The 144179-nt window shown below is 37.6% G+C and overlaps 4 protein-coding genes across 17 annotated transcripts in view; 3 read left to right on the plus strand and 1 right to left on the minus strand.

The window, feature by feature from the left end:
* Positions 1-648: 648 nt before the first annotated feature.
* Positions 649-14133, minus strand: TSTD3 (thiosulfate sulfurtransferase like domain containing 3). The gene is made up of 4 exons (XM_044236318.1): positions 14005-14133; positions 1564-1737; positions 1305-1464; positions 649-819 (listed from the first exon to the last, which is right to left on the minus strand). The coding sequence occupies exons 1-4, from the start codon at positions 14075-14077 to the stop codon at positions 747-749; spliced, it is 480 nt and encodes a 159-aa protein (XP_044092253.1). The 5' UTR covers positions 14078-14133; the 3' UTR covers positions 649-746.
* Positions 14134-18755: 4622 nt separating this feature from the next.
* Positions 18756-94401, plus strand: USP45 (ubiquitin specific peptidase 45). Of its 9 annotated transcripts, none has more exons than XM_044245070.1 (18): positions 18756-18789; positions 23805-23923; positions 27886-28058; positions 29792-29895; positions 35798-35898; positions 50451-50593; positions 50988-51083; positions 54480-54610; positions 59651-59738; positions 75988-76069; positions 78056-78147; positions 79334-79390; positions 79724-79867; positions 81559-82228; positions 83942-84039; positions 86271-86357; positions 89661-89814; positions 90650-94401. In XM_044245070.1, the coding sequence occupies exons 2-18, from the start codon at positions 23824-23826 to the stop codon at positions 90778-90780; spliced, it is 2451 nt and encodes an 816-aa protein (XP_044101005.1). In that variant the 5' UTR covers positions 18756-18789; positions 23805-23823; the 3' UTR covers positions 90781-94401. The 9 variants fall into 9 exon arrangements, with proteins under 9 accessions (XP_044101005.1, XP_044100998.1, XP_044101032.1 ...); XM_044245063.1 differs by lacking the exon at positions 18756-18789 and adding an exon at positions 19027-19448; XM_044245097.1 differs by lacking the exon at positions 18756-18789 and adding an exon at positions 19027-19448 and having other exon boundaries at positions 27889-28058.
* Positions 94402-98278: 3877 nt separating this feature from the next.
* PNISR (PNN interacting serine and arginine rich protein) lies at positions 98279-122420 on the plus strand. 4 transcript variants are annotated; one of them, XM_044245166.1, is made up of 13 exons: positions 98279-98366; positions 107343-107422; positions 109263-109381; positions 110818-111006; positions 112362-112585; positions 114066-114237; positions 115323-115513; positions 117015-117152; positions 117582-117681; positions 118408-118461; positions 119529-119699; positions 120749-121835; positions 122079-122420. In XM_044245166.1, exons 3-13 carry the CDS (start codon positions 109294-109296, stop codon positions 122107-122109), a joined length of 2445 nt encoding a protein of 814 aa, XP_044101101.1. In that variant the 5' UTR covers positions 98279-98366; positions 107343-107422; positions 109263-109293; the 3' UTR covers positions 122110-122420. The 4 variants fall into 4 exon arrangements, with proteins under 4 accessions (XP_044101101.1, XP_044101119.1, XP_044101109.1 ...); XM_044245174.1 differs by having other exon boundaries at positions 98284-98370; XM_044245155.1 differs by lacking the exon at positions 98279-98366 and adding an exon at positions 98402-98524.
* Positions 122421-126493: 4073 nt separating this feature from the next.
* COQ3 (coenzyme Q3, methyltransferase) overlaps positions 126494-144179 on the plus strand; it is a 22896-nt gene continuing 5210 nt past the window's right edge. Inside the window, exons 1-6 of one of the 3 annotated variants that reach the window (XM_044245206.1) lie at positions 126494-126529; positions 126986-127106; positions 130912-131029; positions 133491-133643; positions 135278-135377; positions 136224-136466. In XM_044245206.1, the coding sequence (XP_044101141.1) occupies positions 130968-131029; positions 133491-133643; positions 135278-135377; positions 136224-136466 (558 nt within the window). In that variant the 5' untranslated portion in view covers positions 126494-126529; positions 126986-127106; positions 130912-130967. The other 2 variants (XM_044245197.1, XM_044245216.1) reach the window with 2 other exon arrangements.

Raw genomic sequence — 144179 nt, forward strand, 5'->3', positions numbered from 1 at the left:
ATGATTACTAGCTGTTTTTATTTTATATAATACATTATGGGTGAAAGATATATCCATCAGAAATATCTGTACTATATATCATTATAAGAAAATAATTTTTTTAAATTTTCTAAAATGGGAAAATTTACAAATATATTCTTATTATTAAAAAATAACTTGTTTAGTTCATAGCCTCTTTATTGAACAGAAGCTATGCTAACACAAATGGCCATACATTATGATTAGGTACTGTAAGTAACCTGGGCATGGGAATACTATTGTACTATACTAGACTATTTTAAAAATTCATTTCTAGAATCCTAACCCTTAATACTCCCATGGCAAGTCACATACATTATTTCAATCCTCAATAGCCTTTGAAAATAGGCAAGGGCAAGTAGTATTCTCAACTTAAACAGTTAAGGAAAAGATACAACAAATAACTGAGTTACACAAAACCCTTTCCAGTGATGCCAGGGCTAGACTGTTATATTTTTGTACATTTCAATATCATAAGCTGCATATACAGAAGGAAAGAGCCAACTTGGTTTTTTTTTGTTTGTTTTTAAGAATTTATTTATTTATTTGACAGGGAGAGATCACAAGTAGGCAGACAGGCAGGCAGAGAGAGAGAGAGGTGAAAGCAGGCTCCCTGCTGAGTAGAGAGCCCGATGTGGGACCCTGAGATCATGACCGGAGCCGAAGGCAAAGGCTTAACCCATTGAGCCACCCAGGTGCCCAAAAAGTGCCAACTTGTATTCCAAAAATCAATTTCCGTGTTTCTTCTCTGAAAATTCATAGGTTGCCCATTCCTTCCATCCTCCAGCATAGTGTTGAACACTGAAAACATATAGCAAGGTTAGTGCTGTAAAAATTCCCTTCTGCTTTATAACACAAAGTTGATAGGAACTTTAGAGATGTAGAGACGCCATGACTACTCTAGCCTTTAAACCTACGTGAAATACTGTTACTTTTTTTTTTTTTAAGATTTTTATTTATTTATTTGAGAGAGAGAGAGAGCATGACAGGGGAGAAGGTCAGAGGGAGAAGCAGACTCCCCGCAGAGCCGGGAGCCCGATGCGGGACTCGATCCCAGAACTCCAGGATCATGACCTGAGCCGAAGGCAGTCGCTTAACCAACTGAGCCACCCAGGTGCCCAAGACTGTTACTTTTGAGTAGGATGAAAATATAGAGGCTTAGTCTCTATCCTATTACTAACACAGTATTAGAAGACATTTTTCAGTCGACCAGTAAAAATATAATACATATGAAACATTGCTATTATACACACTCTTGAATACAATTTTATACTTCATTTATGCACCTGTTAAAGCCCAGAGATACTGCCGTGTCCAAAGCCTTCTTGCTTCTCACTCCGGCTAAACAGGAAAACACCAGACTGTCTGATTTGGATGGTTTTACTTCGTTGTACTTCTCTTTGAAGTCTTTTGGGTTCATCTGTAGAGCTTTACCTACCTCACCCACTGAAAGAAAATGTTAAGAATTTCAATTAAATCTTAGGTACAGTAAATTACTGAATATATACTTTTGTGAGGAATTAATTCAAGTCACACATCACTTACGTGGAATGTTGACGGACCCGGGAATTTTCCCATACTCGACAATTTCCCATGGCTCTCTAACATCAATTAACATAATTTTTTTGGAATTCAAGAGGTTTTTAAGTTCCTTATAAGTGACATCTTTAAAAATAGCTGTACAAAAGTTATAGCAGCTTCCCTTTATTGACTTCAGACCTGGAAAGAATAAAATAATTTTGGTACCTTCAAAGTAACATTGCTATTAATATCTGGAAGGCAGGTCAAAGGAATTTCCCCCCTGATTCCAGTCAGTTCTTTTGACTTCACTGACCTGTATATGTATTTTGTACACAGCCTGACAGAGCCACAGGAAGTCTACCCTCTTGCCCTCCATGCTGAATGGCTGGCCTTGTGCCAGCTCCATATTCTACTCTCTCCAAGCCCTTAATTAGGTGGAACTTGTAAATACACATTCAGCATTTGGTAACTGAATCCTGCAAATAACTTGTGAATTTAATCATAATCCAAACTACAATGTTAAGAAAATTTCAATTTCCCCTTGCAAGTGAAGATGTGGGAACCTTACATTTGAAACTACACTTGTAGGGGCGCCTGGGTGGCTCAGTGGGTTAAGCCGCTGCCTTCGGCTCAGGTCATGATCCCAGGGTCCTGGGATCGAGCCCCGCATCGGGCTCTCTGCTCAGCCGGGAGCCTGCTTCCTTCTCTCTCTCTCTCTGCCTGCTTGTGATCTCTCTCTATCAAATAAATAAAAGATCTAAAAAAAAAAAAAATTTTGAAACTACACTTGTAAGTACTTAAAGGTTGTTTCTATCTGTTAAATAATTGGTGGGACACCTTGGCTGGCTCTGTCAGAAGAGCCTGTGACTCTTGATCTCGGGGTTGTGAGTTCAAGCCCTATGCTGGGTGTAGGGATTACTTAAATAAAAACTTAAATAACTGGTAACATAATATGGTACTGGGTAATAACCTATAAAATAAATCCATGGGTCCACACTGATATAAGGATATCATTGAATAAATGGGGAGAAGGGATTATTTCAATTGATAAATGTAGAATGAATGATGAAAAGAGAAAATCACCATTAGGTTAACATCCAAGTAATAATTATTTCAGCGAGAGCCATGACAGAAGCTAGAGTTAGTAGGTGAAATTTTGATTAGAAATAGGATAGTATCTCCCCCAGGAAATACTTACTAATAACAAAAGGAAACACGTGAAAGATACTACTTTAACCAATTATTCAAAGATCACTTCACTAGAAATGAGAAATGTCAACATCTATACTTTGATAGGATGCTCAAAGAAGAGCACATCACTTCCTTAGTATTTTTGCCAAAATACATACCCTGAGTCAAGTCAGAAGAAAATCTCAAACTCAACCTACAAAATAACCAATACTCTTTAAAAAGTGTCAAAGTTATGGGGGGCGCCTGGGTGGCTCAGTGGGTTAAGCCTCTGCCTTCGGCTCAGGTCATGATCTCAGGGTCCTGGGATCGAGCCCCGCATCAGGCTCTCTGCTCAGCAGGGAGCCTGCTTCCCCCTTTCTCTCTGCCTGCATCTCTGCCTACTTGCGATCTCTGTCTGTAAAATAAATAAAATCTTTAAAAAAAAAAAGTGTCAAAGTTATGAAAGACAAAAGCTGTGGAACTGTCACAGATTGAAGCAGACTAAGGAGCCATGACGACGTAATAACATAGAATCCTGGATTGGATCTGGGACTATAAAAGACCTCAGTGGGAAAACTGGTGAAATTCAAATAAGGCCTATGGGTTAGTTAACAATATTATGTTAGTATTACTTTCCTGATTTCAGTAACTGTACCATCTTAGATGCTTATGTTAAGGGAAATTGGGTAAGAATAAAGGGAACTCCATTTTATTTTTCCAACTTTTCTATAGGTCCAAATTGATTTTTTAAGCATGAAAGAAAACCCCGAAGATTTTTAAAATAAAATAAAAATTTTAAAAATTTAATAATCATATTTCACAACAAAATGACTACTATAAAGTAAATAATAATGCTCAAAGGTTGTTTAAAATATGAAGTATCTGGGGCGCCTGGGTGGCTCAGTGGGTTAAAGGCTCTGCCTTCGGCTCAGGTCATGATCCCAGGGTCCTGGGATAGAGCCCCAAGTCAGGCTCTCTGCTCAGCGGGAAGCCTGCTTCCCCCTCTCTCTCTGCCTGCCTCTGCCTACTTGTGATCTCTGTCTATCAAATAAATAAATAATAAAAAATCTTTTTAAAAAATTAAGTGTCTTATAAAGTGAAATTGGTATAAACAGTATAAGCTGGCATAGAAAGAGGTTTAAAGATCTAAGTTGAGAAGCAGACACACAACATACCGTAATCTATGAGAATTCAGTATTTGGTAACAATTATATTTCAAAATAATGGGGATATTTTGTTCAACAAATATGCAGGGCAACTAGCCAGCCAATAGGAAGAAAGTATAAGCAGGCTATTGCCTCATTCCTTACATGTAAATAAATATAAATTTCAATCTAAAAACTAGTATCTTAGAAGTACCAATAGAAAACATGAGCAGATAATTTAAACCTTGGGATAAGAAGACCATTCTAAACATGGCAAAATCAGAAGCCATAAAGATTTGACTTCATAAATATGCTAAATTTATATATGGGAAAAGAACAATGAATAACTAGAAGACATGTGGCAGGCAGGAACAAAATATTCATAACACAAAAAAGACAAAACATTAGTATTAATAGAGCTTATACAAATAGGAAAAGGACAAAATTCCCAATAGAAAAATGGCCAAAACAGGAACAGGGAATTGGCCTGAATAATACCAATGATCAATAAAATGTAAAAAGATGCCTTATCTCACTACTTATTAAGGAAATGCCAGATACAAACAAAATTTTTCAAAATTTTCCAGATTTGTAAAAATTAAAGGGGGTTGATAACATCAAATATTGGTAAAGGTATGAAGAAATGGGTACTCTTTTACAATGTTGGGAGTGTGTAATGTCAAAACCTTTTGAAAGGAAAATTTAGCAGGAATAACACTTTATGTGTATATTTTTTACTTCACAGTTTTACTTTTAGGAATCTATCTTCCTACAGGAGTATTAACATGAATGCATACAAATGTATATTTGTATAAATATATTCACGGGCAGCATTCTTTGTAGTACTGAAAAATGGTAAGAAGCTGGAAGTCTATCCATAAGGAAATAGTTATAAGTAGTGCATTTATACAATGGCATATTATTTAATGTAAGTTATCCAAAATATAGTATTAAATTTATAAAACTAGTTAGAGAGCACTAGGTATAAACCAGGGGTTCCCAGACTTTCTTGGTTCATCCTTTAATGTCTTAGTAAATTTTCTGCAGTGTGCATATGCCAAAACAAAACAAAACAAAACAAAACCACACTTCATGGTTCTATTTATTAAATAGTTAAGAAAATCCAAAAGTGAGTTGTGAAAAACCGCATTTCCTTATTAAACCAAACACTGCTCTATTTTCATTTGTCTTTCTCACTGACAGCAAAAGATGGAAAAATGGACAAATATAGTAGTTAAAAAATTCAGGTTTCCTAGCAATTCCACTCCAAGGTATGTACCCAAAAGATTTGAAAACAGGGACTCAAACTCAGACACCAATGTTCATAGCAGCATTATTCACAATTATTCGCAATAGCTAAAAGATGGAAGCAGCTCAAGTGTTCATTCAACAGATGAATGGATTAACAAAATGTGGCTTATACATACAATGAAATATTATTCCATCATAAAAAGGAATGAAGCTCTAACACATACTGCAGCTTGAAACTAAGACACGGAGAACACGCTAAGTGAAGTAATCCAGACACAAAATGACAAATATTTAATGATTCCACTCATGAAATATCTAGAACAGGTAAATTCATAGAAAGTAGGTTAGAGATTACTAGAAGTTGGAGGGAGGGGTGTTATTGCTCAATGGGTTTGAGTTTCTGTTGGGGGTGATGAAAATTTTTGGAAATACAGTGGTAATGATCCCCACAATGTTGTGAATATAATTAATGCCACTGAATTGTACACTCAAAAATGGCTAACAGACACATGAAAAAATGTTCATCATCATTAGTCATCAGAGAGATTCAAATCAAAACCACATAGAGATACCACCTCACACAGTTAGAATGGCCAAATTTAACAAGACACTAAACAACATGTGTCGGAGAGGATGTGGAGAAAGGGGACCCTCTTACACTGTTGGTGGGAAGCAAGTTGGTGCAGCCACTTTGGAAAACAGTGTGGCGATTCCTTAAGAAATTAAAAATAGAGAGGTGCCTGGATGACTCAGCTGTTAAGCGTCTGCCTTTGGCTAGGGTCATGATCCCAGTCCTGGGTACGAGCCCTGCATCAGGCTCTCTGCTTGGCCGGAGGCCTGCTTCTCCCTCTTCCAATCCCCCTGCTTGTCTTCCCTCTCTCGCTGTCTCTCTCTCTCTCTGCAATAAATAAATAAAAAGTCTTAAAAAAAAATTAAAAATAGAACTACCCAATGACCCTGCAATTACACTACTGGGTATTTATCCCAAAGATACAGATGCAGTGAAAAGAAGGGCCATCTATGCCCCAATGTTCATAGGAGCAATGGCCACAGTTGCCAAACTGTGGAAAGAGCCAAGATGCCCTTCAACAGACGAATAGATAAAGAAGATACGGTCCATATATACAGTGGAATATTATGCCTCCATCAGAAACGATGAATACCTAACTTTTGTATCAACATGGATGGGACTGGAAGAAATTATGCTGAATGAAATAAGTCAAGCAGAGAGAGTCAAGTATCATGGTTTCACTTACTTGTGGAGCATAAGGAATAACATAGAGGACACTGGGAGAAGGAGAGAAGTGAGTTGAGGGAAATCGGAGGGGGAGATGAACCATGAGAGACTGTGGACTCTGAGAAACAAACAGGGTTTTGGAGGGGAGGAGGAGTGGGAGGAGAGGTGAGTCTGGTGGTGGGTATTAAGGAGGGCACGTATTGCATGGAGCACTGGGTGTGGTGCATAAACAATCTTGGATCAATGAAAAAAATAAAATTAAATTTAAAAATTTATAAAAAATGGCTAAAATGGCAAACTTTATTTAATATTTAATATTTAATATAAATATATATTTAAAATATATTTATATATATTTTATCAAAGCAAATACAGTAAAAAAAAGAAAAATACAGATTTCCCCATCCTCTTCAGATTTTGAATAGTTGGCTCATGTAATCTATAAGATTCTATCTTAAAATGCCTGGGATAAAACTATTTCTCACTCAACTTTTTTGTGAATTCCCAGAATGCAACAAGTCAGCCAGCTGACTTGGTATAGTTCCTCATTGTTAAAAATTGGAAAACTACGGTAATTTAAAAAATGGTTAAACTCAAGACTGTGGTACTTCACCAAAGGGAAACAATATCATCTCGGCATGTAACTTGTGTAACTGAATCAAAGATAGTTATGTTTTTCTTATATATTAGAGCCAAACTGACATTCAGTTTTCTCTATGCTCCTCTTGGGGTGTGTGTGTATGTAGGGGGGCAATGGAGAGCACATGTACAATCAATGAGGACTAGATTTCCTAGCTTTCTAAGGCACAAATATTCTCTTAACGAGTCTCTGCTCCCCCAAGCCTCTCATGGTGTGAGCCTCAAGTCCATACTAACTCTTGAGTTAAAGCTATAGTGTATTTTGGGGGCACCTGGGTGGCTCAGTAGGTTAAGCCTCTGCCTTTGGCTCAGGTCATGATCTCAGGGTCCTGGGATCCAGCCCCACGCCGGGCCCTCTGTCTGTCAAAAAAATTAAAAATTAAAAAAAAAAAAGCTATAGTGTATTTTTTTGTACAAGGCCTCTACTTGTAAATCAACCACTTCATCTATTGCGTGATCAAAGAAACAGCAATCAGTTCCTACGCTGTTTGGGATTTATTGCGATGATGTGTGATTCTCTTGAGGGATTCTCAAGAGTAACACAGGCTATATGTGATTTTCACATTTTTGAGGCTCGTTTTTGAATAAACCCCAGTTTGGCTTTTCCACACGGATAAATCTAGCCTTGCCTGGATGTTCCCTACAGTCTACGTTATAAGACACAGTCTGAACTCCTTAGCATGTTCTTTCATGTCCTTCAATCTGCTTTACCAGCATAATTTACCAGACCTTCTCCTCCTCCCCATTCCTCCTCTGCATCAAGAACCCTACCCTCCAGCTACATCAAAAGTAGACATGTGCCCCAACTACCTTTTTATAACGGAAAGAGCAGGGATTTTAGAGTCTGATAAACCAGGTTCAAATCCTCCCTTGTCCACTTAGCTCTGTAGTCCTGGGAAGATTACTTAAATTCTCCAGGACTTTGTTTCTTATTTTTAAAACAGTAATAATATTACTTAACCTTTCTGAGTTGCTGTGAGGTTTAAGCAATCTCTATGGTGCAATCTTTAAATACATGTTTTTACCTTCCTTCATGACATATGCACATGGTTCTTTCTGAAGGGTTCTTTTCTTCCTTCCTCATCTCTACCTGGCACACTCTTACTCTCCTTGAAGACTCTGTTGAATACCACTTGTCACCAACCCAACAGTTCCACTTCTAAGTATCTATTCTAGTAAGTTACTTGTAGAGATACACAAAGAGCTGTGTACAGTAACTATTGAAGTTTTCAGAACGGCAAAAAAATGGAAACCAAAATGTCCATCAAGAGGGGACTGGTTAAATAAACTGTGGTAATCCATACTATGGACTATGCAGTAGTTAAAAGAGTTATATGTACTGCCATGGAAAGTTTCTGAATACCTAAGTGAGAAAAGAATTCAGAAAAGTATGCACGATAGATCACATTGTATGACAAGAAGTAACTAGTGTCAATTAGAATGTGGAGAAAAGCGAACCCTCATGCACTACTGGGAATGTGAATTGGTGCAGCCACTGTGGAAAACAATATGGAAGTTCCTCAAAAAATTAAGAATAGAACTACCATATGATCCAGCAATTCCATTCCTGGTATTTATCTGAGCAAAATGAAGATGCTACCTTGGAAAGATGTATGCACCACTGTGTTTCCTGCAGCATTATGTGTAACAGCCAAGATATAGAAACAGCCTAAGTGTCCATTGATGGATAAATGGATAAAGAAATTGTGGTACACGGAGTGCCTGGGTGGCTCAGTGGGTTAAAGCCTCTGCTTTCGGCTCAGGACATGATCCTGGGGTCCTGGGATCGAGCCCCACATCGGGCTCTCTGCTCGGCAGGGAGCCTAATTCCTCCTCTCTCTCTGCCTGCCTCTCTGCCTACATGTGATCTCTATCTGTCAAATAAATAAATAAAATATTAAAAAAAATAAAGAAATTGTGGTACGTACACACACACACACACACAAATATTCAGCCATAAAAAAGAATGAACTCTTGGCATTTGAGACATGGACCTTGAGGGCATTACCCTAAGTCAGATCAAGAAAGATAAATACCGTGTGATCTCATATGTGGAACCAAAAGCAAACAAGCAAAAAAATAAACAAACCCTCAAAATCCAAGTTCACAGATACAGAGAACAGACTGGTGGTTGCCAGAGGCAGGGAGGGGTGGGGCAGGAGAAATGGGTGAAAGTAAAAAAGATAAAAAATTTAAAATATGTACTTTTTTAAATTAAAAAAATAAGAATTCTCATCTTCATAGGGAGACAGAATGTAGGCCTCTTGGGGGAGAGTAAATGATTTTTAGGAAAGATGAATGGGCTCTTAGAAGAATAAATGGGAGGTATGCCAGTTTGTGACAAAGATTGGGTGTGGTGTTGAGTTCTAGTCTCCTTTCCTGTGATGAGTCAATCATCCTTGGTTGGTGAAACTCTTGGGGAGGGGATTTATGAAATTGAGTTCCTTTTGGAGGACTGTCTTAAGGCAGGTAAGAGGAGTTCAGAGAAATCTTCTCTCCATATTTGCTGTTTTTCAAATGCCTATAGCTTAAAAAAAAAAAACCTACCAACCCAAATTTCAGTGTGAGATAAAATGATGACCTAAATTTATTTATTTATTTATTTATTTATTTGACAGAGATCACAAGTAAGCAGAGAGGCAGGCAGAGAGAGAGAGAGGGGAAAGCAGGCTCCCTGCTGAGCAGAGAGCCCGATGCAGGGCTCCATCCCAGGACCCTGAGATCATGACCTGAGCCGAAGGCAGAGGCTTAACCCACTGAGCCACTCAGGTGCCCCGGACCTAAAAATATTTAAAATCACATCAAATTAGACTATGCAAATTGAAGATCCAGTATAATTCAGAATGGTCTGATACATACTGTATATACATGTTTAGAAGCTTGCTTTTCTACAATTGTCAGGTCTGTTTAGTAAGAAGAAACCTGTAGGAAGAAGCATTTTTTTTTTTCAAACAGAAAACTTAAGGAATTTTGGATTACTTCTAGGGGTGCCTGGGTCATTCAGTCATTAAGCATCTGCCTTCAGCTCAGGTCATGATCCCAGAGTCCTGGCACGGAACTGCTCATGGAGACCCTCATGGAGTCCCCCGCTCTGCGGGAAGCCTTGTTCTCCTTCTCCCACTCCCCCTGCTTGTATTCCCTCTCTCTCTGTCTGTCTCTGTCAAATAAATAAAATCTTTTTAAAAAAAATAAATTTAGCATTACTACTATATATCTCTAAGTTCTAGATTCAATTATTCTTTGAAAAATTTTTTTAAAAGTTTATTGATGTAATATCTACACCCAGTGTGGGGCTTGAACCCATGGCCCCAAGATAAGAAGTTGCATGCAAGTTCTTCCAAGTGAGCCAGCTGGCACCCCTATTTTTTGAATTATTTAATTTCAATTAGCCTAATGCAATTTAATTATTATATGTTTAAAGAAACTATATATAGAAGTCATACACATGATTTGGATTCTGAATTTATTTTTTCATAAATTCAGCTTCTTTTCTATATTATAATATAGCATAGTTTTGTATTATATGTTCTGCTTTATTATTTTTTATTTTTTTTAAAAAGATTTTATTTATTTATTTGTCAGAGAGAGAGGGAGAGAGAGAGCACAGGCAGACAGAGAGGCAGGCAGAGGCAGAGGGAGAAGCAGGCTCCCTGCCGAGCAAGGAGCCCGATGTGGGACTCGATCCCAGGACGCTGAGATCATGACCTGAGCCGAAGGCAGCTGCTTAACCAACTGAGCCACCCAGGCGTCCCTTATATGTTCTGCTTTAAAATACTGAGCTAAATTTCACTTAGAGGGGCGCCTTGGTGGCTCAGTCAGTTAAGCATCTACCTTCAGCTCAAGTCATGATACTAGGGTCCTGAGATCGAGCCCCGCACTGGGCTCCTTGCTCAGTGGGGAGCCTGCTTCTCCCTCTCCCTCTGTCCTACTCCCTGTTTGTGTGCTTGCTCTCTCTCTCAAATAAATACAAATCTTTAAAAAAATTTTTCCACTTACAAATAGCATACCATCACTTCCTACCAATTCAGTTTGGTATTCTTTTTATAATTTCAAACAAAATTTTGATGGGAAAAATGTAACCATTTGAAACATAAAAGTTTTTGCTTAATGATAACAACCATAATAATGGCAACTCACTCTTGCCACAACTATAAAATAAATTCTCTGGTTCATCTGTAATCCTCTTTTGGATGTTGACACCTTAGAAATCGCACATTAGAATCTGTTGAATACCGAAAATTATTTCTAGGGATGCCTGGGTGGCTCAGTCGGTTAAGCTGCTGCCTTCCGCCCAGGTCATGGTCTCAGGATCCTGGGATCAAGCCCTGCATCATGCTCCTTGCTCAGCGGGGAGCCTGCTTTACCCTATTCTCCCCACTTGTGCTCTTTCTCACAAATAAATAAATAAAATCTTAAAAAAAAAAAAGAAAATTATTTCTAGAGACCATGTAACAGTGAATATAAACAACCCACAACCAAGAAAGAATACATTAGAAATAATGATTGTTACTCCAGAGAGAAAATATTAGGAAGAACATTTCGTGTGCTTCCTTATCGAACATGTATTTGGGTTTGGTGTGAACATTTTATGACTTCTAATGTAATCACTTCAATAAATATTTTGACTTTTTGAGAACCACTTGCAGCAAAATTTGAAAAGCAAGTGAACAACCATCCTATGGGATAAAAAGATTATTTTAGGGAATCTAGGGAGTAAAAGATTAAAGGGAATCTAAAGATTCTAGGGAATAAAAGATTAAAAATGGAAATTTTAGATACGGCAATGCATTTATCAGATGAAGTGGTGAATTTAATATGAAAGGGGAATCCCTATACTATCGTTGAGCTTCTCAAAGTTACTTGTCTTCTCAACCTCCATTACTACTCACTCACAGTATTTTCCCTTAAATTGCCGCTCGAGTCGCCACGTCCTCTGACTGTCACCTTCCCCAACCTCCCTCCTTTTTTAAAGCATCTTCTACTGCTGCCAACTGATTCATATTGACAAAGCACTTCCGTGTTTTCTGTTGTTCTTTGTAGGACTAGGATTAAGTAAAGGCCTTTACACAACCTGGCTATTACCAAAAAATCTACTTAGAACCTTAGAGAGGTCAGAACTCAGGGGAGAGACAGGACAGGATGTGGTAGATGAAAGTTCACTCACTTCAGGTCACCACAAAGGTGTGTGAGTACAGCTCAGTGTACATGACTTAGTAGGCCAGGTTTGGGATCCTGCTTCAGCCCTGCATTAAGTCTAAACAGAAGCAAAGAGGAAGATGAGAATAAAACTAGTAGAATAAAACCTGAGGGGATACTTTCAGAGAATAAAGGTAGACGGCAAGTTTTTGTCCTTGTGGAAATGTAGGAGACAAAGGACATTTTCAGTGTTATGGGGAGGGGCCACTGTTTCAGTAACAAGCACTCATGTTAGCAGCCTCAAGTCATTAAGAAGACAAGACTTGACAGTATTCTCTTTGGAAAGTCTAGGCTGAAAGATTAGAAACCCACCCTGGCGATTGGAAGCAATGTAAATATTCATACAGGGAATAGTTAAATTAATTATGAAGCATAGCATGCAGCATTTACAAGCATTTACCTACATTTATTGACTTGGAGAGATGTCCATATTGCTAAATGAAAAAGCTCTCCCTTTAAGATCGATACACACATAAGATACAATACTTATGTTTTATAAATGTCCAGAAGAACACCTGGAAGTAAACAGGAAACTATTTCTGGGGAGTGGGATTGCAGGGACAGGAATTCTGGGGCATAAATTAAAAAACACCAACACCTACATATTATATATGTAGTATTTTTAAGTGTACATTTATCTAGACTCATAGAAAAGTGTTCAGAAGGATGTATACCCAACCACATTTGGAGAGGAGGGTGGAATATGGGAGCGTGTATAGAGGGAAATGTCAGCTGTTCTTTATTGTCTGTTGGAATATAATGGGAATATAATAATGTATCACTAGCAGAATTTTTTCTTTAAAGATTTTAAGTAATCTCTACGCCCCACCTGGGGCTCCAGAATAACAGCTCTGAGATCAAGGGTTGCATGCTCCACCAATGAGCCAGCCAGGCACCCCACTAGTAAAATTTTTTTTAATGAAAAGTCACCTTTTCTCTAACACTTTCTCCAACTCGGATAGAATACTTGCTTTTTCCATTGCAGTCTCCCGGGGCTCTGTGTGTGGTCATTGTTTACCTGTGTCTGTCTCTCCCTAAAATGGTGACGTGAACTGCAGAGGCTGTATCCCCAGCAGGAGGTCTGCATTTCTAGGTGCTCAGTAAACAACACATTTGCATCGAAAAAGCACATTTTAAACTACAGAGGATGCACCAAGAGTGCAAGTGGAGTAAGTGGTTGGGAGAGTTGGGGACACAGCGTCATGCCACGGTCTCTGCAGCTGCATCCACAAATAAAAATTGTGATAACGGAGAGACATCACGTAAAGCAGAAAGAAGGGACTGGAAGCATGCTCTGAGTCATGCACGCAACGCCTCCACGAACAACCTTCGTTTCTCTGGCCGGTTTTGCCGTCCGTAAAATTAGCAGTGGTACTTTAATAGCTCTAAGTGTTACAATTCTAGGTGACTTGCCACGGAGCTCTGAGCGCGGCTCCCCAGTGGGTCACAGGTGTAACTCGCAAAGCTGGGCTCATCCTCAGTCTCCGGCAGAAACTGGCCGTGTTGCTCGCTCGTCTGAGTCGCCAACTGACCTTCACTGCCCAGTCCGGCACCAGTATCTTCCTTTTTAAAAGCCTCCCCCACGCAAGCTCCCTGGAGCAACGCTGACCTCTCTCCCCTGCGTCCCCCGAGCACCCCCAGACCCAAGTAGCCCGGAATCGGAAAGAACGAGAACGGAATGTAGGTGCTATATCTTCCCAGGAGCCAAGAGTAATGGGACTGATTTTTAACTGGAAGCCGCAAGCAGCGAGCACCCCCACCAATGCCATTCCTTCCCCGAGCCCGAGGTTAGACGCTCTCTCTTTACCCAGGGACCACCGAGCTCACCCCAGAGGGCAGCCTCCGCGGACGCCAGGATCGCCCGGCTTGTGCTCCGGAACAGCGGCAGCGGCAGCACCATTGCCGGCTTGCGCCCACCGGGCCCCAGACTTCCTCCTCTGGCTCCTCCTTCTTCTTCTTCTCGGCGGCACCGCCCTCCCCCCGCCCCCGCCCCCCGCCCCGCGCCCCGCGCCCCGCGCCGAGCTCTTGAGCGCCCCCCGGCCGAGTGCTGGCCGAAGCGGGGAGTGCTACAAGGAGTTATCGCCGAGGGAACCGTACCCTACTCTGGAACTTTAAATTGGAAAGTAACTCGAGAGTTGGGGCGCGCCTGGGTGGCTCAGTCGGTTTGGTGTCTGCTTTTGGCTCTGGTCATGGTCATGATCCCAGCGTCCTGGGATGGAGCCCTCACTGGGGCTCCGGGCTCCGCAGCGAGCCTACTTCTGCCTCTCTGCTTGTGAACCCTCCCCCTGTCAAGGAAATAAATAAAATCTTTAAAAAAGAAGCAGAGTTTAAAAAAAAAAAAAAGAAGAAGAAGCAGAGTTGAGCTTGCTTTTTTGTTTTGGATTATTATTTTTTAAGGAGAGACGAAGCTTAAAAGTGGGAAGTAGAAAATATACCAAAGATGAAATTACAAGATTTTTTAAAAAGGATGTTATTTATTTATTTTTGAGAGAGAGAAAATGAGCCGGGGGGGTGGGCAGGCTAGGGGCAAAGGGAGAATCGTGCTCCCCATGGAGCTGAGAGCCCCTAGCCCTGCTCATTCCGAGACCCTGAGGGGAAGGCAGATGCTTAACCGACTGAGTCATCCAGGCGTCAAAATTTAAATATTTAAAGTAAACAAAATTTTCCAACTTACTTTATAATGGGATCTTATAGATTAATTTAAAGGAACTACATGGACGCATTTCTAAGAACTGCTCTTCACTCCAATAGCTGGTTCAACTAATGTCAGTATTAAGATAATCTCATGCGATCATCTTTCCCCCACAACTCTGATATTTGACTACAACTGACCACAGCTTGCCGGAGTTAGGTCCAACTATTTTATAAAATGCGTTAGTTTGCAATTGCTACTGTAACAAATTACCACAGATTTACTGGCTTCAAACAATATAAATGTATTATGTACAGTTCTGTAGGTGTCAACAAGCCTGTGTTCCTTCTGAAGGCTCTAGGCAGAATGTCTTTTCTTGCCTTTTTCATCTACTAGAGGCTGCTGGCATCCTTGGCCAGTGGTCCCCTTCCCCATTTTCAAAGCCAGCAACTAGCATCTTCAAATCTCGAACTCTGACCTCTGCTTCTGTTGTTGCATCCCTTACTCTTCGTCTGACCCTCATGCCTCCCTTTTATAAAGACCTTTGTGATAACTTGGGCTACTTGGGTGATCCAGGATAATTTTCCTATCTCAAGATCCTTAATTTAATCATATCTGCAATGTCCTTTTGCCATGTAATGTAACATGATGACACGTTCCAGGAATTAGAACACCTTGGCGGTGGGGAGTGTTGTTCAGCTTACCACATAAAGTTTATTGGGACGCCAGGGTGGCTCAGTGGATTGAGGCTCTGCCTTCGGCTCTGGTGGTGGTCTCAGGGTGTCCTGGGATCCAGCCCAGCATCACATCGGGATCTCTGCTCGATGGGGAGCCTGCTTCCGCCTCTCTCTCTCTGCCTGCCTCTCTGCCTACTTGTGATCTCTGTCTGTCAAATGAGTAAAAATCTTTTTAAAAAACGTTTATTTTTACTGTGGTTCACTTCCTTATTTTAAATTTATCCTCAATTTGGTCCCCCAATATAATGAAAGCTGTATTTAACTGCAAATTAATTTACAATGGAAATTTTTAAAAATTAACTTCTAAATGAAATTATTAAAGTATGTGTCCAAGGAATAATTTCATTAAGCAGTCTAAAATTATTCTGTTTTCAATAATTAAATAATTAATAGCACCACTTCAGATTTCTATGCCAGTGCCATCACTTACCATTATGTTTCTCCAAATTATTTGGAGTTTTGCTATAGTTTCTATATGATCTATGTTGTGGATTAACTTTGAATTAAAATGTCATTATATGGGCACCTGGGTGGCTCAGTGGGTTAAGCCGCTGCCTTCGGCTCAGGTTGTGGTCTCGGGGTCCTAGGATCGAGTCCCGCATCGGGCGGGCTCTCTGCTCAGCGGGGAGCCTGCTTCCTCCTCTCTCTCTGCCTGCCTCTCTTCCTGCTTGTGATCTCTCTCTGTCAAATGAATAAATAAAATCTTTAAACAAAAATAAAAAAAATTTTTAAAAATGTCATTATATGTTGCAAATTCATGTACTTCCCAATGGCATCCCAAAGCTGTCTTGAATACATCAAAACCACAGGTAGTCTGAACACAGATCTGGAAACAATGAAACAAAGTGCTTGACCTCAATAACTCACATTCAATTTGATTTATACTTTTGCAACAGCACGTATCATCAAACAATTTTTTTCCCAATGTTCATGACTAAGTATTTGAGATATATTTTTCTGCAGGACTTTTTCTCTCAAAAGGTGAGTAGCTCCTCCCTTACCTAGCAGAGTGCCAGACTTGGTTTATTTAAGAGTTCTCATAGCAAACATTCTTGTCAAGAGAGAGCCTTGATTATTGTTCCTTGGACAAGCGTCCAAGTTCTTCTTTCAGAGAAGAGTCAGGAAGGCCTAAAGTGAGATGAAAGGGAGAAAAATAGTTTAACTTTTCTGGGAAGGGTCTACCAGTGCTGAGTTAATATGCACCATTAATTCTCCAACAACTCCTTTTATTTCTTGGCATAATGCAAGTGAAAGGCAACTTGAAAGGAGAAGATTTTCCCCATTTCTTTCTAAGTCACATCAAGCCTCCAGATATTTGACAAATCAAATGAAGGTTAGGGAATATTTTTCCTGCAACTTTTTTTTTTAAAAGTGTTTCTATCAAAACTTAAAATACCTATCTGTTGACTCAGCATTTCCATTGCTGTCTACTAATGATTATTTATTTGCACAAGTAGGCAAAGATAAAGATAAAGGTACATCAACAGAAAACTGATTGGGAAAAAAATGATACATCCATTTTAAGTTTAAGCAACTAGACAAAAGAATGAGGATAATATAGGTTTATGTCCAACATACACTGTCAAGTGAAAAAAATCAAGTTGTAAAATAGAATGCAGACAGCTAGAAATCAAGATAGCTTTGGAATTTTATCATTTCCAAGAAAAATCGTATGGTGTTTGCATAATTGCTGTTTCTTTCCCCCGTTTTAAAAAAAAGATTTTATTTATTTATTTGACCGAGAGAGAGATCACAAGTAGGCAGAGAGGCAGGCAGAGAGAGGAGGAAGCAGGCTCACCGCTGAGCAGAGAGCCCGATGCCCGGCTCAATCCCAGGACCCTGAGATAATGAACTGGATCCAGAGATCATGAACTGAGCCAAAGACAGAGGCTCAACCCACTGAGCCACCCAGGTGCACCATCTTTCCTTTTGAGAGAGAGTGAGCACTTACAGGAGAGGGTGAAAGGGAGAGGGGCAGACAGAGACGGAGAAGCAGACTCCCCACTGAGCTGGGAGCCTGAGCCACCAGGCACCCCTAATTCTTAAATTTCTTTGTTCTAATTCAGTCCCCCTTTTTAAAACTGTAAATTGGAAGTCCAGTATATAATACATTTTTAAAAACCCCATTTACACCAATGCAGTTTAGTATGGAAATTTAGATTTATGCAGGTTTGCATATCTTCTTTTACTCCATGTTCTGTTTCAAATCTGATGTTAAAATAAATAAAAACTTTGATTTGTGATGTAGACAGTTTTGACTTAACAATTACACCACAGTAAAACCTGTTCTTATTTGGGGAATTTTTTTTTTTCCTCTAAAGAAAAAAATTCCCCTACTGCAAAACATGGGTAGTGATCCCTACACCCAGCACCTTAACAGACAAATTTGTACTTAGTTACATTTGTCAAATGGGTGGTTTCCATAAATACAATGTAAACACGTAGTGACCTCCTTTGCCAAGTTCTGTACATAGAAGTAATGCTAACTATTTCGTAAGAAATTAGAGATTTTACAGGGAAAACCAGAGTTTTTTTAATTTAACCTTTGGTATCTTGGACTCTTAACCCAAGGTTCTATCATTAGGCCACCTGTCTCCTGGTTGAAGAGTTGTGAAGGATTACAAAGCAATTAGGACTCACGCATAACTAGAGTGGATGTTTGCAAACATCATTAAAATATTTTCAAAACGATTGTTTTTACTAAACAAATGCAGTGTGCAGACCACTTTAACGGATAATCGAGCTTTGAAGAGCTATAGGTGAAGGTCAAGAAATTTCCTGTCTCGGTAAGTAAGCGAGGACAGGTAAGCCGATAATAGTAATAATAAAAAAAAAAAGCGAGACAACATATGACAAATGTCAGATGTGATTTTATTGCAGTGTGACAGAGAGAAGTCGGAAGCTGTCCCTTCAGGCCCTCAGCAACAAGTGGGACTTAAGCCCGACTCCGGGAAGCCCTTGAACTGCTCACACCCGAACACCATCCAGACGCAGCCGGGAGTTCCTCGCGGTTATCCTCAGATTAGCCGGCCTACGGGACTCTGCAGATCCACAGAACGCAGGCGCGGCGCCACCGGCCCCGCGGGGTCCACGCCCCACTCCGGGGCGCCGCGGCGAGGGACCGCGTCAAACCCCGCCCCGGCGGCGGGGCTGACACACGAGGCCCCGCCCCTGCCGACCGGGAGGTCAGCCGCGCATGCGCAGTCTCTTCTGGTTATAGACCCGGCGGCTCGGGCCGGCGTGGTGAGTCCGGGCTGAGGGGCTGGGGTCGCCGTAGTGTCTCGGTCATCGCTTCCTTTACCCCAGCCCCTTGTGGCAGGACAGGCCTGGGAGAGAGGCCTCCTACGCGCCCCCGTGTTGCCGATCCCGGGGGTTCCCGGCGGTCACCGAGGGCCGCGTGAGTGCGGCCCGGCTGGGCGCCGGCGGCGGCGCCGGGTGGTTTGGGCGGGAGGGGTTCGCAGGGAGGGCCCGAGTCTCCGCTGTATCTGGAAGCAGGCGCTCCCCGACGCCCTTCCCGCCTTCCTCCCGCGCGCTCTGCTCACTACCCATTTGCTCTGGAGAAACTTGGGGTGCTGTTGTTAGTGACGGGAGGGTAGTGTTAGGAGCCCCGGAGAAGGGCTGCTGGGGTCCAGATCTCCATCCACCTCTTACTGGCTCCGGGACCTCTGAAATCACTTAACCTCTGCGGCTCTCAGGTTCAAATGGGAACTGGGGGCAGTCATAGGAGCCTGTCTCGTAAGGTGGTTGTAGGACTACGTGAGGAAGTATCCTGGAGTGCTGAGAGCCGAGCGTGATGCACGGCCAACGTGTGCAAGAGCTGTTCATCTTTTTGAGCCTGGTACTAAACCGAGAGTGTGTCCTCCTCCTCCCCACGGCGAAAATAATGGCCCAAGAGTTCAAGGGTAGGGAAAATAGATTTTTTTTTTCTTGAGACTATGGGCTTTTGTTTGTATAGGATGTTAAAAAAAAAAAAAATCAAACATATCTAAACAACTTAGTTGCGCATCCTACAGCAGAGAAAAGACAGATGTTAGAGTAGTACTGAAATTGAAAACTGAGCAGTTTTGTTTGGGAAACCGCGTGAAAAAAAAGGGCCAGAACTTACTTGTCCTGAAAAGAGTTAACATATCAGGCCTGAGACTGCTCTCCTTAGAAAGGCCTGCTTGCTTGTTTGGCGTCTGGAAACAAAATAGTTCATGCAGTACCCTTTGGTTTATGCCGAAGTTACCAGCCTCCAGGAAAACCCCAGTCCTGTGAGTCTGTGATGGGCTTCCCTGGGCAGAAACATTGCACAGACGTTGCTGGACTTTCCTTATTGGGAGGAAGAGTGTGCTCTGTTTGACCCTTTCTGGGAGGAAGAGAACACAAGGAAGCCTGCACATAGATTCCTGCAAACTTCATTTGTGTCTTTCCCTTATGCTCAGGTTGTATGTCCATACTCCATTGCCCTAATAAAAGTTAGCCTTGACTACAACTACGTGCTGAGTCCTGTAAGTCCTTCCAGTAAATCTCCAAATATGACGGTGGTCTTGAAACTCCCCACACACAATATTGGTGATAGAAAGTACTTGAAGCTTGAGTAATTAGATTTTAATTTTGTCTCTTTTTGCCTAAAAAAGGAAAGAAAAAGCTATACAGATAAGTGATTGCTAAATAGTGGGTTACTATCCAAAATTATTTCTCTGTTTAGACACATTGCAGGTCTTAGAAAAATCACTGGAAATTGACTACGCTGGCAAGTGAAGTTTGAGTCACTGTCTTTTACAGACCTTTCATAGATTGTGGTCAAATACCTTTTCTTTTTGTTATTCTGCAAGCAGTATCTATGGGTTGATGTCTGTCTTTATCAAGATAAAGATGTCTGGGAAGCTGGGGAAAGGTATGGCTGGTTTCTCATGGCCCGTTTTTCCTGGATTTTTTTTTTTTTTAAAGTTATGCCTGCATTTTCAGGACATCAAGTTGAAATAGTTGGAGGTAAGTCTGTAAATTTGGGGTTGGAAAGAGCAAATTGCCTTCTGATTATATCTTTTTTCCCTCGATAAAGTAGAAGATTAGATACTATTTTGAAAAAGAAGGGAGATGGAGGAGTTAGACGTTTAGAAGAGTGAGGAAGGTTTCAAATGGCTGTGTGAGGAATAGGTAAATAGGTTTTCCAGAAAGTGTAGTAGATAATGTCATGTCTTGATCCATTTGAGATTGAGATTTTGATTATGAATTTAGTGGACCCAGTCACCTTTCTTTTCTTTCTTTTTTTTTTTAAAGATTTTATTTATTTATTTGACACACAGAGAGAAATTACAAGTAGGCAGAGAGAAAGGGGGAAGCGGGCTCTCCACTGAGCAGAGAGCCCGATGCGGGACTCGATCCCAGGACCCCGAGATCATGACCTGAGCTGAAGGCAGAGGCTTAACCCACTGAGCCACCCAGGCGCCCCCCAGTCACCTTTCTTACAAAATTTTCTCCAGCTTGTTTGGATGCAGACGTAGAGAAAGTGGTTAATTGGATTCATTTAGGTTTGGGGTTCTGTTAGGGGGGTTTTGTGGTAGTCCTTAAGGCTGGGCACACATATTTTGTTCTTTCTGTATACATGGTAAGGTTACAGTCTTTGTACACACCCCACATCCCACTCCCTTACCCACATGTCTACTCGAAGCTGAATGTGTCGAATGAGTTGCTTGGGCTGGTAAAATACAAGCAGACGTGACCTACATCATTTCCAAGTGAAGCTTTAAGCACCAGCACTCCATTTGCTACTTCCCCATCTCTGCCTTGCTATAGTGATCCTCTCACTTGGTGAGATGCAGCCTCTCGCCAGCCTGGGCACTAAAGGTGAATAGGAGCGGCTGAAGAGGCAAAGCTGGAAGAACTTGAATGTGTGATTAGAACTTGAATTAATGATTTTACAAGGTAGAGCTAATAATATACTATATTATTAGCTATAAACCCCATATATATATATATGTACATATATATAGTTATATAGGGGAAGTTCTAGTGGAATATAGTGGAAGTTTGGAGGGAGAAGGCAATCAGAAATGAAGTGCTCGAGGAACTCCGAGCCCTCGTGCGTCTCTCACCCTGAAGGCCATAATTTGTTGCAGTTCCGTTCAAGAGTGATGACTTCTGGAGTTAAAGAAATGGCTCTTAATATGGTAAACTAAAAAGCTCCCTTATGCGGAATATGGTATAACTGAATCAAGACTCAGAGTTTATTTTTTTGTTCATTTTTGAAGATTTATTTATTTTAGAGAATGTGTGTGCGCATGAGCACAGGGAGGGGCTGAGAAAGAGGGAGAAAACCTCAGACTTTCCACTGATTGAGGAGCCCAGCAGGGGGCTCCATCCCTTGACCCTGAGATCGTGACCTCGGCCAAAATCAAGAATTGGCCGCTTAACCAAGTGAGCCACCCAGGCACCCCAAGATTCAGAATTTATTATTGAGTTGAAAGATTCTTCCACCTTGATCAGTAAGAGCAAATAAATAAATAGCCACGAAAATTACAATGTAGCTTAACAGTAGAACAGATGATATTAGGTAGGATTTAGGCTGAGCTTTAACAGACACACCAAATACAGTGATTTTTTTTTTTTTAAGATTTTATTTATTTATTTGACAGAGAGAGATCACAAACAGGCAGAGAGGCAGGCAGAGAGAGAGGAGGAAGCAGGCTCCCTGCTGAGCAGAGAGCCCGATGCGGGACTCGATCCCAGGACCCTGAGATCATGACCTGAGCCGAAGGCAGCGGCTTAACCCACTGAGCCACCCAGGCGACAAATACAGTGATTTTTAAAAAATGCTTAATTTTTTATCTAAAATCTTAACAATTAACTTCGGATTTTTAAAAAATATAAAGAACAGAGGTAAGTAACACCTTGAAAAGACAAGTGTGGGACATTATACAATGTTGCTATTGAAAGTGTGGTCTGTGAAAAAAAAGAAGGTGTGGTCTGTGGGGGCACCTGAGTGGCTCAGTTGGTTGAGCGTCTGACTCTTGGTTTCAGCTTGGGTCATACTCTCAGGATCCTGAGATCAAACCCCCTGTTGGGTTCCTCACTCTGTGGGGATTTTGCTTGAGATTCTTTCCCTCTCCCTCTCCCTCTGCTCCTCCCAATGGTCGTGTGCATGCTCTCTCTCTAAAATAAGTCTTAAGAAAACAAAACAAAATAAACACACCTGGTCTTTGGACCCACAGCAATGGCTTACCATTGGGAGCTTGTTAGACAGGCAGAGCCTCAGGGCCTGTGCAAGACTTGTTGAATCAAAATCCACATTTTAACAAGATCTTTAAGGCGACTCATATACGCTGGCCTGATTCTTAAAAAAGCCAGTGTCTTAGGAAAGTGTAAGATGGGAAGAATAGTTGTGGATTAAAAGATGCGAACAGTTAGCATGACATAACCAACACAAAGTGCACACCTTGACTGAATCTTGATTTTTAGAAAACAAGTATGGAAGATAATTGAGTCAGCTGAAGAGGTTAGAATATGATGGAACCTCAGAATGGGGAATTACTGTTAATTTTCTTAGATGTAATAATGATGTGGCTATATATAGGAAAATGCTGTTATTCTTAAAAAACTTTGAAATAGTTCAGCAGAAACAAATATACTCACATGTGTGTATCTCTCTCTCTGTACACACTGATACTACTGATAGGTAAAACAAATGGGGCAGATGTTCTAGATGTAGAATGTAGGTAGTAAGTATATGGGTGTTTATTATATTGGTCTTTTACCTTTTCTGGAAGTTTAAATTTTTTCATAATAAAAATGTGGGGGAAAACCCCACAAAAAATGCAGTATAGCTTAAAACAATTTCTGTCAGTCATTGCTAGGTCATATGGTGCAGGTAGAAGGGCTCTGTTGTGTTGGGCACATGGCTTCCGTCCCTGGTCCATTATGGCTTTTCCAACTTCTGTTTCCTAACTAGTGGAACAGGAGAAGAGGCAAGGGGACCACATGACCGAGAAGGAGCACTTATTCCCTTGATCAAACCTTTTGTTTTTTGGGTTTTTTTTTTTTTTTCATCCACCTGGACATCATGTATCTGGGGAGTAATTGGTTAAAAGTCAAATGTAATGTGCATGTGTATATTGGTTTATAAAGCTGTCTTTGGTTTCACCTGATGTTCTCGTCTTCTTTTGATGTACTAGGGCCCAACTAAAACTGAAGTCATTTCTATTTTAATATACATTAAGTAATATACCTAAAATTTTAATTTTGAGGATTAAAGTGTATTCATTTCCCCCTACCCCCAGCCTTTTCAGTAAGTAACAGATGCGGGTGAAAGAGCCTTCCAGAGCTTTGCCTGAGAAAGCCAAAAGAAGTAAAAGGCCTGCTCTACCTCATGATGAAGACTCTTCAGACGACATTGCTGGTAAATTGTGACCTCTGGCATCCTGAATGGTGTTGTGGAAAATAACCATATGTTTTTAATCAATAAGTCTTTTGCTCTTTATTTCCACTATTTTCTGCATGAACTGTAAAATCAACTTGTCTAGTTACAAAACATCTGGGTGATGTTTTTATTGAGATTTCATTTAGTTTATAAGTAACTTAGAATTGGCATCTTTTTGTTGTTTTCTGTTTCTCATGACCTGTTAAAGCCAGGCCTTCAAGCCTGGCAGGGTAACTGGGGAGTTGCTGGCCTCAGGCTCGCTTTTCTTTTGAGCTTCATGCCTCTGTTTCAGCTTTTCTGAGAATTTTCCCTACTTTCTCATAGCTCTCCATTTAAAAAGACGTTTTTAATTTTTATTTCCACTTTTAAGTATTTTTAACTTGGATAATGTTTCAGGATAGATTGTTGTATTGAGGGAAGTCTGAATTCTATCTTTAAGCATTTGTTTCGTTCTGTGAATATGATTTTTTTCTCAGGGATTCTGATGATTCTTATGTTAGTTCTTCCCTGCCTGTCTTCTAGTTATTTTTTCTCAAATCCTCTGAAACTCCTATTTCCTTTTCATTTTGCTTGTTCTTTTCCTTTTTATCTTTTATAGTGTTTTCTGCAGTGCATCCTTTTTAGTTTTATCATCCTTTTTGTGGTTTTATTTATTTGTTCTTCCATTTCTATCCTGAGCTCTGCCCGTCACTTCCTACTGTTTTGCCACCTCATGCGGGAACATTTGCTTCTTCTGTTTTGTATTTTTGTTTCATGGTGGTGATTTCTGTGCCATTTGTTTTTCCTTTTTTTTTTTTTTTTATTTTGGATAGAAATTGTGGCTTTAATTTTTCCTTGATTTCTCATTCTTTGATGTAGGGTTGCCTTTCTTGGACCAGGTAGTTTTAGAATATTTGTGTAAGGAGGAGGGCCATAGCACTGTCGAGACCAACTGGAGTTTTGAGTGTGAGCTCCGTTAGCCTGTATTTCTTTCCACACAACAGGGTGATGCAGCCCTGAGGTTTTTTCCAGAATCTGAAGATCTCTTCTCCCCTCCTGTCATAGAGACAAGACTGTTTCTGGCAAATTTGGCTTCTTTGTTTCTCACTTAGTGAATTAGAAATTGCCTTCTTTTGCTTCTTAAAACAAAACTGGCTCTAGGGGCTCTGCTGCCAGGGTTGTTGCAGCCCGGAGATTTAGGTTTCGTTCTGCATCTGCGAAGCATGCGGGGTTCTCTGTGAGACCTACCGCGGCAGTGTGCTCTCCGCTTCCTTCTGTATGCACTCCTGTTTGAGCTCTGCTGTGTTGTGCAGGGAGGGCCCTGCCACTGGATTTATGACCTGGGGCTTCAGACAATGAACTGGGCGTTTTTGTTTTCTACTCTTGTTGACCTTGGACAATTTCTGGGAGGAAAATGGGGAAGTGTTGATTTTATTTTTTATTTTATTTAATTTAAAGATTTTACTTACTTATTTGAGAGAGAATGAGAGAGAGCAAGCACGAGAAGACGAGGGTCAGAGGGAGAAGCAGACTCCCTGCTGAGCAGAGATCCTGATCTGGGGCTCAATCCTAGGACTCCAGGATCATGACCTGAGCCAAAGGTGGTCGCTTAACCAACTGAGCCACCCAGCTGTTGACTTTAGACTATCATTTGTAAACTAGAGGACTTTCCTGTAAAGTGAAAAACATGGATTTTAATTTGTTGTTTTTTATTTGTTTATGTGAAACAACTCTAGACTTTAATATATTTAGTATTTTATTCAGGAATCTCAAGACTTATTTGGCATATGAAATTTACACAGTTGTATGATTAAAGAAATTACAGAAGACTGAGGAAATTTTATTAGCATAGAAATTTTTTTTACATCCCCCCCCAAAAGATTGTGAATATTATTTAAACACTGGTTAACTCTTGTAAGAAAACATAAAATTTTGAAATTTACTTATAAAAAGTATGTATGGTTGAGACATTTAAAAGCTCATAGAGTTAATTTGGACTCCTAGAACCTTTTTTATCATGAATTCACTTGTCTCTGGATTCATTAACTATTTCAGTTTTGTAAGTCTGAATTGTAGACTCAGAGAATAGTTAAGTTGTGTCCTGGCCAGATACCACCCCAGAGATGATATAGAAAGTGTATGGAATGATTTTTAGCCTTAGAAATTTAAAATATAAAAAACTCAAAGCATTGATATCTAGTAACCCACTTCTAGGTCCTGTATTTGTGTGGTCATCTATCAGTCTTCCTCAGAACACCCCTTTCTTTAATGGCATGTCCTTGCTTTTCAAATATAGGACTCTGGAATTCCTCCTTTTGTGTCTATTCTTATATCTTGCTTTTGGTGTAAACTTAGAAGTCCAATCTTTCACCAGATTTACACATTATTTTTGTTGAAATTATATTTTATAATAAGTCACTTGTAAGGATTCACATACTTAGGCTTCAGGATGAAGAGAACTAATGCTTCATCTCTCACTAGTTAACTAATAGGTGAAAAGGAATGCTGTGCACTTGGGAAGGAAAGTGGAAAAAGTTGAAACGTACATTCTCTTCAAGTTACTCAGCCTTTCCTTTGTTGTTTACTTTTGGTGGATAGTTGTAGTTCTGGTGTTTGAAATAGTTGAGGTGGAAAAATAGAAGTGTTCAGGTATTTGGGAGAAGTGGAAATGTCATTGTGTCCTTGGGAGAAGAACACGATTATCTGAAGAAATAAAAACATATTAGTTGATTTAGTTCAGTTGTCTCCACACAGTGCACCTGATGAGATTCTGTTATAAAGGATAATTAAGGACCATGCAGAGTCACTTGTTATTTGGAAATATTCATTAAGGAGAATTCTTGTTTCTGTAAATTATGCCATTGTTTGTTCCTCTTTCTCCTTTCTCTCAATAGTGATGAAAATAGCATCTGAGCAGAGGTAGGCTCTGTGAAAAGATTTTGTGTGATTTATTTATTTATTCAAAGATTTTATTTGACAGAGAGAGAGATCACAAGTAGGCAGAGAGGCAGGCAGAGAGAGAGGGAGAAGCAGGGTCCCTGCCGAGCAGAGAGCCCGATGTGGGACTTAGTCCCAGGACCCTGAGATCATGACCTGAGCTGAAGGCAGAGGCTAAACCCACTGAGCCACTCAGGTGCCCCTTTGTGTGTATATTTTAATGAGAAGGAAAATATTCAAAATGCTTGACCTGCTCACTAATAATCTATCTATTTATTTATTTATTAAACTCTCTATTTTTAAACTAATTTTTGAATTAATAGGAAGGTTCAAAGAGATATACAAGGGGGTCCCATTCACCCTACACCCAGACCCAACATCTGGTTAGGTGATTAACATCTGATTTAACATCTGGTATTTCTTTTCTTTTCTTTTTTTTTTTCCTTAAGATTTTATTTATTTATTTGACAGACAGAGGCTTTAACCCACTGAGCCACCCAGGCGCCCCAATATCTGGTATTTCTATAGTACAATGTTAACACCAGGAAAATGGCATCCGTACAATCCTTGGAACTTATTCTGATTTCACCAAGATGTGCAAGACCTCGTGTGTGTGTGTGTGTGTGTGTGTGTGTGTGCGCGCGCGCACGTGTGTGTATCTGTGTCTATGTGAGTGGGTATAACTCTGCACACTTTTATTACATGTGTAGTTTTGTATAACTGACACAATTGAGAGACTCGACTGCCCCATCGCCACCCCAAAGTTTACCTGTTTATAGCCACACTCCCTGTTCTCCATCCATGGTCCCTGGCAGCCACAAATCTGTTCTCCAAATCACCAATCATGTTATTTCACAGATGCTTTATAAATGGAACAATACAGTATGTATCCTTTGGAGTTATTTTGTTTTTTGGATCTCTTTTCTTTTTAGTTACAGCATTTTAATGCTACTGACTTTTGCTTACTGATGCTAGCTCTTTGGTTTAGCAAAGAGAATGTTCCCATTTCGTTTTGTCTCATTCAGCAGGTTTCACTTGCCAGCATGTAAGTCATGCTATCAGTGTGAATCATGTGAAGAAAGCAATAGCTGAGAATGTGTTGTCAGTTTGCTCAGAATGTTTAAAAGAAAGAAGATGCTGTGAGGGGCGGCCAGTACTTCCCTCTGACATTTGGTTGTGCCTCAAGTGTGGTTTTCAGGTGCGAAAATTGATTTTTATCTGTGAGTTTGTCTTAAATATTTTTCTTAAATGCTTATTGTAAGTTGGACTATTGGTAATGTTTAGAACTTAAAATAAATTTATTCATGTTCAGATAGACTTCTCCAAGGTTGAACTAAGAAACATTTGTTAGGTAAAATAAAAGGTATGTTATCTTCAGAAAGCAATCACGTGTGGTTTAGAAATACTTTGAAAGGGAATCCAACCTACTTGCAGTAGTTCTCATCTCTGGACCTGCCTTTACCTATTTGTATTTACTTAAGAAATAGATACAAGATTTTTTTTACATCTTACTAGATTAATTTTTTTTCTCTCTACAAAAGGATTCTTTTAAAAAAAAAACAATTTTGGGGGCGCCTGGGTGGCTCAGTGGTTTAAGCCTCTGCCTTCAGCTCAGGTCATGATCTCAGGGTCCTGGGATCAAGCCCCGTGTCGGGCTCTCTGCTCAGCAGGGAGCCTGCTTCCCCCTTCTCTCTCTCTGCCTGCCTCTCTGCCTACTTGTGATCTCTCTCTATCAAATAAATAAATAAATAATCATTTAAAAAAAAACAATTTTTTAACATCTTAGAAGCTATTAATATCTAATATTTTTTGAGTAACATTTAAGATGTCTATAATTTTTCTAAAATGAGAGGAATGCTTATTACCTTACATAGTTCATAAGTAAGAACCCTTCAGGATTAGTTAATTCAATGAAAAGAGCACTGAAAACTGATATTTCTTCCATTTTTCTTTTGTCCACCCTCAATTTCATAGCTTTTTATGGCCAAATATGGTTCATGCATTATATGTCATACAGCAAACTTCAAAGGCCAGAAAGAGGGCAAAAAGGACATCCCTTTTCTGTTTTTTGTTTTTTAATTATTTTTGTTAACATATAATGTATTATTTGCCCCAGCGGTACAGGTGTGTGACTCATCAGGCTTACGCATCTCACAGCACTCACCATAACCCATACCCACCACAATGTCCATAACCCCACCACCCTATCCCTATGCCCCCACCCCCCAGCAGCCCTCTGTTTTGTGAGATTAAAAAACTTTTCCCAGAAACATCTAGCAGGCTGCCCCTCATGTCGCATTGACCAGAACTGGATCTCATTTCTTTACTTAGCTGGTGAGGGAAATTACTGTGATTGGTCTGAGTCTCATTAGTTGCCAGTGGGTTTGGGTGGAGGTGTGGACAGTATTAGAAAATGTGTTTATGGGCAGAGGGTGATCTGCAAGGATGCTTGGTGCCCCACAGTATGTAAGGCAGAGAGTATGTTCATTTTTTTTATAAGATTTTATTTATTTATTTGAAAGACAGAGATCACAAGTAGGCAGAGGGGCAGACAGAGAGAGAGGGGGAAGCAGGCTTCCCGCTGAGCGAGAGCCTGACTTGGGGCTCTATCCCAGGACCCTGGGATCATGACCTGAGCCGAAGGCAGAGGCTTAACCCACTGAGCCACCCAGGCGCCCCAGTTCATTTTTTAAATAATAGGGAAATGAACTTGGCTCATGATTGTTTTAGGCAAATACTATATTACAAAAAGCAAGTTAGCCTCTTTGCAAGAAATTAAACTTAATGAGAATATATTATTTTCTGAAACTTTTCTCTCCTGCTTGAAATTAAAAACCAAAACTTTTCTAATCATGAGTATGATTTAAGTTTTGATTAATTTGAAACAAACCAATATGTAAATGGTACAAATAGCATTCTGTTCATCTTTAGGGATGTGGTAGAAACTCAGAAGGCCATCATTCACTGAAGCACTACAAGAGTTGGAGAACAGAATCTCATTGTATTACAGTTAGTCTGAGCACATGGATTATATGGTAAGTTGGATTTTCTTACCGCTTGTGTCCACTACAAAAAAATATCATTTTCTTTGAGCTTTACAAGGTAAACTATTTAAAGATATTATACCCTCTTATGCTTTTTATCCTGAACACAACCTGTGGAATACTTTAAGAAAATTCACATTACCTGTGAATATAAAATTTAAATAAGGAATAATTTAGACATCCCTCTACTTTTTTTTTTTTTAAACATTTTCTTCATAGGATAAAGAAACGTTCTTCCTAGTTGATTTCTCATAATCAACTTGCTAAGACAGGAATTCCAGAGTACTAGGAAAGGAAAGTGCTTCAAAAGCAGTCAGGTGGTTTGGTGATTCCCTGGAGGGGAAAGAATAAGCCGGGTGATTCTACTGCTTACTCCTGGCTGGGAACAAAGTTCAGTTCCCTCCTTTTACATATAAGGACACTGAGTATCATTTACTTTTTTATAGTTACAAAGTAAACGTCCAGGCACTAAAACAAGACTTTGATTCCCTAGTTTCTTACTAGCATGTCATACTAGCTTCAGTGGCATAAATGGATACTGTATCAAAAAGTTTCCTAGATGTTTTAACACAAAAATTTTCTTTTTTAAATGTATATATGCATCTTTTTCAACAGAAATTTTCTAAAATTTTCAAAAGCTTTCAAGTTTTCCTTGAATGAATTTTCAGAGGTTTTCACAGAAATGCTTTAACTTTGTGTTTTCACTTCTCAGATCTAAAATTAATGTAGCAATATTTTGGCTTATAGAAGAAATCATCATCTTATAATATAGATTCATGACATGGGTCAGGTGTTGCTGCAGTTGTGTTTTTGTTGTTTCCAAGTAATAATATTGGGGGGAATGAGGAAAGCATAGGGACAGATTACTATGTAAATGATACATTGGAGTAGGGGAGAGGAGGATGATGATGCCTGGTGTGGCAGCTGAAGAAATACTTCTCTGCAGCCTGAGTGGAGCAGCGGTCTCCAACAATGGGGCCCAACACAGTCTCCAGGAAGTCTTGTTAAAATAGACTGCTGGGCCTTGGACTAGAGATTCTGATTTAGTAGTTCTTGGGTGGGACCTAAGAATTGCATTCTAACAAGTTCCTAGGATTGCTGATGCTGCTGGCCTGGGGACCACAGTTTGAGGACTACAGAAATAGAGGAAGGTGGAGGGAGAGTTGAGTGGCACCTGGTACAATAGGCTTATTTCAAGTGAGTCTATGTCAGAACTTCTGTTGTAGCTCTGAGGACCATAATTATGGTGTGAATCATGATGTAATTTCAGAAAAAAAAACCTTCAAAAAACCAAAAAAACAAAGCACACAAAAACCAAAACAAGTTACATAGCATAATAGTGTTGTTAGATTTAACTTTATTGATTTTGTAATTTTATTTTTATGCTTAATTATTTAATTTTTCTTTCATAGATAAATAGACCTATAAGGACAATCAATTATTGATCATTTTGTGAGTAGACTGTTAGATATGTATTATAATGAAAATAATTTAAGTCATATTTGAGGAAAAAATTTTAAAGGAAGAAATTCAAGCTGGTCATATGCATTTACAGAAACTTAGAGGTTGGGACTATTTTCTTTTTCCCATCTAATTCTTTTTTTTTTAAGATTTTTTTGTTTTTTATTTGACAGACAGAGATCACAAATAGGCAGAGAGGCAGGCAGAGAGAGATGGGGGAAGCAGGCTCCCTGCGACTCTGGGCTCTATCCCAGGACCCTGGGATCATGACCTGAGCGGTAGGCAGAGGCTTTAACCCTCTGAGCCACCCAGGTGCACCCCCCCTGCATCTAATTCTTTTTTTTTTTTTTCCCCAATTTATTTATTTTCAGAAAAACAGTATTCATTATTTTTTCACCACACCCAGTGCTCCATGCAAGCTGTGCCCTCTATAATACCCACCACCTGGTACCCCAACCTCCCACCCCCCTGCCACTTCAAACCCCTCAGACTGTTTTTCAGAGTCCATAGTCTCTCATGGTTCACCTCCCCTTCCAATTTAAACCTTAAAAAGTTTAACAATTTTTGAGGTGCCTGCGTGGCTCAGTCACTTAAACGTCTGCCCTCGGCTCAGATCATGATCTCAGGGTCCTGGGTCCTGGGTCCTGGGATCAAGCCCCACGTTAGGCTCCCTGCTCCTCAAGGAGTCTGCTTCTCCTTCTGTCCCTTCCCCCTTCTCACGTGTGTGCTCATATTCTCTCTCTCAAATAAATAAATAAAATCTTAAAAAAAAAAGTTTAACAATTTCAGTAGAAAACTTTACTAATTTCGATTAAAGGCCAACTTGAACTAGAAAAAACAAACTTGGAAACCCTAAAAAAGAAAGGAATGTGGTAGATTTGATTTAATTATGGCTAATAAAGTATTGCTCAGTAGTGGATTTAATGCTGCTTTAACAGGTAGTAATTATTAGCGCAGTCGCTTCTTACCTCTGACTTTCTTCAGAATCACAGAGGTGGAATGAAAAATCCATTGGTACTATTCATTGGTCCTCTGTTAAATCAGGGCTTTTATATTGTTAAATTCCATACATGATTCTTACGCCTGACCAGTGTTAAAAGGCACTGGTTTAGCACTTAAAGTTAACATAGAAGATGAGTGCTTTTATTTATCTTTTTACTTCTTCAGGTGAGTGCTTTTATTAAAGTACTTAAATCTTGGTTGAAAGGTATAGCATTTCCCCTATACTTTTATTACCTTGCTGATTTGTGATCCCTCCTGTGTCCTAGTTTCTCATCTGTAAAAAGGAAGTATTATACTTCTGGAGAGCTAATTATTTTAAAAATGATAATACTGTTTTGGCTGTTGTGAGGAATTAAACCAGAAAATGCATGTAAAGCATTTACAGTAGTGCCTGACACAAGTAGAAGCTCAATTAAAATTTTTTTGGGTTCTTTCTACTGGGAACAGGTAGAATTAATTCATGTTGAGCTGTCCTCTTTTCTCCAAATCCACTGCCATTGTGTAGTTTTTATTTACATTTTCTTTTTGTACTCTTTATATATATAAATATATATATATATATATTTTAAAGATTTTATTTATTTATTTGACAGAGAGAGATCACAAGCAGACGGAGAGGCAGGCAGAGAGGGAGATAGAGGGAAGCAGGCTCCCTGCTTAGCAGAGAGCCTGATGCGGGACTCGATCCCAGGACCCCGAGATCATGACCCGAGCCGAAGGCAGCGGCTTAACCCACTGAGCCACCCAGGCGCCCATTCTTTTTGTACTCTTAAAGTGACAATATATTTTATAGCAAGTAAAAATTAAATTATAGCATCAGTAAAAATTTCTTGACATTTCAATATTTTGCAAATGAGCAATTTTTATTATTTTTGGCAATAGTTACATCAGTAAATTTTGAGGGTTTATAATAGTGTGAATCTGGTAACAACATTGTTTGAATTCCATCATGGTCTATTAGAAAAGATGTTCTGGGAATGTTTTCTGTGGTTTGTTTCCTTCACAGGTTTATCTATGTACCTGTGTATTTCCTTTTTTCTTTTCTTTTCTTTTTTTTTCTAAGATTTCATTTATTTATTTGACAGAGAGATAGCGCAAGTAAACAGAGCGGCAGGCAGAGTGAGAGAGAGAAGCAGGCTCTCTGCTGAGCAGGGACCCCGACTGGGGGCTTGATCCCAGGACCCTGGAATCATGACATGAGCTGAAGGCAGCCACTTAACCAACTGAGCCACCCAGCCGCCCCATACATGTGTATTTCTGTATGCAAGCAATAAAGTAATATTTGTATTTTGTGTATGAGTAAATAATTTGACTGAATTTTGAGTGCTGTTTAGAATAGGAACCCAGACCTAGTTTGTAGCCATTAATCTCAGGACCACTAGTAATTACAAGAAGATTGTGAATATGTAGTGTGTTGACATAACACTTAATATTTAGGGGTGCCTGGGTGGCTCAGTGGGTTAAAGCCTTTGCCTTCAGCTCAGGTCACGATCTCAGGGTCCTGGGATCGAGCCCCGCATCAGGTTCCCTGCTCAGGGAGCCTGCTTCCCCCTCTCTCTCTGCCTGCCTCTTTGCCTACTTGTGATCTCTCTCTGTCAAATAAATAAAATCTTAAAAAAAAAAAACCATTTAATATTTATAAAACACTGTCAATATATATGTTCTTATTTAACCAAATATATGTTCTTATTTAACTTTTGGATCTTATGAAGATATGTAAGATATTATGAAGCAAGTAATGATAATACATAGAAAAAATTTTTATTAATACTATATGCACTAATGAGTAAACTTAGTAGAGGGCAGCTTTCTAGAAAGAAATGTGCTTTTGAAAATCTTTGGGAACTCTCTTCCCAACTAAGCCCCAAATAAAATAAAACAGTCTTCCCCTCTCTATAAGTGACATCTTCATCACTTAAGTATTCAGGTCAGAGGCCTAGCACTTACTTTCTTTCCCTTTCTATTTTTAAATCCTTTAACATAAGTAGACAAAATGGTATGATGATATCCTCCATACCTGTCATCCAACTTTAAACATTCCCAACTCTCAGCAGGTCTTTCCTCTAGACCAGAATTTCTGGATCTCAGGTCTGTCGTCATTTGAGCTGACAGTTCTTTGCTGTGAGAGGACTGCCCTGTATGTCACTGGAGGTCTAGCTGTCTACCCAGTGGGTGCTGGTAGCAGCTTCCCCAGTTGTGACAATGAGACGTGTCTCAAAACATTACCAAATGTCCCCTGAGGGGCAAAATTGCTCCTCTTTGAGATTCTCCAACTTACCCTCATCCACTTCCCCCTTTCCATGGCAGTTATTATTATTTTTTTAAAAGATTTTATTTATTTATTTGACAGAGAGACACAGTGAGAAAGGGAACACAGGAGTGGGAGAGGGAGAAGCAGGCCTCCCGCCAAGCAGGGAGCCTGATGTGGGGCTCCATCCCAGGACCCTGAGATGACATGAGCCAAAAGCAGGCATTTAACGACTGAGCCACCCAGGAGCCCTGGCATGGCAGTTATTTTTATACTTCTCTGTTTCTACCTGTAATTTCCGTAAAATAAATTTGTTCATTTCTGTCTTGCTTCTACCCTGACCTTCTATTCCTGATTTTCTCCATCTGACATTTGCCAGAGTGATGTTTTTTGTTGTTGTTGTTGTTTGTTTGTTTTTTAATTTATTTGATAGAGAGAGCCACCCAAGTGCCCCTCCAATCTGTATTTTAAAAATACCACTCTTGGGCATCTGGGTGGCTTAGTAGGTTAAGTTTCTGCCTTTGGCTCAGGTCATGATCTCAGGGTCCTGGGATTGAGCCCCATATCGGGTTCTCTGCTCGCCAGGGAGCCTGCTTCCCTCTTTCTCTCTCTGTCTGCCTCTCTGCCTACTTGTGATCTCTGTCTTTCAGATAAATGGATGAAATCTTTTAAAAAAAATACAGATTGGATCACATCACTTCCCTGCTTAAAAAACTCCTCATGGCTTTCCCTTACACTTAGGATAAAGTACCAGAACTTTAATTTGAATAAGGCTCTGTATGAACTCTCTCCTGCTCATTTCTCTAGACTTACCTAATGCCCCACGTATATTACCCCCCGTTTTATTTATTTACTTATTTTTAAAAAAATTTATTTATTTATTGGACAGGTAGAGATCACAAGTAGGCGGAGAGGCAGGCAGAGAGAGAGAGAGAGAGAGATGAGGAAGCAGGTTCCCCGCTGAGCAGAGAGCCCGATGTGGGGCTCGATCCCAGGACCCTGGGATCATGACCTGAGCTAAAGGCAGAGGCTTTAACCCACTGAGCCACCCAGGCATCCCTACCCCCCCCCCTCATTTTAAAGACAAGACTGGGTAAATATCAACTTTACTACTTTATTACCTGGTGTGCAAAATTATTGAAGATGATTTCATATTTACTTACATATTTATATTTTTTTCAGGTGTTATGAATGTGATGAAAAATTATCAACACAGTGTAATAAGAAGGTTTTGGCTCAAACAGTTGATTTTCTCCAGAAGCATGTTTCTAAAACACAAACAGGTAACTTAAGCAGTTGCTAAAGAAATTTGTATTAATGTATAATAGTTTATATTTAATGCAGAGAGTTTATAAGTTCATAAGTAGTACCTTAGATTTTACTGAGAGCTCTCCACACAAGTGCCATGCATCCTTAGGTAGTAATCTTGTGATGTTATGTTGTGTTGTATTTACGTAACTAATATGAGAAGCTAGACAGGGTAGTGACTGGATCATGGGCTTCTGAGTCAGACCAGTGCTGAGTTTGAATTCAGGCTCCACTTAAATTTCTTACTATCTGTGTGTCCTTTACTTCTTAGTTTGCTTACTTTAAAAATTAGGATGATAATTCTAATGTGTGTGGTTACTGTGAGCCTTAGAAATAATGTTTTCTGAAAATTTAGAAATGGTGAATGTAAAAATGCTTGCATGGTGCCCAACACCTGTTTATGGAGTGATATCTGCTCTTCGTTATGTAATCATAGTGTGGTTCTGACACTAACCACCAGGAGTTAGGCTACCCTTGCAGGTTAAGGGCTTGCTTAGTCCGACTCAAAATTAAACTCACTTTGGACACCATCCTCAAGCTCCCGTGCTTTCAGGCTGTCCACATTTCTGACAAACTGGCTATAAATTTAGGGGTTCCCACTCTCCTTCTTAGATTGAATAATTTGCTAGAATGACTCAGAGAACTCAGGAAAGTCCTATAGTTAAAATTATAGTTTTATTATAACAGGAAAAAGATACAAATTAGAACCAGCTAAAAGAATAGACACATAGGGCAAAAACGAGAAAAGTCCCAAGCATGAATCTCCTGTATCTTCTTGTGGAGTCAGGACACTTTATCCTCCTGGCACACTGATGTTTATCAGACACACAAAGTATTGTTAACCAGGAAAGATATCTAGAGCTGTTGTGTCCAGAGTTTTTAGTTGGTATTTCATTGGATAGGTACCTCTGCTGGAATCATTGGCCACATAGTTGAACTCAGTCTCTGGTACCTCAGCCCTCTAATCACACGTTGGTCTTTCTGGCATGGCTAGCTGCCATCCTCAGTAATCTTATCAGCATAAATTGTCTAGGGGCCCACCAAGAATAAGAAAGACACTCCTGTCCCTCTGGAAATCCCAGGATATAGGGGTTAATTCTCAGGAACCTGGTTACTGAGAGGCCAAATCCTTTCTCATTCAATAGGTAATGTATTATATATTATAAACTTCGTTAGTTATGTACGTTGTTGTCTAATATATCAACTATGTATAACACATGTTAATCTAAATGAAGAGTATGTAGGGAAGCAGTTTCTTCATTCAGAAATATTAAGTGCCTACCACATACTGGGTTTTATACTTTATTCAATATTAGTGATAAAACAAAAAACAGTTTTATATTGCCCTTTTGGAGTGTATAGTATAGTGGGAGAGACAGACCAAAAATATATGTATGTATTTCTGATGAGTGCAGAGGAAAGAAGAGATTGCAGGGATAGGTAATAATCTAGTGGTCACAGTGATCAAAAAAGGCCAGTATAGCTGGAGTGTGGTTTGCTGGGAGAGAGTAGAACGAAATGAAGAAGTGAGTGGCGAAAGAAAATAAGTGTGAGTTCGTGAAGGATACTGTAAGGAATTCCGTGGTAAAGAATTTTTATTTCATTGGAAGTGTAATGGAAGCTCTTAAAGTGTTTCGAGCGGGGGAGTAATGTCATTTCATCTTTTTAAAATAACATTACTCCGATTTCTGTATGGACTGTTGGAGTTGAGAGCGAAGGTAAGGAGATCATTGAGAAGGTCAGAGGAGGTTGTTGTGGTAGGGCAAATGAGAAACCAGGAGGGGCACTGGTGGAAAGTGGGTGGAGTAGATGTAGAGAGTGAAGGAGAGTGGGGAGAATCCAAACTCACCTCAGGGTTTTGGTACTAGGTGAATGGGTGAATGGACATGATCATTTTGAAATACCTTTGGTACAGAATTGAACTGCTTAGTAGGTGGCATTCAGAAACTGAAAAATAAAACCAAAATATACAGTCGTTAGCTATATTTTCTATAGCCCAACATACAAGCATTTTTGTTAGCTATTGCTCAAGACAAATTGGCAAAGGAACTGGAGGAGATAAACATGGGTTCCGGACAGCAGTAGAAATGATTAACTTTTTTTCACTCATTTATTTATTCAGCAAACATGTATTGAAACATTACTCTGTCCCAGGCATACTAGTCATAGCTCCAATTCTGCTCAAAAAAAGAACCAGGAAAATATGATGATGCTAGACATTTAACACTTAAGGAATGGCTTAGGGTCTTAATGCTGCCTCCTGAAGACTGAACATTTAATGTGCTTTTTTGGCCACGAGAAGGTATGTGGGGCTATCTGGGGGTGGCAAAAGTACAATTACAGAAAATATTTTATCTGGATTTTTTTTCCATCTTAGAGGTTCTTTGAGATTAAAAATAAAGCCAGTCTGATTTCATTCCATTTCTATTGGAATGGAATGAATAGAAATCTATTCCATTTCTATTTCTTGAGTATTTATTGTCATAAAGGATATAAGGTACGGAGCATGGAATGATATGGTCAGTAGAAAGAACATGGGCTTTGTCGGGGTGTGGGTTCTGGCATTCAAATTTGACTCTTTCAGTCACTGGCTCTTTGACCTGGGGCGGGTTACAGTTCATCTGAGCCTCATTTTCCTCAGCAGTTCCTCCCTCTTTTCCGTGGTGTTTTAGGCAACAGAGATTGATGAGTTCTTACCCTCAAGAATAATAATAAGCAAAATAGAGTTGTATTTTGAGTGATGTTCAAACAGAGTCCTTCAGAAATTCAAAAAGGGTTGAAATGTTCAATCGCAAAGAACAGAGAAAGAATTGCGAGTGAGTTGGCTTTCAAGCTGATCCTTAAAGGAAGAATTTTGAGTAGGCAGAGACGAGAAAAGCAATCATTTCAGGTAGTGGGAAGCACCGGTGTAACCCTTAATTGTGTTTGTGGAAACATGGGTAGCACGTGGGACAATGGGCACAGGTTCTTGAGGGAGTTAGAGAGTGTGTCAAGCCTTCAAAGTTAGGGAAAGACATAGTTCTGAATTCAAGGTTTCCTGAGGTTCCAGGTCAAAATGTCATTATCTTTCTGTTCCAAGCTACGATATCTCTCAGGCAAGTTTGCTTTAAAATAAGATGCATTGACATTCTAGAAATAAGTTTTTTGGGATAGTAATCTGCAATATTCTTTCTTGTGTGAGGCTTTATTTTTATAAAATACATTAAAAATCAGATCTGAAAGTTCTGTTGAGGTTTGTAGGAATGCCGATTATGATTATGCAACTATTTTAAATAGTAATTGTGAAGAGTGTAGAAATATAAAAATGTATATGGTAATTTAACAAGAATATGAAACTAAATTGCATTTTAGGAGGGAAGATAAGAATGTTTTTAAAGGATTCTGTTTATATTTTGCTCTAAGAAAAATAACTGCTGAGTAAAGCCTGTACCTGTACTTTACGCAGGTTTTTAAGTTATGCAAAGTCTGAACAGTTTCGTTTCTAATACTTCTGCTTCGCTCTCTGACCTTCTCCTCGCTCATGCTCTCTCTCACTGTCTCTCTCTCTCAAATAAATAAAATAAAAAATAATACATCTAATTTAGCTACTCTGCACAGAGAATCTCAGCCAGTGCCCCAACCATTTGTAAATACCACCAGCTCAGTGAATCTCAGCTTTTGGTCTCAGTAGCCCTTTAGATTCTGAAAAAATTAGTGAGGACTTAAAGAGTTTTGCTTGGGTAGGTTATAGCTATCAATATTTATCACATTAGAAATTAAAGTAAAAAATTACAGTATTTATTAAATCACTGAAAAATAGCAATAATTTCCATGACATGTTAACACAAATAATGTTTTAAGGAAGATAACTTTTTTTGTAAAGCAACACAAACTTAATAAAAGGCACTGTTTGACATTTTTGTAAAGCTCCTTAGTGTCTAGCTTAATAAAAATAGTTGCATTCTCCTAACTACTTCTGTATTCAGTCAATGATACCATGGTGTCTACTCTCTAGAAAACTGCATTATATAACTGAGAATGAATGGAAGGGAAAAAAAAACCCCAAATAATGTCCTAGACTTATTATGAAAATACTTTTGACCTTATGGACCAGGGAAAGGAAGAGGGTGTCTTCAGATCCACTTTTAGAACTGCTGAACTAGCATATTTCTGTCTGCATTTTCTCTCTTTTTTTTTTTTTTAAGATTTTTATTTATTTATTTGACAGAGAGAGATCCCAAGTAGGCAGAGAGGCAGGCAGAGAGAGAGAGAGAGGAGGAAGCAGGCTCCCTGCTGAGCAGAGAGCCCAATGCGGGACTCGATCTCAGGACCCTGAGATCATGACCTGAGCCGAAGGCAGCGGCTTAACCCACTGAGCCACCCAGGCGCCCTCTGTCTGCATTTTCTGTCTTCAACCTTATTTGCCCTGAGTTTTCAGCTCACACCCTACTTCAAGGACACTGTTCCAGTCTTTTACCTTATCTTTTCTACTTCTGTGCAGCATACTTCAGAATCTAATAACACAAAGTTTTGTGGTGTTTAGTTTTCCTGTATATGTGTCTTTTTAAAAAATTTTTTTTTTAAATTTAAATTCAGTTAATTAACATGTAATATTGGTTTCAGAGGTAGAGTTCAGTGATTCCTCAGTCTTATTTAATACCCTCTGCTCCTTACATCACGTGCTCTCCTTAATGTTCATCACCCACTTTATGTGTCTTTCTATGAAACTGCACGTTCCTTGAGGATTGTACCCTGGCTTATATTCTCTTTGATTCTCAGTGTGGCTAGGCAGTAAATACTTGCTGAATTGAACTGAGCTAGCATGTGATGAGTTTTTACTGAAGAAGTAGGAAAAGCTTTGCATTTTCACCAAAAAAGCCCTATTAATCTCAAAATTATCTTATTTATTCATTCAGCTTTTATTATACTTGAGCTTCTACCTTGTGCCAGATGCTGTGCTAGATATCGAAGATACAATAGTGAATGAAACAGATCTATTTCTGTTTCTGCTATTATCGATCTTCTGGTCAAGTGAGGGATATTGCCAAATCACACTTAATTGGTTAATGATTGCTTACGTACTGCTGTGATGGTGCAAGTGCAGGGGACTATGAGGATAATTCTGAGTAGTAGTGAATGTAGGCTGGCTATTTTATTTCGAGCCAGAGTTTGTTTTGTTTTTTAAGTTTTATTTATTGCAAGAGAGGAGTGGGTGCATGAGCAGGGTTGGGGGTTGGGGAGAAAGAGAGGGAGAAGCAAACTACCCACTGAGTGAGGGCTCAGGATCCTGAAATCATGACCTGAGCCAAAGTCAGATGCTTAACTGGCTGAGCCACCCAGGTGCCTCTAGAGCAAGAGCCATCAGGGCCAGGAGCTGAAGGATATGTAGAAATTAGGTAGACAAAGAGGAAAGGGGTGTGTGTTCAGGTGGAGGAAATAGATCATTGATGAGGGAGCTTGATTTGTTCAGGGAATTCTGTAGAGCTGTAGGTTGAGTATTTTGATGCCTGGGGGGGGTGGTGAGGGGGTTAGACTAGATGTAGGTAGAAACCGATATTGAAGGGCCTTGTAAGTTTAGAGTATATCCTGTAGGCAGTTAGGAACCACTAGTGGATTTTAAGTGGAGAATTGAATAATTAGTTTTGTATTTTAGAAAAATCACTAACAGTAACATGGAGATAGACAGAAATGCCTTTATATATATATATAAATGCCTACTCAGTTATGTGGCAGTATCAATTTATTATATGACTGAAGATTTTCTGAGGCTAATGGTTCACTAAGAGTTAGTGCAATTTTGAAAATAGACAGGTGAAGTAATTATTATTTGCTTCCAAGGTACAGGAGTAGCAGGGCAGACAAGTTTTTTCTTTTTACTCTTCAAAGATTGAACTTTTCAGCTGTAGAAATGGGCAAATTACATTAATACTACATGACTGGTTTAGGTAATTGCATTAGGCAGTTGAGGAACCCCCAGTGCAGGTTCCCAGAAGAATGCTTACAGCTGTGTAGATTTCACATCTGATGCTAGGATTTGCTTAAAAAAAAAAAAAATTCTGTCTACATCTCCCCCTCAAACACATACCAGAAAATTGAAAACAAGTAAAATCCCCATATAATAAGGTCACATATAAGATTTTTTAAAAAGCAAGAAAACTTTACTGTGAAAATCAAGAAATATGTATTATTAAAAAGTGGGTCACTGTTCTCTTAAGGCTCATGAGATATGTCACTTTGATAGTCTTATAAATATTCTACAAATACTTAATGAATATAGGTATTCCTGAAGAACTAATAGCATTGAATATTGATTTGCTTTTTATGAACTAGATGGATGATTGACAATCCCATATTGTTTTCTGAGTAATTTTGGCCCATAATTTTTAATACTGAGGAGATGCCACTTTCAAAGAGCTTAAAGAGGGCCTGAAATATATTCTGTTAAATACATTAAGCTTATGCTTTTGGTATAAAAAGATACAAGTTATGTTGGTTCTTTCAGTTTTATTAGGAATAAGTTTGCTGTATCTTTTTTTTTTTTTGGCATGTTTGAGATCTGAAATAATGTGTCTGAGGATAAATAATATTGTGCCCTTTTATAGTAACAATTTGAATATAGTGTGGTACTTTATAACTTTTTGTAAAAAAGGAATACATTTTGTTTTGCTATAAAGTGACCATCAAACATCTCATAAATTTATTTGAATTTTCAAAAATAAGTACTAAAAATAGTTAACTTTCCTGTGTAAAAGGGGTTAGGGACAAAAAGATGTTGGGCATTTAAAAATAACTTATTGTTACCCGTAGGGATAAAAATCCACAGCTCTCCATCCAAACTATAGAAAACGAAATTATCTGAGTGACTATTTTCTCAGTTCTCTCAAAGACAGCACTAACTAGTTCCTTTGTGAATACACTGAGAGAAGTTAATTGTATACAGTGAGTGCCTAGGGCATTAGGGCTTAATTCTTTTTAGGAACCCTTTGAGAAGGGCTGCTATAAACTTTAATAAAGGTATAAATTCACACCAAAGACATCTGGCAATTGATTACATCCAGCCTTTGCTAAAGAGTAGTGGCCTTTTCTTTCGTATCACCACTAGCATTTCATAAGTGTCTTAAGTTATCAACTTATTAACCTTATAAACCATTGTTACCCAGACAGATAGTAGATCATAGTGGTTAAATTTGTGGATTCTGAAGCCACACTGCCTGGGTTTGAATCTCCTGTCACTAAAAACTGTGTGCCTTAATTTCATCATCATCTCTACAGTGGGGGCAATTATCAGATATAATAATGCTCTCAAACTCTTTCTTTAAAGAAGCAAATTACAAAATAAGTTTACTTTCTTTGTGCTCGTGGGAAACTCAGGAATCACCAGTGTTCCCTTTTTGGTTTAACCAAAGTAATTTACAAATCATCAAGGTAATTTAAAAATATTTATAACTTTAAGAAAAGGTAGATATTTAATATTGTTTGGCAACAGTTTGCAACGATGTGGTTGGAACTAGGGGGTATTATGCTAAGTGAAATAGTCAGAGAAAGACGGTTATTGTATGATCTCACTGATATGAGGAATTTGAGAAACAAGACAGAGGATCATAGGGGAAGGGAGGGAAAAATGAAACAAGATGAAACCAGAGAGGGAGACAAACCATAAGAGACTCTTAATCTCAGGAAACTGAGGTTTGCTGGAGTAGAGGGGAGTAGGAGGGATGGCGTGGCTGGTGATGGACATTGGGGAGGGGATGTGCTTTGGTGAGTGCTGTGCATTGTGTAAGACTGTTGATTCACAGACCTGTACTCCTGAGGCAAATAATACATTATATTTTCAAATTCCATTTGAATTAAATACCAGGGAAATGTGTTAAATTATAATAAAATGGTAATAACAGAAAAAAAATATTGCTTGGCAACAAATTTGCTAGTCACTGTTTTCATTTTTCTCCCATGAAAGCTGCATCTCTTTGTACTTGCTCTTTATTTCTGTAGGTAGTTTTTTTTTTGGAATTTTGGACAGTTGAGAAACACACCTTAAATTTTGATGACTGTTGTAATGCTGCCTTCCAGAAAGATTATACAGAGGGTATAGTTGACAAGAATCCCTATTTTCCTGTAATTAGCTTTGTTTACAGTTTTTAAGGGTTTTATTCTTTGGCAATAATGAAGTTTGAAGTTTTAAATGTCATCATTACCAGATCCATCAATCTTTCCTGTAAAGATTTTTTAGTCTTTTGGGCCATGCTTTGAAAGGCTTTTGTACTCTTCGATTATAAAGATAGTCACCTACAATTTCTTGCACATTACATTTTAATATATGTCCGATTTAATATTTTTAAATTTGATTTTTTAAAAATCATAGGAACTTTGTGTTGGGGTCATATTTGTGATAGGAAAATTTGAGCTACATAAGATTACTTTTTAGATAGTCTTAGCCAAGTCGTTGAAGAAAAAAAAAATTTTTTCTTTTCTGGTTCTGTGATCACCCAGTTTTCTATCTTGTAAGACCTGAGGTATCTATAGAACCTATTAGGTCTATTCAGTTAACCAGAAACTCTTTGAGTACTCAGATTCTAGGCTTAAAGGGAAACGACAGAGATCTAAAAGAGCTTTAATAATTTTATCAGGAATGCCTGAAGCTTTCTCTTGATGTTCTCTGTCTTCTGGGTCTATGTTGATCTTATTACGAAAGTACAATATCTGATGACAGTGTTGTAATATAAAAAGATAAGGAGGGTAAGCTAGAGTAAATCCCTTTTGATGTAATTACCTTGTAACCCTGAAAATCTTTGATGAATCTTTCTAATTATGGGCATTTCATGGGTTCAGGTAAAAGTTGAGAACAAAATAAATCATTGGTAATCAAATTTTGTATAGTTTGTCTTTTTTGTTATTGCTGTAACAGCCTAGTCCTTTTTTTTTTTTTTTTAAGGATTTTATTTATTTATTTGGCAGAGATCACAAGTAGGCAGAGAGGCAGGCAGAGAGAGGGGGTGGGGGAAACAGGCTCCCTGCTGAGCAGAGATTCCCAGGACCCTGAGACCATGACCTGAGCTGAAAGCAGAGGCTTTAACCCACTGAGCCACCTAGGCACCCCCAGCCTTATCCTTTTAATTATACTGTACTTCAGAACACCTTGAAATTCAGTCCTTAGTGCATTTAGTTCTGCGTTTATAAAGGAAGAGTTCATAAAGTGAGAATGACCTGAAATCCCTGCCAGACTGAGAAAGCATTGTTGTCTCTATAAACAAAATGATCAGTAATCATTCCTCATTAATAATGCATTACTTTTTATTAAAACACACACACATGTCAGTATGTCAAATTATTGCGAGACTGATTCAGATGCCCTTGTTTTGTTTAAGATTTATTTGAGGGGTCAGGGGCAGAGTCAGATGCTTAATGACAGAGCCATCCAGGCGGGTCAGATACTCTTGTTTTAAACTAGAATCTTAAATTCTCAGCTGATACTTTCTTAGTGAGCAAATGTACATATATACTTAACTGCTAAAAGTTTTGCTAAGATGTTATGAATCTGAGGTTCAGTATCTCTATGTTGGCTGTATATCAGTCTTTACACTCATCAGTTATAAGCAATCAAATATAAACACTTACACATAGTGGCTCATATAGTGCCTGAGACAACAGAAATTTAATAAATCAGTTGTATTTGAATTGTTACATTTTATAAATGTGCTGTAGAGTAAAACAAAAAACTTGCACTTTAAAACACAATTTAGGGGTGCCTGGGTGGCTCAGTCATTTAAGTGTCTGACTCTTGATTTCAGCTCAGGTCATCATCTCAGGGTCCTGGGATGGAGCCCCAAGCCCCGTGTCATGCTGTGCTCTCAGCAGGGAATCTGATTGAGATTCTCTTCCTCTCTCTCTCTACACCCGCCCCCCTCAGCACTCACACACACTCTCTTTCTCTCAAATAAATAAATCTTAAAAAAAAATTAAGCCCATTTAAATAGTTCTTAGAAAATGTCCTTTTATTTTCTAGTTAACTTACCTGATCTATGTAATATTTAAGTCTAACAGCATAATTGTGAATATGTTCTCACAGACTTACATGTAGAAGTCACTAAACAGACCCTTGCCACTTGTGTGAAGTGGCTATTTAACCATGAAATAAACTATTTTTATTGCGATTGCCCCGTGGCTATGTTCTTTCTGGCAGCGCTGTCCATATTTGGTGGCTCTGCATGGAGAGCCAGGTGGTGCTGAAAAGCATCGCACAGTGAAGCGTGGATAGATCTAGGTTCGACATTTGTCATCCCTTACTGCTGAAGGGAAGGGTAAAATCTGTTTTTCCATATGTTTATGCTTTTTTTTTTGCCCGCAGTTTTGTCCAGATGGTCTTATGAACATTGTTTACTTTAGGATGCTATCCCAGATGTTTTGAAAACTGATGGGTAATGTGGTACACAGATACATAATCATTTGCGTGTTACAGTTTTTAAAAATGCTATTTGTTCTTGTAAGAATAAAGTATAATTTATTTCTGGAAGTATTTTTCAAGTGAATGATTAATGTATTAAAATACAAAAATATGAAAAATATTACATCTATATGATTAGCATATATAGTATACATATGATACATATATAGACATATATACTACATATATACATTAGTATCATCTGCAGTTTATTTTCCCCAACATTTTTTTAATTTTTTTCATTTAATAAGCAAAAACAAAAAAAATTCTGGCAGCGTTAACTGAAGGAAGTGCTTTTGAGGAGTGTTTTGTTCAGGGTTGTATATACCTTGGTATGTAAGACGCTTGCCTTCCTATCTTTTATAATTCTCATTGTACATAAATCAGGAGAAGAAATTACGTGGTAAAATGGCAATAGAGTTATAATAGAAAGATTGTCATATGACTTTGGGCAAATCAGTTAACCTGTTGGAGACTGTGTTTTTTAAATGAAAATCAGAGTAACAACCTTGCCTAAAAAGATTTAATTACTCTAGCATCTGAAATCTCTTCAAAGTCACTATGAAGCCATCTAGTGGCAGCAGCAAGAAGGAGATCTGAGACCAGCTGATTCTAGGCTCTACTTGGAATCTCAGAAGTAATGAAGAGGTGGACGGCTCCCATGTGCACAGCCAGCCAGGGGCCATATGGGGCCTCCTCTTGTTTGTGCAGTGCTTCTTAACCACTGACTGGCTTTTTTCATTTTTCATTTTACATCCAGTTGCAGACTTGAATACTGTCTTGCTTTTTCCTGCTTTTCCTTCTCTATGTGCCAGGTTTCTGCCCTTAAGTAACCTTTCTATTGATTTTACCAGCCTTTGCCCCCCAAGTTCTAGTATGGGGTTTAATTATTACTTGTTTTAATATATGAAAGACAGGAGAAGAGATCTATCTTGCTAGTTCTTTTCTGTGTTAATTCAGAACTTCAGGGTTCAGAGTCAAAAACAACTCTTCAGTATCTGGACAGCAGACATCCTGTAACCACCAGTCATGTTTAAAGAATACGCCAACAGGAGAACTTGTGTGGCTCAGTCAGTTAAGCAGTCTGACTCTTGATTTCAGCTTAGGTCATGATCTCAGGGTCTTGGGATCGAGCCCCATGTAGGCTCTGTGCTCAGCAGGGAGTTTGCTTAAGATTCTCTCTTTATCTGCCCCTATTGCCTGCTTGTGTGTGTGCTCACTCTCTCAAATCTTAAAAAAAGAAAAAAAGAATAAGCCAACAGGTACAAAGGGAAAAAATGGGTAATAGGGTTTATGGGAAAATATTACATCATGGATAAAAGTTGCTAAGACATGAAAGAAAAATATTTTCCGGGGTTCCTGGATGGCTCAGGGGGTTAAAGCCTCTGCCTTCGGCTCAGGTCATGATCCCAGGCTCCTGGGATCGAGCCCCACCTCCGGCTCTCTGCTCAGCAGGAAGCTTCCTTCCTCCTCTCTCTCTTTTCCTACTTGTCATCTCTATCTGTCAAATAAATAAATAAAATCTTTAAAAAAAGAAAAAAGAAAAATCTTTTCCATGCAGTAGGTTTACTTAATGAAAAAAACCCTTAGAAACCACCGTTCATTTTTCTCAATGAGGTATGAAAACCACACAGTCAATATAAAAAGCAAAACTCATATTAGCAATTCGGAAAATCGATTAGAAAATCGATTAGAAATAAAAGCTAAACTTGAGGACAAAAACCCAGGAAGTTACAGGAAATGATTAAAGAGAAGAAAAAACTGAGGGCAGATAAACAATGGACGTGAAGGATCGCTTATGAAGGCATGGGTTTTGGCACAAGTAACAATTTTGGGTAGACTCTCTAGGCTGTTTTCACCTACTTACATAGTGCTTACCTTGCCAGGTGCTTTGCAGATAGTCGTTCTGCATTTAATCCTTATGAAAAGCTTATTAGAAAGTTTATTAACCCCCCCTTAATTCATGCCTTTTCTTTGGCAAAAGTCACAAGTGCTGAGTCAAGCTTTATTTGAACCAACAGGATGCGTATGACATCAGTCTGTCCTACCTTAGATTACTTTCTTTTTATGGTGTTTGCTTTCTGCTTCTGTCCCTGAAAAGAGGGCGACTTCCAGACCCATTCCTCTCCCTTAATGCTATTGTGTAGAAGGGCAGGATGGGAGGGGTGTCTTAACTTATTTACTCTTCAGAACACATCAGAAACACGGAGGGCTGAGGTGCTACTGAACCTGTTTAATATGGTATGTTTTCATTTATATTGAATTTTTCTTATATATGATCTCCCCAACATTACACCCCTATGGCAGAAAGAGCAGTAGTGAGACATTTTCTGATCTTCCTCAGTCTGATTGGGGAGACAGTCAAATATTTAAAAATTAATTAGCAGTGCAAGGCAGTATGTCACATTAGATGAATAAAACACATAGTTGCAAAGAACTACAAAATCTGAAGGATGAAAGGAATTTAAAAATGATATTTCGGTTAGGGGCCCCTCAGTTGTCAGTTGGTTAAGCGTCTGCCTTTGGCTCAGGTCTTGATCCCAGGGTCCTGGGAGCCTGCTTCTCTCTCTCTCTCTGCCCGCCCCTCTGCCTACTTGTGATTTCTCTCTCTCTCTCTCTAATAAATCTTTTAAAAAAAGAAAAAGAATACTTAGGTTAAAACCAAAAAATTTGAGAACTTGGAAATTTCCTGTCAAACTCCAAATTATATATATATATATATATATATATATAATAGATTTAATAGATTTTATTTGAGAGGGAGAAAACAGAAGTGGGGGGAGGGGCAGAGGGAGAGGCAGAGAATCTCCAGCAGACTCACGCTGAGCATGGACCCCATCATGGGCCTCCATCTTATGATCCTGAGATCAAGACCTGCGCTGAAATCAGGAGTTGGCTGCTTAACTGACCTGAGCCACCCAGGTGCCCCTCAAATTATATTTTGATTCAGCGCCTGGGTGGCTCAGTGGATTAAGCCGCTGCCTTCGGCTCAGGTCGTGATCTCAGGGTCCTGGGATCGAGTCCCGCATCGGGCTCTCTGCTCGGCAGGGAGCCTGCTTCCTCCTCTCTCTCTCTCTCTGCCTGCCTCTCTGCCTGCTTGTGCTCTCTCTGTCAAATAAATAAATAAAATCTTTAAAAAAAAAAAAAAAAAAGAAAGTAATTTGCTGTTCAATAGATGTGATCATGTCAGTTTGTAAAAGTTAGAAATTGTTCTTTTTTGGATTGTTTTGAAACATGATGAATTGATATAATTTTCATATCTTCATTAACTATATAAACCAGTGAACCCCAAACATGTAGTTATATACCATACATATAGGCATTTTACTTTTTATATTATAATATAGTTCTAATTTGTTAAGCTTTTTATTTTGTTGTTTCAAACTTATAGAAAAGTTGCAAGAACAATACAAAAAATTGCTATTATATGGCGATTTTACAATTCCAGTATTTCTTCTGTGTATTAGTTGGCATTTTCTTGTATGGAAGAGTTTTTCCCTTTTCCTCCAATTTAAAAACCTGTTATTGATTCTGAGCCATTCTCACTATGTTCAGTGAATAGTAAACTACTACAACCCTTCTTTATTTTAAAATTCAGGTTGTCCCAGAGTGGACCAGTGGAAATGTGTTCAGAATGGTGCATGTGTATTTTTGACCTACTCATCACTTTTTTTGAGCACTTCCTTATTTTCTGGCACAATAAAAATGTTATAGGCTTAACTTTGTTTCTTTGCTGTCCTAGGTGTAGAATCAGCCTTTTCTCAAGGAGTCTTCATTTCTTTTAGTGAGGAATGGTATTTAGGAACAGAAATCTGGATGTTTTCTTCTTGTTTTTTTTACTTTATTCTTTTATACCTAACTATGTAATTCATCTGGAATATATCCCTCAATGTTGTATGGAGTATAAATATATAGCAGTAAGACACAAACTGGAGATATTTATTTGTGTTTGTATTCTTGCCCTTCAGGGACACCAGTTCAGGGGAAAATCTTAATTAATGTATTCAAATTATTTCAAATTATGTATATTATATATTATTACATATAATATTATTATGTATATATTTGATTTTATGTCTTATGTCAGTTATGTTTTCTCTAACCTAGGTGCATTTTCTAGAATCCTAAAACTTTGTGAGGAAAAATGTGAAACAGGTGAAAAAAAGAGGGGAAGAAAAGGCAGCAATGTACCGTCTGTGAAAGGAATTTCAAATTTAGGAAATACTTGCTTTTTTAATGCAGTCATGCAGGTAAGAGCCATCAGGAATCTTTGTAAAATGTAAAAGATAACTTTAATTAATTTATATTTACCGACACACCTGTAAACTAGCAATTGACTGCTGAAGGTTCGCCTAGAAATTTCCGTTTTCTTTTTGTTTTAGGCTGTCTGTAGCCATTGCTGCTTACATATATATGCCTCATTTTTGCACAGTGCTTCTGGAAGTCCTTCTCTGTTTTACTGTGGTTCTGTCCATAATACGGACATCTATTAAATGTGAAATGTGCCCAGTCAGGTTTTTTAAAACTTAAAATTATTTTTTGCTCTGCTAGATGACATTGAGAGTTGAAGAGACCATTTATTCCGTAGAATCAGAGGCATATGACAGCCGAATCAGAAGACTTTTGACTTTTGCTTTCTTTTAGAACTTGGCACAATCTTACATTCTTATGGAACTGATGAATGAGAACAAAGAAAATGGGACAAAACTCAAGATTTTTCCTTCTCCAGACTCTCAGCTGGTAAGAAGAATGACTACTGGGATAATTGCTCTTTTTAGATGAGCCACTGATGGTGCCAAAATTGATCTTTTGTATTTCTCAGCACTGTTAACTGAGATAGTGCTTTGAAAAAGTATTTTGAAAAAAATAATTCAAAAGCATTTTGTGAAAATAATCTGATTTTTAAATTCTAAAGTAAGACCTCCAAACATATGTGGTTCAAACATATGTTGTTCAAACATATCATGGGCCAAACGATTCAAAAATATTACGGCAACTTTCAAACAAAAGGGGTTTGGACTTTATTGAGCAAAATGTCTAGGACTCCTATTTTGGAGCATTTGCTTAAATATGACATTTTAGTTCTTTAAAACTAGATTTTATTTTAATAGTGAGCAACTAAAGGTTTTTTGGAGCCTAGTTTGAAAATAGGTTTTTAAGCTAATGAGAAAAGGAAAAAAAAAAAAGAAAGAAAAAAAAGCAGCCCTTAATATTCAGAAGCTGGCTTGGCACCACAATTAGGCCATATTTTTCAATCTCACAAAATACCAACCTCAGGCCAGGTTACTCAGAGACTGATAAAATAAGACAAAGTAAAGCCACTTGATAATTTTTTCTAAACTCCGACAAAAGCAAGGTTAGTCTACCGCTTAGAAAAATCCCAAGCACCCTCTCTTGACCAAAGTGAGAGACTGTGACTTCTTTGCTAATTACAGATTTAGCCTCATTCTTGTCTCCCAAAGAGACTAGAATTTTGGTTACCCTAACTCAAAAGATAAGATATATTGAGATACCCAGTCTAAGAATTGTCTCCACTTTCTGACAGTGGTCCATTGAGAGCAAACTTTTGTTTCCTTAGACTCACCCCCGGATTATTCAACCAAAGACCATATCCTGTATCAGTTCTTTCCAACACCGTCTTTTTAAGACACCGTGTGGTTTCCCATGGTGTGTGTTCTTCCTAAATGCAACAAGTAATAAACCCCTCTTGTTCAATTACTAGTGTGTTCCTGGTAGTCTTTGCCTAGAGGACCCTGAGACCAGTAATAACTTTTTTTTTAGTTAGAAATTGGTGTGTGTTTGTGTGTGTGTGTGTGTGTGTTTTGGAGGAAGAGAAAGTATGTATAGCTCATGCCTTTTGAAAACACTTCAGAAAGGGGATTTCTAAAAATTCTTAGCCCAATGTAGTAATCTTAGATATTTCTTCCAAGGAGGCAGTTTTGAAAGACAGTATTGTTGAATTTCTTTGTTGAAAAGGCAGCCTGTAAACTTACTGCCTGTTCAGCCCCTTAAAATTTTCATGGCAGATCCCAGTGCCCTCTGCTAAAATGTAGTGAGGTAGTGAAAACTACTCACTGGGAGTTAGTGCTTCGTCATTTGAAAAGATTTCCTATTAAATGTGATTAAATGTTAGGTACTTTACATGTGGAACTGTGTCTTGAGATGACTGTGGCAATTAGATATTATAGCTGATCGCTTTCGATTGTGTTTGTCTAAGAGGAGAGTTTCAAGCTTAGGTCTTCGGTCTTTGGGACATAGAGTTGACCTGAGCTGGAGAACTATCAGTGTAGATCACTGCTCTTTGAATCACCAGTTTTACTTTGTCCTTGGCAATCTATATGCCTTTTGTTTGTTTTCCTTACCTTATTGTATTGGCTCTAACCTCTAGTAACATATTGAATAGAAATGATGAGAGCAGACATTCTTGCCTCAAATCCCCAGAGTAGGGCAAAAATATCCAGTCCCTTTCATTAGTATCAGGAATGAAGTTAATTGTAGGATTTTCATAGGGTTTTTTTTTTCTTTCCTTTCATTTTCATTTCATTTACCCATTTACCCATCCCCTATTCTCTATGAGCTGGTTTTTGGGGGTTTTGTTTTGTTTTAAATTCCATGTGTGAAATCATGTGGTATTTGTCTTTCTCTGTCTGATTTATTTCCCTAATAATAATACCCACAGGGTCCATCCGTGTTATTGCAAATGGTGAGATTTCGTTCTTTTTTATGGCAGAATAATATTCCATTATATGTGTATACCACCATATCTTCTTTATCTGTTCATCAACTGATGGGCCCTTGGGCTGATTCTGTAATTTGGCTATTGTAAATAATGCGGCACTAAACATAGGGGTGCATGTATCCCTTTGAAATAGTGTTTTTGTATTCTTTAGGTAAATGCCCAGTAGAGTGATTACTGGATCATATTGTAGTTCTATTTTTAATTTTTTGAACCTCAATACTGTCTTCCACAATGGCTGCACCAGTTTGCATTTCCACTAACAGTGCACAAGGTTTCCTTTTATTCCACATCCTCACCAACACTTGTTGTTTCTTATGTTTTTGATTTTAGCTATTCTGACAGACATGAAGTAATATCTCATTGTAGTTTTCATTTGCATTTCCCTGATAATGAGTGATGTTGAGCATCTTTTCATGTGTCTGTTGGCCATCCGGATGTCTTCTTTGGAGAAATGTCTGTTCATGTCTTCAACATGGCAGAGAGCACTTTTGATATTCAGAAGCTATGAAGAATTATAGCCTGTCCTTTCTGTGGTTTTAGTCAGATGATAGATTTTTAAGGATAGTGGGTATGAAATATATATATGTATGAATGTAATATATATGTATATATGAAAATATACATGTATTTCATGAATACATGAATGAGATAACGTATTTGATATTGTCTTAAAAGATAATGTTCTGTAATGTCCTAAGATTATACTTGGGATCTGTTTTTTATTATAAGGAAAGGGGGTTACTAAAATTCTAGAATAAAGTGGGTTTCTTCTTCACACAATTCTAGCTGCTTTGTTAAGCTTTATGACTCTCCCTGTAAAGAGGGAGAGTGGTGTACCAATTTTGTGACATAATTTCCCATTCCTTATTTTATTAGTAAACTATTTGGGTCAAAGAAGGGTATGGAGTTTTGCTAACAAATGTAATTTGTGATCATATGTAAAGTACACGTATCAAGTAGATCAGTAATTTTGCTTTTCGGAGAACACTTTTTTTTAAGACTTTATTTTTTTAAGTAATCTCTACACCCAATGTGGGCTTCAAACTCACAACCCTGAGATGGAATTGCGTGCTCTCCTGACTGAGCCAACCAGGCGCGTCTAGCAGAGAGCACATTAAGGGACAGTAATGAGCAACTAAAGATTGGTGATTTTACTTTTAAGCTAATAGTTTTATTAAATAAGGGGCAGAGGATATGAGAATACCTGTGTTTTTGAAGGTAAGGCTTTTAATTCCAATTTCCATTTTTAATATTCATTTTATATATGTAAGAATGAAGTTTCTTGATACACTTAAGGCAACTTAGTTCATTTAAGCAAAATGTAACTCCTAGATTTTTAATAATATTTAATTTTAAAATTGCATATTTCTGACATAGAGTTGATCATGTTTTTAAAGGACCCATTAATAGTGGAACTTTCAAGCCCTGGACCATTGACCTCAGCCTTGTTGGCGTTTCTTCACAGCATGAAGGAGACTGAAAAAGGACCACTTTCTCCTAAAGTTCTTTTTAATCAGCTTTGTCAGAAGTGGGTGCATCTAAGTTCTTGATATAAATAATAATGAGTTGTAAAATTCTAACGTATCAGTGCTTGTGAAATTCTAATATCACTTAGTATGAGTAGTTTTCACTCTTACTCTAACATCACTATTATTGTCTAGATTCTCAAGAGAAAGGACTAATATTTATTTACTTGCAGCTCTGTGCTTTATGTAAATTATATCTCATAGCACTCTGAATAAGTGCTTGTTTATCCCCGTTTTATAAATAAAGAAACTTAGACTCACAGAAGTTGAGCAGCTTACCTAGTTTTTTTTTTTTTAAGATTTTATTTATTTATTTGACAGACAGAGATCACAAGTAGTCAGAGAGGCAGGCAGAGAGAGAGAGGAGGAAGCAGGCTCCCTGCTGAGCAGAGAGCCCGATGCAGGGCTCAGTCCCAGGACCCTGAGATCATGACCTTAGCCGAAGGCAGAGGCTTTAACCCACTGAGCCACCCAGGCGCCCCAGCTTACCTAGTTTTACAGTGGCAAAGCCACGATTCAAATAGATGTCTGTCCTGATTCAGAAGCCCATGATGTAATAACAAAAAATAAGAAAATTACAGAATTATAAAACCTGAAAGGTGCTCTAATAGGACATCTCAATCTAGTTTTCTTATATTTACTTTTATTTTATTATTATTTTTTTACGTACACTGTACCCCCTGATGTGGGGCTCAAACTCATGACCCCAGGATCAAGAGTCATATGCTCTGCCAACTTAGCCAGCCAGGTGCCTTCTTTATTTTTATTTATTTATTTTTTAAAATATTTTATTTATTTATTTGACAGAGATCACAAGTAGGCAGAGAGAGAGAGAAGAGAGAGAGAGGAGGAAGCAGGCTCCCTGTGAGAAAAGAGCCCGATGCGGGACTCGATCCCAGGACTCTGGGATCAAGACCCAAGCCGAAGGCAGAGGTTTAACCCACTGAGCCACCCAGGCACCCCCTTCTTTAGTTTTATAGACAAGCTTTGAGGTAAATAGAATTTAAGTGAATTTCTCAAGCTAGCACTGTATGTTGAAAACCAAAATCCTTGTGTGCCAGAAATAAATACATACCATAAAGGACCTGACTTAACTTTTGTTCTTTCATATATTCTTTCATCTAAAGAATTTGAGAGCTTATTTGTGTCAGGTGTCTACTAGAATCTAAGGGTACAATGTGTAATATATTAAAAATAGATACTGTCATGGAGCTCATGAGCTAGTCTTATCTCCAGGCTTTACAATTGCATTTTAATTTAAGCTAGTTATTTGTGCATAGTATTATATTTTATTTCATCTCCTAGAACTGTACCACTGTTAATTCGTTTTAAAAAATTCTAATTGTGGAAAGGACACTTAGCATGAGCTCTGCCTTCTTAAAAATGTTTAAGTGTACATTGTTGATATAGGTACAATGCTAAACAGCAGATCTTTAGAGCTTGTCGGTCTTGCCTGAGTGAAACTTTATGTCCGTTGATTATGTCTATATATTCATTTCCTCTTCACTCCAGCCCCTGGTGGACACCATTGCCCTCTCTTTGATTCAATGACCTTGCCTATTTTAGATTGCTTATATAAATGGAATCACGCTATTTGTCTTTCTGTGACTGGCTTATTTCACGTAGCAAAATGTGCCATGGTATTTTGAATATAGTACAAAATATAGAGGGTTTATTATGTGTTTCATTTGGTTGGCAAATGCTGTTTTTTTCAGAGCCCAAAGAACAACAACAAAAATATCCTGGAAAAGTCTCAGAGATGTTGGTGCCTCACAGAGTTAAAAAGTTTTTAGGATTCTTTGTGTTTTCAAAATTTGTTTTTGGCTCTGCCAAAAATAACTGTTTTATATCTTTTTGTTGTTGTTTTTGTTAAGATTTAATTTATTTATTTGGCAGACAGAGAGGCAGGCAGAGAGAGGGCGTGGGGAGCAGACTCCCTGCTGTGCAGGGAGTCTGATGTGGGGCCCAATCCCAGGACCCTGAGATCATGACCTGAGCCGAAGGCAGAGGCTTTAACCCACTGAGCCACCCATGTGCCCCCTTTTTTTGTTGGTTTTGTAAAGATTGACAAATTTTAAAAAATAAGATAATAGGTGCTCATGATAAAAATTTAGAGTACTATTTGTACTCTGATCAAAAATCAAAAGCGATTTGTGTAGGCACAGACATATATACAAATTGTTTGCAACTTGCTTGTTTTGCTTAATATCTTTTTTTTTTTTTAAGATCTTATTTATTTATCTGACAGAGATCACAAGTATGCAGAGAGACAGGCAGGGCGTGGGGGTGGGGAGCAGGCTCCCTGCTGAGCAGAGAGCCCCATGCAGGGCTCAATCCCAGGACCCTGGGAGGCTTAACCCACTGAGCCAGCCAGGCGCCTCTGCTTAATATCTTTTCTACATTTTTCCATATTACATGTGGAAATGACATGTTTAATTTAATGTGTGTGTATTGCTCTTGTGAAAATACATCTGTAGGACCAATAGAATTATTGGATCAAAGCAAATTGCATTTGCTTTACTATGTTTATGTTAAAAAGAAATTTATAAGAAAAGTAATTTTTTAAAAAAAATCTGGTGAAGATTTAAGCCGTATACATTGTGTCTGTTTTTGGACTCTGTTCCACTGATCTAAATGTCCACCCTTACCCCAGTTCTGTACTGTCTCATTACTGTAGCCTCATAGTAAGTCTTAGAATTAGGTAGTGTGAGTGCTCAAACTTTCCTTTCCTTTCCTTTTTTTTTTTTTTTTAAACTACTCCAGGTCCTTTGCTTTTTTATGTGAATTTTAGAATCAGTTTGTTCATTGGGATTGCATTTGGAGATCAGTTTGGAGAGGACATCTTAACAATGTTGAGTCTTCCAATGATGATTATGAAATATCTTTTGAGTTATTTAGGTATTTGATTTTCCTCATCAACTTTGTGGTTTTTCAGCTTACAAACCCTGCACTATCTTGTTACATTTACCTTAAGTATGTAATATTTTTACATACTATTTATTATAAATTGGTATGTTAGAAAAATTTCAACATCCATTTGTACATTCCTAATATACATAAATATACTTGAATTCTGTATATTGATCTTGTTTTGCACATTGATCTCATTTTTGTTCCCTTGCTCAGTTCACTTACTGGCTGTGGTAGTTTTATGTAGAAGATCTTCAGGATTTCTCATTTTGAGTAGGTGACTCTCTTCATATGTTTGTTGATTTTTCTCTTTTTCTCTTTAAATTTGGTATTGGTAGCTCAGATAGGCTCCATTAAAGATTCTATATGTCATCACAGAATATTTTAGTCCTAGGTAGAAGAAGAAAGAAAAAAATCTAAGTTTAGCAAATTTTCTTGAGTGGTTTAGAAAGCGGTACTGCTTTGTGCACAGTTGAGATGGAGCTATAGGCAGAGATGTGGTAGAGAATGTTCCTCCTCTGTTCACGAGCAATTTCCATCCTGTTGTATCTGCTTCCAAAGCCAGAGACTGGTCGTCCTACCTGCCACCTGGCAGATGAGGATCTCTGAAGGATTCCCCGGTTTCCCCTTGCAGCCTTCTTCCATTCCACAGACCTTTCTTAATCCCTACAGCACAAATGTCATGTTATGCAATTTCAGCCTTATATAGATTCCAGCCATGAAAGCCCAGACGGGGTTAGGATTTGTGTCCCACTTGGTTTCTGTCCTCAACTCTGGTCTAGAAGGTGAACAATATCTACCACATGCAGAAAGGGAAGCCTACAAGGGGAGTAAATCAAAGTCTCAACATCTTGCTGCTTTTGTTACTTCTTAACAAGAGTGAGTAACTGAAATTATGGCTCCTGTTACAGGCTAGATTCACTACTATTTCAGATAGCTTTTTCGTACCAGGGACTCACAGTAGTGCATTACTGGTGTGAATGTTTATTATGAGATGAGGAATAATGCTTAAAGTATGGGACTTAAGAATCAAAAGATCTGGATTTAGGTCAGTGGCACTTAGCTTGTTCTTCAGTTTTCTCAAGTGTAAAACAGAATTCACATTAATTATGAATTTCTTTTTTTTTTTTTTAAAGATTTTATTTATTTATCTGTCAGAGAGAGAGATCACAAGTAGGCAGAGAGAGGAGGAAGCAGGCTTCCTGCCGAGCAGAGAGTCTGATGTGGGGCTCGATCCCAGAACCCTGGGATCACGACCCGAGGCAAAGGCAGAGGCTTTAACCCACCGAGCCACCCAGGCGCCCCTAATTATGAATTTCTTAAGAGCACTGCTGTGCATGTCAAAGGAGGTATGTTACACATACCCTAATGAGACCACTGTAAACTCATACTACCACAACATATTCTTACTCTTTTATATTATTTAGATAGAATTCTTTCTTTGTCTTCAAGCACTATCTAAATTTAGTACTTATTTTTATTTAAGGCAGAATGCTCATTTTAGTATTGGAGTTTGTTGCAGAAAATACTACTTTTTAAGGTTACTGAAATCACCTAAATATTTGCTCTGTTGAAGTCTCCATGAACAGCACCTGATCCTTTGATTAATATAAGGAAATCTAATTGGTCAAATCCTTAAAATAAATACATTCACAGAGATACCAGATTGTAGTTCTTATTTTAATATAATTAACCTCTTGTTTTTCTTTTGGTTATTCAGGGTGGGAAGAAAATAGACCACAGTGGCTTGTGTTTGAGTAGTTTTTGTTTGCTTGTTTGCTGTGTGACCTTGCAAATTCTGTAAATAATCCCTCTAAACCCTCTTATATAAGCCGGAGAAAATAGTGCATTTCAAACTTGTTTGAGGATTTGATGACTTGTCATATATAAAGCTTCACATATGTACTGTGCATGCATATAGTAGTTGCTTGATAAATGGTAGCCATATTATTCTCTGTGTACTTAAGATCTCATCCTAATTGGAACAGTGACCACATCTGGTTTTTTACTTAGTAGAAAAAGGACTACATTGAATCTTTGACTAGATGCTATTTAAAAATAATTTTAGATGATAGTAATATATTGTTGATGAAATGATCTTTTTTTCTTTCCTGTTTTGTTTTTAATCATAGGGCCCCTCGGTTTAAAAGTTTCCAGCAACAGGACAGTCAGGAGCTTCTGCATTATCTGCTGGATGCAGTGAGGACAGAAGAAACAAAGGTCAGGTTTTGTTAAGTTTATCGCATATACTCTTATTTTTTTTTTTTTTAAAGATTTTATTTATTTATTTGACAGAGAGAGATCACAAGTAGGCAGAGAGGCAGGCAGAGAGAGAGGAGGAAGCAGGCTCCCCGCTGAGCAGAGAGCCCGATGTGGGACTCGATCCCAGGACCCTGAGATCATGACCTGAGCCGAAGGCAGCGGCTTAACCCACTGAGCCACGCAGGCGTCCCTATCGCATATACTCTTTAAGAAGAGGGTACAAAACTGAAGGAATTAATTTTTACCATCATTTTAATGTAGGTTAAGAAGTAATTTGATTTTTCTTTCTATTGATTCCTTTAGATATTTTTTTTTTGCCTCTTCTAAGAGAATGTTTTCTCTCACCCTTTTGCAACCCTATTATCCTTTATTAGTTAATACCATTTAACTATAAATAAAAATATCAATCCAAGCTGGCTTAAAGAAAAGAGAATCTAAGACTCTAGGGACAGGAAGGTTCTCAGGAATCCAGAGAACATTCTCCTCACTCCCCTGGGTTCTCTGACTCTGTGATTCTCTTCGTCCCTCTCCCGCAGACGGAGCTGTTCCTGTGCCGCTCTCTCCGAACGCTAAGTCTGCATATTGTGCGGATCCATATGTATTAAAACAAAATTGGCTGCTTATGAAGCCCCAATTCTGAATTCCCAAGTGAGAAACTTTGTTACCCCGCATTGGATTAGGGTCCACTCAGGGATCAGTCACTTATAAGAAGGGAAGGAGGATCCCAGCCTCCCGGATCAGGGAATGTTTCTGAGAAAAGAAGGAACGGCTCATGGCCTGGATAGATTTCCCAAGTGTTCCTTGTAATCCTGTCCCTTAATCAACTGGGTCATAGTTGACTTTAATATTAAATGAGTGAAATTCATCATTTTTTGGTAGAGTCCTGCAAATGGCATACAATTTTTCAGAGAAAATGCAAGATATCAAAGATGTCAAGTACATAGTACACATCCTCCTTATTTCCCCTTTTTCACTCGGAGCGGACATTAATAATCCTTAATAACAGTTGTGTTGAGTCTGGATTTAACCTCAGAATCATTCTCAACGGAGCACTGCAGACAGGCCCTGTCAATCGTAATTGTCTTAATAGGTCAAATCCCATTTTCCATTCAAGATAAATATACTTCTTAATCTATATTAACATGTGGTAAAGCAACCATCTGAAAATGAAGTGCTCATATGCTTGTGGTAGCCGTTACCATGTTACTAGGTAAGGTGGACCTTTCTCTCTCTCTTTTTTTAAATCCCACCTTCAGTTGTAAGCCTGCAGTATTCTAGCTTCCAGTGAAGAGAGAGTTAGGGTTCTGATATTTTCTTATAAGCTATCTCAAAGAATGAGTTAATCATTCCCAGCTGCTACCAAACAATGTTTATTACAATCCTGTTCTTGTCTGTTTATTGACTTTCATATTAAATTAGTTGAATTCAACTTTTTAAGGTGTCACTTTTTAAGTTTTTTTAAGTTTTTTTATGTTTCTTTTTAAGTTTTACATATACATTATATATATATATTATATATATTTTAAGTTTTTATATTAATTGCAGTTAGTGAACATACAGTGTTATATTAGTTTCAAGTGTACAATATAGTGAGTCAGCTCTTCCATACATCACCTGGTGCTCATCCCAGGTGCACTCCTTTATCCCCATTAGCTGTTTCACCCATCCCCCTGCCACCTCCCCTCTGGTAACCATCAGTTTGTTCTCTAGAGTTAAGAGTCTGCTTCCTGGTTTGTCTCTCTCTCTCTCTCTCCCCTCCCCCTCTCCCTGGCCCTGTACTCATTCGTTTTGTTTCTTAAATTCACATATAAGTGAAATCATATGGTATATGTCTTTCTCGGACTCTTATTTCTCTTGGCATTATACTCTCTAGTTCCATCTGTGTTAATTGCAAATGGCAAGATTTCATTCTTTTTTATGGCTGAATAATATTCTACTGCATGTTTAGACATAGATACATATATATTAGATCTTTATATATTCATCAATCAGTGGACTCTTGGGCTGCTTCTATAATTGGGCTATTGCAAATGATGTTATAGTAAACATTGGGGTGCATGCATTGCTTTGAATTAGTGTTTTTATATTCTTTGGGTAAATACCCATTAGTGCCATTGCTTTATCACAGGGTAGTTCTATTTTTAACTTTCTGAAGAAACTTCTACTATTTTCCACAATGGCCGCACCTGTGCGCATTTCCAACAGTGCAGGGGGCGGGGAGGGGGCATGGTTCCTTTTCTTCTACATCCTCACCAACAGCTGATATTTCTTATGGCTTTTATTTTAGTCATTCTGAGAGGTGTGAGGTGATCTTGTAGTTTTGATTTGCATTTTTCTGGTGATGAATGATCATGAACATCTTTTCATGTGTCTATTGGCAATGTGTATGTCTTATTTGGAGAAGGGTCTTTTCATGTCTCCTGCCCATTTGGTAATTGGATTACTTGTTTTTTAGGTGTTGAGTTGTATCAGTTCTTTATGTATTTTGGATACTACCCCTTTATTGGATTTGTCATTTGCAAATATCTTCTGTTTCTTGCCTTTTAGTTTTATGGATTGTTTCCTTTGCTGTCAAAGAGGTTTTTTATTTTGATGTAGTCCCCCAATAGTTTATTTTTGCTTTTGTTTTTCCTGCCTCAGGAGACATACTTAGAAGTTGCTACAGCCGGTGTCGAAGTTGTTACCATCTGTTTTCTCTTCTAGGATTTTTATGGTTTCAGATTTTATATTTAGGTCTTTAATCCATTTTGAATTTATTTTTGTGTCTGGTCCAGTTTCATTCTTTTGCAGGTAGCTGTCCAGTTTTTTCACCATCATTTGTGGAAGAAAGTCTTTTTCCTATTGGATATTCTTTCCTGTTTTGTCAAAGTTTAATTGACCATATAATTGTGGGTTTATTTCTGGGTTTTCTAATCTGTTCCACTGATTCATATGTCTGTTTTGTGCCAGTACTATACTGTTTTGACTCCTACAGCTTTGTAATATAACTTAAGTCTGGAATTGCGATGCCTCCAGCTTTGCTTTTCTTTCTTAAGATTGCTTTGACTATTTGGGGTCTTTTGTGATTCCATACAGATTTTAGGATTTTTTGTTGTACGGTATAATTTACATGTGAAGCCATCTGGTCCTGGACTTTTGTTCGTTGGGAGTTTGATTACTGATTCAATTTCTTTGCTGGTTATCTGTTCAAATTTTCTATTTCTTCCTATTTCACTTTTGGTAGTTTATATGTTTCTAGAATTTATCCATTTTTCTAGGTTGCCTAATTTGACGTATGGTTTTACATACTACTCTTTTATAATTGTTTGTATTTTTGTGGTGTTGGTTATTTCTTCTCTCTCATTTGTAATTTTGTCTGAGTCCCTTCTCTTTTTTTCTTGTGAAGCCTGGCTAGGGGTTTATCAGTTTTATTGATATATGTTTTATTTTTTCAGAGAACCAGCTTCTGGTTTCACTGAGCTGGATTTTGTTTTTGTTTTTTAGTTTTTGTATCATATATATCTGCTCTGATCTTTATTATTTCTTCCCTTCTGCTGGTTTTAGGTTGTATTTATTGTTCTTTTTTCTAGCTCCTTTAGTTGTAAGGTTAAGTTGTTTATTTGAGACTTTTTTGGCTTCTTGAGGTAAGCATGTATTGCCATAAACTTCCCTCTTAGAACTGCTTTTGCTGTATCTCAGAAGTTTTGGCCTGTGGTGATTTTATTTTTATGTGTTTCTATGTATTTTTAAAATTTCTTCTTTTATTTACTGGTTGGCTTATTCATTGTTTAGTAGCATGTTGTCTGACCTCCATGTATTTGTGGTCTTAATAGATTTTTCTTGTGGTTAATTTCTAGTTTCATAGTGTTGTGGTCAGAAAAGATGCATGGTATGACTTTGATTTTGAGTTTGTTACGACTTGTTTTGTGGCATAATATATGATCTGTCCTGGAGAATGTTTCACATGCACCTGAAAAGAATGTGTATGCTGCTAATTTAGGATGGAATGTTCTGCATATATCTGTTAAGGCCATCTCGTCCAGTGTGTCACCCAAATGTCGCCCTCGACCCGCAAGGACGACAAGAAGCCCCGGTTCAGATGTATCTTCTCTCTCTTTATTTCCACAATAATACTTGGGCTGATAAGTAATATTATTGGGACAAGACACATTAACTGTTGTCTCAAAGGTACTAGAGTCATTTTGTTTATAAGAACAGTTGAGGAATTTGCCACCATTTAACATGGATACTGCTGAGATATCAGTACATGCTCCTAGCAAGTTACAGACCTGCCATGCATCAAAGGGAGAGGAGGGATTGCCTTGCTTAGGATTTTGAAAGGAATAATTGTACCCTGTAAAGGTATTATTTTTATAAGTAGGAAAGCGTGGAGTGAATGTAAAGCTATGCATTTGATTGATGTAAACTGGGCTCAAGGTACTCTGAGAGCCAGACCACTCGGGTGGCCATACCCTGTTATTGGTGCACCTGGGCAACTTAAAAGGTTGATATGGCCCCGAGGCATTAATAGGTTTCACAGGGGCCAAACCCTGGATCACAGGTGGTCCCATTGAGGTATGTTTAGCAAGCCTTCATCTAGGAACCATGGAGCCGCCTTTTCCACTGTATTCAAAAAGGCTCGAGCAGTTTTTGCTTTTAGTGAAGTTCCATTGGCTTTCAGCAGGTCTTTTAAAGACCCTTCCAACCGCACTTTAGATACTTCAGATCCCATTATGAACACACAGACAACAGACGCGGACGTTAAAGACACTAACACATTAACTTTTTACGCGCATATACTTCAGTCGACCTTTACTCCCTGATTTACCGCGGAATTCCCACTTTTGAACATGGCTAATGTCCCCACTTACCTGTGGACCCTTACTCCCCGCTTTACCGCGGAATTCCCACTTTTGAACGTGGCTAATGTCCCCGCTTACCTGCGGTTTCGATAAGAAAATCCCGGCTCTATGGCCGCCCCGCTTCTTGTTGCGGTCTTGTACAAGATTCCCACCACTTTGATTGTGGTCCCTTCCCTGCTTACCTGCGGTTTTTCTCCTTGCAAGGTTTACTACTCGTTAACGATTCCTGGGTTTCGGCACCATTTGTTGCCCTTGAACCGCAAGGACGACAAGAAGCCCCGGTTCAGATGTATCTTCTCTCTCTTTATTTCCGCAAGTCTACACACTTATATACGTTTACATGACCAATCAGCGAGCAGGGTACAGGAGGGAGCGAATCAGGCTGTGCACCTAAACGAACAACTTCGCTAGCAACCAATGCTGTTCACTTCCTCTTTGGGTGTTCCGCTTAGTCTCACGAGGCAATCCTAACCTGGCAACTAGCCAGGCGCCATCTTTTAATGGTGGAGGCTGCCCTGGCCAGGGGTCTGCCTCTGACACCCAAAGCCATTGTTTTCTTGTTGAATTTTTTTGTTGAATCTGTCCATTGACATAAGTGGGGGTGTTAAAGTCCCCTACCCTTATTGTGTTATTATTGATTAGTTCCTTTATGTTTGTTATGAACTTTTATGTATGTGGTTGCATAAATATTTACAGCTGTCATATCTTCTTGTTGGATAGTCCCCTTTATGATTATATAGTGTTCTTTTTTGTCTCTCATTCTAGACTCTGTTTTATTTTTTTAATTATTATTTTTTTAAAGATTTTATTTATTTATTTATTTGACAGGCAGAGATCAAAAGTAGGCAGAGAGGCAGAGGGGGAAGCAGGCTCCCTACTGAGCAGAGCCCGATGTGGGGCTTGATCTCAGGACCCTGAGATCATGATCTGAGTCAAAGGCAGAGGCTTAACCCACTAGACTCTGTTTTAAAGTCTGTTTTGTCCAATATAAGTATTGCTGTCCTGGTTTTCTTTTGACATCCATTTTTGTGATAAGTGTTTCTCCATTCCTTCAGTCTGCAGCTGACTTTAGATCTGAAGTGAGTCTCTCATAGATAGCATATGGATGGGTCTTTTTTTTTTTTCCCCATTCTATCACACTGTATCTTTTGATTGAAGTAATTAGTCTATTTACATTCAAAGTAATTATTGATATTGCCATTATATTACTTCTTCTATAGTTGTTTCTGAAGATTTTCCATGATCCTTTCTTGTCTTTCTCTTTTTTCATGGTTTGCTGGGGTTTTTTAGTGATCTGTTTCTCTAGGGATATATTTAGTGATATAATTTCTTTCTTCTTATTCTTGGCATATTTTTAGTAGTTCTTGATTTGTGGTTACCATTAGGTTTGTATATAACATCTTCTACATGTTGCAGCTTATGTGAAGTTGGTGGTCATTTAAGTTGAGCCCATTCATTACTCCTCTCCTTCCTGCATTTTAGGTATATGATAACATACTTTATATCCTTTTATTTTGTGAGCTCCTTGACTGATTTTTTTTTTTTTTTTTACAGAAGTACTCATTTTTACTGCTGTTGTGTTTCCTACCTTCATATTGTCACTTTTGGTCTCTCCTTTGTTGAATAAGTTTTCTGTTTTCAACTTTAAATGGATAATTTCTGTGGAGAATTTGAATTGGAAAAAAACAGTGTTTTTCTTTAAAGATTTTATTTATTTATTAGACAGAGATCATAAGTAGGTGGAGAGGCAGGCAGAGAGAAAGGAAGGGAAGCAGGCTCTCTTCTGGGCAGAGAGCCCAACGTGGGGCTTGATCCCAGGACCATGACCCAAGCCGCAGAGGGTTTAACACACTGAGCCACCCAGGTGCCCCAAAAAACCAGTTTCTTAAATAAGTTATACTACCTAGTTTTTTGGGGATTTTCAGTTATTTTGAATATGTCATAATTTGAAAGAACTGATAAATTGATAAGATAATACTACATCATGTTTTACCTATAATTTATTTTTAAAAAATCAATTAAGGGATTTATAGGTAAGTTTTGAGGACATTAGCACAATCCTCCTGAGCAAATATTTGATCATATTTTCTTTGATTTACAAATTGATTTAGAAATTTAGGATGGGAGATTCAAACTTAAGTCTTTCTTTTTTTTTTTTTTTTTAAAGATTTTATTTATTTATTTGACAGAGATCACAAGTAGGCAGAGAGGCAGGCAGAGGAGAGAGAGGGAAGCAGGCTCCCTGCCGAGCAGAGAGCCCAATGCTGGGCTTGATTCCAGGACCCTGAGACCATGACCTGAGCTGAATGCAGAGGCTTAACCCACTGAGCCACGCAGGTGCCCCCAAACTTAGGTCTTTCTGACTACTAGATGAATGGTACTTTTTAATTCTATACAGTACTTCTTATTAAAGTTTAGTTTTAATGCTTGATCATCAATGACCAATATAAAAAATTTCTAAGCTTGCTATTTAAAAGTTAACCATTTAACCATGTGGTGCATAAACAATGAAATCTTGGAACATGGAAAAAATTAAATTAAATTAAAAAAAATTAACCATAATTATTTCACTATTTGATGTAGTATTAAATCTGATTCAGTAACTTTGGCATATTGATATTCTTGTTGAGGGAGTTGATACAATGCAACAAGGTGGGGGAGAAATACAGAGACTTGTATCTTAAATGATAAATGCATATTGATGCTTCTAAGCCTACAGACAATATAGGAGTTAAGATTAATTCAGACTGTCAATTTCTAGATGATTGTTTTTCTGGTATGATTTGTAAGAATATGTTTACTACATGGTCCTGTATCATTGTAAATGGAATTAAAAATTACCTCTACATTGTTTTTGTCATTATTAAAATAAAACTGTAAAATCTATCCCTATCATTTCCCCCTATCTTACTTCTGTTACTTGATGGCATTCTTTGTCACAATTAAATTGAATTAAATTAATTAAATTATTTGTTTTGTGCATTAGGATTCACAATATCTAAAAAACTCAGGCAGTACAGTGGGAAACCTGGCTTTTTGGAAGCTCTCATTCCTCTGTTTGAGGGTTTAGATGGTGTGGCAAAATTAAAATGTCAGATCTGTGGGTTTATTCACTCTTGTAAGCAAGGACAGGTGTGCGGTCAGTTACAGTGAGTCCCCAAGCAAGAGCTGCATTGTCTGGCCTGGGAACGCCACAGCTGGCGATCGTTGTTGTAGTTTGTCACCGCCGTGTGTGTTTTGATTGAAGAAAGGCTCCAGCGTGATGCCTGCCACCAGAATCTTGTAGTAATGATGAACAACTACTGACCTCCTTTCGTAATGTTTCATTAAAGTTTTTTCCTTATGGCTGTAAAGTTGTGAGCGATACCACACTTTTGCCAGGTAGAGTGCTAAAGGGAGCATTTGTGCAAAAATTGTAAATTTCTCGTGGACAAAGTAAAATCAAATTTACTGTAAGAAATTCTTTTACAGGCAGCCTTTTCAACTTACAAGGTATGTGCTTCTTCACTGTCTTGCTTTTAATTTGAGCTATCACCAAATTGGTGATCTTTTATTTCCAAAGATCTATCACTGATACATTATTGGTTAGGATTACTGTAAAGGCAGACTGTTTCAGTTAACTTTTAAGCCATGAGTGTTATGCATTCTTACTGAAAGAAGTTTATGGTGGAGATTTGAAATAGTTGAACCTTAACCCTGCTAATTGATTAATGTGCAGCAGTTGTTAGCAGCTCCCTGGCCAAAGTCTGTCTCTCGCTCGTGCTCTCTCTCTCTCCCTCCTTCTTTTTTTTTTTTTTAACTTAAATGGTTCAAAGCATGACTCTCAACAATGAGAGGCTATAGCTGGACCTAAACTCATTTATTCTATTCAACTTGATGAATTACCTATTAATTAACTCCTTTAACAGTTTAGAGAATATAAATCTGTGGCTAAGATACAATAAAAAAGCAAATGTCTAATAGTTTAGAAGTTAATAATTTAAACAGCTCCATTGTTTATTTTTAAGAGTTTGACATATATTATAGCTTACATTTCAGAAAATGTCAAAGACTCATTAAATCATATTGAAAGTCACTTTTGAATTGGTAAAATATTGAAATTATAAAATATATTTCTAGACTTATAACTTGGTTTAGAGTTCTTTATCTTTGCTAGCTGGAGAGGCTTTTTACAGTGATGCTAAGTATTTACAGGTGAATATGGCATTTATTGGAATCTTTAAGTTCATTTTCCTGCATGGAATTCATTCTAATTTGTTTATTTTTATTCAATAAATTCTGTTTTGAAGGTGTAAAAGTCAACTTCAGCTCAGTATCTGAGTTACATCAATTTTTCAAATTTATTGCATCTGAATTGGAGATTATTTCAATATTTAATTGCTTTGGGGACATATTTTATAATTTTTATTTTCTTCACATATATTTCAAGATAGTATGACATGGCACAGATCACTGTATGTTTACTTTTGTACCCTACTTTGTATGTATTTACGTTTTTGAATCTTGAATCAACTTTCAAAATATACTTGAAGAGAATAGTCAGCAGTTTAGGAAATATAATGTGCTGATTGTAGGCCAGTTAATAAATGAAACTCAGTTTCACAATTATTGGGGGAAGGTATTAAAAACTTACCATGAAATCTATCCTACATACAGAAGAATGTGTGTATATATATAGATCTATATGCATATAGATCTATATATATACACACACAAATAGTTTAAGCATAATATAAGGAAAAGTCGTTTTCCACTAGAAACCCTCCTCACCATCACACCCAAAGTTTAAAAAAATAGAATGTTTTTAGTGCCATAGAAGCCACCTGTTATTTCTTTTCAAACATGTCTTCTTCATCAGAGGAGACGATTTTTTTTTTTTTAAGATTTTATTTATTTATTTGACAGAGCTCACAAGTAGGCAGAGAGGGAGGCAGAGAGAAAGGAGGAAGCAGGCTCCCTCTGAGCAGAGAGCCGGACAGGACCGGGTCCCAGGACCCTGGGATCATAACCAGAGCCGAAGGCAGAGACTTAATCCACTGAGTCACCCATGTGCCTTGATTTTTTTTTTTTTTTTTTTACTTTTACAGTAATCGTTTTATTGCCTTATAGTTTTGAGAGCGACCTGTGTATGCTTAAGCTGTAGATTGTTTAGTTTTACATAACTGGTTACTAAGTGCAAACCTATTCCCATTATTGGATGAAGGATCCCCAAAAAAGAGGGACTGAGAGAATCTCTAGAACATTGTCTGGCTTTGGGGTCCCAGAATTTCTAAACGTTCTTTCTGTGGAAGTCAGTGGGCAAGATCATGAATGTGTCCTGAGCCACGCTTGTCAAAGTCAAAGCCACAGACAGAGTTAAAGGAGACCAGGTGCTAGCTCTCTGGTCCAAAAAGGTTAAAGGCTGCTCTGCGTCTTCTGCTTCTGAGTTCATCATGACCCACCTCCTTGCTCTCAGGAACAGGTCAGAGCAGAACAACTTTGGGTTAGGTAATGTGTATCCTCTGCTGATCCACAGCAGAGCTGGGGGAGGAGAATAAGGACATTAGCAGCTCATTCCCCATATATTCTGTTCTCAGATTTAAAATATGGTACAGGAGCAGGGGGATCTTGGTGGTGACTGTCTGTCTGTCTCCTGCTCTCACTGCTTCAGTTTGAGTTGGTTGCCTCCTACATTTGATGCACAGGCATTGTTCTGGAATTCCCTCTAATTATGCTCCTGGGAATTCTCTTGCCTCTTTTTTTTAAAAAATTATTTTTTCTATTTTTTATTATGTTAATCACCATACAGTACCTCATTAGTTTTTGATGTAGTGTTCCAAGATTCATTGTTTATGTATAGCACCCAGTGCTCCGTGCAATGTGTGCCCTCCTTAACACCCATCACCAGGCTGACCCATCCCCACACTCCCCTTCTCTCTAAAACCCTCAGTTTGTTTCTTGGAGTCCACAGTTTCATGGTTCATCTCCCCCTCCGATCTCCCCCAACTCACTTCTCCTCTCCTTCCCTCAGTGTTCTCCTTGTTATTCTTTATGCTCCACAGTTAAGTGAAACAATGTGATAATTGACTCTTTCTGTTTGACTTATTTCACTCAATATGCTCTCCTCCAGTCCCATCCATGTTGATGCAAAAGTTGGGTATTCATTATTTCTGATGGCTGAGTAATATTCCATCGTGTATATGGACCACATCTTCTTTATCCATTCGTTTGTTGAAGGGCATCTTGGCTCTTTCCACAGTTTGGCTATTGTGGACACTGCTGCTTTGAACATTGGGGTGCATATGGCCCTTCTTTTCACTACATCTTTGGGGTAAATACCCAGTAGTGCAATTGCCAGGTAATAGGGTAGCTCTATTTTTAATTATTTGAGGAACTTCCATGCTGTTTTCCAGAGCGCTTGCATCAACTTGCATTCCCAACAGTGTTTCTGCAACCTCGCCAGCCTCTGTCATTCCCTTTCTCTGCAACCTTGCCAGCCTCTGTCATTCCCTGACTTGTTAATTTTAGCCATTCTGACTGGTGTGAGGTGGTATCTCATTGTGGTTTTGATTTGTATTTCCCTGATGCCAAGTGATGTGGAGCACTTTTTCATGTGTCTGGAAGACATCTGGTTGTCTTCTTTGCAGTAATGTCTGTTCATGTCGTCTGCCCATTTCTTGATTGGATTATATATTCTTTGGGTGTTGAGTTTGATAAGTTCTTTTTTTTTTTTAAGATTATTTATTTATTTATATGATAGAGAGAGATCACAAGTAGGCAGAGAGGCAGGCAGAGAGAGAGAAGGGGGAAGCAGGCTCCCCGCTGAGCAGAGAGCCCAACGTGGGGCTCGATCCCAGGACCCTGAGATCATGACCTGAGCCGAAGGCAGAGGCCCAAACCACTGAGCCACCCAGGCGCCCGAGTTTGATAAGTCCTTTATAGATTTTGGATACTAGCCCTTTATCAGAAATGTTGTTTGCAAATATCTTCTCCCATTCTGTCAGTTGTCTTTTGATCTGTTAACTGTTTCCTTTGCTGTGCAGAAGCTTTTGATCTTGATGAAATCCCAGTAGTTCATTTTTGTCCTTGCTTCCCTTGCCTCTGCGCTGTTTCTTATATTCCATATATGAGTGAAATCATTTAATTGTCTTTCTCTGACTTATTTCACTTAGCACAGTACCCTCCAGTTCCATCCATATCGATGTAAATGGTAGGTATTCATCCTTTCTGATGGCTGAGTAATATTCATTGTATATATGAACCACATCTTCTTTATCCATTCATCTGTCAAAGGACATCTTGGCTCCTTCCACAGTTTGGCTGTTGTGGACATTGCTGCTATGAATATTGGGACGCATGTGTCCCTTCCTTTCACTACATCTGTATCTTTGCGGTAGATACCCAGTAGTGCAATTACTGGGTTGTAGGATAGCTATATTTTTAACTTCTTGAGGAACCTCCATACTTTTTTCCATAGGGGTGCCTATATCTTTTCAAATTAGTGTTTTTGTTTTCTTTGGGTAAATACCCACTAGTGAGGGGCACTTGGGTGGCTCAGTCCATTGAACATCTACCTTCGGCTCAGGTCATGATCCCAGGGCCCTGGGATCAAGTCCTACATTGAGCTTCCTGCTCACGGGGAGCCTACTTCTCTCTCCCCTCCCTGCTGGTGCTCTCTTTCTCTCTCTCTTAAGTAAGTAAATAAATAAATCTTAAAAAAAAAATACACACTAGTGGAACCACTGGATCATATGGTATTTCTATTTTTAATTTTTTGAGGTATCTCCATACTATTTTCTACAGTAGCTGCACCAAACTTACATTCCCACCAACAGTGCACAAGGGTTCCTTTTTCTCCACATCCTCACCAACACTTGTGATTTCTTGTCTTTTTGATATTAGCCATTCTGATGGGTGTGAGGTGATATCTCATTGCAGTTTTGATTTGTATTTCCCTGATGACTAGTGATGCTGAACGTCTTTTTATGCTGTCTACCATCTGTATGTCTTCATTGGAAAAATGTCTGTTCAGGTCCTCTGCCCATTTTTATTTTTTTAAGATTTTATTTAGTTATTGGACAGAGAGAGAGATCACAAGTAGGCAGAGAGGCAGGCAGAGAGAGAGGAGGAAGCAGGCTCCCCGCCGAGCAGAGAGCCTGATGTGGGGCTCGATCCCAGCACCCTGGGATCATGACCTGAGCTGAAGGCAGAGGCTTAACACACTGAGCCACCCAGGTACCCCCCTCTGCCCATTTTTTAATGCATTTCAATGCATTAAAAATCAAATCTAGTGGGACCAACGTCTGTCAGTATATTTCTTCCCCCCACACTGATTTTTTTCATTGCTATTATTTATTTCTCTATATCTAATTTAGAACTAATCTCTCCCTTCAATCTCTCACATTAAAAAAAAAAAACTATTGCTATTATGTTAAATGAGCACATTTAGGGGGCAAAAATGAAAGGTTTATTTAGGACCTGTCAAAAAACATGTTGTGTCTTTCCATTTGATCAGGTTTTCTTTTGTGTCTTTCAGTAGTGTTTGTAAGTTTTCTTCCTTTAGGTCTTTATTTTTTTTTAAGATTATTTATTTGACAGAGAGAGAGATCACAAGTAGGCAGAGAGGCAGGCAGAGAGAGAGAGAGAGAGAGAGGAGGAAGCAGGCTCCCTGCTGAGCAGAGAGCCCGATGCGGGACTCGATCCCAGGACCCTGAGATCATGACCTGAGCCGAAGGCAGCGGCTTAACCCACTGAGCCACCCAGGCGCCCTCTTCCTTTAGGTCTTACACATTCCTTAAGTTTATTCCTTATTTTATCTTTTTAGTTATTATAAATGGGGCATTTTCTTCCATTGCTTCTAACTGGTTTTTGTTTGTGTGTGTGAAGGCTATTGATGTCATATTTACATACCCCATATTAAATTCTTTTATTATTTATAGTAGTTTTTCCATTTCAGTTTGTTCTTTTGGCTTTTCCAAATAAAAAATTATATCATCTGCATATAATTTTATCTCTGTTAAAATTTTTATACCTCAGATTTATTTTTCTATCAAATGCATTGACTAGAACATCAATACAGTGCTAAATAATAGTAATAAGTCAAGGGATTTAATCTTATAATGTTTTTCTTCTTATATCTGTTAATATGATGGTCTGTATGAATAGATTTCCTAATATCCCTGCATTACTAGAACAAAAGTCTTAATGATACTATATTATTCTTTTAATGTGCTTCTGTATTTTACTTAGAGCTTTTTTCATATGTGATGTTGGCGTGTGTTGTATATATTCTGTCAGCTTTAGTAGCAATATTATGCTTCATGAAATAATTTGGAGGTTTCTCTTTTTTATGCTTTGAAAAATATGTTTAGTGGCATTCCTCTGTGAAATTATTAGGGCTTGGAGCTTTTTGTAAGGAGTACTGTGTAACACCATTCTTCTCTCTCTGCTCATTCACCTACCCCATGAAAGCTGGAAGGTACTCTGTCTCTTCTGGGACTCATTTCCTAGAGAATTATCTAATATTTTCTGAATTTTCAAATGTAATTACATGAGAGTGGAGCAATGTTTTCTCTCATGATTACTTGAAATATCTTTAGTCTTGTTAGCGGTTTCCTTTTTCTTAGGTTGATGTTAGCGCTTTTCATTCTTACTTTGATTAAGATTGGCTAGTAGGGGGTGCCTGGGTGGCTCAATAGGTTTAGCCTCTGCCTTCGGCTCAGGTCATGATTTCAGGGTCCTAGGATCGAGCCCCACATCGGGCTCTCTGTTCAGCAGGGCGCCTGCTTCCCCCACCTCCCCTCTGACTACCTCTCTGCCTACTTGTGTTCTCTGTCAAATAAATAAATAAAATCTAAAAAAAAAAAAAAAAGATTGGCTAGCAGTTGGGGTGCCTGGGTGGCTTAGTGGGTTAAGCCTCTGCCTTCAGCTCAGGTAATGATCTCAGGGTCCTGGGATCGAGCCCCTGCATCCTGGGATCGAGCCCCTGCATCCTGGGATTGAGCCCCGCATCCTGGGATCTCTGCTAAGTGGAGAGCATGTTTCCCCCTGCCTTTCTGCCTACTTGTGATCTCTCTTTCTGTCAAGTAAATAAATAAAGTCTTAAACCTACTAGCCAATCTTTTTTTTTTTTATCCCTCACCCAAAGAATCAGCTTTTGATTCATTTATTAATCTCTTCAGTTTATATACTTTTATTTTCATTAACTCTTTTGTTTTGTTATTTACTTTCATTCAGCTTTGATATCCTTTTCTTAAATGTATGACTCGGCTATTTAATTTATTTGTTTTTATTCTTTTTAATTGTTTTAAATATTTAAGGCTGTGAGTTTTCTTCTGAACAGTAGAAAGTATCTGGCTTCTGATATGTGGTACTTTTATTATTCTCTGGCAAGTCTGCAGTTTGAGGTTCATTTTTCTTTGATATAGTATTTTTTTAATAACAGAATTAGGTACCATTTTCAGGAAGTACAGGTCAAACAGTGGTCTCACATACGAAAACCTGTGATTAAGACTTTTCTTTTTTTTTTTAAGATTTTATTTATTTATCAGAGAGAGAGAGGGGGAGAGAGCGAGCACAGGCAGACAGAGTGGCAGGCAGAGGCAGAGGGAGAAGCAGGCTCCCCGCGGAGCAAGGAGCCCGATGTGGGACTCGATCCCAGGACGCCGGGATCATGACCTGAGCCGAAGGCAGCTGCTTAACCAACTGAGCCACCCAGGCGTCCCAGATTAAGACTTTTCTTAAAACAAAACAAAACAAAACAAAAACCCCCAAAACTTCTGGAAGATAATTAACAGGCTTTCCTCTCACTGCACTGTTAAAAACATGAATTAGAGAAGATTAAATTCATCCACTAAGTAGAGACATAATTAGTATAAAAGATGATAACTTATTAGTTCAAATGTCTTTATTCTTGGAATCCAGTTTTCATTCTGAAAAAGTTTTCTGTGATATTGGATCTCTCCTGAAACATAGGCAAAAGCTGTGGAAACATATAAATCTCGTCATTTCCTAAGAGCTGCTAAAGACTTTAATACTAATACTCATTATTGATAACTGAATTCAAATAAAATGATAACTAGTCAAGATTTGGGGTATTCTTGCTATAGAAATTATTTGATGTTCTGGACTTACTCTTGTATGTATATAAATAATCTAGATGAAGATCATAGTGACTAGTTTAAAAGCTTTTTATGTTGAAAGATTTTCTTCAATAGATAAATTCCACATGGTCTCTGTGTTACCTTTTGTCTTGATTAAAATGATACATCATTTTAGGGACAGAGTGGTGGAGTGGGGGAGAGGAGGGAAAAGAGGGAGAACTTACTCTAAATCTATAAGAATACATTCAAGTATGGACTCTTACTAAATTCTTATTTGTTTTATAGCGAATACAAGCTAGCATTCTAAAAGCATTTAACAACCCAACTACTAAAACTGCTGATGAGGATACTAGAAAAAAAGTCAAAGGTATGTTAATTCTCTCACTATTAAAACTTTCTGCTATAGAAAATTGTTTCTTTTCAGGGGAAAAAGAACTGAGCATTTATGTGAACTAATTCTATAAAGTAGTGACCTTAAAGGGAGAGTGTACTTACTCCTGTGGCTACCAAGATAGTCTAGTTAGTCATAGAAAGAAAATTTTAGGATGTGTCCATGTGAACTTTAAAAACTAAAATTAGTAGCAAATATACAGTCTGACACTGATACCCTAATGTGAGGTTTCCTAAGGGAGACGTGAAAGGTTGTTGAAAGCAGTAGCCTCACTTGGAAGTTCCATTTCATCATACTGTATCATTTTGCATTTGACCTGTGCTTGGATAAGTTGACTTACGGATATTATCCAGTTTCATCTAGTCAAATGCCTAAGCGTTCCAAAGATTCCTGCATGGAAACCAGTTATTGGAGAGAGTACTAAACCAAGCATACCTGTTTACTTTAGTGTCCGACTCTTCCTTAGCCAAAGTATGAGGCAAAACCAGTGATTATCTAATCAAAGCTGATTATTTATAATTATCAATGTTTAAGTGTGGGCTTATATCTAATGATATGTGTGATTTGCTTTGTCCTAACTGTATATTCTGTCTTCAGATATTAACTAGTGGTAATACGAAGTCATCATTTTTAGAAGGTGTTCAAAATATTATTTATATTTTGTTTATTTTCTTATCTATTTTTTTGTCATTATATATATACTGCAGGTCTGTAATTCACAAAATGATTGTACATGCCCAAACTATGTACAGTTAAGGGTTCAAGATATTTTTAAATTAAAATATAGTTGACACACAATGTTACATTAGTTTCATGTGAAGGATTCAAGATTTTTTAAAATACGGATTCTCATGTATGCTTTGGTTTTTTTGTTTGTTTTGAGATAGTGCCATCTACTGTATGTTTAGAATAACTGCCCAGTTTTGCTTTTCCTTCAGTTTTGTGTGATCTTTTCTATTTTTAATCCCTTGTACAGTTTTCTAAATGAAACATCTTAGTTTACCATAACTTATAGTAATTGTTTACTATAACAAAGATGTTTAATGATATATTTAGCTATGAGTTGGCTGTGACATTCAGTCCTTCAGATAATGTTTTAAAATGATTTTAAATGTTGTTTGTATTAAATTTGAAAATAGAGATCCAAAAAGGATTGAAGTTTGAAAGAGGAGTGAAGTTTGTTAATATATATTTTTTGTCCTAATTTACTGTGGAAAGTTTTAAACTTCTATTAAAGTAGGGAGAATAGTATGACGCAGCCTCATGTACTCCTCACCCCTCTTAAACGACATTGAAGTCATGGCGTGTTGTGTTTTACCTATGTTCTCCTAACCCATGATTATTTTGAAGCAGATCACAGGCATAATTTTCTTTGATTTATAAATATTTCCCAAACAGAATGATTTTACCATTTTAAACTGAATACACACAAACACACATACATATATAAATGTTATATATATGTATGTATTATATATATAAATGAGTTACTAATTGCCCACATTAATTCTTTACACTATGCTATGTTTACTTGTCTTTTACTGCTCTGTAGTTTCCATAGTTACCGCCTAGGCATCGATATAACCCTAAAAGCATAATCTTCTTTTTCATTCCCCCTGTCTACCTCTACGTTAGGCACAGAGGCTTTAAAGGGTTTAATGGGAGCAGTTGAGCTATGGTATAAACAATGGTTATTGGTCTACTTTTCTTGCCTCAAGTTTAAGAACAGTTCATCACTTCTTGGAATCTACTGTAGCTGGTAATCAAATTTTCTCTACAGAATTATAAAGAAGAAAGACATTATATAGTATGATGTATGTACATCGTACAAAGAAGTATATTATTAATGTAGTACTGGACATCTATCTTCAGATTTCTTTTAAGTCAACAGAGAAAAAGCATGTTACATTGTTAGGTTGATGGCTGACTTTTTTTTTGCATTAAAAAGTATTATTTTTACAGCATATGGAAGAGAAGGTGTGAAAATGAACTTCATAGATCGGATCTTTATTGGTGAATTAACTAGCACAGTCATGTGTGAAGAATGTGCAAATGTAGGTGCTTTGGAATTCACTTCAACATGGAATAGATTACAGTGATATCATTTTTTGTTTTCTTCCACATATAATCATCAGCATTTATTTTTGTTTGTGACAGATGACTACCTAATAGTTTTCAAAAGTCATTAGGATATTTCCTTCACTCCCAGAGGAGAAACATAATTTATAATTTTTTTTAAGTGTTATTTTTCCTCTCGGCAAGCCTGTGAAGTTCTTTTAGCCTATTTTAATGTGCTGGAATGTGTTAGCTACTTGTTTGGATTGAAATGAAAGAGAAACTTATGGGAAGGGAGTAACTAGGTTCTATAACTATGCATTGCCCTAAAATATGATTCTAATAGAAATAACTTAAGGTAGTAACATAACTTAGGGTAATCTACCATATTTTATTTAAAGTTTACATTTATGTAACTTGTTTAAGTTTTGTTTAAAGTAGACTCACCTTTGAATGTAATGATAATTTTTATTTTGAATGCCATCTGTACTTTTAACAACTTAAAACACATAAAGATTTTTTATAGGTTTTCAGTTACTTGGTAAAAGTATTTCTGAAAGCATATGGCTTGGAGTATGATAGGGGTAAACTTTTGTTACATTTTCCTGTCCCAGATTATGGAGTACCTTTCTTTTCCTCTGTAATCTTATAAAATCAGGATTATATGTTATATTTCCTTCTAGCCTGTCATGTTGAAGCACAGCATTTGTCAACATTGACATTACTTAAATTTCTAGTATTTTCAACACAGAACTTGATTTCTCCCTCACAAGCTGGAGAGAATCTTTTTGAACAGAGTTCACCTAAAGAATATGCAAAACACAGTCAAGCACTCTGGCTTTTTTTTTTTTTAATGTTTCTATTTGATTTATGTTGTGGCATGTAATTTAGTTAATCAGTTTTATTAAACACAGTTTATTTTGAAGTTACTTTGAATATTCTAAGTTAGTCGTATTGGCAATATTATAAATTTCAGCTGGGTTGCATTTATTAGGTTTTGGGATATCTTGTTTTGATTAACAATATGTGCTGCTCTACCCAATTAAAATCATGGTTTATTCCAGGGATGTTTTTAAACTTGAAATTCTAAGTTGCCTGGGAAGTTTGATTTCTTTAAGAATTTATAAAACTCCATTGTCTATATTAGAACTCTAACTGAATTTCTCAATATGTTTTCTTTTTAAGATCTCCTCAGTGAACGATCCTTTTATTGATATTTCACTTCCTATAATAGAAGAACGGGTAAGGAGAAACTTAATGAGTCTTCTGTGAAGAGCATTTATTCGTTCATATACTTAGATATTTGTTGAGCATATGATCACGTTATCTGCGAGTCTTTTTTTATACGATAATGGAGTTCATATACTGTCTTTGATACTGGGATTTATGTATATATGCATAAATTATGATTTAGTTCTTACTCTCAGGGACTTCAAACCATTATGTATTATAGTTTGAGAATTAATGTTAAGGAAATTACCTAATTTCAAATGAGCTAGAAATTTTAAAAAGTAGATGATATCCAGAATTTATTTCCTAAAGAAGTTTTGTGTTATGTACATGACATCTATATAGGTTTCAAAACCTGTACTTTTGGGAAGAATGAGTAAATGTAGAAGTTTGCAGGCGACAGATAATGGTCAGTACAATGACACTGTTACTATAGAAAATACTCCTCAACCCAGAGCCACCAAGAACCAGTCTTCATCTAAAGATAAGGTAAGATTATATGCATTTGTGAGACAAGCTTTTTAAAAAAACTTTTTAATAAGAAAAGTTTTAAAAATACACTAAAGTAGAGAAGGTAGTATAATAAATTCCCATGTACCCATTTCTCTGATTCACAGTTATCAGATAATGGCTAATCATATTTTATCTATAGCTGTCCCACATTCTCCCCTTCCCCATTTCAGATTATTTTGAAATAATTCTGATATAAAAGATACTTTTTTGAAGACATAACCACAGCACATTATCCTAACTAAAAATATTAACAACTTTTAATACTGCCAATATCCAGTCATTATTTAAATTTTTGTAGTTGTCTCATAAGTACCTTTTTTGTTTTTGCTTTTTAATGTGTGCTTGAATTTAGGATCTAAAAAAGATTTATAGGGGCGCCTGCATGGCTCAGTCATTAGGCATCTGCCTTCAGCTCAGGTCATGATCCCAGGCTCCTAGGATCAAGCCCTGCATCAGGCTCCCTGCTTGGCGGGAAGCCTGCTTCTCCCTCTCCCACTCCCCCTGCTTGTGTTCCCTCTCACACTGTGTCTCTCTCAGTCAAATAAATAAAATCTTTAAAAAGTAAAAAAAAAAAAAAATCTATCGACTGCAGTTGATTGCCATCTCTTAATCACATGTCTCTTATCTCTCTTTTATTTTTTAAAGATTTTATTTATTTATTCATGAGAGACAGAGAGAGGGAGAGGGAGAAGCAGGCTCCCAGTAGAGGGCATTTGTTGAAGAAATCAAGTCATTTGTTTCCCCCTATAATTTCTAACATTCCCACATTCAGTAGTAATTTATTTTGCTATTGCATTTCCGTGGTGTTAATAGGTTTCTTTAGTCCCTTTATTTCCTCTCTAAGGCAGTTCAATCTAAAATCCTAATTAGGCTCAAGTTTTATTATTTATTTACTTTTGGCAAGAAAACATTTGTTTAAAATTTCATTTATTTTGAGGGAGAGAAAGAGACTCCGTGCCCAGCGTGGAGCCCCATATGGGGCTCAGTCTCCGAACCCTGACATCATGACCTGAGCTGAAATCAAGAGTCGGATGCTCAACTGGCTGAGACACCCAGGCACCCCTTAGCAAGAAAACTTTTAACCGGTGGTGTATGCTTCCACCAAGGAGATGCACATGATGTTTGATATCTAATCTTTGATGTCACCAGTCATTCATGACTATTGTCTAGACCCATTATGTCACTAGGGACATAGCTGGTTGTTGAATTATCCCATAAAAACTTAAAGAAATCAATCTAAATTTGTACATTTAAAAAAAAAACTTTTTTTTTTTTTTGAAAATGTGGTATGATTTGTATAACTTGGCAAGTTGATATATTATCAGGTTTAGCTTTTTCTGTTAGACTGCTCTTGAAGTGGCCGGACTCCAGAAAAAGGATTGTAACTGAAAAGCCTGCCTCACAGCTCTGTTCTACAAAGACCTGCTTCTTTCTCCACAGATTAGTAACTGCTCTTGTGGGTTTCTTGTATCAAGATTAATTTTACATCGGCGCTGTTTGTTATTATATCTTCCATTGATTGTAGTTTAGGTAGATTTAGGAAACGGATGTCAGAGGGTCTCGAAAAAGCATTTACTCAAGAGTTGTGGAACGTGTAAATAAGACTCGCACTTATTTTCAGTAAGGTCAAAAGATTCTTTTCTCTGAAAATACTGTCAACTTAACAGAATCAACTAGTTCATGGCAGAAAGTGTGTGAGAAAATGGTCCTCTGGAGGCGATCGGGCAGTCGTCGTGCCCCGGAAGCGTGGGCCCCCTGAGAGGAGCCGGGCGTCCCCGGGCGCGGCGAGCCCCGCGAACACCGAGTCTCTGACGGAGAGCGCCACGGAGGGCAGCGAGAGGGAGGCCGGCCCTTCTGAGAGCAGCGCGGACGCGGACAGCGAGGCCTCCGAGTCCGAAAGTGCTTCTGAGCAGCCTGTGCTGTCCGCGCCCCCCCGGGGCTGCCGTGTGCAGCCGCGCGCCCGCGCTCCGCAGCCGCCGGCCGTGGGACCCCCCACCCGCGAGCCTGGCCGCGGGGAGGAGCGAGTGGCCGAGGCTCTTTCTGAACTTCGTCTGAGCAGCCCCGTACCTGGCGAGAGAGATGTTGATAGAGAAGATAGGCCACGAAGTGTTCCAAGCAGTGCATGCTCTTCGGCGGAGACGCGCGCGCTGTCTCCTCGCCCCCCAAATGCCTTTCAGACCCTTTCTCGGAGCTATGTGACCGCCTCTAAAGAATGCTCGCTTCAGTCCTGTTTCCACCAGTTTACATCGATGGAGTTGCTAATGGGGAAGAACAAGCTTCTGTGTGAGAACTGTACCGAGAACAAACGGAGGCACCTCAAGGAAACCGGTTCTGCAGGTGAATATTTAGGTTTTTGTTTTTCTTGGTAGTCACGGGGCATTTGATAGTCAGTGACCACTGGGTATAGATCCGAAATAGAGGAACCCGAGAACCTTGTCCCTACACTGAAGCTGCTTGGACGCATGAATTATCCTTTTCACTGTTGTATCTCAACCCTGAAGATAGGGACTGCACTTCTAAATAGGTTTTTGATGAAGTCGATTGAATAGGAAATACCCATCTCTGCCTCGAAAAGTGCAGATCCACAGAATCTTATTTTGGTGGACTAGCTCTCTGAAATCTTTCCAGAAAAAATTTCCCTAGTGCATCTCTAGCCTTGATAGGGAGCGAATACTCCGCTTCTTAGTGACGAGTTGTTTCAGAATGCAGGCTTTGTAACCAGTTGTGGTGTGGCGCATAGATCAGGAAAGACAGTGCGTTAGGCCAGTTCTGAAGAGGAGGGAGGACACTAAGCCGTGCCATGCAGGGCCACATGGGGAAGCACCAGGGTTGGGCAGGAGGCAGAAGGAGTGAGGAGAAGACATGGACAAGAGCCTTTTTGTAGTTTCCAGGGAAGGAATTGGAATCAATGAATTTGGGACTGATTGATTAGTTTTGAATAATCCTACTGGGCTCTGGGACAATGGGGCCGTCTCTAGTTGGATAGTACGTGACACTAGTGTGATGAGGGCACACTTTGATTGGTTTGCATAGGAGAGGCACACTTTTCTTTACTATGTCTAGGAATTTCCTAGTTCTGGCTGAAGCCTTCCTTATAATGTCAGCAAGGCCCTAGGTGTCAAAGTATCAGAATAAGGACATGCTTAATACACTAGTAATTAAAGAAATGTCTAGATGGGAGAAGTAAGAAATACCAGTTTCTATTAATCTAAGTTAAATATGCTGTTGGCCATATTCAAATCCCACCCCAGGTACTTTTTTTTTTTTATGATTTTATTCATTTATTTGACAGAGAGAGATCACAAGTAGGCAGAGAGGCAGGCAGAGAGAGAGGAAGGGAAGCAGGCTCCCTGCTGAGCAGAGAGCCCGATGTGGGACTCGATCCCAGGACCCTGAGATCATGACCTGAGCCGAAGGCAGCTGCTTAACCCACTGAGCCACCCAGGCCCCCATTTTCTAACAACCTCTTACTGAAATGGCTTGTGATCTCCTTTCACTACAACGATAATGACCTATTTTTTCAACTACAGGTGTGTTTCTGGTGGTCTTTGGCTGGAGGGCATTGACATAAGTCGTTTTAGTCCATCTGCTTCCTAGCTCCCAAAATTTCATTGCAAGTGTCACCTCCCCTATTCTTTGTCCTCATAAGCATGTGCTTTTTTAAAAAAATCGCTTTCAGGGTGCCTGGGTGGCACAGTGGGTTAAGCCACTGCCTTCGGCTCAGGTCATGATCTCAGGGTCCTGGGATCGAGTCCCGCATCGGACTCTCTGCTCAGCAGGGAGCCTGCTTCCTCCTCTCTCTCTGCCTGCCTCTCTGCCTACTTGTGATCTCTCTCTGTCAAATAAATGAATAAAATCTTAAAAAAAAAATCGCTTTCATTTCAGTGGAGTTTTGGAAAGGAGTATATGAGGCACCCTTGTCACCAGAGTCTAATTTCTTTAACATGTTTAAAAATATGATATGATGCTTCTTCATGAGAGTTAACTCTGTTGTCTGGTATATAATGTATAAAATGGAGTTTTACAAATAAATTATTATATTTTTTATAGAAAAGAAAGCAGAAGGAGTTTATACTAACGCCAGGAAACAATTGCTCATTTCTGCTGTTCCAGCCATCCTAATTCTCCATCTCAAAAGATTCCATCAGGTAAAAGCCCTTTTAGTAGCACTGTAGTAATTTTGTCATATGTTTCACAGAGCTCTACGCCTTGTAAAGTGCTGTCAAGGATTAGACAGTAACTTGTTTAATATAAAAATCTGTCGTAAGGGATTTACTGCTTTTTCAGCTACAATAGTTTACAAGAACTTCCTAATTAAAATTGTTTAATTCATAATACTGTATTTGATGATTTGGGTGGTAGGAACCTAAGTTGTGTGTGTGTGTATGTGCGCATGTATGCACACGTGTATGGAAGAGAGAGAGAATGAAAAATAAAAGTTTATTAAGAATCCTTAGAAACAGGGAAATAGCAAAGTGCACATAGCTTTCTGAGTTCTCATGAGCCCAGTGATAGGGATAGGTGGGCTGGGCATGGTTGACTTGGACTACCTGCTAAAGGGCTACAAAATGCAAATGTAGGGACTTTACAGTGAGAGGTAACCTAAGTGTTTTTAGTGGGTCAGATTTTTCTCTATTTTTCTATTTTTCTCTATTTAATCCAGTGCCTTGTCTCATTTTTTGTTTTTTTCTTTTTGCATTTGATATAATGATTTAAAAATTTCTCTGAAAGACTAAATAAGGGACATACTAAAACTTTTTTGAAAAAGTTAGAATGGGTGATTTTTTTTTTGATACCAGTTTACAAATAAAACTATATCATTAGAACAGTATGGTTGAGATTGTCAATAAATAAAACATGAATATTATTTAAAACTCTTGTTATGATAAAGGAAGAATCTCAAATCACTTGGGAAGGAGGTGCATTCTTTTGTTTCTAAGTTTATTTATTTTTAAGTAATCCCCACACCCAGTTTGGGCTCAAACTCAGGGCTCCAAGATCGACCCCAAGATCAGGAGTTGCTTGCTCCTTCACCTGAGCCAGCCAGCACCCCACAGGGTACATTATTTGATAAAGGATTTAGGAAGAAGAGCTGAAATTTAAAAATGTAAAGCTTCCCTCTATACCATGTATCAATACTATTTTTAGATTAATATTTTAACGAATCTTCAAAAGACTAGAAGAAAACTTAAATGAATGTTAACCTGACCTCTGGGAAGAAAATTTTTCTTCTTCTTCTTCTTCTATTTTTTTTTTTTTTTTTTTTTTTTTGGTGGGCAGCAAAGCAGAGTTTATTGAGTGATAGCAAAATAGCAAGGTGATAGTACAAAGCTCCCAAGGAGGGAGGGGACTCGTGGGAGTTGCCTGGGAGGAAGATTTTCTAAGCATAAAACTCATGGGAGAAATCTCAAGGAAAGAGTGGGAGTTTTGATAATATATCTGCAAAGTTTCAGGCAGGCCATAGGTAGGCAGGAAGAGGTTTTTCTCTATACACCCCCATCCGTGTCCACAGAAAAATTAGACTAAATTGTTGACTTTTTTTTAATAAGATTTTATTTATTTATTTATTTATTTATTTATTTTTAAAGATTTTATTTATTTATTTGACAGAGCGAGATCACAAGCAGGCAGAGAGGCAGGCAGAGAGAGAGGAGGAAGCAGGCTCCCTGCTGAGCAGAGAGCCCGATGCGGGCCTCGATCCCAGGACCCTGAGATCATGACCTGAGCCGAAGGCAGCGGCTTAACCCACTGAGCCACCCAGGCGCCCAATAAGATTTTATTTATATGACGGAGAAGAGAGACAGTTAGAGAGGGAACACAAGCAGGGGGTGTGGGAGAGGGAGAATAGGCTTCCTGCTGAGCAGGGAGCCTGACGAGGGGCTTGATTCTAGGACCCTGGGATCATGACCTTAGCCAAAGGCAGATGTTTAACAGTTGAGCCACCCAGGTGCCCCTAAATTCTTGATTTTTAATGGCCAAGAATTAGAAACTCAGTGAAAGTGAAGTGGCCGAGGAGAGCAGGAACGGATGTCTTGTGTCTCATTACATGAGAATGACTAGTGAAGGTGTATATGCACAGTTACTCTGAACAAGATAGGGTCATGTGACATCTGAGAAGCCGATTTCATGATGTACCACAGTTATTTTATATTTGTTACTGCATCTCAAGTTAGAAACTTACAGAAATAATTCATGCCCTTAGAAAGGAAATATTTACAGACTAATCAATGGTGTCAAAGTTATATATCGGTTTTGGACTATTCGTTAGTCATGTTTTTATAGCTATTAAGAAAGCTAACTTCTAGGATTTTTCTTTTGGTTTTACTAACAGTGATTTAGATGGATCTTGCATTAAAAATAGTTTTTTGTTCTTTTTAAGGCTGGCTTGAGTCTTCGAAAAGTAAACAGACATGTAGATTTTCCACTTGTGCTTGATTTAGCACCATTCTGTTCTGCTACTTGTAAGGTATTGTATATATTAAGATGTTCAATTGATATGTAAATAATATGCTTAGAAGTATTAGGCCTTTGTTTCTTTCATACCTTCCTTCATTCATTCATTCAGCTTCTCTGAAAGAGAATTTTATCATTAGTGAAGTTAAATCCGTAACGTGGGACATTTAACACACTGAATGACTTCTGTCCTTTGGGAGACAGAGTAAGGGACAGTTGAAAAGCTGTGTAAACCATGAGGCATGGTGGTCAGGAAGATCAGTGCTGCTTGTCAATGCTGCTGGAAGCAGATAGTTGCAGAGAGAAGTAAGCAGATTTTATGACCTCTCCTGTTCCTTGTGAATGATGTGCTTGATTGACAACAGTTTTAGCAGTTGTGGAGTTCATTCTCTTTTGTGAGTCAATATTCTAGTGCATTGTTTTTCATGCTATTTCATCTACACTACTGAAAATAGTATATTTGTCAGCTGAGTATGATACTTTAAAATCGATAATACGTTAGTAATTGGGTATAGAAAGCAGACTGGTTTATAATTGCTTGTATTTGTATGTATGTAAGAACTATGTAGGTGAAATCAATGGTTTTGTCTCCCTTGAGGGAACCACATGTTATGGGGTAACATGTTCTGTTCATGATTCCTGGTTAGCAGTCTAGATTTTGTGGTATGGAATGGAATGCCTCTTGTACTTAATAGTTTTACTACACTGGTTAATCAAAACAAAAATATCTTAAAAGCAACTATTTGGCAGATTCAGTTTATCTGCTGCAGAATACCAGCACTATCTATCAATTAATAACACTCCATATTCATAGAATTTGATAATGTGGCAACAGGGCTTGTATTAAATTTATAAAAACATATTTTTAAAAGGTACTTTTTACAGAGAATTTTCAACATACACAAAAGTAGACAGAACAGTACAAAGAACCTATATAGCACCCATCACGTAGCTCTAAAACCTTAGGTACGTGGCCAGTCTTGCCATAGCCACATGCTAACCTACTACTTCCCATGTTATTTTGAAGCAAATATCAGGCATTATTTCATTCATAAGTATTTTTTTGTGTGTCTATAAAAGAAGAATCACTTCCTCCCCTTTTTAAAGAACATAACCACAATACCATTTTCACACTAAAAAACAAAACAAAACAAAAACAGCAACACTTCTTCATATCTTCTAATGTATTTATTTCCAGTTGTCTCACAAGTGAAATTTTAAAAATGAATTAGTATCAAGTAAGGTCTATACATTTAATGATTGGATGTCTTCTGGTCTCTTCTAATGTAGAGTTCCCCTCTCCCACCTCTCTCCCCTTTTCTCCCTTGTAATTTATGTTTTTAAGAAATTGAGTCATCTTTCTGGCAGTTTCCATAGTTTAGATTTTGATGATTCTTCCCCTGTCCTCTTTATTTCCTACAAATAGATAGTTGGCTCTTAAGAGCCTTGAACAGATATAGGTTTGATGCTTTTTGTTCCCCCTGCTAAGACTATTTTATAGGGCGTGTTTTTGTTTTGTTTTGTTTTAATCAGGTGGCACATAATGCCATTTACCTTTCTTTCTGTGGTATTAGCAAGCACTGATGCACGAGTGCTAGATCCATGTAAGAATTCCAGAATGCTGGTATTTTAAATCTGTCATTCCTTCTTCATTGATTAGCTGAACACATCTATACAGAGAGAAATTCCTTTAATCTATTTAGTTATAATAGAGTTTTTATAAAAAAGGCTGGATAAATATTTTGATTCTTAACCTCTCCCATTCTAAACCAGTTTTCAGAATAATGAATTAATTCAGTGGCATCCTTGAAAACTATGATCCGTTAATTTATGATTTTTTAAAAAGATTTTCTTTATTTATTTGACAGAGAGAGAGGTCACAAGTAGGCAGAGAGGCAGGCAGAGAGAGAGGGAGAAGCAGGCTCCCTGCTGAGCAGAGAGCCCGATGTGGGGCTTGATCCCAGGACCCTGGGATCATGACCTGAGCCAGAGGCAGAGGCTTAACCCACTGAGCCACTCAGGCACCCCTAATTTCTGATTATTAATTTATGAATTGAAACACATTAAGTATATTTCAGCTTACTACACTTTTCTTTTTGTGTTCTAATATATTTAGTAGAATATAACTGGGTCCATAGTTGGCTACTGAAAGGCTCTTCAAGCTGGCTTCTGGGTTCTCTTGATATAACCTTAGTGGTTTCTCTCTGAACGATTATGCTGCCAACCGAAATATATTATTCACCTGTTTAATTTTTAAATTTTCATTTTAGGGATTTCTTTTTAAATTCAAACTTAAATGTTTAAAATTTTGCTAAATACATAAAATATTTAATAGTTCCAGAAACAAATGTATTAAATGAATAAAACAAGGTGAATTCAAATAAGTATAGCTTTCCTACTCCATGTTCATTCCACCTGTTTCTTCCCTCCCTTTATATATGAACCATTTAAAATTTGTTTATTCCTCTGTAATTTTTAAAAATATAAACAGATATGTGTGTATGCGTCTTCACTCTTAAATAATGACAGCTTACAATATGTATCCTTTTTTTTTTTTTTAACCTTACTCTTAACATTATATCCTGGAGATTATTTCACAGCAGTATTTTGAGATAGTCTGCACTGTTTTTCAAGCAACGTAATACTCAATGCATCATAATTTATTCAACCAGTCCCCAGTTTAATGGGGACTGATTTATTTGGGTTTATTCCAATTTCTTTTTAATCGAAGAGTAGTTGACCTACAGTATTATATGATTTTCAGGTATATAATACAGTGATTCAACCTTTATATACCTTACAAAGTGATCTTGATAAGTCTAGCTATCATCTGTCACCACACAAAATTGTTATATTATTACCTACAATCCATGTACTGTACATTATATCCCCATGTCTCCAGTTTTTTGATATTACAGATATTTCTGCAGCTAATTGTCAAAATAATAACTAATAGCATTTTTTTTTTTTACATTTTGCTCATGTACCGGTAAGATAGACTCCTACAAATAGGATTGATAAATCCAAGAGTAATACCTGTGTAATTTAGATAACATGAAATACCTCGGCAAAGGGGTTGTATCCCTTTGTGTTCCTGCAGGCAGTGTGTGTGAGTACTCTTTTCCCCACAGCCTAGCCAACAGAGAATGTTGTCAGGCTTTTGCATTTTGCCAGTCTAATACATGTGGAAACACAACTCGTTGTTTTAACAATGCGTTTCTCTTGGTTTAAGCAGGACATACATTTGACTTAATTTTCCTTTGTATAATATTTCACGAAAAAAATTACTAATTTCAGTTTTTCCTTTGTCCAAAAGAATGTAAGTGTGGGAGATAAAGTTCTCTATGGCCTCTATGGCGTGGTGGAACACAGTGGCTCCATGAGAGGAGGTCACTACACAGCTTATGTGAAAGTGAGAACACCCTCCAGGAAATTATTGCAGCATATCACTGGAAAGACATACGTACCTGGTATGGCATCCCAAGTTCATGTTATTCCTAAAAACAAATGAATGTGTTCTTCCTATTCTGGAAGAGGTCATCTGTTTCATGGATACCTCCAGTGGATTCACTTTGTTAAGGTTAAGTGAGAAATACCTTGAAGAATACTTTGATCATCGTAAAGAACCTAAAATATCATAAGGCTGTCCCCTTCTAGATGGTGTGAGGTGACACACTGTTTTTCAGGGTGTTGAGTCATCGTGTATTTCAGTGGAGTGGCATTTTATTTAACAACACCAAAAGATTTTGAAGACCTACCAGGACCTCAGAATAGAGTGGGGGTTGAAAATGTGCATACTCTGCCTATGGATGAGCAAGCTTTTAAACATTTTTTTTTTTTAAAGATTTTATTTATTTATTTGACAGAGAGAGATTACAAGTAGGCAGAGAGGCAGGCAGAGAGAGAGAGGAGGAAGCAGGCTCCCTGCCGAGCAGAGAGCCCGATGCGGGCCTCGATCCCAGGACCCTGAGATCATGACCTGAGCCGAAGGCAGCGGCTTAACCCACTGAGCCACCGATGAGCAAGCTTTGCTTTTTTTCTTTCTATTTCAGTGAGAATGATTCTTTTCCTTGAGCAAATAAATATTCATGGGTCTATCTAATATTTCAGTAGGTATTTAGAGTGAAGTGATGCCAATATTGCTTTGAAAGAGTTGGTTGATTTTGGAAGATGTGTAACACAAGAAGAAACACACCAATAAGATCTAGCATTAGATAGATAGAGTTGGTGATGAATGCATTGTTATTTATAAAGTAGAATAAGAGCATACTTTTTGTAAAATTATACTTCTTTTTGTCTTGTTAGATTTGAAGGAGCCTGATAGTGAATCGACAGGCCAGTGGGTCCATGTTAGTGACACTTACGTGCAGGTGGTTCCAGAATCAAGAGCGCTGAGTGCCCAAGCGTACCTTCTTTTTTATGAAAGAATATTATAATTATCTGGTAATACTTGGTGATGATGATGATTTTAGATCACTTTTGTTTCAATGCTGCAACCATAACCATAATATAGTAATGTGCCTTTGTAGTCTTTTCTGTAGGAATAGCATGTCCCTCAAATGCCTCTGAAGATTTTTACCACTTTGGTGAATCCTTTTAATGTTAATTAAATTTACTCAACGCTTCCAAACTTATATTCTTAAAATACATGTAAATAAATGTTTTTAAGGGATACTTATCCTAGGAAAAAAAAAGAGTTTGCAGCAGTAGAGGAACCCCCCCACCCTTATAATGTGGCTTATTACTATCAGCATTCAGAAATGATGCTGGCTAATCACATTGTTCCTTAAAACAGTGTTTACCAAATGTGAGTTGCATACCACCTTTCTGATTTCATATGTGTGTGTGTGTATGTGTATGTATTTATCTAGTGTGCCATTGTTTAGTTATTTTTAACCTGAAATTTTTGGCTTACATTTTTAAACGTAGCCTTGTTTTGAGCATATTTCATATTTTATGTGCTAGTTATATTATTTCTAATAAACATTAAAAATACATAGCGATTAGAGAAAAATTTTTCATCCACGTAGCACTCCGCTTCATGTCTCAGGGCTGTCCAGTAGTGTACATATACCGCTGTGTGGGAAACATTGTTATAACATATACTTACACAGTAGGTACAGTGACCTCATGATATTTTGTGTGATTCCACCTTATAAAAAGATACCACTGTAGCTTCAGTAATAGGATCCTACACATAATTTATTGATTAGCTTGTTGCTCTGAGGTTTTGACAACTAGACAAATGTTGAAATATATCATCAGCGTATTATTTGCAGCCTGTTCATGATGGAATTGAAAATAATTTGCATGTAATTAGCCAACGTCAAAATATGACTATTGATAATTATAACAAGCAGAATTGGTAAAAAGAAGTTGTTAATCCACATGGGATCATTGGATACTTTGAAATATAAATTACCAAATTATATTATTATACTTGACAGGGAAATACAATTTTCTAGTTCTGTAGGTCAGTAAATATTAATCATGGTTTTGGAATTTGTGATCACTTTTGTCACCAACAAGCATCATTAATAAGTTCATGTGGGCTTAGCTTGTATTTTAATGAGGTGTAAAGTTGGCATTTCAGTTTTTAAATAAATACACTAAAAATTTGGTACTTAAACCCTCCCTGCAGAATACAAATTATTGAGCTGTCTTGGCTTAATACTTGGCATGAACATGCTTCTATTATTACTTAGGCATAAAATTTTAAAAAATAACGGCTACTTGGGTCTGGCATTACTGAATCAAAACCCATACCTGCATGGTTCAAGCATTCTAATCATTAGTGCAACACATCATACTACAGGCAGCTACTGGCTAAGTGCCTACTTCCAGTTCATTTTCCTCTTGGGAAGGAAGGATAGGAGTAGGGGCTGTAGATAATGTGCGGAAATATTTAACCGAGCCTTTGACCCTTTTTAACATTTAAGGTTGTATAATATTGTCAAGTTTACTGGTGCTGCCTTTTGATATGTGGTTAAGAGGAATTGTGATTAGTGTTAAAGATGGTAATAATATATAAAACTCAGAGCATAAAAATGTCATTGCACAAATTCTATCTTTAAGGTATTCAAATTTGAAATAATAGTGTTTTCTTGATTTTTTTAATGTGATGGAGAAATATATCTTTATAAATTAATCTGCAAACTCAGGTTGGGTCCTATAAAAAGCAGTTTGAACTGTTTAAATTAGACAATGTTTTATGTTTATTTGTAATCCATGAACATTGAAGTTTTCAGTACCAGAGCAGTGAGTTTTTTTGGAAAATATTACTTAAACCTCATTATTCAAGTTAGCCATATTGGTAATGACAATTACCATCTTTTCCCCCCAAATGTAAATACCAAGTCACCTCATTTTTCTCCTAAGAAAAGATACCATTAGGAGGCACCTATTTTTCATTGGATGGTCACTTGCTTCCTGTTTCATTGGTAGATGGATAGACACAAGAAAAAAAGTGAGAGAAAGAAGGAAAGAAAGGGAAAGGAAGGAAAAAGGATAGGAAAGAAACAAGAGCATTCTTTTCTCTTGCCTCTTGGCTTTATCCCTTACAGAGCTCAACTCAGAGATGGTGAGATAGGTGAGGGCAGGAATCAGGGAAAGTACCTAGTCCTCTTTTCAGTAATAGGATGCCCAGGAAATGCACCAGTGCTGTAGTTATCAAAGAGGAGACCGTATGAGCTTTATTCTGCGTACCAGTTAAGACAATTTTTCACTGAGTGATACATTGTAGCTTTAGAATATTACCTCGGTACTCAAGTACTACAGTAGTTCTTATGTTTAACCTAACATTTGTTCAGTAAGTATGTATTTTTTGAATACCTGAGATGGGTCAGACACTGTGCTGACACCATTTTAACATGTTTTAAAATGGAGAAGCCTATATATGTTTTAGACATTATTCCAGAAGTAACATGAAAAGAGAGACTTTATTTTCATCTCATGGTAAAAGAGCAAAGTCTGAAATCTACTTTTTTATGGCCTAGAGTTTCTGAATATTTTTCAGGGTCTGCTGGTAAATGGAACAAATTTGATTTTGATACCTAAGAATTTCCTAAAGATAGATTTGTAATAGGGAAAGTATGTTAAGGTACACATGGGCCTACATTTAATTTCTTGCTTATTCTGAACATTTTGAAAGCACGTTTGCAGGGGTACTAAATTGTGAAGCTGCTAGAATAACAATAGTTTCTAGATGACCTCAGGAAACCCTACAAATAAGCGAGAAATGTTTACAGATTCTTGAAACAACTACCGATGTGCTTGGCCAAGTGAGTTTAAGAAGTAAAACAGAAGTTTCACTAGCTGTATTTAGAAACTGGTTTACAGGGTATGTCTAACCTGTTTCCTCTGTTTTTTCCTATTTAAAATGATAAAATTTTGATTATGTGTCAATTATGGGAATACTTTTGACATAACCAAATATGTTTCTGTATTTAAGACTTTGTTATTTAATGTTTTTAAAACAGATGTGAAAACCACCTTTTTGGGTGGCAAGGAGAGTGGTAGTGGTGTCAGTTCTAAGAGGAGTTGATTCCTGTTTTCTTATTTTAAATGCTCCAACAGAGCTATTTTACTATATATAATAGCTCTTAGCTCGCATGCGCGATGATTTTAGTGATTTTATACAACAGCTGAATAAAATTTCCTAAAGATTAAGCTGTGAACTGTATCACTTTCACCCAATTTTTATAGTACAAAATACCATTCTGCCTACTTCTAAATTCATACTCATAATTTGCATGTTATCTGATCAAATAAGCCTAAACCAAATATGTGCAATAAAAGTGAGCCTTTATATATTAACTAGTGAATTAAGAAAGATGATTTTTAGATATTTAAAATGTTTTGGTTCATGTAGAAATCGCCAATTCAAATCTGTTTAAAAGATAGAGGACTGTATTTTTAATTTTGAGTAATGCTGGTTATATACCATTCCTACTGTTTTATCTTTTTTGCAGTGTTTTTAGAAAATAGCTATGTAACTTATTGAGCACTATTTTGATGTTATGTATAAAAATGCATAATAAATACTAAATTTTTTGTTTCGCAGTTGGTCCTGGAGTTTTTGCAATGCACATTATTGATAATATTTATTTATCAACACTGTATTTGCTTACCTAGATATGTTCAAAATATCCTTTGCATTTCAGAAATTCATTATTTCAGAACAAAAGATATTACAGGTCACTTTCACTCAAATTTCAGTTATCTACCAAGGGCGAATCTTCCTCTTTTCAGATGTTTCTCAAAATATTTGGATTATTTAGACAGGATTATTCCTTAGGAGATATTTTGTCTCCCTGTTTGGATTTAAGCTCTTTTGGGTCATGAAGCTCTTTGAGATTATGATGAAAGTTATAGACCATCTTTCATTTGTTCACTAATTTAAAAAGCATTTATTGAAGCTGTGAGTTGGGGGAAGAGGAGGGTTTTAATTCTGGACCCCTCTTCACTCTTGCTAATGACAATGTAGAAGTTGGGAAGGGATATCTTGAGTTATGTAGTCTCAGAAAAATCTACAACACAGATTTTTGTATGTAAGTTCAGAGGTTCATGGACCCCCCTCAACCGAAGTCATTTTCATACATTTTTTAAAGTTGCTCTCAAGCAGAAATCCAAAACGTTTGCATTCCAATATGCATTAGGACAGCCTCATTTTTGCTGCAGTAACAAATAACTCCACAGCCCAGTGGTTTAATACAACAAAAGTTTATTTCTTCCTCACCCAATGCCCCCCTGTGAATCTGGGCAATCTTCGTAGCCAACTATTTTCCAATTGATGACTTTGTAATCCAGGCTTTTATGTTGTGCTTCTATCATTTTAACACCAGGTCTCCCCACTCTAGCAGGGGAAGAGAGCACTAAACAGTCTTGCACCAGCGATTTAATTCATCTTGAATGTGTCGCTCACAACCCACCGGCCAGAAGTAGTCACATGGCCCTGCCTAACGGCAAAGAGGGATAGATAGGATGGGCAAGTAAGGGTAAGTCTCCCATGGGCTGTCTTGTTTCCTTAGCAAAATCTTTCCAGCGTTCATCCATGTGGCAGCATGTATCAGAATTTCATTCCTTTTTAAGGCTAAATAATATTCATTCATATATATATATATATATATATATATATACCACAGCTTTAAAGAATTTTATTTTTCAATGTTAAGATGGATGATATATGGAACTCAACACTATAAAGATTCATATCTTGAATGGTAGGAATACTTCCAAATTCTGTATCTTTACCACATCTCATTTTTTTCCCCATTTAACCTTGAGGCTAACTTGATTCCACAGTAATGCAAAATACTAACTTGAACATACCCTCCCTTTGAATTTTCTACTTCAAGCACTGCGAACAGGGAAAGTTAATAAAAATTTAATTGACAGTCTGCTAATCTGTTAGTCATAAATAGCAGATTACCAATACTGCCAAGATGGTGGCTGCTTCAGTACTTTCTGATCAAAATGCAGAATGACCAGACTGTAGCAGATAATGTACATGATCACTTTTTAGACACTTTAATACAAAAACATTCTGAGAAAGTTTGGGGATGAAATACATATATGTGTGTGACGTTTCTTTCAGATCCTACCTAACATTACAGGGAAATCCTAGCTGGTAAGTCAGGGAAAGGGAAATGGGACTATAAAATTCATTTCCTGGGGTGCCTGGGTGGCCCAGTTGGTTAAGCGACTGCCTTAAGCTCAGGTCATGATCTCAGAGTCCTGGGATCAAGTCCCACATGCAGAGGGCCTACTTCTTCCTCTTTCTCTGCTGTTCCCTCTGCTTACGTGCTCTCTGTCAAAAAAATAAAATCTTTTAAAAAAATACAGTTCTTGATTTGGCAATCAGTGATTGCTGAGAGTGTCTTAAGTTGGCACAAGGAACAAAACATGAGTTATTTAATAATTATCTCCATTTGGCAAGGGGTTTCTAAAATTATTGGCTTATATTGGGTTGTTCAAAATCTTCACTCATCTAACAAATGGAAAAACTCTTATAGGATACACAGTATGCTGACTGGTAGGAGAATAGAGATGGGGCGGGGATAACTACCAGAAAATTGCTTCAACTCTACTAGGGAAATCAACAAAGAATTACAATAGGATTATAGGAGGTCGGTAGGAACATGCGGAAGTTTCAGTAGGGGGATCAGGTTTCACAGACCACTTTCTCTAATCCCAATGTTTCTCAGAGGTGTGCTTGGGTAGCTCAGTCAAGTGAAATGTCCAACTTTGGCTCATGTCATGATCTTGGGGTCCAGAAATCAGCCCCTAGTCCTGCTCTGTGCTCAGTGGAGAGTCTTCTTGAGATTGTCTCTCACCTCGGCCCCTCCCCTCACTCATGCATGCACACACGTGACTGCGCCCGCGCTCTCAATCTCAATCTGAAAAAAAAAAAAAAATCTCAAAAACAAATTGGAAAATCAGACACTGTGCAAAAAAAAAAAAAAAAAATCTGGAAAATAAAATCACAGACCAAAATCAGAGAGAACCACTGGTAAAATGTGGTGTATGTCCTATGTTTTCCCCCACGAGCGATTTAAAAAATCTATTATCTTGTTGTGTAGTCTTCTTTATGCTAAGTGGAAATTAGGGAAAAAGGCTAAACGAATGGAACTTTTCTCCACTCACATTATGGTATTAACAGGTGTAATTTGTAAGAGTTTCTCCCAAGATAAAATTTTAATTTCGAAGGCCACTTGGATTTGAGGATCAGCACATCTTTAGCTACTGAGGACCTTCTTCTAATGCTCATCCAGGAGTATCAGGGTTTCAAGTGTTTTATTAAGGAAGACTGAATTTCATGCAACTGACATCTATATTCTCACATCTATATTTATCTTCTTTATCCAACTAGATGCACTTAATTTTATTTCTATTGTAATACGCCCCCCACCTTTTTTTGCACAATTCAGTAACTTGGTTCACCCTTCAGTCACGCAGAAGTTTCCTATACTTTCCAAGATTCCGTTGAAAATAAATACCGTATCTTCGGAATAATTTTGTGTTCCTTGTAACTTGTAGTGCTAGCCCGGAGATAGATACTTTTGATATTTTAACGTGGTTCGCATTAACACGCCGTGCAATCGAAAAATTCCATTCGAGGAACTGCATCGCGTAAGCCCTTTCGGGAGGCCATCTTGTAGTCGCGAGAACGGGAGTAACAGGACAGAAACTGATTTCCCCACTTCTCCCTAAGGGTCACGGGTAAAGAACGAAATATCGGGACCAACTGGGTGACGTAGAGTTGAGCAAATGCAGCCGGAAGGGGGCGCGACGTTTAGAGGTTAACAAAGAGAGCAATGGCCGCGGGTTTAGTTAAGGTCTCTGCAGTCGCTACCATCTAGACTGGCCATTTCACTAACGTCCGGTCTTCCTGAGGTTGAGCCGTCAGCGACGCTCTGTAAGGCCCAAGCCTGGAGTACTCCAGATGTTCCAACAGAAAAAGGCCGCTGTGGGCGTACTGAGTAACGCGCCGGAGTTGGTTCAGTTTGACCCTGAGGCCTCTCCGTAGTCTGAAAGTAGCGCCGCGAATTCAGGCCCCCCCCTCCCTTTCCGAAGCGAAAACGTTCCTGCCGGGGAACATACTTCCCCCTTGAAGGAGATCACGTTGCTAAAGTTAAAAAAAAAAAATCGAGGGCGTTCTCTACCGAATACTTAGGCTCCTGGCTTTCTGGCCATGTAAAGATGAAAATGGGCTCAGCATGACTCAATTAAAAGGTATCCTACAGGAATGTTTAGACACTTGCACGGTGCCGACTAAGAAGTCCCAGGAGCTTTGCCCAAAACAAAAATGGCGTCGAAGCAAGTTAACTGGCTAATAGTCACGTGCTCAAAGACCAGGATGGGGGACAATATGGCTTCAGATGACAAGCGGATGTTATTATTATTCACTTCCTGGTGCAACCAATCGGGCGCCATCTTGTCTTGTTCGTGAAGAAGTAGAAGCATCGGAAGGTTTGGAGAGGTATTACAGGAACGGTGGCGACAACGGTGTTCCGGAATCAGAGTGAGTAAGTGGTGGAGAACAATTACGCGTGGGGACTTGGCAGGCCTTCTTGGCTTCTGTGGCGAAGCTAGCATAACTTAAACACGTAGGCTGCGTACGCTGCTTGGCGCGACCGCTGGAACCTCATCTCCTTAAAGCGGCGGTGTCCGCCCGACTTGGTGAGTCAGAGCTATGGTCTCAGGGAAAAGGAACTGTTGTTACTAAAGAGAATGCTTACGACCCCTTGCTCTAACTATGAGAGTTTTCTCTTGGATGAGAAGGGACTAATTGTTGGGCTCCTGACCGGCCGTTAAGCACTGCGCGTGCGCAGTGGGAACCCCCTTATGGGGAGGGGGTGCAAGGGGGCGGAGGAGGCGGAGGAGGCGGGGGCCTGGACCTGGACCTTCTGCGCTGTGCAGTTCCGAGTACGCAGGCGCAGCCAAGGGCAAATGCGTCCAGTTAACTACAATTTCATTCCCTAGTTTGTATTTTTGTTGTGTTTTTATTCGGTGATGGACATTATGTCTTAAGGTCCACGAGGGAAAGAGTAGTATCCAGCATTTCAATTTTATTATCTTGTGGTGAATATTATTATCTGAACATCACGGGCACTCGACAGATTTTGATTGTTGATGGCTAATTCATAGAAGAGCAAAATAAACTTGAAATTTGTGACGAGTGCAGCAAAGCAAAAAAACAAAACTTGGACACAAAAGAGTCACCTGTAGGACTATCTCGTGGGGCTCTAAGGGTAGTAACAGTAAACAGGTTCTTTGAAGATGTTCATGAGACTGTATTTTAAACATACTTAGTAATAGTTTATTTTTAAAAACCTTTTTTGAGTTACAGAAAAAGTGAGCATATGGCACAGACTTCCCATATAAACACCCCGCTTTACACACAGTTTCTTTATTATAAATCAGTATGATATGTTTGTTACAATTAGTGGACTAATATTGACACATTATTATTAGAAAAAGTCTCTAGTTTATTGATATATCCTGAGTTTTAACCTAATATTTTTTTTCTGTCCCAGGATTCCGATTAGGATACCATGTGACGTTTAGTTGTCGTGTGTCCTTAGCCTTCTTTTGGTTGTGACAGTTTTCAGGCTTTCTTAGTTTTTGATGACTGTTACAGGCTGAATTTTGTCCCTTCAAAATTCATATGTTGATGTCAGTACCTCAGAAGTAAATCTATGTGCAGATAGCGTCTTTAAAGAAGTAAAATGAAGTCGTTAGGGTAGGCCCTGATCCCTAATGACTGGTGTCCCTTATAAGAAGAGATTAGGATACAGAGGGACGACCGTACATATAAAAGCATAGAAGCCAGCCATAATAAGCCAGAGAGAGGCCTTCAAATGAAACCTGTGGACGTTTCTGTCTTGGACTTCTAGCCTCCAGAACTATGAGGAAATAAATGTCTGTTCTTTAAGCTACTTAGTGTGTGGTACTTTGTTATGGCAGCCCTAGCAAACTAATTTAGTGACCGTGACAGTTTTGAGGATTACTGGTCAGGTATATTGTAGGGTGCCCTCCTACAGGAATTTGTCTGATGTTTTTCTCATGGTAAGACTGGCGGTAGGGGTTCTGGAGAGGAAGATCACAGAAGAGCAGTGCCTTTTTCAGCACATACTATCAAGGGTATGTAATATGAATGTGATTTATCACGTTGATATTGACGTTGATCATCTGCTTAGTGTATGACAAGTTTCTCCACTGTAAAATTACTCTTCCCTATCCATCTCCTCCTTTCCACACTGTACTCATGAGAAGGAAATCTTTTTGCACAGTATACATTTGAGGATTAAAGAGTTACGTTCCCTGTCCTTTAGGGTGGAGTATCTGTAATTTACTTGGAATTCTTCTGCATGGGAGATTTGTCTGTCCCTGCCAGTTTACTAGATCATTTATTTATATTAGTATGGACACATGAGATATTTATGTCATAAGTGGTTATAATACAATGTTACTTTATTTTGTTGCTCAAATTGTTCCAGCTTTGGACATTGGGAGCTCTTTCAGTTGTCTACTGTGACCTGCCCCCATCCTTTTAATATTTTCATTTAAAAAAATTTTTTTTAGCACGTTCTTCTTGGCACTGTAAGGTATTCCAGGCTCATTTTGTATATATATATTTTTTTAATCTCTGTCTGAAGAATCACTTATTTCTCTTAAGAATTTGGATTCTTTTTATTGGAGACGTGTATTAGAACCAAGATATGTGTGCTCTCTGTTAACTGGGGTGTTGTTTCCTTTAGGATTGCTTGCTCTCTGTACGTTTATTTTTTTAATTATCACTTTTTTTTTCCATACCAGTAACCAAACTATCCAATTCTTCAAAGTTTTGAGTGCCTCTTTTGATCTGTAAGCTGCAAAGTATTTCAATATATAGTAAAATGTATGTCCCAGCAAGTAGCAAAAGTTTGTTTTTTACTTTATTTCAAATGATTATAAGGTTAGCCTTTATTGGGGCCATTTCCACCTAACCTGAATTGAAAAATGAATTTTTTTTTTTTTTTTTACTTTGAGGTCCAGTCACCTGGTATGTAGGGCTGAAATGGCAAGGGAGAAGAGGTTTGTTGCATTTTATGGTTTTTTACACTGTGTATGTGATGTGAGAAACATTTCACCATATGCATCAAAAGCATGGATGTGTTTCTGTATCTCTGATTTTGCAGTTGATGCTTAAGTGCACCCCCCCACACACACACATACACACAGAAAGGAGGGGCAGAGGGAGAGGGGAAGAATCTTAAACTCCATGCCCAGTGTGGACCCTGATGTGGAGTTCCATCTCATAATCCTGAGATCATGACCTGAGCTGAGATCAAGAGTTGATGCTTGACCGACTGAGCATCCAGGTGCCCCTTATTTATTTTTTTGATGCGTTAAGTGCTTTAAAACAAACACTACATTTTTATCCTCTTCATCTTTGTCAGTCTGTGAGAGGACTTCTGCAAATACTAATGATGTCCTTTACACAAGTAATTTTAAGAACCTTAGAGCAATGAATATTCTAATGTAGAATCATCTAAGAAATGGATAAGATAAATGATCATTTCTGGTTATATTCATTTCTTAGAGTTACTGTAACAAATTTCCAGAAACAGTGGCCTAAAACAGTAGAAATTTATTCTTTCACAGTTCTCTGGGCTAGAAGTCTGAAATAAAGGTTTCTGCAGGTCCATGCTTGCTTGCTCTACTCCCAGCTCCTCACCCCTGTTGTAGGGGAAGATCCTTCCTTGCCTCTTTGTCTCCTCCTAGCTTCTGGCGGTTCTCAGCCATCCTTGGTTTTTCATGGCTGTAGGCACATCACTCCAGTCCCTGCTTCTTTGGTCATAATGGTGTTCCCTGTGTGTGTCTGTGTTTCTAATAAAAAACATCATTGGATTAGGACCTACGTTAATCCGGTATGACCTCACATCTCGAATACATTTGCAGAGACCCTGTTTCCAGAAAGGGTCACACTCATAGTTTATGGGAGTGTGGATAGGACTTACACCTCTCTTTTTAAGGGGTCACAGTTCATTCTATAACACTTGTCATAGTCATGAGTTAGATTTTTCCAGCTGTATGTGATAACTTACATGATCTGATCCAAATCCCAGTTGTTTCCAAGGAAATAGCATAATAAATGGGATTAATTTAACCCCATAAAGGGAAAGGCCTGCAGCCTGCCTGATCTGTAATCAGATTTTCCAGATTTGAGAAGTTGAGCCTGAGGATCGTTAAAATTAAGGATAAAGAAAGGACAGATAGGGGCGCCTGGGTGGCTCAGTGGGTTGAGCCGCTGCCTTCGGCTCAGGTCATGATCTCAGGGTCCTGGGATCGAGTCCCGCATTGGGCTCTCTGCTCAGCGGGGAGCCTGCTTCCCTTCCTCTCTCTCTGCCTGCCTATCTGCCTACTTGTGATCTCTCTCTGTCAAATAAATAATTAAAAAATCTTAAAAAAAAAAAAAAAAAGAAAGGACAGATATATTTGAGTTGATTTTTGATGTTATAAAATAAGAGTAGTAGTAACAGAATATTATTTCCTTCATTGAATATTAGTGTACTTGTAAATAAATTTTAGCGAAGAGTAAAGTATTTCATCACTTAATATGGGCAAAGAAGCATGGATAATTCAAATAATTCTAAGACTCTGCCCTCAAGAAGATCTTGTTTTGAGGAAAGAAAAAAAGAATGGAAATTCATTGTAAATCTCTGTAACTATATACTGTATCATGTTTAACTTACCATCATGGAAATTTCCAAACAGTACAAAAGTATAGCGAACTCTAATGTACTTAGCACTCATCTTTAACAGTTACCCTTCCAAATCATTATTAAACCAATGTGTAAATGCCATTTTTAAGGCAGTGAGGCTGTTAAGATAGAGGGTTGTGTTACTTCATTGAAAAATACTGAAGTTACGGGGCTCCTGGGTGGCTCAGTGGGTTAAAGCCGCTGTCTTCCGCTCAGGTCATGATCCCAGGGTCCTGGGATGGAACCCTGCATCATCGGGCTCTCTGCTCAGCAGGGAGCCTGCTTCCCCCTCTCTCTCTTCCTGCCTCTCTGCCTACTTGTGATCTCTATCTGTCAAGTAAATAAATAAAATCTTTAAAAAAAAAAAATATATACTGAAGTTACAAGATAAAATTTTTTATTGTTGCTATATGTGCCTCATATTTCTGTTTTCCAGTTATGTTTATTAGTGAATAAAGAAGGTTTTATATGTTGAAGATGAAGAAAGTATGGGTTTTCTAAATCCTTGCCATCAAATCACTTACCAGTCATGTTCTTTAATCAAGAAATAATTAATGGAATCTTTATCAAGTATTGTGCTAAATGCTTAAACATACATAAAAGTTTATATTAAATTATTTGAATATACTAAGTATTTTTTAAAAATCTGTCCCTTTACAAAATTCAGCAGAACTCTACATTTTATTCTCATGACCAGAGAACCCTTTTTGGACTATAGAAATTTACTCCAAATCCTTCATAGGAGAATGAGACAGAAGTCAGGTTATTTGTCCATAGTCTCATCATTATATTACTTGTGTGATGTTTATTGCCAGAGTCACTCAGGACTGTGCTGGTCAGCTTCTTCTTCTTTTTTTTTTTTTTTTTTTTAAGATTTCATTTATTTATTTGACAGAGTGAGATCACAAGTAGGCAGAGAGGCAGGCAGAGAGAGAGGAGGAAGCAGGCTCCCTGCCGAGCAGAGAGCCCGATGCGGGCCTCGATCCCAGGACCCTGAGGTCATGACCTGAGCCGAAGGCAGCGGCTTAACCCACTGAGCCGCTGTCAGCTTCTTTTGATTCTTTGTCTCTTTTAAAAAATCTATAGATTTATTTATTTATTTATATTTTTAAAAAGATTTTATTTATTTATTTGTCATAGAGAGAGAAGCGTGAACAAGCATAGGCAGACAGAATGGCAGGCAGAGGCAGAGGGAGAAGCAGGCTCCCTGCCAAGCAAGGAGCCCGATGTGGGACTGGATCCCAGGACGCCGGGATCATGACCTGAGCCGAAGGCAGCCGCTTAACCAACTGAGCCACCCAGGCGTCCCTATAGATTTATTTTTAAAAATACGCACTTAGGACACCTGCGAGGCTTAGTCAGTTAAGCACCTGCTTTTGGCTCAGATTATGATCCCACGGTTCTCGAATCAAGTCCTACATTAGGTTCCTTTCTCAGTGGGGATCCTGCTTTTCCCTTTGTCTGCCGCGGCCCCCCCCCCACTTGTGTTCTCTGTCTCTCGCCTTGCTCGCTCTCTCTGACAAATAAAAATCTTTGAAAAAAATATATATTTAAAAAATAAAAACACGCTCATGGGGCATCTGGGTGTTTCAGTCGTTTAAGCATCCAGTTCTTGGTTTTGGCTCAGGCCATGGTCTTTCTTGGGTGTGGGATTGAGCCCTACATCGGGCTCTGCCCTCAATGCAGAGTCTGCTTATCCTGCTCCCTCTGCTCCTCCCACGCTCGCTTTCGAGCTCTTGCTCTCAAATAAATCTTTAAAAAAAGTAAAAATACACACTTGTGGTAAAATCATTCAAAGAACACAAGGATTTAAATAATCATTTTCTGATCTGTTTTCACTTCCTAGAGCTTATCAGTTTAAGACTTTTTTGTAATTTAGGAATTTTCTATACTAAATTGGATTTTTTTTTCAAGAGTTATTTATTTGAGAGAGATAGAGTATGTGTGTGTCTAGTGGAGAGGGAGCAGATGGAGAGAGATCTTAAGCAGACCCTGCACTGAGTGTGGAGCCTCACATGGGGCTTGATCCCAGGACTCTTGAGATCACGACCTAACCAAGAGTCAGACATCTAACTAACTGCCACCCAGGTGCCCCCCCCCCTTTTTTAAGGTTCTGTTTATTTATTTGAGAGAGAAAGAGAACAAGCAGGGGAGCAGGAGAGAGAGGGAGAAGGAGGCTCCCCAGTAAGCAGGGAGCCTGATGCAGGGCTCCATCTCTGGACTCTGAGATCATAACTGAGCTGAAGGCAGACACTTAATGGACTGAGCCGCCCAGGCACCCCTAAATTGCATTTTTAATAAGATTTTATTTATTTATTTGACAGAGAGAGCAAGGGAGAGGGGCAAAGAGAGAGGGAGAAGCAGGGAGCCCAATGCAGGGCTCCATCCCAGGGTCCTGGGACCATAACCTGAGCCAAAGGCAGATGCTCAGCCAGCTGAGCCACCCAGGTGCCCCTAAATTGCTTTCTTAATTGAAAAGCCTCAAGTGGGATCATAGTTTCTTTCACTTCTTAAGGCAGTTTATTTATCAGTATATGTCAGCATATAAAAGTCCAGCATATAAAAGGCTGAATAACAATTGACTGTATGGTTCACTTTTATCTCTGACTTTGAGTGACCCTAAAAACAGGTGTTCCCTGTAACAAACATGTTGCAGGTTTTTGGGTAGTATGGTGAGTATACTCCTGTGGTTTAAGTTCTTAAAGTGGAATTGCTAGGTCAGAGGGACCTAGCGATAAATCAAACTTATAATTTTAATAAAATACTGTAATGCTAAATTGTCTCTCCCAAAAGACTATTGGGTATTTTTACCTTCTTCCTCATTCAGCAGTTATCCTCTGTAGCCAAGTCAAGTTTCTCAATTGCAGACTTAATTGAAGCAATTTATTAAATACCTCCTGACTTCTTCTTTGACTTTTACTTTCACCTTCTTTGCTCTATTTTTATTCTGTTTTGCCTCTCAAAATTTCACATTTCTTTTTTTGTATTTTTCTCAGCCTAGGTGTATTAAACACTGTGTATGAATAGTTTACGTAAAAACTTGGGGGAGTAAGAGGCCTTGGGAAACATAGTAAAACTAGAAGTGACTGGTTTCAACAAACAAAACTAGCTACAAGTAAAACAAATCAAACTCTTGAAAATATGCAAGTAAAAACTTTTGAGGTTTTTTTTTTTTTTTTTTTTTTTAATAGTTAAAGCTTCAATTTATGATAGACTGAGAGGTAGGGACAGGAAGATATTTTTCCAGAGATAAAATGAAATCTGGTTAAGTGTCAGATTGCTTTTAAAGAAGAAAAAAGAGTTGAGTAAAATGGCTTGGCTTGATTACCGATGCCACTGCCCCCCTCCCCCCAGCCCAGTTGTAAGCAAGTACTAGCACAAATGATAACTGAGAGCGTCTTTCTGGCAGTATTAAGCATTAATTTTTGAAGGCTCTTTTGCTGAGTTTTCATGTGTTTCTCATTTAATCCTCACAAGAACTGTATGAAGTAGACACTTATATGTCCTCCGTTTTACAGATGAGAAAACTGAAAATTAGAGAGTGGTTAATTTGCCCGTGTTCATGCAGCTAGGGAATGGTTTAGGTAGGCATCATGAACCAGAGCTTGTGCTCTGAAGCCCAGGTTACAGGTGATGGTTAGAAACTAAAAAGGAGAACTGAAAAAGTTATACACGATAACCAGAAAATGTAAGTAAGTGAAAGTAACTTCATAGTGATTTTTTGGGAAGTAAATATGTATTGGAAATGATGATAGGGAGTCAGTACAGTTTTTTTCATCATTAAAGTGGTGTTACTAAATGCATATCTGTTTGCAACTCTAGGAGGCACTGAATAGAGCTAGTTATAATGCCTACATTGTATGAGTTTATAACCTAGGACAGAAAAATCCATGCGTTGCGTTCTGATATACCATTAGAGCTTTGGAAAACGCAGCAAACCATGCTTACACCAGCTTTTTGGTTCTCATAAATACAACAGTTTCCTTATCATTAACCTTTTAAAAGTAAATGGAAGGAGCCAGAGACAGTTCATTTTTTCAGTTGGTATTCAGTGACTGCTGTGTGCCAGAAGCTGGAAGATAAAAAGATGAATAGATTTGTCTGTTTACCAACTTTTTTTTTTCAATTTATTTATTTTCAGAAAAACAGTATTCATTTTTTCACCACACCCAGTGCTCCATGCAATCCGTGCCCTCTGTAATACCCACCACCTGGTACCCCAACCTTCCACTGTTTACCAACTTTTTAAAAGCTGTTAATCTAATGGGAATAAAATGCAAACGTTTGAAGGACAAATTGTTTTCACCTTGCTGGTGTTAATTTTTAAACTTAGAGTTTTATCGAAAAACCTAAATTAAAGCATTTACTACTTCTTTGTGCCATTTAAGTTAATACCAGGTGGATGAAACTTCTTTTCAAATGTTTGTTGTTCTTTTTTCTCAGTATATATAACAGTACCTAAATTGTTGGACATTGTTTTGTATTAATAAATTGTTCCAGTAAGTAAAAAGGTATTTTGAGAGGAAAAATTTTTTAAAAAGTGTTGCTTTCATATTTGTGATGTACCTATTTCCCTTAACTTTATAAATGGTAAGTAGTATCTCATTATAAAGTTAGTGGAAGAAAAATCTCCGGATTAATTTGAAAAAGATTACACTTTTATGTTGTATCTCTGGAATTTGTTTTTATTCTAGTAATTCTTCATAATTTAAGAGTAAACATGTGCTCCTTTTCTCCCCCCCCCCCCCCAGGGCATAAGTAATCTTGCTGCTATGCTTCCAAGCTGTAGTCTGAATCAACCTACATTTTAAACGGAAGGTGAACCTCTGAGGTCAGTCAAAATAGCAGTTGGTATTTCTTCTGGGTATCCCCTCTTTATTTGTTACCTTTTAATTAAAGTTGTAAAGGGTTCTAGTAAGTCATTTAGCTTTTAAAGTGTTTAAGGGTATAATTGAAAAGGAGGAGAGGGAAAAAGGAGAGAAGAAAGAAAATCTGAAGAAAGATTAGAAAAAGAAGCATATGTAGCTTGGAACTGAAATACAGTCTAGTGGTTGGTTTTAGGTGTGGTGCTATTTAATTTCTATTTTGCCATATTCCAGTGATGCTATTATAATCACCAACTGTATTAGTGTAACTAGAAGTCAAAGTCAAGGTAACAAAAGGGCTGCTGCATATTTCATAATTTACAGTGCTCTTCAGTTGAAAGGTTAGGATCTGCCATTGATAGAACTTTATAACATTCTGTGAATGCTGCAAAGACCAGAGCTGTAAACCCTTTAAGAGACTGAATCGTACATAGCAGCCAGTTGTCCTATTTGAGTGGGTATTTCTCACTTTTTAATATGACTTTTTTATTTTTTGTGATCCTGCTTGCTTTTGTCTTGTTTTTAGAGTAGAGGAAAAGGTCAGTCTAAAAAGATTTATTTAGTAAAAATTTATTTAATGCCTGCTCTATGCTAAGTCTCAAAAATGAAGAAACATACCCTCCTTACTATGTGTGTCATTGGTTCTTGAATAGGGTTGTATATCATTGTTGGATGAAGTACAAATATACTGGACTTGTAGGAATTTTAAACTTCTTATTATGAAAGTTTTTAAAAGTAGTTTTAAAGTTTTTTAAAGTAGTTTAGAGAAAAGTAGACCCCTGTGGTGAAACCCCTCCCCCACACCCATCACCTAGATTCTCTCTCCTTTTATTTCCCATGCTATTTACGTGTTCAAGAAACTTGGGTCTTGGTAGACTCTCTCACTTTCTGGATTTGTCCGATTGTTTCTTTTGATACTGCCTACGTCATTCTTTTGTTCCTTATAATTTCTTTATTCTGGAAGTAAGATCCAAAAGCTCAAATGGATTCAGTTAAACATTTTTGGTGAACATATTCATAGTAATTCTGGGGACACAGTATATCTCAGGAGGAGATTCCTGATAGTCTTGTAGGGGTGATAGTTCAACAACCTTTGTATTTGATTTCCTATCAACTTTTAAGATTTCCTGAGTCAGTTGTTTCATTAGGTTTGGTAATATGTGATTTTCTAATTCTATTCTACTTTTGCATTTGTTACCTGTAATTAGAAGAGTTTTCCTTCCTCAGCCAGAGCTGTTGTTTGGTTGCCCTTTTTAAGGAGTCTTGGTTGGGGAGAGATTGAATCACTTTTTTTCTTATAATCTTTTTTTTTTTTTTTTTTTTTAAGATTTTACTTATTTATCTGACAGAGCTCACAAGTAGGCAGAGAGGCAGGCAGAGAGAGAGGAGGAAGCAGGCTCCCCACAGAGCAGAGAGCCCGACGTGAGGCTCGATCCAGGACCCTGGGATCATGACCCGAGCCAAAGGCAGTGGTTTAACCCAGTGAGCCACCCAGGCACCCCTTTTCTTATAATCTTGAAAATAACTACATTTCCAGAGATCTGTATTGAAAAAAAGTAGATTCATCCCATCTTTTTAGCTAAATTGATTAGAGCTGTGCTTGCCATCAAGCTCTGACACCATCATTAACATGAAATTTTGTGCTTTTGCTTGCCAGCCTAAAAATTCCAGTTGCCTCTGGCAACCTATTGACCAGAATTTTAGAGCTCTGATCACATAACTGTATCATCCTATAGTTTTTGATGTGTGAGCTTTTAAAATTAAAGAACTCTCATTCTCATTTTTAAACTGTTTATTTTATTAAAGGTAGAAAATCAAATATATTTTAAAAGTCAGGATGTGGGATCAAGGCGGACAGCCTTGGCAGCAATGGCCCTTGAACCAGCAACAGTGGATGCAGTCCTTCCAGCACCAGCAGGATCCAAGTAAGGAAACAAATTGAATTTGGAAGTTGGGGAAGGGGAGATAGAGATGAGTGGGAGATGGGCGATGGGATTAAGGGAAATGGAATTAGGAGTGATTTATTGGAGCATTTTATGAACAAAATTTAATCTTTCCTCATAAATAATATGGCTATACCATACATATTAGGGAATGAATTTCTCTTTGGGGGACTTCCCCAAAGAGTAGAAGAAAGCCTTATGAATATTTACGTTTTCAAAACTGATGTAGTTCTTGCTTTTCTAAAGAAAGAAAAAAATCTTCCTTAAATGTGTTGCTTAAGTAAAGCACACTTTTGTTTTTTAATTCCAAATCTTAAAATTCTATGTAGCTCATAGTCAACTGATGTTATGCTTTATATCTCATTTAAAAATTTCTTTGTATTATGGAATTTAACAAGCATATATGGATGTAGAAAAGAATATAGGGGACCCCTATTTATTACTTAGCTTTAATAGATGGTCAGTTTTGTTTCATTGATGCGACCCTTTCCACTGCACTGCTTTTATTGGGTTAATCTGTTTCTGTTCCTTTTTTTAATACCTACATAGCTTTGTATTACAGGATAATACTGTGATTTAATAAATCAATTTTGGATGATTGGGTGTAGCTTTTTACTTTTTGAAATAATTACCATAATTTTGTGTACATGTCATTGCGTTGTTACTTGTCCAGTAATTTGGTGAGGAAAAAAAATCCAAGAACTAGGTTTGTTACATTGCTGTTGCACATTTGAAAAGTTTTAGATACATATTACCTAAGTTCAGCTCCATCTGGGTTGTGCCAGATGAGTTTTCTTTAATCTTCACTGAGATGTGAAAAAAACATCTTACGCTTCTTTGTATCCTTTATTAATAACATTAAATCATCTTAAAATGTTATGTATAGATATTGGAGAAGGAAGAGGACCTTTAAGATAGCAAGGCAATACATTTTGAATAAAAAATGACTAAGAAGTTGTTAAGCAGTGTATTTTAACTAGAGAAGGAAAAGAGGGCGATGGTGCAGAGGAACATGGATAAAGAACTATATTTCTCTGAAGTCTTGGAATTCTCTGTAGGCCTGGGTAGGTCCTGTTTGAAGAAGTGGTGTGTGAGTTTGATCATTTGTGTTATAATTAGTTAAAAAAAAAAAGACTTAAAAGTCTAACTAAACTAAGGTACAGGGGATAAATTTCTTGGGAGTTAATATTAGAAATAACAGTTAAGAGTGTTTTACTGGAGGTTTCTGCAAGTCTTATAGTTAAATCATTTTGTAGCCTGGATATGGGTTATTTTCTAAGCATCCTTTCAGCCATAACATACTGTAATATTTAAAATCTCTAGTAAGGAATAACTGAGATGTTTGTTTTACATAGAGGCACTATTCTTTTAGCTTTTAAATTCTGAATGTTAAATTCTGCTATATTAAATTATGTTAGGCCAGATTGACTGGGCTGCATTGGCTCAAGCTTGGATTGCCCAAAGAGAAGCTTCAGGGCAGCAAAGTATGGTAGAACAACCACCAGGAATGATGCCAAATGGACAAGATATGTCTACAATGGAATCTGGTCCAAACAATCATGGGAATTTTCAAGGGGATTCAAACTTTAACAGAATGTGGCAACCAGGTTTGTTGTTTCAAGTTATCCAGATTTTAGGACTATTTTTAAAATGTGGGTTAAATTAAACTGTTTAATTTGCTTAGTTTTATGACTTCTTGAAATTAATGGTCCTTAAAGAATAGGCAGTTTCATTTAGATTTGAATTTGAAATTTTGTGGTTAAAGTTGTTCTGTACTCCGTCTGCTAGCATTGTGGCACTCAGTTTGATTCTTTTCTTGGTTCTTCATTCCTAGGCTGACAGGGGCTGGGAACACTGGAAACCTCACTTGGCATCTAGGGAAGAGAGCATTCTATGTCTCTCTGTTGCAACCTCTGGCCTTTTCAGAAGCAGCACTGGCAGAGCAAAACATGTCTAGCCTCTAATTAAAGAAATACTGTGTCACTATGTGACAAATTAGTCTGTCAAATATACTCTGCCCCTACTGTCCACCCATCTTTTTCTTCCCTTTTTTTTCAGATAGTGAAGATCTTCCATAAGTTTTTGTGTTTTATTTTTTGTTTGTTTGCTTTTTTTTACTTCACACTATGATTTAGATTTCTTGATGCTAGTTCAGTTTTCCATGTCTTGTGTTATTATTTTTAGTAGTCACTTCAAAATATTTATAGAGGAATCTTTAAGTATGCTAATGGTGAAGTTTTAATCTCCCTTTCCCTATTGATACTTATTGTTTCTCAATGTAAGAGTGGAAAATTCAGGAGGTAAACCTCGAATATCACTTTTTAAAGAATAATGAATATTCTAATCTTTGATACTCTGAGGTAGTTTATTTCTAGTTTTCTTGAAGTTACACCAAATTTCCCCAATTTGAAAATGTTCTGGTTCCCAAGTTCAAGTTAAATAACTTCCCTGGCATTCCTACTCCCCAACTTTATTTTACTGGCTCTCTTTGTGACCTGGGCAAGTGATTTACCTCTGTGTGCCTTAGTTTCCCCTCCTTAAATTGGCAAAAATAATACCTGCTTTCTCCCTACCTCACAGGGATGTTGTGAGGATAAATGTGTTCATGGAAGAAAGAAATTATATATAAAATCTCAAGGTGTTATTTTCTATGGTATTGTTATTGAACAGAAATAGAAAAATTCAACAAAAAATTGCTTTGGATTTTGTTACATTTATTAAAATTTTGGGCATTTGATTTTTATATGTTTAGGATATGAATTAGAGTGGAGTTAGCTCATTTGAATTATTTATTAGTTTAATTAATTGCTTATTTTTAAGATATACAAGAGGAATTTGACCAAGAAGTCATAAATTTTTAAATCTGTTTCTTTGCTGAAAAATCTTTCTTGAGATCTTAAAAATTTGTGTTGATTTTGTTATAACCCCCTGTTGAATGTTTTTATGCCTGAATCCTAAATAGAATGGGGAATGCATCAGCAGCCCCCACATCCCCCTCCAGATCAGCCATGGATGCCACCAACACCTGGCCCAATGGACATTGTTCCTCCTTCCGAAGACAGCAACAGTCAGGACAGTGGGGAATTTGCCCCTGACAACAGGCATATATTTAACCAGAACAATCACAACTTTGGTGGACCACCCGATAATTTTGCAGTGGGGCCAGTGAACCAGTTTGACTATCAGGTGAAAGATATTTTGTTGCTTTAATATTGTAGATGTGCACGTAATCTACCATTCTTTGGAAGTGTTTCATCAAGAGTACCTAAGATCTGTGTTTCACTTTTCAGTCTTGTACAGATAAGGGCATATTATGTCTCAGAAAAGTTATTGATTTTTGGGTATTAAAATCATTAGATTCTTATTTTCTGGTTTTTGGTTTGCTTAGGAGAATGATATAAAGGATCGTTAGGGAAATGTTTGGATAAAATGAAAAATATGTAAGTGCAATAGCTATATGATGTTTTCTAATAATTTTAAAGTGGTATATTTAAATGTTGAATAAAGTTTAGAAAATTCACAGTAGTTGAATACATTATTTGTCAATAATAGATTATGGATAAGACATGAATAAAATACATGAAGAACAGATCATCTTCCTAAATGCAGTTCCTTCTGCTATGTAGAATTATGACTTTTTCTAGTGAGGTCATTTTTTTCCCATTCTGACATGACATGTTAATGGAGTTGTACATAATTTCCTTTGTAGCATCTTATTCATTCCTAGGGACATAGAACTCTATGGGGATAGTATCATTATGTGGGGCTTTATTTTCTCTAACTACTCTGCCAAGGGTCCACCCTTAAACTATAGTGCTAGGTGTCATTTTGAAATAACTGATTGCAGTTGTTAACCTTATAAACTGAACTATCATAATTTAAATTTTTGAAAAAATTCACATTATGGACATAAATACCAGTATTCACTTTGAGAGTAATCTTTATTCATACATACTCAAATATTTGTGGTATACTCATGCTTGGTATACAAATACGACCGTTTTTGTTTGGTTTGGTTTTGAAGAAATGTAGAGGCAGGGAGCTTCTACTCACACCCTAATATCTTGATAGATCCCTATGCTGACAAGCTAGAGAGCTCTCTTGGTGATGGGCTTAAGAAAAGCCTCTGAATAGCAAAACTACAAAAAAAATTTAATGATTCAGTAACTTTTATTTTGTTTAAAATAGATAACTTCTTGCAAGATTACAGAAACAAGTTCCACTAAGAAATAACTTGGAATTGATTTAAAAATTTTTTTCTTCTATTTTCTAGTTACAGAAAAATTGACATTTGATACCTTGGTAGTGGAAGGACTAGTTTATAAATGGATTCAGTATATATATATATATATATATATATATACACACACACACACACACACACACATATATACATAAAATACTCTTTTCTCTACTTCTTGAAAATAGTGTATTAGCTGAGTTTTAGATGGCTCTTCACATTTACATAGGCAGAAAATCTTTATCTTTCTTAAGAATAGTAAGCCTAGGTTCTTGGGGTTACAGAAATATCGGTGGATGTTAGAACCATGGAATTCTTGGATTTGCTGCACACATGGATTTCTACTGTCCCAGTTCATAACACACGTGTGTCCCAGAGAGTATATTGTATTAATGTGAAGAAAAATAAACTGCAATACTCTTTCAGCATGGGGCTGCTTTTGGTCCACCGCAAGGTGGATTTCATCCTCCTTATTGGCAACCAGGACCTCCAGGACCTCCAGCACCTCCCCAGAATCGAAGAGAAAGGCCATCATCATTCAGGGATCGGCAGCGATCACCTATTGCACTTCCTGTGAAGCAGGAGCCTCCACAAATTGGTAGCTATTTAAGTTTAGTGAACCGCAATTGGCATGATTTCTTGATCATGTGAAAAAACTATCTTATTTTCTTAAATTGTTTTGACACTTCTGATATGTTAGGAATTGATAGTTTAAAACCGTATCATTTTATAGTCATAACCCTTAAAATTACAAAAAGGGTACTGGTATAAAATATAAAAAGTTCTCAGTAATTTTCTTTAAAAGAAATTGTTACCTTAAACTCCAGATTTTGTGATGAATTGTAAATTTATCATTGCCATAGCATCTTGATATTTTTTCAGTGTTGATAGTTTGATACATTATGCCAATTTATGAACAGTTGTTCTCTATCTGTTGTCTCTTTCCACTCTCCATTCATCTGATACGCTAATGTCAGATTAATTTTCCTTTTATTATTTCACTTTCCAGAAATATTTTGGCAGAAGATTTAAATTTTTAACATAACTAACTTAAGTCTAACAATAAGTTACAGACTTAAACTACTTTATATTTAGAAATCCAAATTGAACATATATTATACCAGAATGTTCAAGTGTTAACTTTCTGTTACGAAATAGACATTTTAAGAAGATTCTAACTTTTTTTTTTAACTTACGGAATCATACTTGTTCAGATGAATTCTCAGTGTGAAAGTAGACATGTGCTTTTGTTTGTTCTGGTTCCATATTTTAGGAAGCAGTGTAGTCTAAGAGTTTGGCTTGGAATTAGTGCCCATCACTACTACTGTCTCTTTAATTTTGAGCGCATCACTTAATTTTATAAGCCTCTGTGTTCTTATTTGTAAAAGAGATTGAGTAATAGTGATTTTTTTTTTTTTTTTAAGAATTCAGCGAGATGGTGGTTTTAATGTGCTTTCATAGTGCGTGGCTTACTATAAGCATTAACACAATATTCACTGCTGTCATTAAAAATGATTTTAAAAAAGAAGCATAATGGTTAGTGGGTTGTTTTACTATGGTCTTACTGGAGAATGATAGTTATAAGCTCTCAAATGGCACCAGTTTGTAGAAATCTAAGAATAAGGAACTCATGGATTTGTGATTTTTACTTAACTTAGAAAGGTTTCTTTTCACGTGAAACAGATGCAGTAAAACGCAGGACTCTTCCAGCTTGGATTCGAGAAGGCCTTGAAAAAATGGAACGTGAAAAGCAGAAGAAATTGGAGAAAGAAAGAATGGAGCAACAACGTTCACAATTGTCCAAAAAAGAAAAGAAGGCCACAGAAGATGCTGAAGGAGGGGATGGCCCTCGTTTACCTCAGAGAAGTAAATTTGTAAGTGTTAGAATTAACATGAAAGTCCATGTGATTTATATGTGAAAATTACTGAAATAACTAACTAGTAATGAGCACTGAAAGTAACAAAGTTTAATCTTTAAAGCTTCATCATTTAGATGGCGTGAGTGGTTTAGGAATTTTTTTATTTAGCAATAATATGCTCTCAGATGACATGATAGCCACAGCACTGGCCAGTATGCAACTCTGGAAATAGGTAGGCCTTCCAAGGCCATTTTGTGCTTCAGAAATAAATCTTGAGCTAGCAAGGTTTCTAGATTTAAGCAGACATTGGTTTAGCTTAAATGTCACAAATGCCATAAGTTACTTTTTCTTTTGACAAAAGAACGATGCCAAAGATGTGGTTTTTTGGTGGGTATTAGGAAGATAAGAACCAAAAGACTGCCACTATTAAAGTTTACCTTTTTGGGGGGTAATTTTTAACTCTTTAGATAAAATAATGGATTTCCAGATTTAGTAGGTTTAAGTGTCAAAAAATTGTTTGAAGATGATCTTCCCTCTTCTACAGGCCTCTGGGCTTGTGTTACATGTAGTCTTCCCCTGGTTCAAATAGTCTTTTGGACTAGTCTGAAATTAGTGTTTCAGTGATCACCTTGTCTTTTACTTAGTAGGATATATTTTTTTTTTTTTAAGATTTTATTTATTTATTTATTTATTTGACAGCGAGAGAGAGAGAGAGAGAGAGATCACAAGTAGGCAGAGAGAGAAGGGAGAAGCAGGCTCCTTGCTGAGCAGAGAGCCCCTTGTGGGGCTTGATCCCAGGACCTTGAGATCATGACCCAAGCCAAAGGCAGAGGCTTAACCCACTGAGCCACTCAGGTGCCCCTGCTTGGTAGGATTTTTAAGGGTAACTGCAGGACACTTCTTTGCCTAAGAAGAGTCCCCCTTTTAAGGTGTGCTATCTAGATACTGAAAACCTACAGCCAGGAACAGACTGACTGTTGGCCTTTCCTCCATCTGAAGTACATCTCGTTTCTTACCTGCCCATTTCATAGCGAAAAAGAAGCAAATTTCACTAATTTCAAGGCCAGTTAAGATCTGCAAACTGACTTTAGACTTTTTAAATTTTTAAGTCACATGGTTTTAGGTAAATACCTTAAATTTGTAAGTTATTAAAGTTACATTGAATAATATAAATGTGGTCTACTTATCCAAAGTTCTATAAGCCACTCATTTCAGGACCATCATATATAGTGGATATTAATTCAGTCAGTTTTAGCATGTTACATTCCTGGTTATTTATAAAATAAAGTCAAAATTAACCAAGGAAAAATTGAAAAATAATTAAAATACTTGATTCTTATAAGCTGTCTTGTAATTTTAGATTTCTTTTCATGTAACACTTTATACTACTAAGTGAAGGCTGTCATTTTTATCTGTTCGTAGACTTTTTAATTTGGGGTTTTAAAGTAGTGTGTAAGATAATGATTTTACATTATAAGCCTGAATTTGGGTTGCACATACTGTTACTTATTTTTAGGATAGTGATGAGGAAGAGGAAGACACTGAAAATGTTGAGGCTGCTAGTAGTGGAAGAGTCACCAGAAGTCCATCTCCCGTTCCTCAGGAAGAGCACAGTGAACCAGAGATGACTGAAGAAGAGAAAGAGTATCAAATGGTAGAATGTTAAATTTCTTACCATGCACTGAATTTTAAAAAATTTGTTATTTTTATTATTTATTATTTTTTTTTTTTGGAGAGGGAAATGGGGACAAGAGGGGGAGAGAGAGAATCTCAAGCAGGGTCCATGCCCAGCACGAAGCCCGGCATGGGGCTTGATCTCACGATCCTGAGATCATGACCCTGAAATGAAGACTCGGATACTTAACCAACTGAGCCACCGAGGCACTTCAGCTTATGTGTTTTAGAATAATTTTCAAATATGCAGTTGCTTGGAATGGTTGATATGATCTCTTTAAATATGTTTTATAAAGTGGCTTTGCACATTAATTTTTTTTAAAAAGTCAAACTGTATTAGTAACTATAATAATTAAGTTAAAAATAATACGCATAAATGTATGTAAACACATAAAATATCCTTCCATAGATGTTGCTGACAAAAATGCTTCTAACTGAAATTCTGCTGGATGTCACGGATGAAGAAATTTATTATGTAGCCAAAGATGCACACCGGAAAGCAACGAAAGGTATATCGTGGGTGTTCTTGGTTTTGTTTTTCTGGGAGTATTTTGGTTTTGGTGGCTATTTTGGACTCTTTTTGGTTGTCCTTGCTGAATTCTAGCAGATATTTGAATATTTTCTTCTTGCATGTTTTAACTCTCCAGGAAAGTTTAGGTTTGTAGACACCATATTAAAACTATATGAATATTTTTCTTTTATTACCCAACTTGCCTGAGTGCAAATGAGCAATTAGGTTGTTTTTCTATAAAACATATAGTGGAGAAATTCTTGATATTTGATTTATTTCACCTGATTTTGTTTTTTTATAGATACCATGGTATTGGTGTATAAGTTCTAATACAGTTTAGTTTCACTAGTGAATTGAATCAGTTTTCACAGTTTACCACTTAGAGTACTTACAGAAGCAAGAAGTTCACCCATCCCCAGCCCCTCTATTTTTAGTAACACAAAATATATTGAAAAAAAAAATTATGGACCATACCTCAAAAATAAAATAACTGATGTAGTGGTCACATTTTTCATCATTATAAACCAATTTCAGCTCACTTCAGAATTATAATTTCAAGGCCAGACATGCTACTGGTTTAAAGTGAATGTTATGTTTTTAATGTTTCTTCTCTCCCCAAAAAGCAGCAATAGTAGTAGATTTAACAATACCATAGACTCTCATGACTATGAAATCGTGGCTATTTGTGTTAACATGTTGTTCCTGTTGTTGATGTGATACAAAGCTCCTGCAAAACAGCTGGCACAGTCCAGTGCACTGGCTTCCCTCACTGGACTCGGTAAGTGTTTTCCTTATTTGTGAGAGGGCCTTAAAGAGAAAATCACACTTACCTTGTCTCTCTACGTGTTCTGTTTTGAAACTGTACTATTCCTACTCAATTTATAAAACCTAGGTCTTAGGGTTATATCAGTTTCTAAAAGGTCTGCCAATTTTTTTTTTTGCCTAAAGCGTTCACAGAGGGATTATTAAAATCATTATAAATGTGACTAATTCATAGTTTATTGGGGCAAGTTGTAACAGTTCATAATTTAGCTGTGATAATATTTAAGCTCACTTTCTGAATTATTTGCATACGTGCTTTAGGGAAGAACCCGTCCTCTAACGCTTTTAAGCACCTTTATGTACATTGTGTTGTAGTAAGTTGAGTTTTAACATAGAGGAAAAGAGTTTATCTTACCATAGTATCATAGTAGTGATGTGTTCATAATTTGCTCTTTGCATGATATATTCTCAAATATATGAAAGCTTAAACGTGCCTTTTCCGCATCATATCAAATTAATCTTTTTGGGGACCAACAGAAATGCTTAGAAGCAAATGCCCATGTGATTTTGTGATGATTACTATGTAGGTCACTTCAGGGTGGGGAGTAGTTTTAGCACCATACCATTTCTGACCAGTGAGAATTACAATATTCTAATTTTTTTTAGGGAAAAATACTTTTCATAATACCTGGGATTTCTGAGCTTTGAACAATGAAAGAATTAATTTTACAAATACTTTCAGGATGATCAGTAGTTGAATTGACTATGCTTTAGTGAGCCTTTGTTATTGCCCTGTTAAATGGTTTTGTTGTTTTGCGCGGACAGTAAAACAAACCATTATCATGATTCCTATGTGGTGAGAAATACATGAACTATTCCAGAAAGAATGAGATTCTGTTAATTTTCAGGAGGGATCTATAAACTCCTTAAGAATTGGAATTTATACTTCTCCCCACCCCGAATAAGCATATTCTTCCAAGAAAAGGCAATGAAAAAAGAAATTAGCTTTCTTCTCGGACCTTAAAAATTTTTTAGTGTATAGAATAATTTTTCCATATGATAGACTGGGCTTTATGCACACAGGTGGACTGGGTGGTTATGGATCAGGAGACAGTGAAGATGAGAGGAGTGACAGAGGCTCTGAGTCATCTGACACTGATGATGAGGAATTACGGCACCGAATCCGGCAAAAACAGGAAGCTTTTTGGAGAAAAGAAAAGGAACAGCAGCTATTACATGATAAACAGATGGAAGGTACATCTTTAGACTCCCTTAATTTTTTGTCTAGTTCTGTTTGTGTGTGTGTGTGTTTTAAATAACCAGACAATATCAGGGGCAGAATTAAGGTTAGATTATAGATAATATGTGACGTAACTGAAACTAAGGGTTTTGGCCTACTTGTAGTTTTTTTCAAAACTACAAAAGCTTGTAGTATTCAAAATATGTAGTTTATAAAAGGTAAACTTGGTCTTGTTTTGTAAGACATTAATTTCAGTAGCTGTAAGTTAGTGTATTTTCATTTCTAAAGTTCTCATAATGAAGAAGAAAGCTTTTGAAATAGAAATATATTTGTAAAACTAATGTAAAGTAATTTGTAGCTAGAATATTTAGTGTGTAGCTAGTATATTTAAGGAAATAGAAGGCTTTTAGAAGCTTTTTTATGCAAAATACTGTATATCTTCTTTATAGTTTATATAATGATATTAGGAATACTGAAAGTATTTTGAAGTTTTTGGAAAAATCATACTTGGACGATTGGGAAGGTAATTATTAAGAGTTAGCAGTTGAAAATTCCCTATAAAATTACTTACTTACCTTTAAGTTGCCTTATTGGACAAAAGGGAAATCTTTTTAGATTGCTTGAAATGTACCTTTATACTTCAGTACCCTGTTGCTGTATTGTCTAGGAGCATGGCTAACTACTTGTAGCTATTGAACATAAGAAATGTACCTAACCCTAAATTGAAATAATGCTGTAAGTATGTGTAATACATAATAGATTTGAGAGATTTTATGTGCCCCAAAAAAGCAGAATATCTTGGTACTCTTTTGAATTTATTACATGTTGAAATGATAATGTTTTTGATATATTGGGTTAACAACCTATTGAAATTAAGTTTATCTTTTTTTAATTTTTTTAATGTAACTCGACAATTTATAATTGCTTATGTGACTTGTATCCTATTTCTGTTGAAGAATGCTGTTTCACTGTTATGATCTAATAGCTTGAAATTTGGTAGTTGGGGAGGTTTTTTTCATTATACATTGACATTTCATAGTATTTTTGTCTTTTTCTCTTTCAGAAGAAAAGCAGCAAACAGAAAGGGTTACAAAAGAGATGAATGAATTTATCCATAAAGAGCAAAATAGTTTATCACTACTAGAAGCAAGAGAAGCAGATGGTGATGTGGTTAATGAAAAGAAAAGAACTCCAAATGAAACTACGTCAGTTTTAGAACCAAAAAAAGAGCATAAAGAAAAAGAGAAACAAGGAAGAAGTAGATCAGGAAGTTCTAGTAGTGGTAGTTCCAGTAGCAATAGCAGGACGAGTAGTACTAGTAGTACTGTCTCTAGCTCTTCATACAGTTCCAGCTCAGGTAGTAGTCGTACTTCTTCCCGATCTTCTTCTCCTAAAAGGAAAAAAAGACACAGTAGGAGTAGATCTCCAACAATTAAAGCTAGACGGAGTAGAAGTAGAAGTTACTCTCGCAGAATTAAAATAGAGAGCAATAGGGCTAGAGTAAAGATTAGAGATAGGAGGAGATCTAATAGGAATAGCATTGAAAGAGAAAGACGAAGAAATCGGAGTCCTTCTCGAGAGAGACGTAGAAGTAGAAGTCGCTCAAGGGATAGGCGAACCAATCGGTCCAGTCGCAGTAGGAGTCGAGATAGGCGTAAAATTGATGATCAACGTGGAAATCTTAGTGGGAGCAGTCATAAGCATAAAGGTGAGGCTAAAGAACAAGAGAGAAAAAAGGAGAGGAGCCGAAGTATAGATAAAGATAGGAAAAAGAAAGACAAAGAAAGGGAACGTGAACAGGATAAAAGAAAAGAGAAACAAAAAAGAGAAGAAAAAGATTTTAAGTTCAGTAGTCAGGATGATAGGTTAAAAAGGAAACGAGAAAGTGAAAGAACATTCTCTAGGAGTGGTTCTATATCTGTTAAAATTATCAGACATGATTCTAGACAGGATAGTAAGAAAACTACTACCAAAGATAGCAAAAAACATTCAGGCTCTGATTCTAGTGGAAGGAGCAGTTCTGAATCTCCAGGAAGTAGCAAAGAAAAGAAGGCTAAGAAGCCTAAACATAGTCGATCGCGATCCATGGAGAAATCTCAAAGGTCTGGTAAGAAGGCAAGCCGCAAACACAAGTCTAAGTCCCGATCAAGGTAGTATACTTTTTAAAGTATTTTGTCTGATTTAAAAAAAAAAATTTGACTGAATTTATTCAAAGTTGAAAGTGTCCTTTCTCTCTCTCTCTTTAATAACAACTCAGTTTGGTACTTGATAAATGAACATAGTCTTAAGTAATTTTAGAAATCCTATATAATAATATTTATTTAAAAATTGCAGATTCTTTAGTTTAAAATACATTTTTATTTTTAAATTTGTCTTTTCCCTTTTTTTTTCAGATCAACAACCCCTCCCCGTCGTAAACGCTGAGGAATGATGTGGCAAGAATGCCATGATGTTTAAAAAATTCCATGAGTTTTAAGGGCTTGTCTCATTATAGAGGCACATTGTGGCTGTGTAGGTGAAACCAGAATCTTTTTTTTTTTTAATCTGTAAATAGGTGTACTTTTTCCAAATGCTGCTCCAAGTTACTTAATAGGATTTCTTTGTATTACATTTTTTTCAAAAAATAGTGCTTAATAAGACTATAAACATGCCATTCTCTTTCAGCTGTAATGTTCTTAAAATTATTCTTGAATGTACTGTGATGTCAATAAAGCTCTTCAGTTCATTTTTGTTAACCTCTTGCACCTTAATTTTATGATTTTAATCTAAGGAACGTACTTTTATAAAAAGGCAGCTGGAATTTTGTATAACAGGTTTTAAAGGTACTTCCTCTCATCTTCCCCAAAGAAAATGGTTTTAACTTAATAGTTTGTCAAAGTTTGTAAATTGTACCCATGGATTTTTGTCAAATTCCAACTTTAAGGGTGTGGAAGAGGGCCAAAAATAGACCTTTCCTTTCATTTGGAAACATTTGACAGCTTTCTAAACTTTTTTTTCCTATTTTGAGGATTTTCAAGTAATATATTCTCTGTGTATAAAGTATGGTTTACTTCTGTACAGTGAAATTGCTGGAATCAATCAAGCCAGTGCACCATTAGAGTCATTTATAAGGAACAGTTGTGTTTGACACTAATAGTCAAGTCTGGAATTCTATTCTGCAATTATCCACTTCTGTTTTAGAAGCATATTTCAAACACTGGGGATATTACAGAAATAAGACTCACAATTCAGTGTATTTATTTATATTTTTAAAGTATAATATGACCTCAACTCAGTGGAGCAATGCTATATTATGCAGGTTTGTGTCAATTTCATGACATTAAAATGGTCTGGTTTTGTCACTTTCTTAACAATTATGATCAGTGAGTGGTCTAGCTATTTAAGGCAGTCATAACTTACAAGTAAAATGAGGCTCTGCAGGCATTTAAAGAAGCTCAGCTGCTTTCAGGGTCTGTTTTTGTGTGATTATTGTCTTATGCCACAATCAGATACATCTCTGAAAACAAATGCTTTTAAATTTTAATTTAAAAAGGAAAAAAGCAGGTGCAGGTCACGGAAAAGTTTTAAAGTATGCCTTCTTACCAGCAATAGTTCATTTTAAAATAAGCCAGATTTTTGCCAAGATCAGTGTTTCTTCAAAATGAAGGTAGAAATAGATTTCTAAGTGTGCTCTTGTACCTCTACATAGGTTCCTAAATAATTTTGAACAGTTATGCATTTATCTAGAGGAAATAAATCAACTGTGAATAAATGCATGTTTACCAAAATGGTTGTTTTACAGTGCATTTAGTTCTGATATTTATAAAGTTGATATTCACAGAATAACTTTTAAATAGTTTGGAATTCTATATAGTTTAGACATCAGTCACGTGGAGACAAAATGAAAATGTGCAATATTTTTTATGTAGGTGAGCTAACGCAATGTACCTAATTGCAGAATTATCAGATTAATTTGTAATAGATAAGTTGTATAGCATTTTCATATCTTAAAATGTTTTTTAGATCAATATTCAGGTTAAAATAATATTTTCAAAATAAAATTCTACAGAAAAGTTCTGTTGGCTATGATATGCACATTTTTGGGCAAGGCAAATGACAAGAGCCAAAAATAATATTTGACAGTTTATTTACTCTTCCATAATATGCAAGCTTCTTATCATTTAAATCTGTAGATATTTTTTAAAACACAGTCATGATATATGTGATTATTAGTAGATACATCAGTGTTATAATTAGATATTTGGGTTTTTTAGGTTTTATGGATAATTTAGAGAATTCATCATTTCACTGACATGTAATTAAGTATGTTTACCTTAGTGGTAAGATTTTATAAAATAGGGCTTCCATGATTTGGGATGTGAATGCTAACATACATAAGTTAAATAGATACATAATTTGGTTATGAAATCTTCTAAAATGACACCACCAGAAAATCAGTAGATTCAATTTTTGAGACAATCATTGGTCTGAATTGGTTAATAAAACTATCTTTGGGTTCTCTTTTAAAATATTTCTAGTGTATTAATCATACTTGTTTTTGTGCAGTGGGGGTAAACCACACCATTAAGAGAATAAAATGTAATTTGGAAGAGGTAATTATAAGATTTGTTTAATGAAGGCCCCAAAATATAAATAAAGACTGGTGTGGAATCTCAGTGTATATGTTTTCTGCCATTGTAAAATGTCTTTTTTTAGCATCTGTTTTGAATGGTATAATACACAATAGGTGAGCTTCCCAAACATCTTACTGTTTTTAGTGTCTAAGTTATTATTTCTTTAAGGAAACACATGAAGTATAATTAATTAGTAGGGTGAGGTTTTTTATTTTATGTGAGAATTTTTACAGAGGAATTGTATAAGGTTCAAGTTCCTGTAATACTGTCTTATGGAAAACTTTACATTTAAATGGAGTTTTTCTTATATACATTAAAGTATTTTCATTTATCGGAGTTTCTAAAATGTACTAATCATGGTTTAATGGAAATATTAGATCCACTGGATGGTCCTGATTCTGCTGCTTAATATATTTTGGGCAAATCACATAAACACTATGAGCCTCAATTTCTTCAACTGTGGAAGGGTGGATTCGATTCTTTCTAAGGTCTTTAATATTTCTAGCCCTTAAGTTTTTCAGTTTTAAATAGAATTTGGCTGTAATACCTAACACTAAAGAAAATAGGTTTTTTTATTGGCCCTTAAAACCTTTATATTCCATAAAGGTTTATCATGTATCTAAGTACACAAAAGATTAAACCTGCCACAATCTGATTATGTGAGTATAGATTAAGATGAAATTGTCCTAAGTTACCCATTTATGTGGAATTCTGTAAGTATGAAAATTTACCAGTTAAACTCTGAGTGTGTGTATATCATTTCAAAGTGATCAAACTGTTAGCTACAAGGGAGCACTTTGCCCTTAATTTGAGAAAAGTTTTTATACTTGAATTACACAATACTAAATAGATTTTTAGTTTTACAGTAGAATAAATTGTAGACACAGATTTACCACACATGGGTGAGACCATGCCAGTGGTCTAGGAAATACTCCCAACAATGGCTATATACCGCAATACATCTGCCAGTCATACCAACACAACTTGGAGTTTAAGCATTATTGGGAAAGCCTTTGTTGATATTTGTAGAGTATAATGAGCTAGTTTTGCTTATCTGGGCCAAACTAGTGTCTATTAAAGAGGCTTTTGTGTCAGTATTAAGGCAAATCGCTGATTGCCTTTGTTGAATTGAAAAGGTAATGGGAAGGCCCTGAAGCCCCGTGAAGGGGTACATTCAAAGAAAGTACATTTAAATAAAACTTTTAAAACTTTATTTAATCATACTTGCACTCTGCTTTTTCCTTGGATTTGTCATTCTAATAAGTACAACACATGCTAAATGTCCTTCTGTCCCAGAGCTTTGTGCCTTTGTTTGGAGAGCTGCCGTGTGTCCTGAGAGAGGAACTCTGAAAAGGACATTAAAAAAGTCTGCAGCCACTGTTAGGAGGAGGTCAATATTTTACTAAGAAGCCCTAAGTGAAAGACTATTACTGAGCATTAAATTTCACTAATTCAAAGAACCCTTTACCAATATGACCGTGCCTGTTGAAAATGTACGATTTTTTGCCTTTAATCTTCAAAATGTATCATTGCTCTAATTCAAGGAAAGGCTTCTATACATTTAGAAGTAAAGTGTTAATACCGCTTTAGTTTTCAGTGAAGTTTGTCTGGCTAGAGTCTAACTACATAAAGTATGAGGTCACTTGGAGAAACTGAATTTTCAGTTTAGACTTCTAGCCCCCTGACATTTGAGTTCCTTGAAAGAGGAAAAAATTCTACCTTTAGGAAAGAAGTGCTTCCATGCATTTGTGATTCTAAGGGTCAGTGGCATACAGGAGTATAAATGTGGGAGACTTCTGTTAAATACGAAATAGAGTTACATGAGAATAAAAGCTCGTTTACATTGTATGAAGTGAGAGGGTCCATGACTATGTTGGCCGTGAGGTTTGAGGTGGTCATACAGAAATAGGCTATAATAGAGACTTGAAGTTCTCTTATAACAAACATAGTTGCATGCGTAGTTTGACGGGTGTTGAGCGTGAAGAGTATAGTCCCACGCTATTAACACCCATTAATGCAGCCGTGAGTAGACTGGTTCCCGACAGTGTGAGAGTGGGTCTCGGAACCTTTCTGTTGGGGATCTTTTGCTGGAGGGACCGGAAAGGAGGTGGATCCTTTCACGGTGTGGGGAGCCCGCAAGCTGAGCTCCTGCGGGAATCGGTTTGTAGGAGGGCTTAGATCTAGGTGTTGGGGTACACAGGCTGAGGGTGCTCGCTTAAGCAGTTCGGCAGGTGAGTGTCGCCTAACCACGATGGCACTGTGAAGGTCCCTCACGCAACCCACCGAGGGGGCCGCCGTTTTGCGCAGGCGCGGCAGAGGGCGGCGGGCTGTCCTGAGCTGCGCGCGGGGTCCGCGCAAGTCTACCTTCGGTCGGGTCGCTCGCTGTCGAGTGAACTCCCGGCCTGGGCTCTCGCCCCGCGTTCCCGGAGACTGGGACTAGGGACTAGTGGTCCCGGCCGCGGAGCGCGCAGTCTCCCGGCCGGCCGTCGCCGTGTATCCAGAGACCGTTTGGGTTGAGTCCTTGCCGCCGGCGACCACTCTGTGCCTGCCGGACTCGGAAGGTCGTGTGCTTTCTTCCCCAGCCGCCGCGGAGGACTCGGCTGCGGTCTCCGAGGTCTTGATAGCGTTGCATTTGTTTGGTTTGCACGTATCTTCTTTTTTTTTTTTTTTTTTTTTTTTTTTTTCAGAAAAATTTAAGGCAGCCATTCTACTTGTTTTGGTTTAATTCAGCAAACTCTTGGCAAATAAGATCAAGGCAATAACTCACTGAACCTGAGACTTGCAGAAGACAGTTTGATTAATCAGAAAGTTAAGTTTACCCTTTATATGAAACTCATTTAACAAATGCTGTGTGCCAGGCACTGGGAGTTTGTTTGTTTTTAAGATTTATTTATTTTTAGAGAAGGAGAGCCAGCCTATAAGGGCGGGGGCGCGGAGGGAGAGAGAATTCAGGCCGACCCCCCTCTGAGCCCGTTGTTGGGCAGAGCTTGATCCGGAGACCTGGAGATCACGACCTGAGTCTAAACCAAGAGTTGGACACCCAACCGAGCCACCTAGGCACTGGGAATTTTCTAATGAAGGACACCTCAGAGGTCTCTTTAAAAAATGTTCAAACTGAAATTAGGATATAATAGGTGAAACCGGAAACTTAGAGGTCCACCATAGAGTTGATAAGTTGGTGCTCTAATGCAATGAAGAATAGTGCAACCAATAAAAATGATTTAAATCAGTTTGTGCCCCCATGGAAAAATGATTCAGATACAGCATTAAGAAAGTAAGTTACAAATCAGTGTGTATTATGATTTTAGATCTATATATGGAGCTATATGAGAGAACAGAAAGAGAAATTTTAGCAGTGATGATATGTGGTGGAGGTGGTTATCCATCGTTTTATCATTATATATGTTTGGAATTTATTTTTTCAGCAAACATGTCTTATAATCAGAAATTTAGAAAAATACAAATATTTTCAGATTTGGGGACTGAGTATAGAAGGAGTATCTAATACATATTTAAGATCAGGGAAAGTTTTTGAACAAAGTATTTAGGAAGCTGTCTTGAGGGAGTTGGGCAGTTTTGGAAGTCATTGGAGTGGCCAAAGGACTAACTTGAGTATCTGTGAGATTTCTGGGAAAGTGCAAAGTGTTCCTTGAAAAGGAAGGCTGGAAGTGAGGACAGAGACTGGCAAGGGATGAGACAGACTTTTTAGGCCATGACAAGTCTGTGAAAGGCTACCTATACTCCCGAGAGTGACTTTACCTTGCGGACAGAGGGAAATTACTGAAGGAGCAATATAATCCGACCTGTATTTAAGAAAGAACTCTTGGCAGCTGTGCGGAAAGTGGAATGGTGGCAGGAAAGACTAGGCTCAGGGAGGCCTTAAGAGTCATCTTGACAGTAAATAATGATTGCTGGAACCAAGGTATTGGTAGAGTAGAGGTTTTGTTCACTGTTGGCATGGTACATTATAGGCTCTGGATAAATGAGGTTTTGAATGCATTAAATGAAGTTTTCCTCTATGTCTTTAAAATCTCATATACCATATATTCAAAGTAGAGAAGGAGTCAGTAGGATTCTATTTATTAATACAAACTCAATTAGTTTCTGTCAGTTGTGGTGTGGTGGTTTTTAAAGCTCTTTAGAATTCTGTTAATAGTGGTAACCGGGGGCTAATTTTACAGAAGTAGAGGAGGAGTAGGGATGACAAGGGTCATTACTGAGTACAGAGCAGAGACTTTTAAAATCTCATGTGCAGTTTCATAATAATAACTTAGATTTTTTTATCTACGTATCACAGTTTACATAATTCTTCAGTAACACTTTATCTACCTGAAGTCATAAAGAAGGTGGTATTTGAACTAGGTCTTAAATGTAGTATAGGTGGAAATGGTAGAAGAGAGAGTAACATGAGCAAAGGCCTAGAAACACAACGTGTGTGTGTGTGTGTGAATTTTGAAATGGCCTTGGGCCAGACTGTGAAGATCCTACTGAAAAACAAAACAAAATTTAAAAAAAACATAAAAAGCTCAAGAGAAAAATACTCAGAGACTATGAAAAGACAAGCCATGAAATATAAATGACCATTTGTCTTAGTCCATTTGACTACTGTAGCAACGTACCACAGATTGTGTGGTTTATAATAAGTCTATTTCTTACAGTTCTGGAGACTGGGAAATCCAAGATTCAGTGCTGGTAAAAGCCCATTTCCGGTCCATAGATGGAGCCTTCTTGCTGTTTCCTCACGTGGTAGAAGAGGCAAACTTGCTGTCTGGGGTCTTTTATAAAGTTGCTACACCAGTCACGAGGGCTCTACTCTCATGATCTCATCACCTCCCAAAGGCCCCACCTTCTATTATCATCCCTTTAGGGGTAAGGACTTCAAAGAATAAATTTGGGGAGGACACAAACATTCAGACCATATCACCATTAAGTTAAGAAAGGACACTTAACCACCATGTTCACCTATTGGATTATCAAAAAAAAAAAAAAAAATTGATAATACACTGCATGAGTGACTGTCAGTGTATTATTGGTGTGGGGAAGCCAGCACTAGAAACTGGTTTTACCCATGGGGTTGGGAACTGGTTCAACATCTGTGAGTGGCAATTACAAATTTATAAATTCACCTGCCATTTAACACAGTCGTTCTTGGGATTTCACTTAAAAGTACTCTCTGAAATATATGAAATCACCTATGGAATTCATTATACTAAATTCATTTTGCCAACTTGATAGGTATGTAATGGCTTTCAAATTTGTATTCTCCTAATGGTTATTGATATTTTATATCTCTTCATGTGCTTATTTGCATCTGGATACCCTCTCTGATGAATTGTCTGTTCATGTCTTTCTATACCCATTTTGTAAGAACCAGACCCATCGTATAATTGGGTTGCTTGGTTTGTTGTTGTTTTCTGGGAGTTGGGTTTTACTGTTGAGTTTAAAGAATATCCTCATTTAATCCAGATATAGAAGTCCTTTGTGGGTTACGTGTTTTGCAAATATTTCTTCCCCGTCTATGATTTGTCTTTTCATCTTCTTAACAGTCTTTTGCAGGATGAAAGGTTTCAAGTCTAAGTCCAACTTAATCAATATCTTCTATTTTGGATTGTGCTTTTGGTGTCAGATGTAAGAAGAACTCTGTGCCAAACCCTAAGTCATGAAGATCTGTGATAGTTTCTTCTAAAAGTATTATGGTTTTGCATTTAGATCAATGATCTATTTTAAGTTCATTTTTGTATAAGATGTGAGATTTAGGTTTAAGTTTTCTTTTCTGGTCTATTGGTATCCAATTGTTTCAACACCATTATTGAAAAGACTATTTTTCCTTCATTGGACTGCTTTTCAACCAGAGTCAAAAAATCCGTTGGATGAGCTTTATAGTATCCGTAGTATTTTCTTTGCTCTAAAGTCTACTTTGTCTAAGTATTTATTGAACAATTGAATGTTCTGCTGCAGAGTAACTAGTTCATAAAACAGGTCTCTATGTAAGTTTGAACATGTAGACTGGATGAGTGATTATTTTAGGATACTGTGTATACACACACACACACGTGTACATACAGGTTTTTCTTTTGGAAGGGGTTTTAAGTCTGTATAAATCCATTTCAAGTAGCTAACATGTGACAGAATTTGAACTTGTTTTGACAAATAATCTCAGAATTAATATCATCCTAGGTTAAAAGGTCACATAGTTTTATTTTAAATCTCATTTCTTATAATTATGCAGAATAATATTGGTACAGAAACTAATGGTATGAAAAACTTTTACATATACATTACTTATTTTTGCCAATTAAAATTTCAGATATTTGATTAGAGTTAATTGGCAGAATGCAAGATATTTATTTTATATTTTAGTATAAATCCAAAAGGGAAAACCCTTTTGTTTATCAATTGTAATATGAGATTGCCATGTAAAATAGTTTCTTCAAGTATATATGTATGAAGGATTTATACTGTGCAGTTTTCTCTAGACATTTAATTTTTATTTTCAGAGGAACCTGACTGACTCAGTTGGTTAGAACATGTGACTTTTGATCTTGGGGTTGTGAATTTGAACCCCACGTTGGTCACGGAGATTACTTAATAATGTTGTTTTCAATTTATTCAGAGAATCAGTTCAGTTGGACTCCACAAACTAACCTGTGGGTTTTCAGTGAATACAGCATGATGTGGTTCAAATCCTATAGAATAACTTTTGCCTGCTTGAGTAGAATGAAAATTTACAGGTAAGTTTATTCATTACTGTGGCAAGTATTTACATAATTATTTATAATCATAATCTAGTATTCATTATGTTTAATAAACACTGCTAGTATGAAATAGCTAATGTGCTTTGAATAATGTATCTTTTTATTTATCTAAATATTCTTACTCTTCCAACAACTTTTATATCTGGAAAGTTTCAAACCTACAGAAAAGTTGTAATACAATATACATCTCTTGCATACCCTTTATCTATATTCAAAGGTAGCTTTTATTTTTAATGTAAGAGTGTATTACCTGGAGAAATCCTTTTTGCTTCCACACTTGTGACAAGACACAAATAATGCAGTGCTTAAAATCATAACTGATTTGGGTACAGCACAAATGTGATAAGGTAATTAACTATACAATTCTAGGTGGTAAGATTGAATCAAAGTAATATCTTCCTGTAGTTGTAGTTTATAAACTAATTTCTAACTTGTGAAAAATATTGCATAGAGTTAAGGTATGAACTTTGTTTTCTAAGTGCTTGCTCTACTTCTTGTAAATAAGCTAGCTCCTGTAAATTGGGTGTATATGAAATCACTGGTAGTCAGCTGAGCACCCACCTACTGTTACCTATTGTATATTAGTCATTGATTATTGAGGTTTTGCATGAAGCACAGAAAAAGATGGTAATATTCATAAGATAATATTAAAGAAGCATGATATTTAACTCTTAAAAGGATCATAAGTCATCAATGTAGAATGTACTCTATGTAGTTAAAAAAAACACACTAAACATTTGAATGGTATTACCTATCCTAATGTAACGACCTTATTCTTTTTTTACCTAAAATAAATGTGGAGGATTTTCCTATGACATACTTTGACATGGAATTTGGTATAATGTCTGATCTGTTTGGTTTCTGTTTGATCCCATTTGATATATTTTTTTAAGTAGGTGAATTATATACTTTTCTGTGCCTTTTTTAAAAAAAGATATATTTATTTATTTATTTGACACAGAGAGAGAGAGAGAGAGAGGTCACAAGCAGGCAGAGAGGCAGACAAAGAGAGAGAGGGGGAAGCAGGCTCCTTGCTGAGCAGAGAGCCCGACGTGGGCCTCGATCCCAGGACCCTGAGATCATGACCTGAGCTGAAGGCAGAGGCTTAACCCACTGAGCCACCCAGGCGCCCAGGGCCGCCTTTATTAGATTATTCATTTGACACGTTTCCTGAGTACCAGCTGTATTCTAGGAACTGTGCTAGTCACTAGGAATAAAATGGTAAATAACACAGTCCATACCTCTTTGATAGAGAGAGAGCACAAGTAGGCAGAGAGGCAGGCAGAGAGAGAGGGGGAAGCAGGCTCCCCGCTGAGCCCTCATAGTGTTTAGTGGGGAGATATGATCATACTGTCACATTGTTCCATGAAGAAATGCAAGGTTATATGGGAGTTAAAATAAGGGACTATAACCCAGTTTTGAGAGTCAGGGAAGACTTCTTAGATGGCATTGAATTATGTGTGCAGAGGAGGGAAGGGAATGTGAGAAGAATGGTCCAGGTAGAAGAAACAACCTATACAAAGTTCCTGAGAAAAGGGGATGGGGTCAGTGCAAAGAGCTGAAAGAAGGCTTGTGGGGCTGGAATGGGGAGGATGAGGAGAGTAGTTAAAAAGTACATTTGAGGAGGGAAGAAATTGGGGACCAAATAATTGAGAGCATTGTAGGCCATGCTAAGGATTTTGAGTTTTTTTCCTAATATCAGTGGGAAACCATGGAAGTATTTCAAGTGGGAAAATATCATGATCATATTTATATTTTGGGACACTGTGGATGCATTGTAGGGAAAAGATTGAAGGGAGATGTGGTCGGAAGCATGCAGACTAATTAGAAGGCTAGTGCAATAAATAGTTTAACCAAGAGATGATGGTAGCTTAGACTAGGATGATGGTAGTAGAAATGAAGAGAAGATGGGGGCACTTGGGTTCAAATCCTGGTTCTACCATTTACTTAATCTAAGTCTCACTTTTTTTTACTTGTGTAGTAGGGATTGTGATATAACCTACTTTATAGAGTTGCCGGAACAATTAAATAAGATGACACATGACATATACGGAGTTCTTAAATAGTACCCACATTTAGTAAGTGCACAATAAGTGGTTACTATTACTATTTCTACTTCTACTACTACTGTTCCTATTATTATCTTATTATCTTCATTCCTATTAGATGTGACCCAGAAGGCCAAGTCTTATAACATCCCATTTCTGTTGCAATTTACTTTGAAAGCAAATTAACTTTGTTAATGGAACTCTGTTCCATCTGTGAATATATATATTTGCAGTGTGATTATGAAAACCTGGTTTTAAAGCATCAAAAATGAGCCATTCATTTAGAATCTAATAAATTATAAATTAGAATATCTTTCTACATAAATGGATTTTATGTTACATTTTTTAAAATGTCTCTTTTTGCCTGGCTCTTCCTTTTGATCCCTTAGGTACCCTTGGACAAGACTGTACGGTACTTCTCAAACCACTGTAGACAGCACTGAGATAAAAACATTCGTGGCCCTGGCTCACAGGTGGTGGGATGAACAAGGAGTGTATGCACCTCTTCATTCTATGAATGACCTGAGGGTGCCATTCATTAGGTAACATTCCAGAAACTCTAGATATTTTTAAATGTAACTCTTCAATAATTTATCTTCTTTTGAGTTTATTTTTCTCTAGATTTATACCTCAGTTCAAAATGCTGCATTTTAACTTTGCTTTAGAAATTAGAGAGATTCTGGGGCAGCTGGCTGGCTCAGTCAATAGAGCATGGGACTCTACTTCACATTGCATGTGAAGCCTCCTTAAGATAAAAATTAAAAAAAAAAATTAGAAACTTTTCAATGTCCATTGTTTGAGCCATTAATTTTTAAATAATGTTATTCAAAGTTGAGGCTGCTTTTATTAACTGATTTGAAGCATTTTTGGACAATTTCAGGTTACTTAGAACTAAATTCTTATGAAAAGGACCTAGGATCCTATGGCATCGAGGTCATTTCATACCCACTTGGACCTTTAGGGAGTCTTTTTTAATGATTTTTTTTTAATAGATTATTTATTTATTTATTTGATAGAGAGATCACAAGTAGGCAGAGAGGCAGGGGGAAGCAGGCTCCCCGCTGAGCAGAGAGCTGGACGTGGGGCTTGATCCCAGGACCCTGAGATCATGACCTGAGCCGAAGGCAGAGGCTTAAACCACTGAGCCACCCAGGCGCCCCTAGGCAGTCTTGATAAAGAGGCACCTGCTGGTTCAGTCACTAGAGCATGCAGGTCTTAATCTCAGGGTTTTAAATTCAAGCCCCATGTTGGGCGTGGAGCCTACAGAAACAAACAAACAAAATATATCCTTAAGTATCCTTATTATATATAATGTTTATTTTATTTTTGGTGCTTTTTAAAGATTTTGTTTATTTGAGAGAGAGGGCGAGCATGGGTGTGAGGGGAAGAAGCAGGCTCCCCAACACGGGGCTTGATTTTAGGACCCTGGGATCATGACCTGAGCTGAAGCAGATGCTTACCTGACTGAGCCACCCAGGTGCCCCCATATAACGTTTATTTTAATATAAATATAATTAAAATTCATATACAGTTCAACCTAAAAGTGTAGTATACAATGCTGTTAGGTATATATGTCTGGGTGTATATGTGTGTGCTTATGTTTGTATATGTGGTAGAGTGTTACTATGATTATCTTAGAATTAAGTTAACTTGATTTGGATACCTATTTACATGATCATGAAAACACCACTAACTTAGAAGATCAAAAGAGAATCAATTTAGAAGGGAATCTAGGCAAAATCTGAAAATACAGATCTCCAGTATGCTGCTTCTAAGCCATGTAAAAAACTTATTTGTTGCTGACACGAAATGTGTTTATCAAGTACTGACAATGTAGCTAAGAGATTCCTCAGCTAACATGATAACTTAAGCAAATAAAATTAGATGAATCTAAACTAGATTGTTTTTAAAGTTTTTCTTTAGATTATTACTGAAGTAATAGTTAACATATAATTATTACTAGTTTATTTTAGAAGCTTTACTTAAAACCTCCTTCCTGCTTTTGATTGTTAAAAAAGTCTTTAAAGCTAAAAAGAAAAGAAAAGAGCTATTTACCCCCAAATATCAATAATCCATTTTAAAATGAGTTTAATATATCCTCAAAAATTATACACGTTTAAGATTTTATTGACAAAATTAATAATTTGTTTTTGTATGTTTTGGATTTTTAAAAAAGAGACAATCTTTTAAAAGCAGTTGCTCATCACCAGCCCGGAAAACCTTTGTCTGGGATGAAGATTCTTGATGTTGGCTGTGGTGGTGGATTGTTAACTGAAGTAAGTGGTTTACAACTTTCCTGCCATTTTTAACTGTGAAAAAAATTTTGAAAAAGTAGGCCTATGACTCATTTATCCTTTTAACAAGTAGTAGTGTTTATTTAAAAAAAAAAAAAGAAATGCCTAATGTTCTTCTTAATATTTTTACCAGCATAAAACTAATAAATGCCTTTTACTTTCTTAAGAAAATATATAATTATTTTAGAAAATTATAGAGGATTTTTTTTGGTGTTTTTTGTTTGTTTTTACACAAAATTGGGCCATGGTCTTTGAAATATCTCTGAAAATTTTGTTGTCTCTTCTAAGAGATTGGGCAGTTTCCACTGGTTTAAATGCACTGATAAGCCATTCTTTTGCACTTGCTTCAGTATGAAAACCTAACCGAGTACTGTCTGCTTGTGGTATTCTCCCTGGCATAGGTGCTTTAGAGTACTTAGAAAAATACTCATTCACCTTCCGCAAAAAATATTTGCCTCCACTTGTAGTATATTTATGCCCTGCAGCTCTGTTTTATAGTCTTCTTTCAATAAATGCATGGTAACTTTCGTGCACTTCAGAGAAGTTAATACTCTATTGTGTGTGTGTAAGTGTACCTATAAAATATAGAACTCTTTCAAATAGTTCATAAGTTTTTTGATGTGATTATTGTTCACTCTTAAGTTTTTATGATGGTAATTGTAAAATGTGTACAAACCAGAGGAAATGATATAATGAACTTCAATGTACCCAATAAGTATTCAATAATTATCCTCTCATTATTAATCTTGTTTACTTTTTAATAAGCTCTATATTGCTAACATGTATTCTGTTTTCTTCTTGAGGATAACAATTTTTTTATCCTATTAGCCTCTAGGGCGGCTTGGAGCTTCAGTTATTGGAATCGATCCTGTGGATGAGAACATTAAAACAGCACAGCACCATAAATCATTTGATCCAGTCCTAGAAAAGAGGATAGAGTACAGAGCATGTTCTCTGGAAGAGATTGTGGAAGAGACTGCTGAAACATTTGATGCTGTTGTAGCTTCTGAAGTTATAGAACATGTGATTGATCTAGAAACATTTATACAATGCTGCTATCAAGTGTTAAAAGTAAGACTTACTGGTTTACTTGTTTGTTTTTTTCTTCTGAGTGTGTGTATGTATCCACAGCAATAAGTGTTTCATAATACTTGCAATCAGTAAGCTAGGATTAGGGGATAACATCTCTGCTGGGGATTATTTCTGCTTCTCAGATTGCACTCAGTCCTGGGGTTTTCTTTTCTTTTTTTTTTTAAATATTTTATTTATTTATTTGACAGACAGAGATCACAAGTAGGTGGAGAGGCAGGCAGAGAGAGAGGAGGAAGCAGGTTCCCTGCTGAGCAGAGAGCCCGATGCGGGGCTCGATCCCAGGACCCTGGGATCATGACCTGGGCTGAAGGCAGAGGCTTTAACCCACTGAGCCACCTAGGCGCCCCCTGGGGTTTTCTTGATACAATATCTTGATATCCAAGAAGCTTAAAAAGTGTTGGTCCTGAGCATAATTATAAACAATAGATTTAAAGGGATTTTTTTTTCCCATTGGTGAACTCTGGATTAAATAGCTAATAAATATCGAATGACAATTACTAAGAAATTGATTTGGGGGGCACCTGGGTGGCTCAGTGGGTTAAAGCCTCTGCCTTCGTCTCAGGTCATGATCCCAGGGTCCTGGGATCCAGCCCCGCATTGGGCTCCCTGCTCTGCTGAGAGCCTGCTTCCTCCTCCCTCTCTGCCTGCCTCTCTGCCTACTTGTGATCTCTGTCTGTCAAATAAATAAATAAATAATCTTTAAAAAAAAAAAAAGAAAAAAGAAATTGATTTGGATTGATATTTAAAAAAACAATTAAAATCTTTATTAATTTGTATAAATTGACTTAGGTAGCATTTCTTAAATAACTCTGTATATAATATTTTTAACAGTTTTCAGCTTATAGAGGAATATTTCATATATATGATCTTACTGATTTTCCCTACAACCAGATGAGGAGGTTTAGCAGGTAGTGTTGTGACCAACTTGGCCCAAAGGAGATCAGAATTTGAGAGATGTCAAAGGTCACTTGGCCTTTTTTTTTTTTTTTTTTTAAAGACTTATATATTTATTTTATGGGATGCCTGGGTGGCTCAGTGGGTTAAGCCTCTGCCTTTGGCTCAGGTCATAATCTCCGGGTCCTAGGATCGAGCCCTGCATCGGGCTCTCTGCTCCGCAGGGAGCCTGCTTCTCCTTCTCTCTCTCCCTGCCTCTCTGCCTACGTGTGATCATCTCTGTCAAATAAATAAATAAAATCTTTAAAAAAAAAATAAGATTTAGGGACACCTGGGTGGCTCAGTGGGTTAAAACCTCTGCCTTTGGCTCAGGTCATGATCCCAGGGTCTGGGGATTAAGCCCCACATCAAGCTCTCTGCTCAGTGGGGAGTCTGCTTCCGTTCCTCTCTCTCTCTGCCTACCTCTCTGCCTATTTGTGATCTCTGTTAAATAAATAAATAAAATCTTAAAAAAAAAAAGACTTAGACATTTATTTTAGAGGTTGGGTGTAGAGGGAGAGGGAGAGAAAATCTTAAGCAGATTCCTCACTGAGCGGGGAGCCCCAAATGGGGCTCGATCTCACAACACCGAGATCATGACCTGAGCTGAAACCAAGAGTCAGACTCTTAACTGACTGCGCCATGCAGGCACCCCCTTTTTTTTTTTTTTTTTAAATTGAGGTATAGTTGACATACACTATTGTATGACTTTCAGACGTACAGCAGTGATTTGGCAATTATAGAATTATGAAATGCTCACCACAATAAGTCTACTTACCTAATCTGTCACTATAAAAAGTTATTACAGTATTACTGACTACATGCTCTGTGCTGTATTTTTCATCTTCATGACTTGTTCTAAAACTGGAAATTTATACCTTTTAATCCTTTTTACCTATTTTGCCTCTCTCTTACCCTCCTCTCTTCTGGCAACCCCAGTTTTCTGTATTTATGAGTGTTTCTAGTTTTTTTTCTTTCTTTCTTTCTCTTTTTAAATTTATTTATTTGACAGACAGAGATCACAAATAGGCAGAGAGGCAAGCAGAGAGAGAGAAGAAGAGAAGCAGGCTTCCCGCTGAGCAGAGAGCCCGATGTGGGGCTCAATCCCAGGATTCTGGGATCATGACCTGAGCCGAAGGCAGAGGCTTTAACCCACGGAGCCACCCAAGCACCCCATGTGTTTCTAGTTTTTGTTTGTTGATTTTTTTTTTTTTAATTTCACATGGAAGTACAGTCATTTGATACTTGTCTTTTTCTGTCTGACTTCTTTCACTTAGCATAATACCCTCTATGTCCATCCTTGTTGTTGCAAATGTTAAGATCTCATTCTTTTTTTATAGCTAATATTCCATTGTCTGTATATACCATACCTTTATTCATGTATTGATGGACACCTAGGTTGCTTCCATGTCTTGGCTATTGTACATAAGGCTACAGTAAACATAGAGATATGTATGTGTGTATATATATATTACAGCCCCCCATGAGGTACATATCTTTTCAGATTAATGTTTATTTTCTTCAGGTAAATACCCAAAAGTGGAATTGCTGGATTCTGTAGTATTTCTACTTTAATTTTTTTGAGGAACCTCCATATTGTTTTTCATAGTACCAATTAACATTCTCGCCAAGAGTGCACACGGATTCCTTTTCCTCTGCATCCTCACTTGTTATCTCTTGTCTTTTTGATACTAGCCATTCTGACAGGTATGAGGTGAAATCTCATTTTGGTTTTGATTTGTATTTCTCTGATGATTAGTGATGTTAAGCATTTTCTCATGGGTCGGGTGGTCATCTGTATGTCTTCTTTGGAAAATGTCTGTTCAGGTCCTCTGGCCATTTTTTAATCAGATTTTTTTTTTGGTGTTGTTGTAGAAGTTCTTTATATATTTTGCAGATTAACTTCTTATCAATTACATCATTTGCAAATATTGTTTTCCATTTAGTATGTTGGCCTTTTGGTTTTGTTGATGGTTTCCCTCACTGTGCAAAAGGTTTTTGGTTTGATGTAGTCACAGTTGTTTATTGTTGCTCTCATTTCTCTTGTCTGAGGAAACAGATCCAGAGAAATATTGCTAAGGCTGGTGCCCAAGGGATTGCTGCCTATGTTTTCTTTTAGGATGCTTATGGTTTCAGGTCTTAGGTTTAGGTCTTTAATCCATTTTGAGTTTATTTTTATATATAGTGTAAGAAAGTGCTCCAGTTTCATTCTTTTACATGTAGCCATCTAATTTTCCCTACACCATTTTCCATTGTATATCTTACCTCTTTGTTGTAGATTAATTGACCATATAAGTGTGGGTTTATTTTTGGGCTTTTCATTCTGTTCTATTGATATATTTTTGTACCTGTACCACACTGTTTTAATTACTGTAGTTTGTAGTACAAACTACAAAATCTTGGATTTGGATGTGATACTTCCAAATTAATTCTTTCTCAAGATTTGGGGTCTTTTGGGGTTCCATACAAATTTTAGAATTATTTCTTCTAGTTCTGTAACAAATACTATTGCAATGTGTGAGAGATTGCATTGACTCTGGAGTGTAGACATTTTAACAGTATTCTTCCCATCCATTAAGTATGGTGTATCTTTCCATTTATTTGTGTCATCTTCAATTTCTTTCTTCAGTGTCTTATAGTATTCAGAGTTTAGGTCGTTTACCTCCTTGGTTAACTTTAATCCTAGGTATTTAATTCTTCTTGTTGATAAGATTGTAAATGGGAGTTACTTTCTTAATTTCTCTTTCTGCTAGCTCATTATTAGTGTATAGAAATGCAACATTTCTAGGTATTAATTTTGTATCCTGTACCTTTACTGAATTTATTTCGTTCCTGATCTTAGAGGAAAAGCTTATAGCTTTCCACCATTGAGTATGATGTTAGCTATGGGTTTTTCATCTATGGCCTTTATTCTGTTGAGATATTTCCCTCTTTACCCACTTCGTTGAGAGTTTTTACCATGAACAGATGTTGAATTTGGTCAAATACTTTTCCTGGATCTATTGAGATGGTCATATGATTTTTGTCCTTCATTTCATTAATGTCTTGTATCACTTTTGTTCATTTGCAGATACTGAACTATTCTTGCATCCCTGAAATAAATGCCACTTGATCCTAGTGAATTGTCCTTTTAAAGTATTCTTTTTTTTTTTTTTTTTTAATTTATTTGACAGAGAGAGATCACAAGTAGGCAGAGAAGCAGGCAGAGAGAGAGAGGAGGAAGCAGGCTCCCTGCTGAGCAGAGAGCCCAATGCGGGACTCGATCCCAGGACCCTGAGATCATGACCTGAGCCGAAGGCAGCGGCTTAACCCACTGAGCCACCCAGGCGCCCTCCTTTTAAAGTATTCTTGAATTTAGTTATTGGGATATTGGTTTATAATTTTCTAGCAGTGTTTTTTTCTGGTTTTGGTATCAGGGTAATGCTGCCCCTTTTCAAGGAATTTGGAAGCATTTATTCCTCTTCTACTTTTGGGATAGTTTGGAAAAGATAGGTTGTAACTTTTAAAATATTTGGTAGAATTCACCTGTAAAGCCGTCTGATCCTGGACTTTTGTTTATTGAGGGTTTTGGTGTTTTTTATTTATTTATTTTTTTTAAAAAAGATTATTTATTTATTTATTTATTTGACACAGAGAGAGAGATCACAAGTAGGCAGAGAGGCAGGCAGAAAGAGAAAGGGAAGCAGGCTTCCCACTGAGCAGAGAGCCCAGTGTGGGGCTTGATCCCAGGACCCTGAGATCATGACCTGAGCTGAAGGCAGAGGCTTAACCCCCTGAGCCACCCAGGCACCCCTATTGGGGGTTTTTTGATTACTAATTCAATTGTTACCAATAATTGGTAATGTTCAGATTTTTTATTTCTTCCTGATTCAGTCTTAGAATATTGTGCACTTCTAGTATTGATCCATTTCTATGGGGTTGTCCAGTTTGTTGGCATTTAAATTTTCATGGTGGTCTCTTATAATCCTTTCTATTTCTGTGTTGCTGGTCATAACTTTTCCCCCTTCATTTATCTGGGCCCTCTTTTTTTCTTGGTGGGTCTGGGTAAAGGTTTATCAATTTAGTTTGTCTTTTCAAAGAAACACCTGTAGTTTCATTGATTTTTTTCTCTTGTTTCTTAGTCTCTAATTTATTTCTGGTCTGATCTTTATTATTTTCCTCCTTCTACTGACTTTAGGCTTTGTTTATTCTTTTCCTGTTTCCTTTAGGTGTATGATTAGGTTGTCTTGTTTGAAATTTTTCTTGCTTCTTTGAGGTAAGCCATTGTCATAAAACTTCCCTCTTAAAACTGCTTTTACCGCATGCCAAAGATTTTGAACCATTATGTTTCCATTTTCATATGTCTCTTTTAATTTGCTCTGATTTCTTTGTTGACCCATTGGTTGTTTAGTTGCATGTTATTTAGACTCCACATTTTTTCCAGTTTTTTTTCTTATAATTGATTTTTAGTTTCATTCTGTTATGGTCAGAAAAGATGTTTGATATGATTTCAGTATTCTGAAATGTATGGAATCTTGGGGCACTTGGGTGGCTTCATCTGTTAAGCATCTCCCTTTGGCTAAAGTAGTGGTCTCAAGGGTCCTGGGATCAAGCCCCTTGTGGGGCTCTCTGCTCAGGAGGAAGTCTGCTTCTCCCTCTCCTCCTGCCCCTCCCCCCAGCCCCGGCTTGCGCATTTGTGATCTCTCTCAAATAAATAAATAGAATCTTAAAATAAATTATTGATTCTTGTTTTGTGGCCTAACAAGATTCATCCTGAAGAATGTTCCTTGTGTACTTGAATGTATATTCTGCTGTTTTTATGTAAATGTTCTGTATCTCCCTGTTAAGTCTGTTTGTAAATGTTCTGTATCTCCCTGTTAAGTCTGTCTGGTCTAATATGTCAATCAAAGCAACTATTTCCTTACTGATTTTCTGTCTGGATGACTTAACCAGTAATGTAAGTGGAATAGGTGTTAGAGTCTCCCCTCCCCTCTCCTCTCTTCAACTTAGGTGCTTTCTAGTGTCCTGTATTCCAATTGCTGATCTATTCTTCTGCATCTTCTAATCTGCTGTTGATTCCCTCATGTATTTTTTCATTTCAATTACTGTATTCTTCTGTCCTATTTGTTTTTTTTTATATGTTCTGTCTCTTTCTTGATTTGAACTCTCAACTGAGTTCATCCACTCTACTCAAATCTGGTGAGCATCTTTGTTACCATTACTTTGAGCTCCTTATCAGGTAGATTGTTTATTTCCATTTTGTTTATTTTTTTTTATTATTATTATTTTGTGTGTGTGTGTTTTTGTTTTTGTTCTTGTTTTTTTTTTGCTAAAATTTTAGCTTGTTCTTTCATTTGGACCATATTCCTCTATCTCCCCATTTTCTGTGTTTGTTTCCATGTATGTCAGCTACATACATATGTCAGCTACGTATCTTGGTCTTGAAAGTAGTGGCCTGGTGTCAGGAGGTACCATGTGGGGCCCTAGGGTGCCATCTTCGCAGTCACCAGAACCAGACATTCTGCTGGTGTCCCCTGTGTGGGCGGTGTGTGTCCTCCTATTGTGACCGGGCACACGCTGGTAGGCAGGGCTGACCTTCAGCCCCGCTGTGACTTCTGCAGGTATACTGGTGTACGGAGCTGGTTCCCAGCCATGCTGTCAGGGTGGCTCAGCTGCAACTGCTGCCCACGTGCTGGTGTGTGGGGCTGCCCATCCTCTCTCCAAGGAAGGAGTTGCTTTGGAGAGGCCGGAGTCCTGACTGGGGCTGCCACTAGGTGTGGTGGGCAGTAGTTGCTTCGGGGGAATGCTGATCCTGACCAAGCCTGCCTGTTGGGTGTGGCAGAGTTGCTTTAGAGGGGCAATTTCCCGGGCAGGTAGATCTACAGGGGAATTCCAGGACAGGGTGAGTGGTGTTAGCAAGATAGATGGAGAATGTCAGAACTAGTTCCCACAAATCTGACCAACTAGGCTGAAGAAGGACAAGAAAAGTGATGTCTTTCAGTATTTCCATGGCTGAAGAAGGCTCCTACAGATTCCCGACTTTCCAACACATGCCCTAAAGTTAGTCAGTAAATCTCCATGTAAAACCCTGGCACTTTTTAAACTGCTTTCTCTGTGCTGGGTGTCAGCCTGAATGAGGTATTGTGCTTGCCCTTTAAGAGCAGAGTCTTGGTATCCAGTAGCCTTCTGGCTCTCTGAAAAGTTAAACCCTCTGAATTTCAAAGCCAGGCAGTATAAGGGCTCATCCTGGCTCCTGCAGTAGACTTCTGTGCCTGTGATAGCCCTCCCAATTACAGGTTGCTGTGTCAGGAGTTTGGTTCCCTGCCGCATCTCTGCCCCTCCTACCTTTCTCCATGTGGCTTTTTCTTTATGTCTTCAGCTGTGGAAGAGCTTTTCTTCCAGTCTTCATTCAGCCAACAATTATATGTGGCTGTTGCCTTGGTGTGTCCATGGGAGGATGTGAGCTCCAACTCTACCGCCTTCCACAGGAATCCCGAGGTCACTTGGTCTTTATGTCAAAGTTCACTAGAGGCACTGAAGTGGGCTTAGGGTCACATCTTTTAATTTCAAGTCTCGTTCTTCCCATTATATTATAGATTTAGTCCTCTGAAAGTGGTTCCAATTTTTTTTTTAAATAAATCCTCTAAAGTATTATTGTTGTTGTTATCATTATTACCGTATTGACTGTGTTGTTAATGTAGAGGTAATACCCAAAGATCAAGAGCTAGAAGAATGAAATGTTTGGCCCTGACCTAAATAGAGCTTTTTAGAAATACTTTT

This window comes from Neovison vison, chromosome 1 (assembly GCF_020171115.1).
Source record: "Neovison vison isolate M4711 chromosome 1, ASM_NN_V1, whole genome shotgun sequence".
Lineage (NCBI taxonomy): Eukaryota > Metazoa > Chordata > Mammalia > Carnivora > Mustelidae > Neogale > Neogale vison.

Bases quoted from the DNA above. Each gene is read 5' to 3' on its own strand.
- TSTD3 (XM_044236318.1), bottom strand. From the start codon at position 14,077: ATGGTGCTGCCGCTGCCGCTGTTCCGGAGCACAAGCCGGGCGATCCTG. The intron at 1,738-14,004 runs GTGAGCTCGGTG...TATTCTTTCCAG, and splicing joins CGCGGAGGCTGCCCTCTGGG to GTCTGAAGTCAATAAAGGGA. The intron at 820-1,304 runs GTGCATAAATGA...ATATGTTTTCAG, and splicing joins GTATCTCTGGGCTTTAACAG to TGTTCAACACTATGCTGGAG.
- USP45 (XM_044245070.1), top strand. From the start codon at position 23,824: ATGCGGGTGAAAGAGCCTTCCAGAGCTTTGCCTGAGAAAGCCAAAAGA. The intron at 50,594-50,987 runs GTAAGAGCCATC...GCTTTCTTTTAG, and splicing joins TTTTTAATGCAGTCATGCAG to AACTTGGCACAATCTTACAT. The intron at 79,868-81,558 runs GTAAGATTATAT...TCAACTTAACAG, and splicing joins AGTCTTCATCTAAAGATAAG to AATCAACTAGTTCATGGCAG.
- PNISR (XM_044245166.1), top strand. From the start codon at position 109,294: ATGTGGGATCAAGGCGGACAGCCTTGGCAGCAATGGCCCTTGAACCAG. The intron at 111,007-112,361 runs GTTTGTTGTTTC...AATCCTAAATAG, and splicing joins TAACAGAATGTGGCAACCAG to AATGGGGAATGCATCAGCAG. The intron at 119,700-120,748 runs GTACATCTTTAG...TTTCTCTTTCAG, and splicing joins ACATGATAAACAGATGGAAG to AAGAAAAGCAGCAAACAGAA.